Source organism: Mirounga angustirostris, unplaced genomic scaffold (genome assembly GCF_029215605.1).
Source record: "Mirounga angustirostris isolate CCGP_5_RB_7025 unplaced genomic scaffold, mMirAng1.0.hap1 SCAF_3, whole genome shotgun sequence".
Taxonomy (NCBI): domain Eukaryota; kingdom Metazoa; phylum Chordata; class Mammalia; order Carnivora; family Phocidae; genus Mirounga; species Mirounga angustirostris.
In genome coordinates, this window is record NW_026991711.1 from 184295249 (window position 1) to 184439427 (window position 144179).

General features: G+C 42.6%; 3 protein-coding genes across 4 annotated transcripts; 1 reads left to right on the forward strand and 2 right to left on the reverse strand.

Annotated features, from left to right (window-relative positions):
* Positions 1–3078: 3078 nt before the first annotated feature.
* LOC123838473 (thiamine transporter 2-like) lies at positions 3079–31399 on the reverse strand. Of its 2 annotated transcripts, XM_064587201.1 has the most exons (7): positions 31152–31399; positions 29022–29184; positions 25545–26370; positions 21389–21581; positions 15300–15441; positions 6200–6598; positions 3079–4457 (listed from the first exon to the last, which is right to left on the reverse strand). In XM_064587201.1, the coding sequence occupies exons 2-6, from the start codon at positions 29169–29171 to the stop codon at positions 6425–6427; spliced, it is 1485 nt and encodes a 494-aa protein (XP_064443271.1). In that variant the 5' UTR covers positions 29172–29184; positions 31152–31399; the 3' UTR covers positions 3079–4457; positions 6200–6424. The 2 variants fall into 2 exon arrangements, with proteins under 2 accessions (XP_064443271.1, XP_064443270.1); XM_064587200.1 differs by lacking the exons at positions 29022–29184; positions 31152–31399 and adding an exon at positions 26970–27172.
* A 20424-nt stretch (positions 31400–51823) lies between these two features.
* SLC19A3 (solute carrier family 19 member 3) lies at positions 51824–66499 on the reverse strand. The gene is made up of 6 exons (XM_064585798.1): positions 66369–66499; positions 59894–60045; positions 57319–58144; positions 55352–55544; positions 53744–53885; positions 51824–52953 (listed from the first exon to the last, which is right to left on the reverse strand). Exons 2-6 carry the CDS (start codon positions 60041–60043, stop codon positions 52777–52779), a joined length of 1488 nt encoding a protein of 495 aa, XP_064441868.1. The 5' UTR covers positions 60044–60045; positions 66369–66499; the 3' UTR covers positions 51824–52776.
* Positions 66500–77545: 11046 nt separating this feature from the next.
* On the forward strand, positions 77546–84169 carry LOC123838915 (small cysteine and glycine repeat-containing protein 5-like). The gene has a single exon (XM_064585799.1). The coding sequence runs from the start codon at positions 83529–83531 to the stop codon at positions 83817–83819; it is 291 nt and encodes a 96-aa protein (XP_064441869.1). The 5' UTR covers positions 77546–83528; the 3' UTR covers positions 83820–84169.
* Positions 84170–144179: the final 60010 nt, after the last annotated feature.

The following is a 144179-nucleotide window of genomic DNA, read 5'->3' on the forward strand; positions in this document are numbered from 1 at the left end:
GATGACTTTAAGAAGAAGAGCTAAAATTAGCGAATGTACTGGGTCAAATATCATCTATAAGAATGTAAACAAGGAAGAGCCCCAGATGAGCTTCTTGTGGAAACTGCATTGGCAGCAATGAGGAAGTGCTGGGGTCATGTGTCCTGGGTCACTCATTCCATCACTGTCCTCCTCAAGATGGTACATAAGGGGCTCCCCCCGCAGACGGCGGCACCAGACCTCCCTTGCCTCCCGAGTCTCCCTCCTCGCTCCTCCCTCCTGAGTCCTCTCTCCTGACACCATGGGCTGCTGTGGCTGCGGAAGTTGTGGCGGCTGCTGGGGCCACAACTGCTGTCCTTGCTGCCCCGGCTGCTGTGGGTGCTGCTGCACTGTCCCCGTGGTCTGCTGCTGCCACCACTGCTGTCACCCCTGTGGCTCGTGTGGCTGTGGCTGGTGTGGCTGCGGTGGTGGGAAGGGCTGTTGGCAGCAGAAGGGCTGTTGGCAGCAGAAGAGCTGTTGCAAGAAGCAATGTTGCTGCTAGGCGGCCCGGGGGCAGGTGCTGCCGGGGCTCATTCAGTTGGTAAGACTTCCTCCCTCCCATTGCTCTTCCCCCACCTGATGGTCCTGAAAATACCCTTTTCCTGTCTTTCTTTGGTGTCTTAAGTCTTTCCATCAGAAGAGTTCCCGAACTTAGAGAAGTCATCGAATGGAAAAAATACGTATGTAGCCCAGCACCAGAGTAATTGTGCAAATTACTAATGAAATCATGATTCCGAATACTTGGTTTGATGGAGATATCCACTGCCTTTCGGTTCTGTCTTTTCCCACTTTTTCTTGTCATCATGCATAGTTTTTTTTTTTTCCCCTTTTTCCTTCCTAGTCATTACATAATACTGTCTAAATTTCCTAATAAAATAAAAACTAAAAGTCCATAAAAAGTGTTCTTTTGCCTTTGTTGTGTTTGAGCGCATGGAATCCTCATTTGTTCTGAAACTTGAGAGCGAATTTACCTTTTGCACGTTTTTAAAACCTTGCAGCAGTAGCAGGTTCAAAGCCCTGGCCAGGTCTCTGGGGACCCCCCTCCCTTCAGTGAAACTTCACTCTCCTGTCAGCCTCCTCCTTCCCTAATAGACCAGTGCGCCGACTCCCCAGGAGACACAGTCCCCTTGTATTGATATAATGACATGGCCCTTCAGCGGCTGCTCCTAAAGCCCCACACGGGCATTCCCATCAGAACCCAAATACAGAATTTAATGGTGGGCCTGAGACCATTTGGGCTTTCCATGGGGTCTCTTTTGCAGACATATTCAATCTTTTCCTTCCCCTCTTTCTGTTCAATAACAGACCTTTGAAACCTTTCTAAATAAAATGCAATCGGCTGCCACAAATTCTGCCAGTGCCTCTGTCTTCTCAACCACCTTCAGCAAAAGTGACACATGAAAAGAAGCCCCGGGGAAAGGGGGTTTTCAATGCTTCTTCGAGGGAGGAGGTCTTTTCTTCCACTGCTTCAATTTTATCCACAAGATGATAACCTCTTCTTCTCTTTTTCCTTTCTTTCTCCTTCCTTTCTTTCCTCTACTCTCCCCTCCTTGTCCTTTCTTTTCCTTTTTTCTTTTTCTAATTATTTTCTACAGCTTTTTCCAACTGTTGAGATTCCGCTGTTTTATTAGCTGTAGAGACCGTAGGCCGAGGAGATTTTGGATGGCAATGGTTCAGTATTTTCACACGTTGATGCATTTGTCCAAAAAGGGGGCAGCTCTGGTGGGTACCATGTTCAAATAAAATAAATTAACTACATCGCTGGGCTCAAAACCAAGATCCATATCTCTGTGGACCAACACAGAACAGAAATGCCGAATGCAAGACTGCAACCATGACCTTGCTGGGATCTGGGGCTGGAAGTGGGCTATAGGCATGTGGAGGGTGGGAGTATGATCGCAGAGATCAGATATTCCACATGGAGAGGGGATGATATAGCCAGGCTCACTTGAGATTTGGTGTCAGGTTGGGGCCCCTTCTGTCTTGAAAAAATTCTATGACTCTCTGCTGCCTGGGGCTCTGGCCTATAAACTGGTATCCACCAGAGACATGTGGACATAGTCCCAAGATCACAGATTGACTTAAATCATCTATAGGCTTGAGAATAATCTACAACATCCCATTACACTATGGGATGAGGCTTGGATGTGGGGCAGGAGAATATAACTGCAAAACTTCTAGACAGGTAAAAGCCAAGGTGAGGACTGAGGTAAGAAGAGAGAGTGAGAGAAATGAAAGTGAAAACAAAACACCTCTCACTTAAAGTAGTCAAAATTTCAAAAACTCTTTGTAGTAGGAAGGCTCTAACATGGCTCCCAATGATCCCTGCCTCCTGGTATTCACACCCTTGTGAAATCACCTTCTCTTGAGTATGTGCTAGATCTAGTGACTAACGAAGAGAATACCACAAAAGTGACAGGATGCCACATTTTTGATTAGGTTACAAAAATCTGTGACTCCCTTCTTTGAGCCAGTCCTTGATTTCTTGGCTTGTACACTTTGGTGAAGCAAGCTGACATGTTAGGAGAGGCCCACATGGCCAGGAACTGAGCACAGTCTCCAATCAACAGCTAGCAAGGAATTGAAGCCTTCTGCTCAGTGGCCATGAGGAACTGAATCCTGCCAACAATTACCTGAACTTGGAAATGCATCATGCCCCAGTCAATGCCCTGCCTCCTTGAGATGACCACAGTCCCGTCAACATTTTGACTACCTATGGAAGACCCTGAAGTAGAGGGCTCAGCTAAGGTGTGTCCAGATTTCTGACTCAGAAACTGTGAGATAATAAATGTGTGGTATTTTAAGCCGCAAGTGTTGGGGTAATTTGTTATACAATGCTAAATAACTAACACACATTTGAAAACATCTGATGTTAAGAAAGGGCAACAGAATAAACTCGGAACATGAATTCATTTCAGATGAAATTGACTTTATAGAACTAACAGTGTCCTTTAAACAATATTTTTTGGATCTTTAAAACAGTAAACAAGAAAATGACTTCCATGAAAAAAAAAGAAGAGGATTTATAGTGAAAATATAGGTAAAAACAAAATAAGAATAAGTTAATATCAAAATCCCAGGAATAAAAAAAATATGTGAGTTGAAATAAAAACTCAAGCAACAAAATAAGACACCATTGAAGAGAGAATTTGTGAATTGCAAGATGGATATCAGGTGTTTACTTAGAACACAACAGAGAGAAACAGAGTCCCAGAATAGAAACTGAAGTAGTCTGTCTTGACATGATATCTAATCTGGGCAAAAGGTTTTGAAGACTTTCCCAATAGGGCTGTCTCCTATGCCCAAGGATTTCTTTCTACTACGGTCAAACTGATTCACCTTGGACTTAAATTCCAGATACCCCTGGATGGATTAAATTTCAGGCAATTTTTACTCTACTAAAAACACCAGACTCCAAATTATCACAAAGCAATGGTAGCATTTTCCATTCTGTTACTGAATATTGAGTTGCTTAAAATTAAGCTCATAGAGATCAAGTAAGAATTCAGTAAACGGTTCATCTATTTCTTTTCTATGGATACCAACTAGCCAACCCCACAAGTCTCTGTGAGTTAGACTATTCTGACCACTGCTTTGGCTCCATTGTCCATATGGTAACCATACCCATTTTGTCTTTAGCAACTAAGTGCCTCCATGTGGCCCCTGCCACCCTAGGATCCCATGATGTCCGTTGTATTTAAGTATCCCAGTTCGTTGGTAACAGTTCCCACTTAAATTTCTGACCTATAAAGCAAAGCAACCACAGGGTTCTTCTAGAATGCTGGGCTGCTCTCACAAATGTATTCTCACAGTTATGGTAAAAGGTGTGTCTTCCGGATCCTCCCAAGCTGGGTGAACAAATCCACATGACAAATCCACTCTAACATCATAATTTCCCTAAGCTTTTGAATATCTTCCTCTAGAGCATACCAGGGCAGTTCTGGCATTTCAACTTAATTTAGTGTAGACCATCTGTGGCTTCATGTTTCAGCTAACCAACCAAACTGGCAGCCCATATCAACGAATTCTGCTTGATCCAACTTTATGTTCCTTCTACCATGATCCCACGTCCCATACATATTATCTAGATTTCTGTCTATAAAAACTGGGAGAATCATGTAGCTCTTTTGGAGTGTAATGCCTCTCCACACATTTTGTACTTTCCCTTTTGGGGCGTGCTGAAACTTGAGTCTAGTTATAGGTTTAGAAGCAAAGAGGGGTGGTGGGGGTGGGCCTGAGGAGACTCAGCAATGTCTTGCTACCGCGGCCGATGCCCTTACACAGGACTTCCTCGTTAGGCAGGGGTAGAAGGGCAGCTTCTGATGACAAGGACTTGGCAGATCTTGGGCTTAGATATCCCCGGCTTTATTGAGATCTGACCATGTGTCTCCATTCCAGTTTTCAGGATTCCACTCATTCCCAGTGAATCAGAAGACACCCTGCAAGGTTAGGAATTCAGTTTGCATTGTAAAGCAGCCAATCGCAGAATGAGACTCTGGGTTTGGTTATCAGAAATCTCAGCTCTGTAGCTGCAGGAGACAAGGTTTATTTCAGGGAAGATATCAGAGCTTTCAGGTCATTAACGCAGGAATTTGAAGCCCTGAGCTCATCCTTTTTTCTCCCTTATTTTCTCCAGTGCTGTCAAGAGCAATCATCCAATTCCATTGTTCTCTTTAGTTTAACTAAAATAGTCTAAGTTGACAAATAGACGGCAATCCAGAACCTCACCTTCTGTAGGTATTTGTACTGTGCTGAATGTTGTCCTTCCCCCCCAAATTTACGTTCATCTGGAACCTATAAATGTGACTTTATTAGGGTCGACCTTAAATCCAATATGACTGGCCTCCTTATACTAAGAGGAGACTTTGGACATAGAGACAAAGACACATAGGGAGAACATCATGTGATAACAGAGCAACAGATTGGAGTGATGTGTCTACAAGCCATGGGATGTTAAGAATTTCCAGCAACTCCTCAAAGCTAGGAAGAGGCAAGGAAGGATCCTTCCCTAGACCAAGTTTTCAGAGAGAAAGTGTGGCCCCATCAACACCTTGATTGGAGACTTCTAGCCTCCACAATTGTGAGGAAAGAAGTTCCTGTTGTTTAAAGTGACTCAATTTGTGGTCATTTGTTATAAGAACATTAGGAAACTAATACAGTATTTGATTAGGAGTGTCCAACGGTAACACTTGGGTGTCTAAAACCACATCACGCCCCGACTACTGGTGTCTCCTTTATGACTGGAAACAGATTCATAGTGGCTTTAAATATAACTAGATGAGGTAACCAGTTCCAGAAAACCCAGAAACTCTTCAGAAAAGTTTTTCTTATAAATCTGTCCTCTACAACTACTCCTGGTACCAAAATCTGTATCAATCAGAATTCAGCCTGAGAAAGAGACCCAGTGGAGATATACATTAAAAAGAATTATTTCAAGGAGTTGGCTTACTTGATTGTGGGGGCTGGGGAGGCCAAGTCCAAAATTCATGGGACAGGCCATCAGGATGGGTAAACTAGAACTCTCAGGCATGTCCTCAGATGGAACTTCTCCTTCCTCTGGGAAGGCTCAGTTCAGCTCTTAAGGCCTTTTGACTGACTGAATTGGGCCCATCCAGATTATCTACGGTAGTCTCCCTTACTTAAAGTCGACTGATTGTGAACTTTGATCACATCTGCAAAATACATCATAGCAACACCTCGATTAGTACTTGTTTAAATAAATAAGGAACTTGGCCTAGTCAAGTTGACACATAAGACCGACTGTCACAAATTGCAACAAACTTATCCATTCATTTGAAAGAATTGAAATCATTACAATATTCAGTCTTTTCATGTAGGGTCATGGTAAAGTTTAATAAAAAATTTTTTCTTAAATTTTTGGCCTCATTTTATAGGAATTAAATGATTTCCCCCATTCTAACTTTTTTGCTAGTATACAGTATGAGCATAATAATAATTGTTATCACACCTTGATCATTTACTATGCATCAGGCCTGCACTAGAAACTTCTTTATCTACTACTCAAACCAAATTATGAGGTTGGGCACAGAAAGCCAGTGTATATCATTCACTCTGTATATTTCATGTTTCTGTTCCTGGATGGTCCCATTTTCTGATTTCCATGTTCTTTTGGGGTGGACTTGAAAATATTAAAACAGTATTTAGGGCCCCAGTTGCTCACCGAGGTCATAAAGATGGCTGGTTTCAATTTAGTCGACTCCAGTTTTTGGTTGTACCCAGTTCACCAGCCCATAGCAGAGGTTTTGATGTGGTGTTGATGAGGTTGATGATAATCCTGTCTTTTATGGTATCTCAATCTAGGACAAAAAATTAAAATGCCATGTAGTGTAGCACTATACATTTTCAGAGTCGTCTGTCCTTTGAGTCCATAGTAGGAAAGACCAGGCTAAAACTGTGTTACTGTGTTCATATCAGACGTTGAATTCTCCGGTTCACTTGGATTCTGACCAGTAGTAGACCTACATTTTTCCTTTCCGCATTTGGCTGAATAGATTATGTAAATGCTTCTCATTAGGAAAATTCCAGCAATAACAGAAAAATAACTCCCATAAATTAAAAACTAAAAAAGAAAAAGAAAATTAATGCATGACTTTAAAATGGGTATTCAGCACTGAAGTTATAGAATGATGCTTTACTACTAGCTGGGAATTCTTAAACAGGTCACGGATTCTCTCTGTCTCAATTTTCTCAGTTGTAAAATTAGAATAATAACAATATTTACACATTTGTTGTGATGATTAAATGAGTTATTACATATAAGATATATAGAACAGTACCTACGTGGTAGAATTCAATCAATGTTAACTGTAGTTCTGAAACTCTCCATCTATATAGAGTATATATAGTTTTCCTTCTTTTTTTCATATTCACATTTAGTATATGAAATTGGAAGTTTATTTTTCATAGAATATAACATGCTTGACAGTATTTCTATCCAAAGAAAATAACAATGAAAAGAAAGAAGACAGTGTTTCTGTCCAAAATATTGAAATGATATTAATAGATGGATAGAAGTTTAGAACTTGTATATATTCCTAATGAATAATTGAACATTTAATAATTTTTAATAATTCTCCTTAGATATACAGACGAAGACGTTTTAATCATGTTTTATTTTTTAAAAAATTTAACTGTATTAACTTTTAAAATTTTTGTTTGCCTGGTATGAATTTTCCCTCCCCCCTCCAAACTTTAGATGTCTTTATAATTTTAAATGTGTCTTCTGTAAATAGACTATATTTGTAACCCTTTAAGAATCTAACCTGAAAATATTCTTTTTATTCTTTTTATTTATTTTTTTTCTGGGTTGTAGCTTTGAATTGCTTGATTTTTATTTTTGGAAAATTATAAACATTCACAAAAGTGGACAGGACAGTATCCAAATGCCCATGAATCCATGACCTGGTTTTATCAATCACCAGCTCATAGCCAGTCTTGTTTCCACAATGTCCCAACCACTTCCCCTTTCCCCTTGCAGATTAATTTGAATCCAGTATCATATAATGTAATAAATATTTCAGCTTGTATCTTTAAAAAGAGGGACACACAAAAGTGTAACCATGAATCATTAATACATCTAAAAAATTAACAATTGTTTAATATCATCTAGTCAGTATTCAAGTCTCCTTACTTGTCTCATAATATTTTTAGTTTCTGGGAATGAATCAGGATTCAAATAAGATCCACACATTGTGACTGATTGCTGAATTTCTCGACACAATTGATCTTTTTTTAAAATTTTATTTGTTGAAAAACTGTAATTTCCCAGACGTTGGTGTTTTTTGGTGATAATCCTGGATGTCATGTAATGAATTCTTCTGCTTCCCCTATTTCCTGTAAATTGGCAGTCCAACCTATGAGCTAATTTGTTATTTTAGTGACAACTAACATATTTGTGTTTTTTGCCACCATATTTTTCATGCTCCTTAATTTTCCCCTCCTTTCTTGAGCTCTTTCATGTGATTCTTTTTCCATGTACTGTTTTATTCTTCTCCTCTGTATAAAAATTGTATAACCTACTTCTAATTTTTTTTGTGGTTGCACTTGAAATATTGACTCTTAAATAAACAAAGCAGTGGTGCATAAAGGTGATGGTGGTGGCAGTTGCCTGTCTTGGGTACGGGCAGTAAGTGGGGAGAACTCTCTGTAGAGAATTTTAAAACTATATAAAACTGATTAAAAGTCTGTTCCATCTCATTATCGTCATGCTGCAGCAATTTAAACAACGCTGGTGATGAAATCCACCTCCCTACCAGATGGACTGCCATCCAGCTCCCTACTTAGTACGTCGCCCTAGCAGTGTCTAATCAATAATTCCTGCCCTCCTGCAGAACAGCACAAAAATCCTTAGTTTTGAACATCTTCTACTGTTAGATACTATTGTATATTGTACACATCAGGCATCTTTTTAAAAACTCCTCAAGATATAAAATATAAATATTACTCTTTTATTTTTTATTTTTAAAGATTTTATTTATTTATTTATTTATTTTAGAGAGGGTGGGGAGGGGCAGAAGGAAAGGGAGGGAGAGAGAATCTCAAGCAGACTTCCCGCTGAGCATGGAGCCCAACAGGGGGCTCCATCACAGGACCCTGAGATCATGACTTGAGCTCAAATCAAGAGTTGGATGCTCAACTGACTGATCCACCTGGTGCCCCTAAGTATTACTCTTTTCAGTGATTAGTGTTTGTTTAGATTTACTCACATATTTAGTTCTTTTTTTCACATTCCTTCTTTTGGGAATACCTTCCTTTTGGGATAATTTTCCTTCTTCTTCAAGTGCATCCTTTAGAAATTGCTTTTGTAAAGGTTTGTTTGTGATAACACACACACTCGTTCTATTTCCGTTTGTCTGAAAATGTTCTTTTTTACTCTCGTTTTTATTTTATTTTTTATTTATTTTATTTTTTTATTTTTTAAAGATTTTATCTATCCATTTGACAGAGAGAGACACAGCGAGAGAGGAAACACAAGCAGGGGGAGTGGGAGAGGGAGAAGCAGGCTCCCCGCCGAGCGGGGAGCCCGACGCGGGGCTCGATCCCAGGACCCTGGGATCATGACCTGAGCTGAAGGCAGACGCTTAACGACTGAGCCACCCAGGCGCCCCTTCACTCTCATTTTTAAAACATAGTTTCTCTTTGTCTATAATTCTAGGCTGGCCATTATTCTCTGCAACATTTGAGCCATTGTTTTGCTGGCTTCTGCTGTGAGCTACTGACATGTCCATTGTCGATTATCTGTAGCTGATGTTCTGTTTCTCTAAGATTTCTTTTTCTTTGGTTTTCTGCATTTAACCACAGTGTGTTTAGATATGAATTTCTTTTTACTTACTCTTTTTGAGATTTTTGGAGCTTCTTTCTTAATTTTGAGAATACATGCTCTTGATTACTTCTGGAAAATTCTCAGTGAATATTTCTTTTGGCCTCTCTTTACTACCTTTATTATCTCCTCAAGGAACTCCAACTAGATATTTGTTAAACTTTCTCACTTTCATCTCCACATGTGTTAATTTTTCCACTTCTCTGTCTCTGTGCTGCATTCTTGGTGATTTCTTCCCATTCAGTAATTTTTCCTATATATGTATCTAACTTGTTCTTAGCATATTTAAGTTTCTAATTCTCATGAGTCCTATTTTTCCCAAATATTCACAATCATTCATGAGGTATTTTGTTTCATTCTCATGTTATTATTTTCCTTTGTATACAAACCTGTCAAATATCTTTGTCTTCTAATGCTGGTAATTCCTCTGTCTCAAATCTTTGTCGGTCTGATTCTGCTATTAATTTTTCAGTTGGCTTGCTCATGGTACTTTATATCCATGGATGATTTTGGACTTTTTAAAAAATCATAATCTTATATTTGGTGGCATTTTATATATGGCAATTTAAAAAATTTCTGTATTGAGGGACAGTCTTCCAGAGAGCATTTGTTTTGATACATACAGGTGCCTGGGGGCCATTACCAACCAGGGCCATTTTAAACTAAATACTCAGTTTTAGAAAAAAAATGTTTGGCTTATAAAAATTGGGCACTAGAATTATGTGAGTGCTGGCCTATGAAAGCAAATTTCCAGAGTCAATTCCTCTGATACCACCCAGATTCATCTTCTTTGTTGGAGTTTCCCCCATAATTTCATGGTTTGTTTCTGTTTCAACACTCACTGAGGATGTAGCCTTTGGGGTTGTCACTAAAACCAAAATTCCAGGTCATTGGGCGAATCAGCAGATGCTCGAGCACATGATAGATTCAGTGCTTCCTTATCTATCTGGTTTCCTGTTCCTGCTTTGACCTCTGCAGAGTGTTCTTATTTCTTACCAATTCAGCCATTTATTAAAAAAAAAAAAATCTTAAATTTATATCCAAGAGTTTTAGATGTTTTGAAGTATAAAGGATTTTTTTCTGATATCCAGCTTATTATTGCTTCAATGGAAATAAGTCTTTCTTATTTTAGTATTTTTTAAGTCTGTAGCTTTTAATGGAAGTAAGTCTTTCTTAATCTAATATTTTTAAAAACCGTTGTTGACTTTAAACTTCAAACAACACGCACCGCCCTTCTTCTCCCTCTTCAAACGCAATCCCTCAACCCCACTCCTCTGAAGGTACTCGCCTTCAGACCATTTCCACTAGAATAGAAAAGTAAGAAAACAAGACAAAATCTGAAGATCAGGACCCAACCTCATTGAAAATCTGTATAGGTAGTTACTTTGTTTGATAATGAAAGTCTGGCCTTAACTTCAGCTACTCTTTGAGTTAAGATTCCAAGATAGTTTATGAAATAGAGAAACCTAAATCCGACAGACCACACATCTCACATGTTTTGAGTTAATGAATGTGACCTGAAAACACTCATCTGAGCTATCTGGACTATCCCATGCTTTAAACACATCTGAAAAATTTCAGATTTGATGTATGGGAGGCTGCCACAAATCTGAAGGGATCGCCATTTCATGCACTCAAAATAATAGCATCGCTGTTCTACTTTTTGCGAGATAATCTTTCTGTTTAGAGTGCCCGTTCCCTTATTAAGCCCTTTGGGGTTAAAGCTAAAACTCCATTTTCATGATTCTAATTTTTATTTAATTTAGGGCACCAAAAGTACCAGTTATCCTAGCTAGATGATCTAATGGACTGTGTAACCAGGGGTCCATCTGGTCCCCGAGGGGCTGAGTGCAGTCGCTTCCTGCCAAGAGAGCTGGGGAGGATCATTTTGCATTTCTCCATGAGGACATGAAAGACAGAACAGAGTATCAGCTGTGGTTTCCATGACATCGAGGGGTCACTTTATACCAGTGGCCTTCCCCTTTTCTTTTTCATGTGTACTTCCCCACCTTTCTGGTGATGGGGTTCAGGACAAGCTACCCCCAAATATGACACTTTGGCATAGTGAATATTTTTTAACTGAAGGAATCTGAGACATGGCAGGTGCAGGAAGGACTTTCCAACCTTCCTTTGGAGCAGGTCATAAGACCCTAGTGTCTATACCCGGAGGAAAAGGGACATCCTTATCTCCAAAGATAAAGGGACACAGAGAGGAATCTGAATGAACAGACTGTGTGAAATTTCCCCAGTTTACTATTCTTAGCTCATATCCTTTTTGTCCTATCATATTGTTTTTTCACAACTTTCCACTCTTTATCAAATCTAGCATAAAAACACTCAGGCTCAACTATTTCATCGGGTCTTCATTTCCTTATAAAGGTTCCTGTGTTACATAAAACTTAAATCAAATACATTTGTATGCTTTTGTTAATTTGTTTTTGTTACAGAGACCCAGTGGAGAGCCAAATATGGTGAGAGGAAACAATATTTTTCCTCCCGGACAGTATCAAGTGTTGCTTTTCATATCTTAAGCCTCAAGACCATCCAGGGAGGAGGCGGGTGAAAGTAATGAGATTCATGAATGGGAGTTGAATGAATGTCAATTCCCTCAATCAATAAGAAATTGATGGTTACCAACGTGTTCCCCATTCCAAGGGGTATCTCTGCAAATTGAAGGGTGGAACCGGGTAGGGGGTGAGAGGGATGGAGGGATATAGTAACAAGTAACCAACTTGTGAATAATTGGGTGTTTTTGTGTGAAACCTAAGAAAGGGATTATTTTTTATTTACTTATTTGAGAGACAGAGAGAGAGTGGGAGAGTGAGTATACAGGGGGAAGAGCAGAGGGAGAGGGATATAATTTCCATCAGACTCCCTGCTGAGTGTAGAACATGATGACGGGCTCGATCTCAAGACCTTGAGATCATGACCTGAGCGGAAACCAAGAGTCGGACACTTAACTGACTGAGCCAACCAGGCGCCCCACAGAAGGATTATTTTTTAAAAATTAACCTTTTGGAGTTGTGTGATTATTCACCCACTCCCTCTAAAAGTCCCTCATATTTGCACCTACGAATTTCACCATTTTTTAAAAACAAAAATCCCCCAGAAAATTATTTTATATCATCAGTGTACCACAGTATGTTCTTATGCTTTCAGTAAAGCTAAACTTTAAACTTACTGCTTCTTACATGACCTAGCTAAATTACTCCTTAGTTTTTTCTAGATGAGGTAAAAAGATTCTTTTAGCTTTTCTCATGGACCTTTTTCCCCTAGCCTTTCAGTAATATTCAAAGATATTACGTGGAACCTCTTTTTAAGATATCTATGGTCCTTTTAAATTGAGAAATCTATAAAAAGCCTGTGTTGTGATAACAGGTTGAGAAATAATGAGAAAATGGAGGAATTAGTTCAGGATGTCTCAATGCAGATTTCTCTCCACTGAATCTCTATGTCTTATGAGAATGCGGACTTAGGTTGTAGTTTCTATTTTTTAGATTCCAATCTTTTAAAATGGCACTTGAAATTATATTAAGAAACTCATGGGATATCGTAAGTGCATAATCAATGATAAATGGACATTTATGATTGAGACTTGGGAGTTATTAATCAATATACCTCTATATTCTTGGCTTTCTGAAGTTTAATCCAAGCATATTTCATTAGATTCCTACCCAAATCAATTTTTAAGAAGTCTGCTTTTCAAACCCAGAAATCTGTAGTAACACTTTTTTGTCTGGGGAATATTTTATAGAAATAGGGCTTGTCTTCCTTTATGCCTTTGGACTGTGTATTTTGTGCTTACCCTACTCTGGCACCTGGGTAAACTAGTCCTTTATTCAGGAGTTGAGTTTTACAGTACATAACTTACATGAAAGAATCTCAATGAAAGTTGTTGTAGCATTGAAGTTATTAGCAGAGATGATAAGAGAAGATAGGTAGAAATACAGAGAAAGATTTTAAGAGGAGTGCCCTGAATCTAGATTTCCCTTGGTTGAGACGATAAAACCATTTGGAAATCTTGACTTACCAGAGGAAACAAAGATGAAGTTTGACTTTTCTGCCAAACTTAATTTTTACCCCCAGCTTTGAATGTCCATGTGAACTCCCCAGAAAGGTCAAAATGTATTGATTTTTTTCACAAAGCAGTCATTTAAATCAGGTTACACAAAGTAGTGGCAGAGACGAGGACAGACAGACTGACAGGCAATTTTCTTCTCAAGTTCTGGGTTGCCTACTTCAGTTCTAGGAATTCATTAATTTCAGGTTAAGACTCAATGGATTTGTGGGAAAATAAAGGAGACAGCTGGAGGTGATTCACGTAGAAGTCCTTAGAAAAGATAAGTGTATCCTAACAATGTTGACTCATGTCAATAACTCTTGTTTCTTTCTATTAAGAAAAGAGAGCGATGCACCCTTGTATTGAGTACACTACAGGATGGGAATGGTGCATTTTATAGGCGGGCATCTAATCTGTGTAAGACCTCATGAAGTAGGTATTATATTTTCCATTTTACTGAAGAGAAAACAGACATTAAAAAAAAATTACAGGGGGAGCCTGGGTGGCTCGGTCCTTAAGCGTCTGCCTTCGGCTCAGGTCCTGGTCCCAGGGTCCTGGGATCGAGTCCCACATCAGGGTCCTTGCTCAGTGGGGAGTCTACTTCTCCCTCTCCCTCCATGCTCTCTCATGCTCTCTCTCTCTCTCAAGTAATAAATAAAATCTTTAAAAAAATTACATCTCTGGGGGAAGGATGAGGAAGTGTGTGGCAGGTACAGATGAAATAAGATTGGCCATAAGATTGAGACATCATGACATTATTCTTTCTAATTTTAAAATGTATTTGAAATTTTCCCAAATTAAAAGTTTTTAAGAAATCATTAATAAACATCAAGATTAATATTCATACTTTGTTGATTTCAGGCTTGTACTCCCTTGATCACATTTCTAAAAAGCTGGAGAGCAAATTTCAACCTGGATGATAAACCAGGAATTTAAATTTTATTTTAGAAAGTAACAATTGATCTCTTTATGTTCTCAAAAAGAATTGAGAGCAATTCTATAGTAATCTTAGTTTTAATATTTATTCAATGAAGATATCTTTCCTTCTACTGAACTAGTTTGAGATTAAAATAGATTTCTTAAATGTCCTGGTGTTACTCATTCAATTGTGTTACCGGAAATGATTTCTTTTTCTCTATTTGTTTTTAAAGAAGACATTTCAATATTCTAAACATTTGCATTAGGTATGTGTAGAGACAGGTAAGATCAACCATTTTGTCCATGAGACTGAGTAGGCTTATGAAATCTATGAACTAAGCATTCATAAGACTGAACTTTAGCCAGGGCAAGAAAAACCTTTAGCTGTGGGTAATGAGAACCACTTAAACTGGAATGACTTTATGGGTCTATTTTAGATAATGCTTTCATTCTTTCACCTGCTTAATGAAAAGGTCACCTGTTTAACGAAAAAGTTTCCTAAGAAATAGAATGTACCTTAACTTCATCATATTTATATCTCTCAATACAAAATTATTCCATTGAAGACACCGTGCTAAATGAAAACAAGCCAGAAGCAAAAGGCTATTGCTCTGTGATTCCATTCATATGACTTCCTACAGCAATAGGGATAGAAAACCCATCAGGGGGTTGCTGCGGGTCGTATGGAGAGAGGAAGCTGACGGCAAAGGGGCATGGGCATTGTCTGGGTGAAGGTGCGGTTCTTTATTTTCATGTGGTGGTGGCCACACAGCTGTGTGTTTGCCCAAATTAATAGAACTGTATATAAATTTATTTATATGTCAATTTATTGTATGATAATTATACCTCAGGAAGTCCACTTGCTATGTATAATAATGTGCGTGTGCGTGGGTGAGTGTGTGTGTGCGTGTGGTTTTCAGAGTGTCCCCCGGTGTCAGTGAGGGCACAGAGGCATGCACTTACCTGGATGCTGACCGGAAGCCCCAGTCCCTGTTTGTCAACTACAGCTACAGTCATGCCAGTCTGGATCGCCAGGGCAAGGAAGGTGTTGATTCCGAACACCAGGGCATAGCGTTCCACGCTGAGATTAGCAGCAATCTGAAATCTAACAGTGTACAAATGGAAAGAGTTTTGAAAGCACACATATGTGGGCTTTTATTTTATCATTTTTTTAAGATTTTTTATTTATTCATTTGGGAGAGAGAGAGCATACGAGAGGGGGTGGGGAGAGGCAGAGCTGGAGGGAGAAGCCGACTCCCCGCGGAGCAGGGAGCCCGGTGCGGGGCTCGACCCAGGGGCCCAGGACCCTGGGATCATGACCTGAGCGGAAGACAGACAATGACTGAGCCACCCAGGCGCCCCTATATGTAGAGCAGGGAATTGTGTTGTTCCCAAGATTTGGCTCCCCTCAGGCAGCTCAAGCTTCTGTTGACAGTTTCTTGCTAAAAAGCTCTTTTAGCAGGGAAAAAGGAATGAAGGGTAGATGGAATAGTGAAGTGTTATATTTTAACATTCCATGCGACGTGATGTATTATAAGAATTTAAAAATAATTAACCTTCTCTAAAATTAAGCCAAATATTCCAAATGTTCTGCAACCAGGTAACACTGAACATTATTAGATGGGGATATGGTTTAGCAGTCACTTTTTAACCTAGACAGATCAATGAATAAATCAAGAGTCGATTTGATGAGTTTTTACTTATTTGGAGGCTCCTCACTTCACATTAGCAGTTTCAGAGTCTAATAGGTGAATTTTTTCTCTGGAAAACTCACAAATTATTTGCTTTCACAGTTGGTTCAATATGGCCATTAGTTCATTTAATTTAGTCAGGCAAGACTGACATATATGCATTCAAATTCTTCCATGTAATTTAGCTAAGACATTTATAACCTGATTTTATTTAAAAATATGAAAACAGGGCGCCTGGGTGGCTCAGTCCGTTAAGTGTCTGCCTTCGGCTCAGGTCATGACCCCAGAGTCCCGGGATCGAGTCCCGCATTGGGCTCCCTGCTCAGCGGACAGTCTGCTTTTCCCTCTGACCCTACCCCCTCTTGTGCTCTCTCTCTCAAATAAATAAATAAAATATTAAAAAAAATATGAAAACAAATGGAAAGTTTTAACTATTTTTACATCCCCTCCCCAAATCCTCACATTAAAAAATAAATACAAGCATTTTAAAATTATGTGATTCAATGAAAATGTATTATTTCAGTGAAACAATTACCAACTAAACATAACAAAACCCATATATTACTCTAGATCCCACAAAGTGAATATTAACACATGGTCCAAATGGGCCTTATAATTTCAGGAGTTTCTTGCTCAGCTAACAATTTTTCCTTTGAAAAAAAAAATGCTATACTGGATAGATGCTCTTGAAATATAGATTAAATAAATTAAATGGCAGATTCCCTTTTAGTATGCCAATTATTCCAGGTTGGAATCTTGATTTAATCTGTACAGATGCTTAAACAGAGTATCAATGATTACTTGGTTTTGGACAGACCTTTATATGTGGTGGATTCAGACAGAGGCATATTGCTGACATCAAGGTCAGTGTGGTTTTGAATCCTAAGATTTTTCAGTCTAAACCCAAAAATTATTGTCCCAGGCAGCTGAAATGACAAGGAATCATACTGTCTAAAATCTTATTTCAAAGCTCCTACTGGGTCATTTCTACATAGGCATAAAACTACCATGCAGAGCACACTGCACAGGGCTACTAAGTTCTTAGAAAGAGAATTATATTCATTTTCTGTTAGGCATTTAGCACTAAGTACAGATGAGCTTCTGAGATGGTCTGTAATTTGAAGATAAAACCACTTTGAAATTTTATTTGATTGTTTATGTTCCATATATTATGGCATTACGGGATTGACATTTACTAATTTACCCTATAACTTAAAGGAAAGTCATAAGAACAATTTATAAAGGCATTAAAAAAACACATTACTTTGTGCCCATATAAAAATAGAATGGTTAAATTAAAAAAAAATTCAGTAGCCCAAAGTTTTTTTTTAATGTTATATTATTGTATTTGTTCATTGCTTTTTTTTTTAAAGATTGTATTTATTTATTTGAGAGAGAGCGAGCACAAGCAGAGGAAGGGGCCGAAGGAGAGGGAGAGGGAGAAGCAGACACTCCAATGAGCAGGGAGCCTGACATGGGACTCGATCCCAGGACCCCAAGATCATGACCTGAGCTGAAAGCAGATGCTTAACAGACTGAGCCACCCAGGTACCCCTTGCTTCTTGTTGTTGTTTTCTAGAAATGCTAACCAAGTGTTTATCATGAAACAAGGACTTCATGGGCATACCAATGAACAAGCATGATTTTACCCTCACAGAGCTTACACTCCAACAGGGAATACTTAACTGGACCCAGATAACTGCTTTGACTAACATTAATTAAATTTATCAGTTTTATCATGAAAAAGAAATATGAAGTAAATATCTCCTTTTGTAGAATACTCAGATTTTTTAACATGAACTTCTTGTATCACATGATGGTTGAAACCATGGATGGTCAATCATCTTAGAATTTCTTCCAAATCTGAACCTTAACCCTTTGCATGAGAAATACATTTATCCTACATGTGCTAAATTAATTTTAAAATTTTCTTAGAAGTTAGAGTAGTAAAAAGATGTGAATTAAGTTACAGAGACAGGATTCACCTACAGAGAAAATGATATTCTATCAGTATTCTGAAGTTGGACATGTGAGTGATAATTTCATTTAGCACCAAATTTGACAGATCTATGAGGTCAAGTTCTCTTTTATCCTGCACTGTGAGTCTGTATCCTGACACTAAGATACTATTTGTTGAATCCTGCCCAGTAATTAGATATTTTAAATAATGTAACCAAAGTTAATTATGCCTAAAATAATACTTTTTTTCACTAAGCTTATCAATCACCTGACTGAATTGACAAGTTAGATGAAAGACGATTGTTGAGCTTTATGTAGAATGCTCTGAACATACTGTCTGGGAAAACCCTGACAGTCATTAGATGAATTCCATCTTCATAGCCTCTCAGAATCTCAGCATTCTTATTATTCTTGTGGATTAACGCTCTACTTCCTCATGTCTATAATAAATCATTCTGAGAATTTCTCAATACACCAAAACATTTTGGTTGTTTGTTTTTTCCTAAACCATCTCATATCCTGACAGTTAATCTTACTATTTTTTTCAAATTTTCCTATTTGTTTCTTTAGTAGAGCAATATTGACTCGCTTCACAGTATGCAATAGATATGCAGATGGCTGTGAACCAATCTGTTCTGAAATATTCAAGAATAATCTACTTTTACTTTTTCACTATGTGGAAGCTGTGGTCAGGAACAGTACAAATAACTCTGAAAAATTATTTTTACTAATTTTCAGGTTCTCCATCTTTCTAAATCTAGCCATTGAGCATTAAACCAAACTAATTTAGATTTGACTTAAGTTCCTTTTACTAATCAAGAGTTAGATTACTGTGAGAAAACAAAACATTTCGAATAATTTCTAAAATAAAAGTGGGGGAAGATAGAGATCTCCTTGTTAGGATGCTGAAGGTCAGAAAAGACCAAAATAACAATAAGAAAATAACAGGGTAAGCAAAAAATCATACTATTCCATAAAGAAAACATAAGTATAGTAAAACTGCTGAAAATCAAATAAAAACAGAAAATCTTAGAAGCAGCCAAAAGCAAAATTATCATCACATTTAGGGGAACAACAATGAGAATGACAACAAACTCCTTAATGCAAGCTGGAAGACAATGGAATAATAAATCCTTAAAGTGATGAATGGGAAAAAAAAAGTCAACTTAGAATTCTAATCAGCAAAAATATACTGAAAATAAAATGTATTTTCAAATAAATAAAATTTGAGAGAAATTGTCACCAGCTGGTTTGTACTACAAGTAATTTTAAAAGAAGTTTTCAGGCTGAGGGGAATCAACAGCAGATGGAAACTTGGATCTACAGAAAGAAATGAAAAGGATTGGGAATAGTAAATCTATGAGTAAACATAAAAGATTATTTTTTTGGTCTTAATTTAAAAAAAGATAATTTTCTATTTAAAGCAAATAGAATAATAATATATTGTAGGGTTTATAACAGCTACTGAAGTAAAATCTATAAAACAGTACAAGGGACAGGGAGTAAATGGAATTATGCTGCTGTAAAGTATTTATACACAAAGTGGTATAATATTAATTTAAGGAAAACTGATGAGTTAAAAATCTAATCCCACTAAAAACATAAAGACTTAGCAAAGAAAAACAAATAGAGGAAATAAAAATGGAATTAAAAAGAAAGCTCAATTAACTTCAAAAGAGGAATAAAGACAAATGAACAGGTGGGACAAATAGTAAACAAATAAACTGGTAGACTTAAACCCAATTGTAAGTTACATGGAGTTCATGGGTGAGCCTCTTGAATGTGTAATTTAATGTCTTAAGTGAATGTTTAGGCATTTTTTGGATATATAAATTAATGCTTTTGATAAAATTTGGGAACTTTTTGGCCATTATCTTTTTACATGTTTTTTCTTTTTCTTTATGTTCTCTTCTTCTGGGACTCCATGATGCATATATTGATACACTTTATGGTGTTCCATAGATCTCTAAGAAAAGTTTAAGGCCAAAGAGCATATCCAAGATTATGCAGCCAATAATGTTAGGTCAAGGAATATATTTTCAGATGTTTGCTTTATCTCTGATCAGCTACCTAATTAAAATTAAACATATTGCCACACAGGATATGATGAGCAACCTAATCCTTTTTTAGGTATTCTCTAGGCAACATTCATCACTTCCTTAGGTCATTTTCTTTCCATTCTAATTAAAAGAGATCATATATTCCCCATGTTTAAACTACTGTATGATTTAACATTTCTTATTTTTATATGTAGTTTTATAAAACAGCTTCAGTTCTACAACTGCTCTGAGACTATTTGGTAAGCTGTTTCAAAAAGAAACAGGTGTTCTATGATTATTCGTGTAGGTAGGGAGTGAAAACTAAACGGAGTCAAAATCAGATACAATCACATCTTATTTTGTTGCTAAATAAAACAAAATCAAAGTGGAGAAATTGGAACAACAGTATACTGTTGGTAGGAATACAAAATGGTACAGCCACTATGGAAAACAGTATGGAGGTTCCTCAACAAATTAAAAATAGAGCTACCATACAATCCAGAAATTCCCACTTCTGAGTATTTATCCAAAATAATTGAAATGAGTTCCTAGAAGAAATATGAGCACGCCCATGTTCAGTATATTGCTATTCACAATAGCCAAGATGTGAAAACAACCTAAATGTCTGTAGATGGATTAATGAATAAAGAAAATGTGGCATATACACACAATTGACTATTATTTAGCCTTTAAAAAGAAGGAATCCTGCAATATGGGACAACATGGATGAATCTTGGGAACACTATGCTACATGAAACGTGTCAGTCATAGAAGGACAAATGTTGCATGATTCCATTTATATGAATTGTCTAAAATAATCAAATTCATAGAAGCAAAGAATAGAATGGTAGTTTCCAGGGGCTGTGTGGAGGGGAAAATTAAGTTGCCTACTTACTGTGTATAAATATGTATCTTTCAGTTACGCAACATAAATAAGTTCTAGCAGTCTGATGTACAACATTGTGCCTATAGATAACAATCCTGTAGTGCGCACTTTAAAGTCTGCTAAGAGGAGTAGATCTCATGTTAAATGTTTTTACCAAATAAGGAAAAGAGGACTATAAAAGAAAAAAATCAATAAAATTATTCTGTTAAACAAATACAATATAAAAAAAACATAAAAAATCAAAACCTCAAAGTATATCACCATTTATTAATTATGAGAACTTCGAATTTTTTTTTCCTGATGAACAACCCTAATCAAGTCCCAGGAGAAAGTCCGTTAAAATAGGAATATAGTTGTTGTCTCTTATATTAAGCATTAAATATAACATTGCAAATGCTATTCAGAAGAACTGGAAGAATAAATAAAGAAATCTATTCTGTTGCTTGAGATTTAGATAAAGAAATGAAAAATACTTACGCTGCTATCGTTATGAGAAGCATGTAACTTGACTTGAATATCACGAAACCAGCATAGCACACCCAGATATTAGTCGTGTAATGCATGAGAAGTAGAGAACCTGCATCTGCTGCTGAGAACAGCGCCAGGGCCAGCTCTCCCAGGAGATCCCAGTTGACTTTCACACAACCCGCTGTGCAAGCTGCCAGAGCCCCTGGAAAGGAAGGAATCAATATATATGACGTCTTGTCATTCCACGCATAACAAAGTAGGGTGCTGTTTTGTTAAAATTCACACTGGATAGGCCCTGAAGCATTTCCAGGCTATGGTAAAAAATGTCGACTGATTGTGAACTTTGATCGAATGAAAACCACTTGATCCAGCTCTGTGAAGTGTACATATCTTTTTCTCTGAAAGTTTGAAATAGACAAACTGAATTTGGGTTTCCATAAATCACAGACTGGAACGGCCCCAGAGAGGCCATTTTTTTTTTTTCTTTCTTCTTCCCATGGCAGAAGATAAAATTCAGGTTCAGAAACCTGGTGTCAAACAAAAACAAATCCAGACTTTGATAGGGGGAGGCTTTATTTAGAAGAAAGAATGGCAATACGGAGAACACTCTGGTCGCCGAAATCTGCAAGCATCTTGAAATCAAACAGAAAAAGGGTTTTCTTTTATAGGGTAATCCTTCACTGTAGGGCAAGTGGACATAAGCGGGATCTTTGGAGAGGAAGCTGGACAAGGAAGGGGAAATGATCAGTGGAGACTGACAGGAAAGTGTCCCGCTGTGGTCAGTTTTCAGGAGAAGTTGATGAGGGCTGGGGCACATTCCACATTGTGTTGTGTTTACTCAGAGTTGGGGCAAGCAGAATGTAAGGGGTCTGTACTAAGGAGAGGAGCCTGACTCAAGTTCAGTCAAGACAAAGCAAAGCGTGAGGAATGGTCAGTTGTGAATACTTGGTGACCAAGTGGGGCACCAAGTTCTTCAAACTGAATGCCAGCCCTTGCTACTACGTCTGTCGCTGTGCCATGTAACGAATGAATGTTCTAGGAGGGATTCTCTGTCTCTGTCCTCATCTCTGTTTTCTCTATCTTTTCTATAACATTGATTTAAAAATTTCCTTAAATCCCTTAAGGATACCAACCTTCAAGAATTCTCTCTATTCACTTGCCCCCCATTTGTTGGTTTAATCATCCCCCCTCTTTATTTGTTGACTCATTCATTCACCTACTCACCCCATCAAATGTTTTTGAGCTTCTCTATGGGAAAATATGGTGGTAAACTTTGGATCCTTGCTCTTGAAAATAATATAGCCTACTGGAGAAATCAGATATATCAATTTTTAGTTTTAATAGTGTGTGATAGGACTGTAGGAATGCTGACCCTAACTCAAATTTAAACTAACCATAACCTAGTGGTTCTCACAAAGGTGTTTTTGCCCTTCAGGGGACAGATGGCAATATTTGAAGACAATTTTGGTTGTCATGACTTGGCAAGGAAATGGTGGTGCTGGTGGTGGTATGCTAAGGGGATCTAGTGGGTTAAGACCGATGATGCTGTGGAACGTCTTACAATGCACAGGACAGCCCCCCATGACAAAGAATTTCCCTGCCCCAAATGTCAATAATGCTGAGGATGAGAAACTTTGACCCAAGCCCTGCATGTAGTCACAAGACATATCCCCAGGACACATTCATGTTATGATATGCATTATATGGACGTACTTATAATGTGTTCCTACATTGTGCTGTGAATGAAATAATCAACTGTCAGGTTTCTTGCTACCCTTAGCTTTCTTTCTTAAAGACATGGCTTAATTTGCACAAGGTCTTAGGTCAGCAAACCAGTCCTACTTCACCTGGTTCTGCCTAAAAATTTGACAATAATTAGGGTCCTTGCAATCACAAAGAGACTAAAGAAAAATTGTGTTTCGGGGGCTTTTAAAGAATGAATTTTATAAATGTTTTACCTTTTCTACACATGCCCTCAGTAAGGATACATTATCTGAGGAGAAGAGGATTGTTTTCTCCCTTTTCCCGAGGAGCAAGTCCTTAGAAAGGAAATGGGTGTAAGGTAAACAAATCCTAGAACAGGTTTCTAGGAGTCAAAATGGAATTTTTAGAAAGGGAAGTGAAAAGAATATTACCTCAACAATGGACCCTGAAATGTTCAATAAATATGTGGGTGTGGAACACCCTAACTTCAAAAATAATATCTTCAAAGTCCTATTTGATGTGAAAGCTTTGTTATGTCAGGAAAAACCATGTACATTGTTGGGCTCACTTCAAAGACAGTTCTGGGCTCTACCCTTCTGACTTTAAGAGCATTAACTCTGTGTCAGCCCACCTTCCCTCCTTCTCTTCACCTCACTCTCTTTGGAAAAGGATTTCAAACTTCACAAAATATGTTCTGGGAAAAAGGAAGAGTCCATGGACAAGAATCTAAGAACCCCCAAACCACAGTAGCTTCTCAGCCAGGAGGGAAGTTTTTCGAAAGTAGAAAGCCCAGGACAGGGTTGAGGGGGAATCCCGTAGCAGAAGCTGGAAACCCTCATTCCCCCAGAGACCTTCTCAAGGTCACCCAGTCTCACTGCCTCTTTCCTGTTGCACAGAATGCAGTATCAGAAATCCATCTACAGGTAAATAAGGTTGAAGTAGGCACATACCAGTCAGCTCAAGGAGAAGTAATAAATACTCAGGAACACACATATCCTCTTGGAGGTCCTGCCTCTCCCACCATGTCACACCCTGCCTTTCTCCTTTCCTGGCGCTCTTTGTCTCGTGCTGCCATTTTCTGCACAATCAAGGATTGCTATTTGTTAAGAGCTACAGCAGGGGGACACAGTTCTTACTGGTTCTTACTAATGACAGATGAATGAAAGTATATTATGTAGGAAAGGCCAGGGAGAAAATTATACAAGATAATACAATAAGCTGGTGGTGGAGAAGAGATAGGTTGGAAGACTGTAAGAATCCTGTCTTGATTCACTATTATTCTAGCAAATATCTGGATATGGTAGGGAATGGGGAAGCTGAGTAGGGAGAATAATCTTAATCAGAAGACAACAAGCTTTGGCAAATCCCTGCATGTACAGTTAAGGAAAGATATAAATAAATTATTTAAGTTGTCTCAAGGGGAACCTTTGAAATGATAAAGTAGCTCCTAGAACAGTAGCTTTCAAACTTCTTTCACCATAGCCTGAAAAAAGAAATATATTTTATATGTCCACCAGTACATACATATGTGTATGTAAACAGAATTTTCACAAAACAGAACTTATCCCTATAAGCTGCTATGCTCCCTATTCTATTCTATTCTATTCTATTCTAAATTTTCTATTCTGTTCTTTGATTTAAAAATGCTGGTCAGGGGCGCCTGGGTGGCTCAGTCAGTTAAGCGTCTGCCTTCAGCTCAGGCCATGATCCCAGGGTCCTGGGATCAAGCCCCACCTCAGGCTTCCTGCCTGGCAGGAAGCCTGCTTCTCCCTCTCCCACTCCTCCTGCTTGTGTTCCCTCTCTCACTGTCTCTCTCTCTCTGTCAAATAAATAAATAAAATCTTAAAAAAAATAAAATAAAAAAATAAAAATGCTGGTCAGAAATCCACTACATTGATTTCAAGATCTGTAGTCTATAAAGGGCCAGAGAGTAAATATTTTAGGCTTGCAGACCACATAACCTTCTTTGTTTTTATTTGGTTGCTTGCCTGGATTTATTATTTTTACAACCCTTGTCATATATTATTTTTTCCCCTTACAACCCCTTAAAAATGTAAAAACTATTAGCTCTGGTGGGTCATGGGCCATCATTTGCCCACCTCTATTAATGGTTTGCAAACCACAGTTTAACAACTAGAGTTACAGAGCAGTTAGAGAGGAAAGTTGATTTGGTAGGTTAACCTTAAACCATTCAATTCTTTATGGCCAAACCAGGTTCAGCCAGTGGGACACAAATTTGCAGTCCCTGTTTTTAGGGGTGGACAAAAATTTATTTTCCATGGATAGCTTTGTCAATCGTCCCTTATATTCATTGTCTCTTTTAAATTTTGTGTAAAAACTCTTTTCTTTTTTCAGAGTCTTTGGTATTCAGTATTGAAATCTTTCAACCAATCTATCTAAGACTATGATTTGGAAGAATATATTTCTTGCACATTGAAAAGATAAAGTCTGGTATACTGACCTCCAAATGTTGCAATAGCTTCTACTGCCCCATTATAGATTGTAGAACTCTGGGACGGTGCCTTGTAATCCCACAGGATTTGAACATAGTTCAAAACCTGGTTAAAACCTGCTGTGGAGAAGGCCCACCACAGGGACCAGTAGAAAAGTCGCTTTGAGGAGTAGCACTCCTTCAGATCTTGGAACCACTGAACAAAAACACTCAACGCTACATTTCGTGGCATCGGGCCGCTCGACGGACCACCATCCAGGTTCCCTGAAATGGTGGGTATTTCTGAAGTGGGCTTCTCTCTGCCGCCTGCTGCGTTAACTTTGTAAGGTGCATCTAATGCCATGTTTTTGATCGGTGGCTTCCGTACTTCTTTGCTGGATTTTGCATGAAAAAACATGCTCTTCTTAGGCATTGGTAGGAAAAGTGACAAGAGAAAGGCCACAGAGACGGAGACCAAGGATATGACGTTGAGGTAAAAGTACGATAGGCTGGCCAGGGACACCAGGAGCTGGGCCAGCACCGAGGCCGCCGTGTAGGCCACCAGCGTGATGCTCCTGCAGTAGCCGCTCACTTTCTGGTAGTGTTCGGGGCTGACCACGCTGTAAATGTAGGCATAGTAGGCCACCTCGGTGGCGGAGACCATGCCATAGAAGAACTCCAGCACCTGCATGGCCTTCACTCCCTGGCTAAATACAAGCAGCAGCCAGGTGATGATGAGGCTGATCCCTTGCAGGATGATGACTGGCTTGTAGCGGACGTAATCGGTGAGGATGAACACGGGGAGAAGCAGCACCAGGTAAGAGTATGTCCAAATTGGAAAGATCTCATTGGTGATCTGTGAGGTTAAATGGGGAGGGTGTGAGGACAAAAGCACCAGAAGTGCAACACACCATAGATCTCTGACATATATATATATATATATTTTTATTCTTATGTTAATCCCCATACATTACATCATTAGTTTTAGATGAAGTGTTCCATGATTCATTGTTTGTGCATAACACCCAGTGCTCCATGCAGAACGTGCCCTCCTCAATACCCACCACCAGGCCAACCCATCCTCCCACCCCCCTCCCCTCTAGAACCCTCAGTTTGTTTTTCAGAGTCCATCGTCTCTCATGGTTCGTCTACCCCTCCGATTTCCCCTGCTTCATTCTTCCCCTCCTGCTACCTTCTTCTTCTTTTTTTTTTTCTTAACATATATTGCATTATTTGTTTCAGAGGTACAGATCTGAGATTCAACAGTCTTGCACAATTCACAGCGCTTACCAGAGCACATACTCTCCCCAGTGTCTATCACCCAGTCACCCCATCCCTCCCACCCCACCCCCACTCCAGCAACCCTCAGTTTGTTTCCTACAATTAAGAATTCCTCATATCAGTGAGATCATATGATACATGTCTTTCTCTGACTTATTTCACTCAACATAATACCCTCCAGTTCCATCCACGTCGTTGCAAATGGCAAGATCTCATTCCTTTTGATGGCTGCATAATATTCCATTGTATATATACACCACATCTTCTTTATCCATTCATCTGGATCTCTGACATATATATTATTCAGATGATATGTATCCCTCCTAGGACCTTGCTTGGCCCACGTCAATTTGATACTTTACACGAGTTTCTGACAATACAATGGAAAGCCATGGGAAACTGAAATTCAAGGAAACAAAGTGCCAAAATCATAGATATTCATAACATGTTGACTCCCTCCTCCAAGTATAAAGAAAGAGCAGTTATTGTTCTTGGTTATCTGGTTCTTACATTTTTAAAATGGAATATCATCTGCATAAGCCACTGAGGCTGGGAAAAGAGGCCATAATGCATATGTTAGGCTTCTCAGCTTTCCCAGGGCAGCGTAGGGCTGCTCACATGCTGTTGCCTGTCCTTTCAAAATAGTTGACTCTTCTTCAATAAGGTTGAAAAGAATGTTTCAGTACTGGCAGAACCTGACCATATTTACCTTTGATCCACATCAGTATGTAAAATGTACAGACCATCTGGGTGATCATCTGGGTGATCAGGAACACATAGGACAAATGACCAGTTCAAGACCAAATATCAGAAGAAGGAATGCTAGTCTGTCTTCTGTTCTTCTGCATTCTTGGCCTTACTTTCTTGGGCTGCTTTGCAAAAGCCATGAGAAACCACTTAGTATCTCTCTTGTTTAAGTCAGCTTTGGCCACGGTTTTCCAGAAAACACTGGTGGTATCAGCAAATCATCTGAGCCCATCAACAGTACATAATTATTTTAGCTTCTATAAGCGGAATCTATAGTGGGTAGAAGATGATGTAAAGAAGGTTGGGGTAGAACCTCTTAAATCCCTCTCAAATCCCAGAGTCTCAGATCACTGACATAAACCTGCCAACTTACCGAGCCCAAGAGTATGTTTTGACTTAATCTGTGCCTGACTCCTTGAGTTCTCAGGTCACCTTTTACCTAAGTGTTCTTACAGTTTGGTAGAACTTCATTCTGGCTCTTCCCGACATTAGGTGTAGTCACTAATCTGGGAAAAGCTATGTTCCAGATCTGTTTCTTGTGACTATCTCTGGACTCTAAATCCAGTCCAGGGCTATCTCCCAGCCAAACCTGTTTGCACCTACTGGCATTCAAGATTGGCATGTGCCTTTTTTATTGGGAGGGAAAATGGTGGATTGGTTTAGAGGGAAGAGTTTCCTTGGAGTCCGGTAGGGACATGAGGATGTTTTCCAGGAGAGGGAGACCAAGGGAGATACAATTGTTATGCCCCATTTGCACATACCCTCCCCAGTGTCTATAAAATGGGTGTGCCCATAAAATGGGTGTGACATTCTTTTCTTAAGGAAATTGAATCGATACAGTGCTTTGTCTGATCTTGTTATTGTTCAGTGACTAAAGTGGCAGGTCTCAAATTTTAACATGTAGCCAATTCACCTGGAGGGTTTGTTAAAAACCAGACATTGAGACTCAGTAGATCTGGGGCAGGGCCTGAAAATGAACATTTCTAACAAGTTCCCAGGTGATGCCCTTGCACTGGTCCACGGACCATGCTTTGAGAACCACTGACTCATCGGCTCCTTAGGATTATATCCTATGACCTGACTAAAAGCTGCCAATGGCCTTAATGTTTATACATAAAGAGGAAAAAAACCTTCAGAGGATTTTTTCATATGCTTTTTCCTAACATTTCCCCTCCAAATATTATACTCTCCTCTAAGGTTTATGCTTATATCTAGGTATGGCTTTATTTTAGGTTCATGATAATAAGCAATGACATCCGGGAGTATTGTTTTTGTACAGCTGAAAGGTTGTTTTGAAATCACCCCATTTGTGTGGTAGGAAAGAGTTTTATATTTTCACATGACAAATGCACAGAAATCATTAGGGACAATTTGTTCACATTTGAGATGGTAAGAAGTGCAGATACTTAGCTCCTACCCAAGGCTTTAGACATTGGTTCTAACAAGACAAATCTAAGATAAGCATGTTAGTAAACTTACCATGCTGAGGCTTATATTTTTATCTGGTCCTGCTAAATAAGGTATGACAAATGGCTCTGATGGTTTCATCATTGAGAAAAATCCAAAGCAGCAGAGGTTTACTGTGGGAAAAACCCAGGAAGGGTTTGGTGATGTCCGGCAACAATTCATGGATGGTTAAACTCTTGGAGGAAAAAGAAAAAAAAAAGCAAGTCAGAAGATTGATGGTTTCTTTTCATAAAACTTGTGTTCTCTTCCCCATGCTCCATTTGTCCTTTGGTCTTAAAAAATGACAAAAAGAAAATCGTTGTGACAGTAAATATATATCACACGTCAAAACACAGGGACTCAAGTCTTGTCTTTGGGTTTTTTGGTTTAAAGAGAAAACTAATGGTTACTTGAAAACACTGCAGTAAGGGGGTTAAATTTCATATCAGCTGGAATGGCGGGGTCTGAAGAAAAAAGTACTCCCCAGTATGGCAAGCCAGTGGGTCATGCTCTCCTCTAATCTTTTCCAGTAGAAAGAAGTCAGGGAATTTCTCCTCAGGCAGAAATCTGGGCATATAAGACTGGTAGAATTTTGATAAACATAGTTGCTAAGCAAACATCTGCTTCATGCCCCCCATCGTGAGCCTATTACCCTGTGGTAGTTGATGGACTGGAAATTCATTTTAATGAGGGCTTTAAAATGGTGAATAAAATAGCCTTTGGGGAGTGAAGATTTATAAAGCAGATAGACCCCTTCCTTTATCTAAGAATCAAACTCAAGGTGAAACTTGGGTTAGCATAAGAAGGCTCCAGTAATTTGAATTGTCACCCACCCAGGTGATTTGACTTGTTTCTGATACCAACCTTCAGAAGAATTACATGACATCTAGACAATATGGTGTCATGGATGAAATTCAACAGGACTTAAAAGTATTTTTCTGAGTTGATACTTAGCTCTTGCTCTGTTCCTATTTTTCCCCACTTATGTTGCTAATACTGAAACGTGAGAACTTAAGTTCAGGAGGATAAGCCTTAAGTCGGCTGACTGAGGGAAGACACGGGCCGCCCTTAGGAAAGCAATGGACTGCTCAGAGAGAATGTCACTCACTCAGTCATTGACCATTTCCTGCCTGAAGCTTCCCTACCCTTTCCAGCTTCTCTCCTGCCTTCTTCTATGCTTCCTCTCAGTTACAGCCCTGGCAAAGCAGTGTGGCAGGACAGTAAAGGGCAGGGCTCTGGAGTCAAGAAGGTCCAAATTCTTGCTGCTACTCACAAGCATGTAAACTTGGGCAAGTTACTGGACCTCTTTGGTACCTCAGATTTCTCATCTGTAAAATGGGGATGGTAAGACCCACCTCGTGTTGGAAAGATGACACGCACTAGTACATGTTAGAACGATGCCAGTCAGTAAGCCACACTATGCATTCTGTAGAAGGCATGGCTTTGGAGGGCACTGAGGTATCGACAGGCACATCTGCCCGTTAGCCTGGCAGCTCCATGGGGGCGGGGATTCATTTTTGTCACCGAGTCTAGCAAGCAGTCTTACATATCAAAGGTCCCCTGGAGGGACGCCTGAGTGGCTCAGTCGGTTAAGCGGCTGCCTTCAGCTCAGGTCATGATCCCAGGGTCCTGGGATCGAGTTCCGCATGGGGCTCCTTGCTACGCGGGAAGCCTGCTTCTCCCTCTCCTGCTCCCCCTGCTTGTGCTCTCTCTCTCCCCCTCTCTCTCTGACAAATAAATAAATAAAATCTCAAAGGGCTCCTGGAAATGTTTGTTCAAAGTACAGCCATTGGGCCAAACATGGTTTTCTAACTGACCAGAACAGTTCAAATAATAATGAGGTATTTCCCAAGTGTTCTAGTTACTTAAAGTTGTTCTCAGGAGTGGGAACCACAAGCCACTGTTTGCTTCTCAAGAATATGGAGATTACTCTTTTTTCCCCTAAAGATTTATTTATTTCTTTAGGGGGGGAGGGGCAGGGAGAGAATCCCAGGCAGAACCCCCCCTCTTCCACCCCTGCTGAGCGCAGAGCCTGATGTGGGGCTCAATTCCAGAGCCCTGAGACCATGACCTGGAGCCAAAGCCCAGTGTCGGCCACTTAACCGACTGAGCCACCCAGGTACCCCAGGAGGTTACCCCCAGAATAGTTTTGGAATAACGAACCGAGGATTTCCTGGTGAGAAGAACAGGGCGTTGGCAGTTGAGCAAATTCAAATCTCGAATCCACCTTTTGAGTTGTATAGTTCCTGGACAAGTTTCTTAATGTGCTGAGGCCTCAGCTGTCCTCACCTGGGCAGGTGGGGAACTTCCATTCCACCCACCCCAGATGTTGGCAGCCAGTTCGTCAAAGGCTGTTGAACTCAAAACGAGTGGATTGGTGGGTCTGACTAGAATATGGGCTCCGTTACCACCACAACGGGAAGATTCACGTGACAAGTGATCATGCGGAGAAAGAGCTACAACAAATCCTCTTGAATGTGAAATCCGGACTGCTGCTGTGAGGACAGGCTCCAAGCTGGCCCCCTGCTGGTATCCTCCCTTATTGCAACGGGACAGTGTGTGCTTATTTTCTCTGCCTGCATTGCCCCTCTGAATTGAAGGACTTTCTTTATGGCCTGTGGAAAACTAATGGCTCCCTGGGAAGAACTTTGAAAACACAAGGCATACACTATTCCCTGATATGTGGTCTCCACTGAGATTGAAGGGAGCGGAGAACCCAACATGATAGATGCAAACATTCTTTCCTTAGACCTCTTTTTCTAATTCTAAGGCATTTCCCCCTTTTTAAAACTAATGGCGAGCTTATAGCTTTAAAAAGAGACAAATACTGAATTTACAATCTCAGGTTACCCTAGGGGTGTGATTGTTAATAGTTCAAGCAGGTGAAAATTCTTAGTTGATTTTTAACCTGTTGCTCCGAAGGTCACTGGAAATCAGTTAAAACGTTACCAAACAAACGCTCTGATTTGCTTTTAGTTATGTCAAAATGCAAATTTCTAGTCTTCCGGAGGAGGACATTGGGTGCATTGAACACAGTGGGCTTCTGGTGCAGGACACAGATCTACCCCAGGTGCTTCAGGTGGGCAGTTCTGCAGCTTTGGGGCCCTTGCTGTTTGAGGAGCAGGTGCACTGCCATGACTGGGTGGGCATTTAATAAGTATCCCAGCTATTACCATGATGTGGACCTTCTGATAGATGTTTTTTTCTGTTGTACTTAACAGAGCTGGCTGAACTTACTCAAATTCCTTTGCCTCTCTGAGTCCCACTGATTAAAAGAAGGCAACAGTGATCTACTTTATTATTTGTGAGGAGTAGATGAGGTCAACAGGAGAGGACTCGGGGCACTGCCTAACACAATAAATATCAGTGTCTTTCCCTGGCCTCTCTTTGAGAATCTGGTCTAGTCCCAGTGACCCAGGAAATCACACCACCAATGAATCACTGATAAAGTAACAGCTCATAATGTTAGACCCAGCTAAGTTGAATTGTTGATCATCAGTACACAATGTGGGAATAATTTCAAAATTAATTTGAGAGAATAAGAAGACACTGAAAGAGTAAGTTTACAGTTTAAGATCACATGGGAAACTATTTCTTTAAGGACTTAAATTGTCTAAAAGCCCTTTATAAATACTAATTACATATGAGAGATCATAAATCATACTTACTTGCCTTTTAATCAGACCTTTATGGTCTGCCATAAAGGGAACATTTGATCAGTTTAGTTAGGTTCTGTACGAAATACATGCTGTCCACACCTATACTTCTCTATTTAGATGTTTTACTAAATTCATTTAGATTCTTCTCTAAATTAGTGAACATTTACTGTACATACTTTTTAAAGAATTAAGAGAAAATGATCTCTATGTTCCAGCTCACCATGACTCAGTATTAAAAGTGTGTGTGTGTGTTTTTTAACCTAGATGACTTAAATCAGCTTTCCACATCAACATTTTCCATCTGAACCTTGCTTTGCCCTTTCTAACTAGCTGTGTTGGTTAATACACACTGACCATGTAGACTCCTCATTTTTAATGGTGATTAGACAGATTTCTTTCTAGTTGACCTTCAGCGGTCATTTGGATGCTATCAAATAGGGAAATAGGGACTCATTTCAATGGCATGGTTCCCTTACACCCAGGAAATCACAAGGATTAATGGATTGTTGATACCAATTTTGGTACTGGGAAGTATGTGGTGCTGTAACAAACACGTAAAAACATGGAAGTGGCTTTGGAACTGGAAAATGGGTAGAGGCTGGAAGAATTTTGAGGTACTTGATAGAAAAAATTTAGAATGCCTTGAAGAGTTTGTTGGTAGAAATATTGCCGTTAAGTACAATTCTGTTGAGGGCTCAGAAAGAAGAAAGGAGCGCTACAGAGAAAGTGTCTATTGTCTTAGAGAAGACATATTTCATCAGGAACAGAATGTTGCTAGAAATATGAACGATAAAGGTGCTTCTGGTGATGTCCTACATGGGAAGGAGAAACATGTTATTGGACACTGGAGGAAAGGTGATTTTGTTCTAAAATGGCAAAGAATGTGGCTGAATTACATTCTGTTGTTGGAAAGAGAGTAGAACTTGTAAGCAATGAATCTTGCTTGGAGATATTTTGCTTGGAGAATTCCAAGCAGTGTTGAAGGTGTAGCCTGGCTTCTCCTTGCTACTTAAAATAAAATGTGAGAGAAAGAAAAGAAATCAAGGAAAGAACTCCAAAGCAAAAAGGAACCAGCACTCAAGGACTTGGAAGATTCTGAGCACATCTAGATAGGATATTTTATAAACAGCGCCAACAGTGTGGCTGGACCATCATTTGCTAAAGAGCTCAGGTGTGTGGCTGATGGATCCAATCAACCATCTTAGCAGAAGCCAGAGATGGAGATGGGGTTATCCTGGAAAGCTCCATGGAGGATCCTCTAGTCTGATGGTTTGGACCTCTGTGAATTGCATGGGAGTCTGACGGGTCTTTGAGAATTTTATATCGGCAGAATCACTGCCAGCCTGGCTTAACAGGGGCAGAGGCAGCATGAAACGAAAAAAGAATGAGTCTGAGGGCAGAGGCACAGATGCAGAAGTTTGGGCTGATGAGACCCCCTCAGGCCAACAGGGTGAGGCTGCTGTCCTGTCAGGCCCAGAGGACAGAGCATCGAGTCACATGGAATTATTCTCAGGCTTTGAAATCTAATGAAACTTGCCTTGCTAGTTTTTAAGACGGGCCCTTTACCCCTTTTTTTTTCCTTCCAATTTCTCCTATTTGGAATGAGAATGTCTACCCTATGCCATGATAATTGTATTTTGTAAGCAGATACCTTGTTTTCTGGTTCACAGATGGAGGGGAATTTTACCAAAGGATGAATCATACCCTAAGTCTCACCCATAGTGATTTATATGATTTAGACAATGAAATTCGGGACTCTGAAGTGATGATATTTAGATGAGACCCTGGATTTAGAGTGGATACTGGGATGGTTCAGATGTTTGGGAATGTTTGGAATGGGGTGAATATAATTTTGCATGTGGGGAGGATGTGAATTTTGGGAGGCCAGAAGGTGGACTGTTATGGGTTGAATTGTGTCCCCTCCCAAAAAAAATATGTTGAAACCCTAATTCCCAGTACCTCAAAATGGAACTTACTTGGAAACAGGGTTGTTGTAGATATAATTAGTTAAGATGAGGTCATCCTAGAGTAGGGTGGGCCTTTATTCCGATATGACTGAGATGCTTATAAGGAGAGACACAGATACAGAGACCCACAGGGAGAAGGTGACCATGTGCCAACAAAGGAAAAGATTGGAATGATGCATCTACAAACCAAGGTAAGGATTGCCAGCAAACACCACCAGGTTGGCAGAGGCAAGGAAGGCTCTTCCCTACAGCTTTCAGAGGGAGAAGGGTCCTATTGACACCTTAGTTCTAGACTTCTAATCTCCAGAACTATGAGAGAGGCAATAAATTCCTGATGTTTTAAACCACCCAGTTTTGTGGTGCTTTGTCACAACCACCCTAGGAAGCTGATATTGATTCTAATACACCTAATTTGAATTTTTCACATTTAAATTCAATTAATTAACATATAGTGTATTATTAATTTCAGAGGTAGAGTTCAGTGATTCATCAGTTGCATATAACACCCAGTGCTCATCACATCACGTGCCCTCCTTAATGTCCATCACCCAGTTACCCCATCCCCCCACCCACCACCCCTTCAGCAACACTCAGTTTGTTCCCTAGAGTTAAGAGTCTCTTGGGGTTAGTTTCCCTTTCTGTTTTCGTCTTATTTTATTTTTCCCTCCCTTCCCCTTGTAATTTAAATTTTTGATAATTTGGACAAAATGTATGATATATTACACATTTAAAATTTTTCATTAAATATATTCTATCCTGGATTTCCTTGTATTCATACTTTCATTATTGTTAACCATAAATAGAATAAGTGAGTCTTTATTTACGTAGTGAAATTTCCCAGTTCATTTTGTAGCTACCTATAAATATCTTCAGCTAGGTAATAAACATTGGTTATACTCCATATGGTGATGGTTCAAAAAACTGAAGTGTTCTCATCATATATGAATTGCAGAAATGATAAAGGAGTGCCTCACTCTTTTAGGGTCACCCGTCTAAGCAGACTGTAATTTTATTTATTTATTTATTTTTATTTTATTTTATTTTATTTTATTTTTTTAAAAGATTTTATTTATTTATTTGACAGAGAGAGACACAGCAAGAGAGGGAACACAAGCAGGGGGAGTGGGAGAGGGAGAAGCAGGCTTCCTGTGGAGCAGGGAGCCCAATGCGGGGCTCGATCCCAGGACCCTGGGATCATGACCTGAGCCGAAGGCAGATGCCCAACGACTGAGCCACCCAGGCGCCCCTAAGCAGACTGTAATTTTAAATAAAAATTTATAAATTTCCCTAGCACTTAGTCATTACTCATAAGTTTATTTTATATTGACTTTCCCGCTGAGATACTGATGTTTATAATGTTTATAATGACGGCACTCCTTTTTACTGGGTCTGTCTTCTTTACCAAGTTATCAAATTTTAGAAACAAGTGTTTCTGAACTTGAAGGTGTCTTAAAGGCAAAGAAGGTGTCTTTTGTACAGGAAGCTGATGTTCCCAGGGCCCCTTTGGTTGGGGCCAACAGAGCCCTCATTCACCCCAAGTAGTCAGGAAGCCTTTGGGGAAGGAAGAAGAAAGAAAGGAAAGAAGAAAGCCAGTTTTGTTGTAGTTGTAGTAAAATTGCTCTAACCCATTCACGCCCCCGTATTTGGTCTGCCTGTTCTGAACAGAGCATAAACTCAGCATGGCGGGCAGGAAAAAGACTTATGATGGAAATACCATCTTGTGTATATATTAAACACAGGCTGGAGTTACAGGGTCTTCACCACTACTTCACAAGCAAACCCTATGTTTTACGATGGGCATTACCATTACAGAAATTTTCTTTTAAAGAAAAGATGACCAGGTTCATTCTAGAACCTGCTTTTGTCATTCATGGCAATGCTACAGATAAATGGGGTCCAGTGGTATTGTTGGAATGGGTATAGCTCACATTGAGTCTGAAAGGATGGCAGAAAGTGAAAATTGCTGAACGAATCCTAGGTAGAGAAACTCCTCTGTGAATTTTTGGTTGTCAACAGGCTGTTCCAAGTTCTTTTTTTTTTTTTTCTTAATTGAAAGCAACATGGTACTCCCACCTGTGGGTGATGGGCTGAGTTGTGATTTTCTCCTCATCTGGAGAAGGTGTTTAAACACCGACCGTTGGGTCTCTTCCCCACTTACGGACTCAGCAGGTCTTGGCGGGGAGGGGTTGAGACTGAGAATTTTCATTTCTAACAAGTTCCCAGGCGATGCTGACTGATGGTTGGGGACCTCACTTTGAGAGTCAGCTTAGCAAACAGCAGTTAGGTGCAACTCTGAGGCTGGAAGTTTGAAAAGAGATTTCTGTAGTAGTTTTAGCTTTACTCTCTTTGAAGATTAGACACTAGAGGGCAGTGTGATCCCGGTACATGGAGACAGCCGATGATGTCACATCAAATCCAAACCACTACATCAAAAACTAATGATGTACTGTATGGTGACTAACACAAGATAATAAAATAAAATAATAAAATAAAATAAAATTAAATTAAATAAAATTAAATTAAATTAAAATAAAAAAATCTAGACCTTTGCTTCAGCCCAGCATCTTTGGTTTTTATCTGCTTTGTTTATTGACGGTTCACGTAGGAATTTATTATTTTTTTTCACATAGGAATTTATATGTAGAAAGGTTCTACTGCCAAAAGTAAATTTAAAAGTTGTTCTCTCTCCAGTCCCTTCTTTTTGAAGTCCTGGGGCCTGCTAGCTGGACAGCAGGGGCAATGGGGGTGTGTGATTTTATGTCCCATTATTCAGACAGCTTTAGTACTGAAAGATAAATTGGCTCCTTAGCGTCCGGTATCTCTAAAAGTGTTTGCAATGAGCTCAAATTCTATTCATAACAGAAAGAGAGTTTTGAGACCAAATAAGTTCAGAAGCATTGGGTTAAATAAAGTTATATGAGTTCCTTCGCTGGAATGTTCCTCAGAGTCTTTATTTGTACGTTGGAAATCCTTGTGAGGAGGATGTAGAATGCAGGGCCACTACGAGTATTTGGGAAAGAAACACCAATCTGGTCCTAATTCTTCATTTTTCTAGAAGTAGAGACCGGAAGATAACATGGCTGCTGGGTAGCGACAGGGCCTGTCTCTTGAGTACGGCTCAATGTCCTTGCCACGGGAGATACCTACAGGCCTGCGTGCAATGATCGTGCCCACGTGGGTCAAATGTGCTTCCTGTTTGGGGCCGTAAGTCTTCCTAGCCCACCTGCTGGAATACTCCTCCTCCAGGTGCCTGCAGGCTGCGCCCATACCTTCATACAGATGGTGCTCGAAGGCCCCTTTCCAGACAGGACTTCTCAGGACACCCCGTCCAAAATGTTTTGTTTTGTTTTTTTCTGTCACTATTGCTTTGTCACCACTTGCTATATATTAATATGCTTAATGGTTTTTGTTCATCTCTTCCTTTTAAAACAGAAGAGCCAGAGACGTCCTGGTGTCTACTATATTCATATTCACTCGGTGCTCAATTAACATTTTTTGGATAAATTACCTAGTGCTAGCAAAGTATATAACCTAAGATTGATTATTGTATCAGTCAGGGTTCTCCAGAGAAATAGAATCAATAGGAGTTATATATGTTATGGGTTAAAATGGCAAAAACCAGCGTGTTTTATAAAATACTTCTAATAGGACCCAGATAATCGAAGTGCTATAAGAATTTACAGACAAATTTCCACTTGCATTTCTGGGCTTAAAAGTACAATATTTGACACTTTCTGGTAATTGTTTAAATTTAATGGCATTTTATTTGTATATATCCTGGTATGTTAGAGAGTATTCTTACAGGCTTCAGGAAGTTTGGGTTTAAATGTTATTAAGGTGATGGGTATTTACATTTATCCAAAGGCCTCTCTGAGGAGGAATTCTACCCTGGGTATTACTACAATTAAGGTAACTGCCTTGGAAAATATTTCCTATCTTCCGAATCTCACAGGAGTGCTTCTCATGAGCAGACTGACTCGAAACCATACAGGGAAGCAAAGTCAAGCAGATGTCGTCCCATGTAGGAAGGAGGAGGCCCTGAAAGGTGGCGATGGTGGTGGGGATGACATCGAGTTGCCAACAGACAGAGAAGCACAGATATTGGCGAGGTTAACTAACTTAAGATAAAATCCACCCTCCGGAATTTGAGAAAAAAGGCAGAGGATCATAGGGGAAGGGAGGGAAAAATGAAACAGATGAAACCAGAGAGGGAGACAAACCATAAGACACTCTTAATCTAGAGAAACAAACTGAGGGTTGCTGGAGGGGAGGGGGTGGGAGGGATGGGGTGGCTGCGTGATGGACACTGGGGAGGGTATGTGCTATGGTGAGCGCTGTGAATTGTGTAAGACTGATGAACCACAGACCTGTACCCCTGAAACAAAGAATACATTGTACGTTAGTAAAAAAGAAAAAAAATTAAAAATAAAAAAATAAAAATTAAAAATTAAAATGAATAAATTAAAAAAAAAAATCCACCCTCTGAGTAGACCTCCCCTGTTCAGCCTCACAGAGCTTATCTTCTCTCCTTGAATCACAAGGTTCCCTCCTGCTCCACGGACCATTGAGGTAATCGAGCAGGGAGTGAGGAGTGCATACGTGTGTGCAGCGTGCCTGCGTGTGTGTGTGAGTTCGTGAGTGCATGCGTGCGTGTGTGAGTACGTGAGTGCATGCATGCATGTGTGAGTACGTGTGTGCATGCGTGCGTGCGTGAGTACGTGAGTGCATGCGTGCGTGAGTACATGAGTGTGTGCATGTGTGTGTGAGTACGTGTGTGCGTGCGTGTGAGTACGTGAATGCATGCGTGTGTGTGTGTGAGTACATGAGTGCGTGCATGTATGTGTGTGAGTACGTGAGTGCATGCATGCGTGCGTGTGTGAATACGTGTGTGTGCGTGCGTGTGTGTACGTGTGTGCATGCGTGCGTGCGTGAGTATGTGAGTGCGTGCATGCGTGTGTGTACGTGTGTGCATGCGTGCGTGCGTGTGCGTGTGTGAGTACGTGAGTACATGCGTGCATGCGGTCTTAGCTATAAAAGAAACCCCGAAAATGTGATGTGTTAAAGAACTCGTATGTTAGGTACCCAGCTTCTGGTATTCTTAGCTGGAGCAGTCCTGTCTACAGTGAGAGATACAAGTTTCCATAAGTGGGTTCACACTCACTTGCTAGTAACAATCAATGAGTCCTCTGGTAATTTCACTTTGAAAGGAGGTTAGATATAATGTTCAGCAAGGAAGATGATGTTCCCTGCAAAAGAGTGAGTAACCTTGGGTGGAATCTCGGCTTTCTGTGGGAGAAGAACTTTGGGAGGGATGACCTTCCAGATGTGGTCATGTTATCCACCACGCTCTCTGCCCCTTCACAAGGTGCGCCAACATGAAGATCGATTTATTTGGAGACCTATTAGATTGATTGTCCTTTTCCTCGAGCTAAAGTAAATACTGATCCAATTTATATCAATAAAGCTCTTACTTAAGCAGAGTAGGTGGCAATAAAAATCAGAAACAATTACATCAATGAACAGGAATGATGACAATGAAAAATATTTGCTAGTGGTTAAATTGAGATAACTGCTTTCCATTTACTTCTACTTCACAGAAAGTAGGGATTTGCTCTTCCATAAGGAATGCTTTTGGGGTTTTCTAGGTCTTTCTTGTGTAACCGATGAAATGACTGAGGAGCCATAGATGAGCCTTACCTAGAGTCATCTGTTTTCTGTGCTCCTAGAAGCCCACGCTCTTCTTTCATTCATTATATTTCTGTCTAGCCTGACCCTGGGTTGTTTGCACAACTCCATAATTGAACTTGGAGCTGAACTTCAGGTCTTTTCTTCTCCATGACTTTCATGGACCTACAGCTATTTCTACTATCCTGGAGATGTTGAAATTCCTCTGCCCTCTGAATTTTGGTTTGAGAAGACCAGAGTCAACCTAATAGAAGAAACACAATTGCCCACTTGGTGGGGATGGGAGAAGACCCCAGCCTTCTTCAAGAGAGGAGGAGAAGAATAGGCAAAAGTGCTGGGATTGGGCAAGAATATAGAAATGGAGGTGGTGATATTGAGAGAGAAGGGGGATGGAAGTTACTCCTCACAGCTAAAGAGAGCGATAATGCTGCTAGTATTTTCCAGGTTCTTGAGTTCAAATACCAACTCCATCATTTTCTAGCTGTGATTTTGGGTGTTTACATGTGGTAGTTGATACTGTCCTTGATCCTCCACGCTGCCTCCAGACAATTATTCTTAATCCTTTGGCAGAAAATAAAAATGTTCATTTCTTTGGAACTCTCTTAACTTGACCACTTTCTCATGGTCTAGTTGCTGATATTCACTGACTTGCTCATCTCTCTTCCTCCGTCTTCCAAATCCTTGGCATCAATTCTTCATCCCAAGTCCTGCTATTATCTTACAGTTCTTCAATATCCATCTGAAATGCATCTCATCTTCCCAGTTCCTCAGTCTTCTCATTTCCAGGGACTCCTTTTTCCATTCTGTCTCAGCTCCCCATTCTCATGGCCACACCCTATTCTCTCTCTAATAAGGGATCTCGTCAACTGGCTCTATCTACAACTACCTCTTCTTGCTTATGTCATCAGCTACCTTGATCGTACCATTCCTTAGCTCCATTGGGATGTCTCTGTTTTGCTTCCAATATCCCAGCCTTCTCCTTTCCTTCTTTCCCTTATAATTTCTACAGTAATCATACGAATGCCCTAAACTCCATTGCCTGTCCATGTTTTGATCACATCTGTGTGGGAAAAAACCTCATCTTAAAGTTTTTTCAGAGTACATTTTTTAGCTGGTGATTTTGCATTCCTGATCTTGTCTATTGGACTCAAAACTGAGTTCTCCACTAGGGCTTTCCCCTTATTCCATGGAGTTCCTAGAGTGCCCTTCCAAGAAGGGGTATTGTAATCTCCTGTATGCAATTTTCAGCTGCTACTCAGAGATCCTCTGGATTCTGATGCACCCCACCCCGAAGCTGAGGACCACTCTGATACCTCCGCACAGACTGCTTTCCCAAAAAGAGACCACCTGAGTGCCAGGTCGGCACACTACCTGGGTTAGTGCTGCACAAGGGGGGTGTGGCAGGGCTACATGGTTTAAAAGACGTATGCACACAAATATCTGAAATTCTTCAGCCCACGGAAGTCTCATCCCCTCCATACCCCCTGGAAGCCCCTGGATAGTCAAATACAACCTGTCTTCTTCTGATACCTCTTTAGTTTGAATAACCACCTGTAAATATTACTTCTAGTGACCTACTTGAATCCGGCTGTGCCTGTCTGTCCACATTTCCTGAGATTCCAAGTGCTCAGCGTGTATTCCAAGTATGCAATTCTCTATCAAAACCAAATCAATTCTTCCTAACCCATACTATCAACAAGCATGTAAAAAAATACCGCTGGTAGGTGCCGTTGACCCTAATACCTGCTTAGGCAGGCATTTATATGACATGCTTTCTATGCTTTGTTTTTAATCCTCTGAAAAGTTCACAAAGTAGATATTGTCTCCACTTGGCAGTTGAGAAAGCAGACATTCCAGGAGAGAGAATGTGGCTGGCCGAGGGTCATGCAGTTTAGAATCCAGTTCTGTAAGGATGCAAGGCTTGAACTCTTCTTCTTCTACCTGCTGGGTGGGGCATGCTAGTTTTGTTTCCTTCTCTCATCCCTTTCAAGTTGGTCCATGGTCTTGCTTACTTTCTCCTCTGTCCTTTGCTGGCTACTCCCCAAATTAGAACTGTGTGGCGTACAGCTTAAGGTTGCCATGTAAAATGATGGACATTGAGGTGCATGGGTGGCACAGTTGGTTAAGCATCCGACTCTTGATTTCGGCTCAGGTCGTGGTCTCAGGGACGTGAGATTGAGCCCCTCCTGCCCACCCCGTGTCCAACTCCCTGCTTGGCGGGGAGTCTGCTTGAGATTCTCTCTCTCTCCCTCTGCCTCTCCCTCTATGCACATGAGCATACTCTCTCTCTCTCTCTCTCTAATAAATAGATAAATCTTAAAAAAAAATAAAAGGATGAGCATCATTAAATGTCACGTATTACCCCAACTGATAATAAATGTAGCATGCATTCTCTTTTTCTTATTGAAGTATAATTGAGATCTGATATCCTATTAGTTTCAGATGTACATCATAATGATTTAATATTTTTAGACATTATGAAATGATCCTCACAGTAAGTGTAGTTACCATCTGTCACCATACAAATTTATTACAATCTTATTAATTATATTCCCTATGCTGTATAATACATTTCCATGGCTCATTTATTTTATTTTATTTTATTTTTTATTTTTTTAAAGATTTTATTTATTTATTTGAGAGAGAGAATGAGAGAGAGAGAGAGCATGAGGGGGGGAGGGTCAGAGGGAGAAGCAGACTCCCCGCCGAGCAGGGAGCCCGATGCGGGACTCGATCCCGGGACTCCAGGATCATGACCTGAGCCGAAGGCAGTCGCCCAACCAACTGAGCCACCCAGGCGCCCTCCATGGCTCATTTATTTTAAAACTGGAAGTTTGTACCTCTTCATCCTTCCACCTGTTTTGCCCATCTCCAGCCCCTCCTTCTCTATTTATTTTATGTTTCTGTGAGTCTGTTTTGTTTTATTTATTTTGTTTTTTAGATTCCACATATAAATGAAATCATACAGCATTTGGTTTTCTATGTTTGACTTCTTTCCCTCAGCATAGTACCCTCCAGATCCATCCGTGTTGTCGCAAAAGGCAAGATTTCATTCTTTTTATGGCTGAGTAAGGCAGCATGCATCTTTGAAATCAGTTCAGTGGACATTTACAGAAGTTTTCTTTGGATCGTTTAAGCCCCCACAAGCTGTTCCTTGGGCCAAAGAGATCCTGTACTATTTCCTGCTAGTGACATCTACCAGTGTCAGGCTTTCAGTGATGCGGCGCTTCCTGCCCGTCTGTAAAGCTTCCTAAATTGAAAGTTCCGATGGGAGGGGAAGAGCATTCACATTGAGAGCTGGCTCTATCCCGTGAATGCAATGAGGCTTAGACCCCCTTCTCGTCCCTGCTTCCAGAACCTCCTGATCCAGCTGCTGCTGGTGCTGCTTAGCAGAGTTTTGAAGGTTGTTTCAAGGATGCTTTGCCTTTATTGTTACACCTAATAGTACACAATTTTGAGTAAATGTTGCAGCCCTGTCCAACCCTGGGCAAATTCTAAAAGCGATGACATTTAAATTATTATTTGACTCACGTACCTTCTCCATAACAAGGAGTAGAAATCAGAATTCTATACAAATTATTATTTTGCTATTGCCCTCTCTATTCTGACACAATTTTTCCCCCTCTGGGATGAATAATTTTCCATACTTTATTTTACTCTGTGAAGGTGAAGCAAGAGCGGTCCTGTATTTGGTGAAACCAGGGTCTGAAGCAAAAACTAGCAAGGTGTCTTTTCATCAGCTGCTTCCTCCAGCAGGTAAGTAAAACGTGTGTGGGCTTACCTTTGTGGAGAGGAGGCTTTACGCAAAAGGAGAGCATTAGTCAGCAAAAACCCCAAAATTCACAAGGTGAATGCGGCTTTCTGTCCTCTGTTCCCCTGGGACACAAAGCCAGCTGCCATCAGCCACGATCTCAAAGTTCTGGTCTGTAGGGCAGACCTGTAACACCTGCCGCACATCTTGATTGAGCAATGGAGCACGCCGTGGCACGCCGTGGCACGCCGTGGCACGCTGCAATCCTCGGCAGACAGGAAGGAAGGACCAGAGTTCATTATCACAGAGTAAGGAGGCCTCCGCCTTTGCATCGGCAGAGAATTGATTTCTCCTTGTATTAAACACAAATCACTGCTATCATATTAACAACTGCTTGGAGAAGCTAAGTTTTTGGATTTTCTCAGCACCTAATTTTGTGAGTGGCCAGAAGACCAGTCAGACACATTCCTGCTGTTACTTGGCTAGCTTCCTATTTTAATCTCACTCCCCGGGTCTCATCCAAAGTCCAGTTTTCTTCCTGGAAACATCTCATCGGGCTGAATTTTTGACTGCACACACTTGCCTTTCTCTTCCATGATATTTGACTTTAATTCCTATCTCCAAAGTGTGATGCATTTTCCCCCTTCCATTTCCTTTGAGAAAGTCTCCCTTTCTAGGATCTCCAAAGCAACTTGGTCTCTCAGGAGGAAGATTCAGGCATCTGCCTCCCCGTACGGATACTGTTAATGTGCTGCCCCCATTTGTTCTGCCGTATCACCTACAACCTGTTTTTGAGCCACTTCCTTCCAGACATTTTCCGCTGGCTCACGGCCAGCATTTTTCTTCCTCTCTTCTTCCTATGTGGGTGTAGCTCACAGGCTGGCATTCATCCGCCAGCCAGCACTGTGGAATTTATATAATAACCTCGAAGCTCACATGCATGCCTAGTTTAGGTCAGTTGTCCTTATTATCGTTTTGAAAGATAGGAAAGGAAACACAAAGAAATGACAAGGTTCTCATTTTGTGTTTAGTAGAAGGGAACAGAATGTGGGATGTGCCTGCCCCCAGATACTCTATGAATTTGCTGTGGGTACTGTAGCCTCCCCCGACCCCCCAAGCTTCATCCCTTAGCTTTCTTTTTTTTCAAATTTAAATTCAATTAGCCAACATATAGTACATCATTAGTTTCAGGTGTAGTGTTCAATAATTCATCAGTTGCGTATAACACCCAGTGCTCCTCCCATCACGTGCCCTCCTTAATGCCCATCCCACAGTTACCCCATTCCCCCACCCACCTCTGCTCCAGCAACCCTCAATTTATTTCCTATAGGGGCGCCTGGATGACTCAGTTTGTTAAGAGTCTGCCTTCGACTCAGGTCATGATCCCGGGGTCCTGGGATCGAGTCCTGCGTCGGGCTCCCTGCTGAGTAGGGAGCCTGCTTCTCCCTCTCGCTCTGCCCCTCTTCCTGCTCATGCTCTCTCTCTCAAATGAATGAATAAAATCTTTAAAAAAAAATCCCTTAGCTTTCTGAGTCACCCTGCCTGTGGAGGAGAAACTCCAACGTGATACTTCTAGTAACACTGTCTGTCAAGTGGACACAGCTAAGTTCCCTAATATTGTTTTGCGCCCCATACTAGCCTTTTTTTTTTTTTTAATTCTGAAGCTTTGGAGGAGCTAAACTGGTGAAGATAAATTTGTAAATGACTCGCTTCCTGTTGCCCAAAAGGTCGACATTATTTTGGCAACTATGTTTTACAACCTTCTTTATAACCCACCAATTCCTACAGTGTCCCTAGAATAAACTCTGACTAGAAAGTTACAGACTGACCCTGGGGATACGGTCTACCAAAATGGGACATCTGACAATGGAAATGTAAGCATTTAGTTAAATTTCACATATCTTCACATAAAATAACATTTTAATTTGCTCTTTCGTATTCAAGCAGGAAAACCACAGTAAATTTAAATAAAGCCAGCATATGTTGTTCTAATCCAGGCCAGGATCGGCTGGAGCAGAAGCTGACTCTAGAGGAAGTAAGGAGAGTTAATTTCTGTTTCTCTGCTGCAAATAGAAAAGGAAAAAGCATGGTTTTTTGAAGGCTTCTGATTAAAAATAAGCTAATTGTAGGAGCTAGAACAATGTCTGGTTCATACCAAGCACACAATTAATTATTAATAAGAGGTGTTACTACTTTAGATGGAATCTCCACTAGGGCAGTTCAAGGTTTTCAGCCTAATACAGACAGTCTCTCCTCCTTTTCCATTAGTGAAACGGCTATAGTTTCCAAAATTCAAAACGTATGCTCTGCAGTGTAATTAGGCACTATCAAGAGATATTTGAATTGCAACTGTCCTAGAAAAATGCTACTAATGTGGTTTCTCAGTCAAAACTCAGGCAGCCCAAGAAAATGTGTATGCCTGGACATCTCACATTTAGAAAAATAATTATTACTATTAATATCAGCCAAGACTTACCGAGCCTTTACTGTGTGCTGGGCACTCTTGGGTACTTGATATACACGTCTTAGCTCATTTAATCCTCACAAAAATCCTATGAAGTAAGACTGCTCTTGTCCCCATTTTATAGATGAGAACACTGGGGTGCAAAAACGTGAAGTAACTTTCCCCGAATCATGCAGTGCACAGGAATATTTTCAGCGGGGCAGGTTGATGGCACGAGCCCAAATCCCCGGAAGCTCCATCAAATACCACATCAGACCATCCCATTCCTTCTTTTTTTTTTTTTTTTTAAAGATTTTATTTATTTATTTGACAGAGAGAGACACAGCGAGAGAGGGAACACAAGCAGGGGGAGTGGGAGAGGGAGAAGCAGGCTCCCCGCAGAGCAGGGAGCCTGATGCGGAACTCGATCCCAGGACTCTGGGATCATGACCTGAGCTGAAGGCAGTCGCTTAACCAACTGAGCCACCCAGGCGCCCCATCCCATTCCTTCTTGTATTGTCAGGGAGACAGGAGGTTGGCAAATTCAACAAGCTCCCTTTTCTCAGTTCTGCTTGTTTTTATTCCTTTCTGGACAAGTTCCGCTCTCTGCCTCTCCAGTTCCTGCATCAGAGATTGCCCAGCTCCGAGTCCTCAGAGCCATCTCCCTCCCCGCCAAACTGTCAAGGCATAGTCCGGACTCCGAGGGCTACACCCTGCTGAAGCCAACTTCCCCTGTAAAGTCAAACAGAGACTTGATGTTTGGATCTAGATCTTTTTGAGAATATGGGTGGCAGGTGGGAAAAATGCAAGGCAACATCTTCCTTAGAGTGCCATGATTGAAGGAACTTAATTCAGAATTTCTTTAGATTTTTGTGCTCAGTGGCTCAAAGCTCTAGAACCACAGATTTAGAGAAGACTCCCAGGGCAGCCTCCCACCTGACACCTAGACACCACCTGAACCCCCCCTCCCCGTCTCCAACTCCCCACAGGTGATATTTTTCTGCCTCTGCAAGAGTAAAGGGACACCCAATGGTCAGGTCAGAATGTTGTTGCTTTCGTCTTGCTTTTTTACTTTTCAACTGAATATGAGCTGTAGGAAATAATCTATGCATCAGGAAAGGACCAGATGCTGTCGAGACTCTAAAGCACATTTTCCCCAGTTACCTGATTCTAGCTTTTCATTACCAGGTAAGCTATTTTCCAGATCTGGACATTGCAGATATCTAAAAGCAACATGAAATAATTCTTATGGGCAAACATGCAAGTGGATTCTGTCTAGTAGAGGGACCGTCTTCCTTCCACGTGGTAAAAACTCTGTTTCCAGTAAGGATATAAATGAGAAAGAACTCTAGATTCTTTTCTGGATGTTGGAATCAATAATAAGGAAGAGGCCATTTGTCAGGGGTGGGGATGAGAGAAACAGGTAAAGGGGGTCAAAAGGTTAAAAGAAATTAAATAAGTAAAAAATGTGGAAAAATGAGGAAAACCACCCAAAGTGATTCTGCCTGTATTCTGCTATGGCAACAGGGTGCATCTGTCACCCTGGCCAAGCTGAATGGTAAGTGTGGGAAGCAGCCCTGCAAGCTCAGAGCTGCTGGGCAGGCCATGGCCAGGCCTTGGGCCACCCCTCCCACTCCCAGACACCTGTCATTTTTCCACGAGATTGGCAGGCACTTCCCTTGGACCTTTCAACACCCACTACCGTGTGTGCCTCTTCCCTAAAGACCCGGTAACCCCGCTTATTTGTCAAATGCGCACCACGTGCCTCTTCATGTGACCATTTCCTTAAACCAGATCTAAATATTTCACTTACATCAAGGGCTAAGTATAGACAAAGGGCAAGTGCAAACAAGCAAGAATCATAACCTTTTTCTACTCAGAAATGGTTACTCTCTTGCCGTTTCTGTCCCCTTATTCCTGTTATTTATGAATTCTGTTTCTGTTGTTTCCACGAGTCATTCTACGTACAAAACAAAACATTTAACGTATTTTTCCATAAGGTGTTCTAACCAGTCAAGAAACCCCACACCTTACAGCAAATCTATGTTTTAATATTAAAAAACCTTTCTCTTTAATGATACCAAATGAAAAAAATTTCTTTTCAAAATACTCTTTTGTCAGGGCGCCTGGGTGGCTCAGTCGTTAAGCATCTGCCTTCGGCTCAGGTCATGATCCAGGGGTCCTGGGATCGAGCCCCGCGTCAGGCTCCCTGCTCGGCGGGAAGCCTGCTTCTCCCTCTCCCACTCTCCCTGCCTGTGTGCCCTCTCTCGCTGTGTCTCTCTCTGTCAAATAAATAGATAAAATCTTTAAACAAACAAACAAACCAAAATACTGTTGTCTTCTGCGTTTTTCCCTTTTAATTATAGATGTACATTTAGGTTATTCATGTATATTACAAAAAATGAAAAAAAATTCAGAATGGTTACATGTGAAAAATAAAAATCTTCAGCTCCTTATTCTGCGATGCTAACTTATATCCCAAGAGGCGAAACACGTTTTAAAAGTTAGCATTTCAACTTTGTTATGGGTCATTTATGTGGTGCAAGCATCAAAAGCCATGGAGAGATGCCACTCCCTCCCACCCCCCCATTCCTCACTACTCCTTAGCAGGTAATTGTAATTAGTTTTGTTTGTCCTCCCAGAAAAGTTGTATGTGTCCATAAGCTGATACAGGTACTTTTCACCTTACTTTTGCACAAGTGATGAGCTCCCACATTCATTATTTTGGCATTTGACTTCTCTCCACTTAATTTTAGAGCCTTTTATCACTATGTAAGAATCTTCCTCACTTTTTTTATCCAGTTAATATTATTACAAGTGAATATATTGGTGTGCCATAATACATCCTCCCTGTTCCCATGTAGCGACATTTAAACAGTTTCCAATCCTTTGTTCTCAGAAACACTACTGTAATGAAAAACATCTGTGTGAGTCATTTTCCAGGCAGGTAGTACATCGGTAGGGTGTATTTCTTTCTTTCTTTTTTTTTTTTTTTAAGATTTTATTTATTTATTTGAGAGAGAGAATGAGATAGAGAGAGCATGAGAGTGGGGAGGGTCAGAGGGAGAAGCAGACTCCCTGCTGAGCAGGGAGCCCGATGTGGGACTCAATCCCAGGACTCCAGGATCGTGACCCGAGCCGAAGGCAGTCGCTTAACCAACTGAGCCACCCAGGTGCCCTGATTTGCAGATTCCTGTCTTTTTTTTTTTTTTTTTAAAGATTTATTTATTTGACAGAGAGAGACACAGCGAGAGAGGGAACACAAGCAGGGGGAGTGGGAGAGGGAGAAGCAGGCTTCCCGCTGAGCAGGAAGTCTGATGCGGGGCTCGATCCCAGGACGCTGGGATCATGACCTGAGCCGAAGGCAGTCGCTTAACCAACTGAGCCACCCAGGTGCCCGGTAGGGTGTATTTCTATGAGAGAAATCTATAGGTGGGATTTGTAATTGTGTGAGTGCAGAGTTTTCCTTCACAGCAATGAAGCTAATTTATATTCCCATCCCCCATCTTTGAGACTGCCCACTGCCCCTTTCCCAGAGAACCAAGTGTATTGTTTCACTTTTGGATTATTTTCTAGTCTGCCAGGTGAAAAATGGTATCTCATTGTACTTTAACAAACATTTCCCTCATGAGTTAATTTAAACATCTTCTACATGTCTGAGCCATTTGTATTTCGCTTTCTCTGAATTCCTTGTTCACATGATTTGCCCATTTTCCTATCAGGTGACTGATCTTTCTCTTACCAGTTGGTGTTGGTTCTTTATAAATGAGGGAAAGCAGCTTTGAAGTGTTGCAATATTTACTCCAGATTATCGTTTGTCTTTTGGGTTTGTTTGCAGTGATTTTTCTTCTACACGTTAAGTTTAGTTTTATGCTGTCAGTTCATTTTATTAAATGACTTCGAGGTTTTATACTACTTTAGAAAGATTTGAGGTTATACAATAATGTTACATGTTTTTTTTCTAGTATTTTTGTGGTTTCAGTTTTGTTTTATAACTGTACATTAATACTAGATATTACATATGGATGGAGTTATTCTATCACTCTTGGGTCCAACTTTGTTTTCCTTTGAAAAAAATTCCAATTTATTAAATATTCCATCTTTTTCTTCCTTTTGTATGAGATGCTATCTTAATCATAGTCTAACCCATTCAGAACTAGGGGTTGATTCAGAACTTTTTACTCTTTTCCAGTGGACTGTCTCTTCATGTTGCTGTTACTGCAGTTGAGAGTTTAAATAGCATTTTATTCTCTGCAAATAATTTAATTTCATTTTCCCACTTAAAGCATTTTCTTGGTTCTTCTTTGTTAACTTTCCAAATAAAATTTAGAATCACCCTTACAAGTCTTAAAAAAAAATGCTGTATTTTTTCCTCTGAGACAGTATTTAACTTATAAATTCATCTAGAAAGCAGGATCATAGGGGAAGAGAGGAAAAAATGAAACAAGACGAAACCAGAGAGGGAGACAAACCATAAGAGACTCTTACTCATGGGAAACGACCTGAGGGTTGCTGGGGGGGGTGGGTGGGGTAACTGGGTGATGGACACATGTAATGAGCACTGGGTATTATATAAGACTGATGAATCACAGACCCGTACCTCTGAAACAAATAATACATTATATATTAATAATAAAAAAAAGAAAGCATGATACCTTTATATATTTTTTCTTCCTAACCAACAACAAGATCGGCTTTTCCATGTGTTTAGGTGTTATTCTGTAATCTATAGAAGTTTTTGCAGGCATATTCATATATGCCTTACACATTTATTAAATAGGTTACATGTAATTGTTTTGTATTATTTTTGTCCTACCATAAATTGGGTCTTTTACTCCCATGCATCTTCTAAATGGTTGTTGTATCATGAAGGCAGTGGTTTCTATATACTTACTTTCTGCACTGCGATCTTAGTTTTTAGTTGAGTCTCCTGGGTGTATACTTGTGTCTGGAATAGTGATAGTTTTGCTTTCTCTTTTACAGTTCATCTCATTTTCTTTCTTTTGCTTGTGTAGTTGTGTTGGCTTATACCTCTAGTACAATAAATTAAATAAGGAGAATAATAGTGATCATCCTTTCCTTGGTTTTGATATAAGTAGGAATGTCATTAGTTTTCCCTACTAAGTAAGTGTTGGCTTTGGGGCTGAATCTTATTTTCAGTCCAGTAATCAAATTTTAGAATCTGGAGAAAAGGATATTTGAAACACAAATTTTGAATCAGCATTCTTTATTTCCATGGCAGACTGCTCCATGTTTCCTCTGTTGCAGTTTCAAAGGACACAAGCACAGACGATTCTCAGCACAATTCATCAAAAATTTAGAAAGGCTCTTTACTATTTTTGCACACATTATTTTATGTAGCACAATCTTTGCCATTTAAAAATTAGGTGTCCCCCCCACCCCATCAGTGTTTTCTTACTTACAAATACTTTTAGAACTCCTGGAAATTTCTTAGACAGATATCACACTGACATAGCATTAAAACACCTATCTGGGGTCATGGTAGGGAGAAAGCTCATTGCCTCCCCTGGGGCCACCAGGGATGGACTTGAATGTCATTCTATGGACACACAGGAATGTCTGGGGCTATTCCTGAGGTAGAGTTTCAACAACAAAGCTCAGCAGAACACAAAGTAAAAAGTAATCATCACAAAATTAAATGGTGATATAATCAAAAAATAGCTTGTGAATTATTGTTATGAATATAGCATGTGAATCCATGCTGTGGATCCATATTGTGAATCCATGTTGTCAGGATTGAAGAGAGGTCCTTAGAAATGGGACCAGACCTTGAAATTCTCACAGAGGACTGCAAGTTATATAGAAATACACTTAATGGAAGAAGGAGGAAAATGGCTATGTGACAAAAAATGTCCCATCTCTTGCCTGTTTTGGTAAGATAAAACAAATATCTAAACCAAGCAAAGGGGTCAGTCCAATTAGTATTTCTGCTTATGAATGGGGAACAGCAACTGCAGGATGACTGGAGTTTTCTCGTGGCTTGTGTCCATGCCATTTATATGTCCTAGGGAGTAATCAAAACCAGAATTTCCCAATCCTTGCTACTCGTTGGAGTCCCCAACATGGGCTATTTGACTGAGATGATGGGCCTTGTCAACTGCATCCAGTTGGACACATAGTATCTGGTCTAAAACTGAGATTTTATTGTGGTCTTGAAAAGGTTCATTGAAATCCAGACTTAAGAAGTGTGTCAATTTATGGCACTCAGTGACTTTGTGACCAAGAGGGTCCTTGCTCAGTGGATGCAGTGGCTGCCATAAGGTTAGAGTTTTGTTCCCATGATGACATTCCTTATTCCCTCTGGGTGGGGCTCATCTGGATTCTGACTTAGAGCAGAGCTCTGTGCTTGCTTTTGGCATTTGGTTGAGTAGATGATGTACATGCTTCTCGTTAGAAAAATGGCGGCAATAACTGCAAAATAACTCCCATAAACTAAAAACTAGAGAAAAACAAATACAATTAACTAGACACACAAAAGTATGACTGTCTATGTCATTGATAAACACAGTGATGGTGCTGATTTGCTTGGATTGTGGGATAACTAAGACCCAGGACCGTAAGAAGGGTCATTTAGATTTACACAATACTTTCTTCTTCTATCTTAGAAGAATCAGCTATAAAAGTGTAAGAAATGCAGTAACTAAGAATATGGGCTCTGGAGCCAAGGTTACTTGGGTTAAAACCCCAGCTAACACCACCACTCGTGAAAAAACACTAAATCCCACTGATCTATGTGTTTATGTCTGCAGGACAGTGCAATGCTATGAGTGAATTTTAGATAATGAGGTTACTTCCTACATGCCTTATCCCCCCCTTTCCCAGATCCAAATGTAAAATGTGAAGTTGGGCTAATTTCAAGTCCCTCAGTGGAGTAGGGAAAAGGAACTGAGCTCTGCAGCCATGTACCGTTTCTAGTTGAATCTCTTAACCCTTGGAAGGGGATGACAGGAAGAAGAGCAGACATACAGGGGACACAGTTACCGGAGTAGCACCTGATGAGGTGTTAGGAGCCACAGGCAAAGACTAACTGACTGTGTTTATTGCTGAAAACCTACTTGGTGTGTTACAATATGACAATTAAGGAATTGCTTATTTAAAAATTTGCCCAACTAAGCAATTCAAGAAATTAAATATTGGCTGTGGTGAGGCTGAAAAAACCTTTCAGATTACCTAGGTATTCTACATTCCCGCAACTACCTGACTAGGAAAACGGCAATATTGCAGCTTACCTGGATGCTGATTGGCAGATTGAGTCCTTTCTGATCTACTACGATCACTGTCATAATGGTCTGAATCACCAGGGCCATGAAGGTGTTCATTCCAAACACCAGGGCGTAGCGTTCCACACTCAGATTAACTGCGATCTGAAATCTATCATTAAACGTTGAATTATGTTTTTTTCTTTTAACAAAATACACATGGGACTCTTACCTTTAAAAGACAGAAACTGAAGATAAAAGTGATGTCTTGTTACCAGTACTCTTTGGCTAAATCTCCTCCAGTTCAGACAAACAGGTAGAGCAAAGAAAGGGAATTAATTTTAAAAATACAGTTGAAGGCTGAATTAAAATCCCAGTTGAGGAAATAGGACACAATTCCTCCTATCCAATTTAATGCTTCCCAGAAATGAAACCTAAATATTCTAAGTTCTCATAACCTGAGAATATTTGATGCTATCTGATTTTAGATACTGTTTCACAGTGAATTTTTATGAAAATGCAAGCAATATCCAATCCGTGGAATCACTTGGAGAATTATTCTTTCTATTGTCAATTGTATCAACAGCTTTTAAATTTTGGTAGATGAGTTACTTATTCTTTGGAAGATCCAGATCATGACTGGCTGTGCAACTGAATGAATCTGTAATTAATTTGTTTTTAATAATTAAATAGATTTTGACATGTTACAACTCATGAATGACTGGCAAGTGTATGTTATTTAGAGCTCTTCCGTGGCAAAGGTAAAAGAATTTTGGTTCTGAAGATTCTTAAAATGAAAAGAAGTAATGTAATCCTACCTTAACAATGTCCTTTTGCATTAAAAAGAGAGACTTAAGAGATATGAGTTTGATTCATTAAACTGACATATTTCCATAAAAAAAGTAAACTTGCCAACAAGCTTATTCTCTTTCTTTTGTTCCATGATCTTTTCAAAGTCTGCTTATATTTCTGTGTTTTGTCAATTCCTTATCAAACATTTTTCACACATTAAATCCCAAAACTTAATAAAGTTTCTGGCTCTACTTCTTTCATACGATTTGAAATTCAAATATTTCTTATCTCTTTTGGTTAATATCAAAGCACATTTCCAATAGTCAGCTTTCTCTGAACTTCTATATGGAACAAAACGTTTTCATTTAAAAAAATGATTTCTGGGATATATAGTTTCTTATAATCATTGCATCTACTTTTTTCAATATCCAACTTTTTATAATTTGCTGAGCATATTTTGCTTTACACAAAAGTATATGCCTGGAATTACACAAACAACTAAATGAAATTAACAGTAAACTTAATCATTCAAAATCAGATTGCTCCACACCTTGTTATGGCAAAAAGCTTGAAATAAAAATCACAACCCGACAGTGTATCATCGCTTTTGTTTTTTGAACCCACAGAACTTGTTTTTTTCTTTGATGACTAATCTTAGCAACATTCACAGGGCAAATAGTTAAATGAAAACATGGCTTAATTGTGTCCAATTTAATATGTAATCAACATTTAATATTGCACTTGACTAAAATCCTTCTGAAGTTCTGCAAGGAACTATAGAAATGCTACAGAAGAGAGAATATGGTGTGGGTTTAGGAGTGGAGAGAAATGGTTGGTAATACTTACACTGCTATGGTTATAAGAAGCATATAGCTGGACTTGAATATCAGATAACCAGCATAGCATGCCCAGATGTCCGTCGTGTAGTGCATGAGAAATAGAGAGCCTGCACTAATGATGGAGAAAATGGCTAGAGCCAACTCTCCCAGAAGATCCCAGTTGACTTTCACATAGCCCACTGCAAAGGCAGCCGCTGCCCCTGAAAAAGAAACATTAAGGGAGATCCAACACACTGACTTTGCATGTGGGATAGGTCAACATGCTCTCTTTACTTATTTATTTTTTATTTTATTTTATTTTTTTAAAAAGATTTTATTTATTTATTTGAGAGAGAGAGAATGAGAGAGAACACATGAGGGGGGGTAGGGTCAGAGGGAAAAGCAGACTCCCTGCCGAGCAGGGAGCCTGACGCGGGACTCGATCCAGGGACTCCAGGATCATGACCTGAGCCGAAGGCAGTCGCTTAACCAACTGAGCCACCCAGGTGCCCAACATGCTCTCTTTAAAAAGCCACGTCTTAGGCAAATCTACAAGATGAATATGTGGCTTTCACAAAAATAGTATGATCCACCTAAATGTGGATTTATCTTTTTCTCAACCAGGTTTTCTTTTGACTTCTCTACCTCCTCTTCTTTCAATCAGGTAGTTGCCACACTTTTAATTAGCATCTACCACATGCTGTGCAGTGCACCCTGCGGAGGGGCCAGAAAGGTTCTTTATCACAGCAGATTGGGGAGAAACAATACATAAACACAGTCACTTACTACAACATAGAAGAAGAGTGAAAGGGCCGCTCTGGTGTATATCTAGCCTGTCCATACTTGCCTTTCTTGTTCATGGTTTCTCGTAAATTTTTTCAATGGGTAATGGATGTTTTGCACTGGGTAGAAAATTTTAGTCTTTATTAGTAATCTTAATCTTCTGGTCTCCATCTCAGTATCTTTGAGATCTGGCCTCATTTACTTGAGGTTTTCAGCGAACTCTATACTGACTTACGGAGTTTAAGAGATTGAATAATTAGCAGTCATTAGGGTTACTATTTATAGTTCTTTTTAACAAAATGAAAGGTATTTATGTTTCAAATTACTGATGTTTGGTTAATTACCTCTTCCAGTGTGATCCAGGAAAGAATCAGTGTTACAAAAGAAATAAAAGTCTTTCCTCCCCAGAATTTGGAACGTAAGAGAAAGAATTTCAGTGAACCAATTCTAGTGCAGTCCTGGTGTGCAGGAGTTAAGGTGAAGCCTCCCAAAAGAGAGACAATAGGAGAACAGACACCACGTGAGTTTTCTGAAATTTTTGGTAAATGAGGGTGTGGAAATCTCCTACTTCCTAGAAAATATCTTTAAAGTCTCAGTTGAGTTTAAGTTTCCACTTACCAGGATATAAATATTTATTGTAGAGTAAACTTCAAAGGCAGATTTCCTTCTGATATTAGAATCCTGACTCTCACATTTATTCTACTTCTCACTTAAATCTCTTAAAGCTACTTTTGGAAATTTTTGGCGTGGAATCTAGAATTGCTAAAGGTGGGTACTAGCTAAATCAAATCCTTTAGTAACAAAACTCTTCCAGTGGTAATCTGGAAGCCTTGATAGTTCAATCTATTACTAAAATAATAAAAACTTCTTAACTTGTACCAGGTGAGTATTTTCCTTTGGATATAAAAACAGCTTGGAAGAGTAAGTGGCATTATTAACCCCTTTCCTGATGATGAATTGGAATCTTAGGAATTTGGCCAGAATATAATCATTTGGTGCTTACTCCTGAGCTCTTGAGTTACCTGCTGTAACTCTACCACACTGAATAGAAGTGTCACGGTCCTCTTTTTCTTTTTTCCAGTGAATCCCATTTAAAAAAATATTGATATGCCCTCTGAACAGAACTAGTTTACCACCATGGAGTTTAGCAACTGAAGACATAAACTTAAAGGGGGTAACCCATCAAAGGAAGATAAATCAATGTTTGCTTACCTCCAAAGGTTGCAATAGCTTCTACTGCCCCATTATAGATTGTAGAACTCTGGGACGGTGCCTTGTAATCCCACAGGATTTGAACATAGTTCAAAACCTGGTTAAAACCTGCTGTGGAGAAGGCCCACCACAGGGACCAGTAGAAAAGTCGCTTTGAGGAGTAGCACTCCTTCAGATCTTGGAACCACTGCACAAAAACACTCAATGCTACATTTCGTGGCATCGGGCCGCTCGACGGACCACCATCCAGGTTCCCTGAAATGGTGGGTATTTCTGAAGTGGGTTTCTCTCCACTGCCTGCCGCGTTAACTTTGTAAGTTGCCTCTAACGCCACGTTTTTGTTCGGTGGCTTCCGTACTTCTTTGCTGGATTTTGCATGAAAAAACATGCTCTTCTTAGGCATTGGTAGGAAAAGTGACAAGAGAAAGGCCACAGAGACGGAGACCAAGGATATGACGTTGAGGTAAAAGTACGATAGGCTGGCCAGGGACACCAGGAGCTGGGCCAGCACCGAGGCCGCCGTGTAGGCCACCAGCGTGATGCTCCTGCAGTAGCCGCTCACTTTCTGGTAGTGTTCGGGGCTGACCACGCTGTAAATGTAGGCATAGTAGGCCACCTCGGTGGCGGTGACCATGCCATAGAAGAACTCCAGCACCTGCATGGCCTTCACTCCCTGGCTAAATACAAGCAGCAGCCAGGTGATGATGAGGCTGATCCCTTGCAGGATGATGACTGGCTTGTAGCGGATGAAATCGGTGAGGATGAACACGGGGAGAAGCAGCACCAGGTAAGAGTATGTCCAAATTGGAAGGATTTCATTGGTGATCTGTGAGGTTGAAAAGTGGATCACATAACCATGCAGCACCGGGAGGTAAAAAGGATACCTTTTTAGGTAGTACATTACTAAAGTACAGGTGGCTTGCCCAATAGCAAATTCTGCATCCAGTGGGATAGGATGTTCTTTATTATTATGGAAAAGCACAAGAGAAAACTGATTTTCAAGGAAAAGAGAGCTCCTTCCCCTTCTACAAAACAAAACCAATCTATAAATGTATGTGCCTCCCAACATAAGAATATATTTGCTTAATGTGTAATCTGAACTGTCTTAAAGTTAAATAGTATGTACATTTGAGTTAAATTAGTTACAAATTGTTCAACAGACACTTCGGAGTTTTTCAGGCTCTTAAAAAATACCATTCCTTTCTTGTTCAAAGATTTTTAACATTAGACAATGTTAGAAGAAGCGACCACCTTTTTGTTTATTTCATCCATCACCGTGTCATAAATGTCCATAGTCTAATGAACATACGTGAAGACAGCAAAGAATAAATACTAACCTTGCAGAATTACAAAGTGGGAGCAAGTAATGCACTGGATTTTCTTCCTGGCCAAATTTGCTGGGCTCCCAAAGCCTTTTCCCTCCCAACTCTACTGGTTAATCTCTGCTTACTCAATTCTGGCCTCAGTTTGTTGTGGGTATCTCATGGCTGTCGTCAGAAATGCCGGGGACCTCAGTGATCAGTCCTAGAAGGGAGGGACCGAAGGCGCTGATCTTTGGGGCAGGATGTGGGCGTGGGGGCAGCTCTGTCAGACCAGCCTTTGTTCTGTGCCTCAGCTGTTTACAGCAACCTCCGTGGGCCCCAAGGTCAATGATGAGGGAAAGCTCAGTGACTGGAAAAGGCTAGTGGGACCAAGTGGCACCTCTGAGCATGGGTACGTTAACTGGTCCAAAGTGGTTGCAGAAGCAGACCCCACTGGGTTCACTGGTTGATTTGGGACCTGTATTTGTTTGTCCTTTGTTTTGTCTTAATCGTGATAGGCTTCCACCTGGAAAATATTGGAAACAGGGTTGTCACGAAGTGATTTTACATCACCTCACAGCCAGCTTGCTTTTCTGTCCATAGCACCTCATTGCCAAATTAGCTAGTATTGAGGAACCTTCCAGGTGAAGCCACACACTCTGCAGTGCTTTCGTGGCTATGGCTGGAGATGATAAACGCATCACAGGGTAATTCTCCAGTTGGGTGAGTGTGTTTTCCTGTTGCCCTTATTATAAAAAAGGAGGTGAATCTTTTCAGTAAGAGAATTTGGCCTTCAGGGGAAGATAAAACTGAGAAATAAAGCTGTTAATGTCTCACCGGCTGGTCGATAGTTTTTCACAATTGAGTAAGTGTCCTCAAAAAATGATACGATTCTTTATCAGATCCTGCTTATGCCTCAGCAGCCCAAAAGTTTGTGAGGACTAGATCCTGTGCCTGGCAGAGATTTTACTTTAGGGCTAGTATAACAGAATCAATTGAGCCTGAAAGTTACCATGCATTAAGACTAATGGTAGAACTCCATAAAAGTTAAAATATTTATTAGACATATAATGTGCTATGGTGTCCCATTTCTGTATGTGTGAGGAGGGAAGAGTAGTTTGAATCATTGTATTAAATGACAAATACAATGAAAATGGGATCGGAGAGGTCAATGGGTTAATGTCTCAAGTTGAATGAAGCCTTAATGCCACGTCCTGTTCAAATCCTGTAAAGTTAAACTATGTTAAGATATGTCTGTATGTATGTCAGTTTACCTCTGAGCTGGTCAGGTTTTTATCTGGTCCAGATAAATATGGGATAAGGAAAGGTTCTGAGGGTCTCATCATGGAGAAAAATCCAAATAAGCACAGGATCACCGTGGGATAAATCCAGGAATGACTTGGTGAAGTTTTGAAACAATCCATGGCTGATCAAATGGAAACAAAGTCAAAATTAGCTGGTGTTTACTTACTTTTGGCATCCTGGATATAATGAGAAACCAATTTCTAAATGTCTTGTGAAAGGGTAAAGTTTCATCTGTCTGCAGTTGAAATGGAAAGGTGAGTGATGAGTAAGTGTTCTCAAATACTCCTTAGGTGCACCAGTCAAACCCTCCTTTGTCAATGGGCTTCTTACTCATTATTGCTGGGACCGGTTACACCTCCTTAGTGTTCTCCATCACGAACATGGTAAGGAGTAGTTACTAATAAATGGTAAACAGGGGTTAATTAATGCTTGAAAGTAAGTAAAACATTGACTGGTGAGTTACTGGTGTACATGTGGTAGGTCATGTACCTCTAGGAGGTCAAATCCAACTTAACACAGATTTAATAGATCAAGTTACTACTAATCTGCCCACTCTAATTTGTATTGTGACTCTGAGATCTTTCACACACTGAATGGCATGTGTTTATTTACACATTTATCTCCCCATCAGACTATCCCTTGCTTTGTATGGTGCTTGACACATGATACACATCCAAGATACTTTTGTCAGGTGTCTCCAATCTGAGAATTTATAATTCTTCAGTTAAAAAAAATGAAGCCAGATAAAGATCTGACTGGCCATTTCCCCCTATTTCCCCCCATTCCAGACTGATGCTAAGTCTACGTTGGGAATGCAAGGCATCACTCTGTAGACAGCTCATCTCCTTTTCATTACCACTGGGCCCATTTCTTCTCTTTGTCTGCAGTTTCACACCACCCAGTGGGGCAGGGAGCTAATTAATAGTTCATGCTTTTTTTTCCAAGTCACAAATAAAATTGCTTGAAATGCAAACTTCAGACAGAAAGTCCAATGGAGAATCTGAAACAGGAAAATTCCCTCTCATTCCTTCATATTTGGGATCCAGCTTTACTTATGCAGCATGGGGAATGGGGAAACTAAATTGCTGTATGATGCTTTTCTGCATATTATCTAATTAAGTCCTAATAATAACGGTAAAATAGATACCATTTCCCCAAATTCCCAGCTGAGCATATGGGAGATCTAAGGTGTCCTATAACTGCCTTCAAACCACATGATCAAGATTTGAATTCACATCTCCTGGATTTCTATCTGGGTCCTTTCCCCTGCTCCACTCTGCCTCATTCTGGTGGCCCGTCTTCCTGGGCTGCTGGTAGCAACCTAATGACAACCTTTCCTCGCAGTAAGGGAAGAAAGTGTTTTCATGAACACACTCATCCTAAAGAATATGACTAACTACATAGAACTTCCAGAGTCAATTGTAGTTTGAAAGTGGACCCAAGAGAGGGAAAGCGATGCTTACTCCAGAAGAGCATGTCACTGGGTGCAATTCCAGGTGTCTAGGAAAAGGAAACTTGTTAGGGGCTAATGAGGTGGGGAGGGCCTACTGGGCCACCCTATCTTTTCACAAGGTGACCCTGGACAGTGGCATAGTTCTTTCAAGTTAAATGAGGGGAACACTGTCTGTTTTTGTCAACAAGACCCTTGATGGAAACAGTGCAGAGACAATGGAAATCAGAATTTGGACGGGATTATAATTTCGAGCAATGCTGACAATGTGAAAATTTTGCTAATAGCGTACTGGGTTTGACTGCCCTCAGCCTTCAATGCCTGGGATTTATCTCCTGAGTTGTTGCTAGAAACACCAGCAAACTGCTAGGGCCTTCTTTCTTTGTGAGTCATGTGCTTGTAGAGAAGTCTATCCTGGGAAGACAACTACTGAGGCTTGGCTATCTTTCAAAGGATGGTCTTAATGGGGTAACATCTCCTGACTCTACATCTAGAACATTCTCTCCATCTAGCTGACCGTGGATTGTCTGCTACCTTCAAGTCATTATCTTCCCCATGCATCTCAGAGAACTAAGTCTACTCCCATGGTTCCTTGGGCTGTTAAGAGTCCCTTGGGGTATCTATCCCTTCATCTCTTTTTTTAAAGATTTTATTTATTTAATTGACAGAGACAGCGAGAGAGGGAACACAAGCAGGGGGAGTGGGAGAGGGAGAAGCAGGCTTCCCGCCAAGCAAGGAGCCTGATGCAGGGCTCGATCCCAGGACCCTGGGACCATGACCTGAGCCAAAGGCAGTTGCTTAACCAACTGAGCCACCCAAGCGCCCCTATCCCTTTATCTCTTAACTGTCCTAATACTTCTACCCAACTGCATTTGGCTGGAAAGGTCACACAGAAAAAGACGGTCTATCTCCCATGAGAGTGTAAGCAGGAGGGCACGGCTTTTTGTTTGGTTGGTTCACGGCTCTATGCCTCATACCTAGAAGTGTCCAACACATAGTATGTCTTGCAGAAGGAAGAGGATAAAGGGCAAACCTCACTACTGAGAACTAGTAAAGTTTTGTCTGCATTTCCAGAGTGTTCTGCTAGCTGCATCAGGGGAAGGCCAGGGAGGTCCTTAATTCTACATGTGCCTCGCAGTTCAGCTGTGCATCTGTAAAATGGGGTAGTGATGCTAACTACATATGTGGGCTTTCTGTGAGCACCAAGTGCCTTGACTGGTATCTGGAGGCGCCATGTTGGGCATAGAGTTACTGCTCAAGCACATGGCATTTCTCTTCCCTTTCCTCTCTTCACGTTGGAGGATCCATAGTGATTCTGGCTTAATGAGCAGAAAATGAGCCTAGGTTTCTGACCATAGTTGTAAACAACTGAGAAAGATCTGGGGGGCTCACACCTGCATCCTAGGATGCTGGACTTCCTTTCCTCACTCCTTTCCTAGCCTCCTCCCCACAGAAACAAACACAGGCTCCAAAGCTAGGTTTTCTGCCAGAGGAAATAGGAGAAGGCATCTAACCAAACATTAGCAGGAATCCTTTAGCCCCGGAGGACTGGGCAGAATAGCATGAGTGACCAGACCCTTTCCAAGGCCAAGTCTTGCCTGGTGTCTGTTCCTCAGCCTGCAGGGCTCCAGCCCTTGTTCTTGCCTGCTGGGAGACTTCTCAGTGGCGAATGTCTGGCTGTTCTTTCTCCTTCCCCCAGCCCAGGATCCCCTTGTCTAGCACTGGTCCCATTCCAGAATCCTTTCCTACTCTGGCCACTTAACAAAGACCATGTGAACTTGACTCGCCTATCAGATGGCCTGGGCACTTGGAAAAATAGGGGCTCCCGGGCTCCATCCCTTAGGTGTGGTTCAGGAGGTATGGGGGCCACGGAATCTGCATTTATATAGAGCGATTCTGACACAGGAGGCCCAAGGACAATTTGTCCCTTTCCCATCCGCCGGGGGCAAACTGGCTCCATGCCACAGCCTTGGAGCTTAACAGGGCAGAGGGGGAAGTGGATGGAAATCGTCCAGGGAGCTTTTGCAAAACTGCACGTAGACACGCGACCCTGAAATTCTTTTCTGGCTCTCCAGGCCCTGAAGAGTCCAGGACAGGTGGAAACATCCTCAGGTGACTCTGACGTTTTGGATATGCCTCTCAACACTCTGTCTGCCCCAACCCACTAACCTCTTCTCTCATGTGCACATCACTCCCTGTTTGTGGCCCATTCTGTCCCAGTCGGCTGAAAGCCTTTTCTGGTAGGGGCCCTGGAGTGTCTGTGTCTAGCTCTGAATAAATACCATGGCTCTGGCTTCTTCACTTGCACAGCACACAGGTTCTGAAATTCTCCAGCCCAGCATGACCTCTCACCCACCGTCTGAAGGCAGTGATTTTGTTCTTACTTAGGTAAGAGGCTGCATCTCACACAGATAAAATGGTAACAGTCTATCAGCCATTGTCTGCGTGGCTCCTGCTTTACACCAAGTATCGTATTAGTTGCTGTATATAATTATTGTCTCTAATCCTTAGAACAGTCCTAATTATATACATTATATATATATCTATAATTATATATTTTATATAATAATTATATACAGATGTTTATTATATAAATAATTATAATTATTAAATATGGTTATATTAAATAAATATAAGTATAATTACAGGATATATAATACATATTTATTATATTTATTATTACATGTAGTTGATCCTTAAACAACAAGTTTGAACTGCATGGGTCTACTTATAGGCAGATTTTTTTTTTTTTTAAAGATTTTATTTATTTGACAGAGAGATAGAGAGTACAAGTAGGCAGAGAGGCAGCAGAGGGAGAGGGAGAAGCAGGCTTCCCGCTGAGCAGGGAGCCCGATGCGGGGCTCGATCTCAGGACCCTGGGATCATGACCTGAGCCGAAGGCAGCCGCTTAACTGACTGAGCCACCCAGGTGCCCCAGGCAGATTTTTTTTGATAAATACAGTATAGTACTATAAATCTATTTTCTCTTCCTTATGATTTTCTTCTCTAGCTTACTTTATTGTAAGAATACAGTATATAGGGGCGCCTGGGTGGCTCAGTCGGTTAAGCATCTGCCTTTGGCTCAGGTCACGATCCTGTGGTCCTGGGATCGAGTCCCGCATGGGGGTCCTTGCTCAGTGGGGAGCCTGCTTCTCCCTCTGCCCCTCCCCCGGTTTGTGCTCTCTCTGGCTCACTCTCTCTCTCAAATAAATAAATAAAATCTTTTAAAAAAATACAGTATATAATACATATAACATCCAAAATATGTGTCAATCAACTTTTGTTATTAGTAAGGTTTCTGGTCAACAGTAGGCTATTAGTAGTTAAGTTCTGGGGGAGTCAAAAGTTATAAGTGGATTTTCAACCATGTAGGGGGGTGGCATCCTTAATCCCTATGTTGTTCAAGGATCACCTATAATTACATATTTTTTAGATGTATCTGGAAGTGTCCCCAATTTCTCAGACGTGGGAACGGAGCCTCCTCAAAGCTCATGGCCACTCCGCTAAGAAAGGTTAAGATTGAGTTCGGGGTCGGATCTGTTGGCGCCAAGTTTACATCTTCCCTCTACTCGGGTGGGTAGATGCTTCCTACTTCTGTGGCACGGATTCCGACTCCCGGATATTTTCCTCTCGTTTCCTCACTGGCCATTCCCACAGGCACTGTCAACATGGCCTCTAGGTTTCCAACCGAACAATCTCTGCCCAGATCATTCCCTCTTTACTGGAGAAACCTCTGGCTAATGGTCTCACAAAGCTTGGAAGTATTGATCACAGCCTCTTATTTTTATCTTATTGAGGAGATGCCGCTCTTTGCTGTCACCATGACCATGACGATGATAATCAAATTACACAATCTATAATTTCTACATTTGGAAGATTATTTCACTTTTTTTCCTTGACAATTTTGTGAGGTAGATAGAGAAGATGGTACTGTCCTCATTTTGTCGATAAAGAAATTGAGGGCCAGAGGCAGTAACGTGTGCAGGTTTTCACCTTTAACCAACATTAGAGCCTGGACTTGTGCTTGGTTTTTCTAATTCCAAGTTCAGTAATCTTTCCTCCGTGTTGAGATGCCTGGTCATACCCTCGAGCTTCCAATTCCCGTTTATTCTAGAATAATGTTTTTCAGATTGTGGATGTCAAAAAAATTTAGTGGGTTGCAAACAGGATTTTTTTTTTAATGTCCTCTTTGCAGATAAAATATATTAAGTATCAAAGTGCGCTGCAGAGTGAGGCTATTTTTTTGAGCTTTGTTTGGGTTATCAATATAGAAATACACAAGAATGATCATACTATATATTACATCTTTCTGTGGGACACAGTCATGGGGTTAGAAGTTACAGAGGAAAGGGGTGCCTGGGTGGTTCAGTCAGTTAAGTGTCCAACTCCTGATTTCGGCTCAGGTTATGATCTCAGGGTTGTGAGATTGAGCCCCATGTCCAGCTCTGCACTGGGTGTGGAGCCTGCTTAAGATTCTTTCTCTCCTTCTCCCTCTGCCCCTCCCCCTCACTCACCCACGCTTTTTATCTCTCTCAGAAAAAAAGAAAAGAAAAAAAAAGAAGTTGCAGAGGAAAATATAGGACTAAATATTTACTCATGTCTCTCATAAGCACACCTGTTAAGGTCATCATAGAACACCTGTTCCGTTTGGGAGGGCCTCAGCCTTCACGGCAAAGCACCATCCTGGAAAAGACTGTCCTTTTGCTACTTTTCCATTTATCATTATTTTTGACTTGTAATATTATCCTCCTCCTAGAGAGTACTCTAAACCTTTCCTCACTTCATTGACTCTAACTCAAGGACATGAATAGGATTGATTTTCTGACTTGACGCTTCTGAAAGCAAGATATTGATCTTTCCCCTTTCAGTCAGCTTATTGGACTATCCTGACTTGAAATCTATAGTGAAAATGCCAGAAATACCTGAAAGGCTGAGTGAATCAGCTGCTCCTTCTGGAGACGTGGAGCAGCAACTACATCGCTAACAGAGCTTACCTCTGTTGGCTGGGTCGTGTAGGAGAGCTCTTCAGAGGTCTAGCAATAGCAGATGGAGGAGGTGAACTTTGGGCATTAGCCTCTGCTTTACTCTTACGCCCCAGTAGTCCTGGGCGGGGTGCAGTCTCCTTGCTCTCCCTGCCCAGTGTACTAGAGAGCACCTACTTCTGACCCAGTTGCGCCATCTGCACACGTGCAGCTCATCACGTGGGCCCCGGTGGTAAATGGCCACGTGCACTGTTGGGGTTACCAGCCAGCACATGTGACCTTCTATGAGCTTGGGAAACCACGAACACCTTTGCACTGGGAAGTGACCCATCTAAATTACTTTGGAAATGATGTGTTCCTTTCTCTTTTTGCTGGTAAGAAAATAATGATGATTTTTCATTAAAATTCGCCAGGGACCCTTCAGCAAGACTCTGGTCTCTTCTCTCAATCTCTATGTGGGGTCTATTTCTGGAAGACCACCTATTTTTACTGCCACTTCCTTTTCTTCAGGGTCCGTGGGGTGCTGTAGCCTTCTTTAGAATCACAATTCCCTGGTTAGCGTAGCGAAACCAACTTTGTTTTAAGGTGCTCATAGACTTTTCTGCATCTCCTAGAAAACATGGTTTTTAGATTTCTAGATGCAGAAACACAAGTATTCAACCATGATCAGGTTGGGCTGGGGTGGCTTCTCATTATTTTTCTTTTCATCTTCCTTGGAACAATTTCTTTTTATTCATCCTCTTATGTGTGTTTCCAGTCTCTTGCTATCAGAGTTCAAGTTTTCATCTCCTTTTTCATTCCAATTATTACCGTATTACTGACTTTTTCCCATTTTTATTGTTCTTTAACCACGTCTTTAGATCTTTCCAACTGGCTTCAGGCCAATGTCTTTTCCATATGAATGTGCATAGCTTTAATAATAATAATCATAAGTGTTGTTTGACTTACAATAGTGTCCTCGAAACTTCCAGTTTTCTTATATTGACCACAAAAGAAGTTCATTTGTCACTATAATTCTATGGTATGGGGAAAAGGAAACTTTTTGTTTATTGTTGCCAGGATTCCCATTTGGACTGAGTTGCAAAGTAAACCTAGAACTCACATTTCCTGGTTGCTGCAGTCTACAGCCATCCACTTGGCTGTATTTCCTTAATTAACTTATAGACTCATTGTGTGAACTAAACCTTTTCCATATTTGTGCATGTAAAAATTTTAATGTATTGTTCATCTATGCCCTGGAGAACCATATTGGGCCCGTGCCAATGTGGACCTTATCTAAACCTCAAGCACGGACAGTGTCCTATTTCCTAAACAAGAGGCTATGTGTGTGTACTAGTATGTATATATATACATAAAACTCTGTGGCCACAAATATTTCTTAAGTGTATATTTCCACTTGCACAGAATAGGCAACTATTAAAAAGCAAGAACTATAGAAACTGGCACACACTGGTGGGCCTCCTGGCTCCTTGAGGCCTGGGTGTACTTCCCAAGCTAGGGGGACCTTAGGGGATCAGATTCCTTTCGCCCACTCTGACAAGATGGAATTTGCCTCCCACCGCCAAAGCCTTCTGAGCTGTGGGCTCCCTGATACAGGGGACACGGTGACCCAGTCAAAGCAAAGATCTTTCCCAAATCTGGTTTTCCAAAGCTTTCCCACAACAGAGAGCCTGGAGTATCAGGACTTGGTCAGTGGAAAGGAATCATTTTATCAAATCCTCTTTCATGTCTGTTTAGAAGATGCTGCTGGAATTAACTGAGGTGCTAATACATTTGGAGAAAACTATCCAGAATCTTCATTCTCCACCCAGTTCCTGTCCGATCCTCCCTACTAAACATTCCAGTCATCTCAGAGAGGGTGCCTGACAAGGCTACCTGCATCTGAGAATGAGCTGGCCTAATTTTCGCATTATTCTCCAGAACCTTTACTGCAGTCAAAACATCAATTTCCAATAACAGAGCCTCAGGTTGGTAATTTAAAATAACCACAAATCTCACCATCTCTAAATGCCAAAGGACTTGGACGTAGGTCATGAGAGATGACATTTGCAAACGGTTTCACTCCCCAAGCTCCAAAGCCCTTTTAAAAACAGTTCGGGCCAGTATTTGTCCCATTTTCCAAAAACTCACTTTTCGGGTTTTTCAGCACTGCTGGAGCCAAGCCCCTCACCAGACAGAAGCAAACTCGAAATTTAACTACTGAAAACTGAAATACATGCTTGTCACTGACAGCAGAGTATAACAACTAATTATGCCTTTCCGTCTACTTGCTACTAATGGAGAAGAGAATAGGACTTTGAGTGAAACATCCACATAATGGGAGGAACTGCAGTCTGCTTAAGTCAAGGCCAGCTGATGCTGGAGGCAGGCAAGGTGAAGTGATCCCAGGGAGTTGCTTAATTATCATTCCTCTGTTGCAAAATCAGGGATCTCAGGGTGGTTTCACCAATTTCCAGTGAGCTGTTGTATTTTAGCCCTCATCTTATTTAAAATGCATTTCACTGATCTCTACTTCACTCCACACACCAAAACTAATTTGATGTAATCTATTCTAGGAACCATGGAGTATCGTCTAGAAGAAAACAGATCATTATGACACAGGGATAGCAAAATGTGTCACTGAAATGATAAGAAGGACTCAACTTAAAAGAAAATAAAATGATAAATTGCATTTCATTGGAAAAACATATCTGCTAATCAAGAGATACCATTGGGAAAATGGAAAGGAAAACCACAGGGAACACTTTATAACCACTAAAACACCTAAGCACAAAAAGACTAGCAAACCAAATGTTGGCAAAGATTTAGAATTCATACACATTGCTTGTGGGAAAGTAAAATGATACCAACAACTCTTTGGAAAATCATTTGGCACTCTATATAAGAAAATTCATAGGGGCACCTGGGTGGCTCAGTCGTTAAGCATCTGCCTTCGACTCGGCTCAGGTCATGATTTCAGGGACCTGGGATCAAGCCTCACATTGGACTCCATGCTCAACGGGGAGTCTGCTTGAGGATTCTCTCTCCCTCTGCCCCCCCTAAAATAAATAAGTCTTAAAAAAAACACACACACGGGGCGCCTGGGTGGCTCAGTTGGCTAAGCATCTGCCTTTGGCTCAGGTCATGATCCCAGGATCCTGGGATCGAGACGCTCATCAGGCTCCCTGCTCAGCGGGAAGCCTGCTTCTCCCTCTCCCACTCCCCCTGCTTGTGTTCTCTCTCTTGCTGTATCTCTCTCTGTCAAATAAATAAGTAAAATCTTTAAAAAAATAAAGAAAATTCACATACTCACAATAGTGAAAAAACAGGAAGCAACTGAAATGTCCATTAAAAGGTGAATGAATAAAAAATATTATATATATATATATATATATAAGCAACTAATACTGATTTAATCAGCAATAAAAAGGAATGAACTATGGCACAACTTGGGTGCATATTTAAAAAGTTATGCTCTGCCAAAGAATCCAGACACAAAACTGTGATTCCATTATCCTAAAACCAGCAAAACTAATCTACAGTGTAGAAACTGGATCAGTGGTTGCCCAGGGTGGGAGACGGGAGGGACTGACTGCAGTAGACCACTCCGGAACTTTCCGGAGTGATGGAATATCCTATATCTTGATGAGATATAGATAAAAGTGTGTATACAATTATAAACATTCAAATTTAAAATCCATACTTTATATTATATGTAAATTATACCTCAAGTAAAAAAAATACATTCTATTCCCCCTCCCCATCCCCTACTCCTTAAAAGCAGTTCACTGTGTGGGACTCTCTGCAGCCTTGGATTTTTCTTATTGCAAGCACTAAGGTTTTTCCAAAATCTACATGAGACAATCTGAAAACAGAATAGCGTCTTTCTAACTGGGTCTTCCCTACAAAATTTAGAACAGAAACTGCCCACAAATCAAAGCTAGGACAGACCAACAAGCTTTGGAAGTCTGGCTACATAGAACATTCTTCAAAATAATACAGAGAGAATCAGAGTTACCTGTTCCTTTTGTGTCCTGAGTTTCTTTTTTTCTAAAACTGAGTCCAGTTTCCTGCCTTCAGATCCAACTCCTGCTCCTTCCTGATGTTCCCTGCTGGGAGTCCCTGTCACAATGCCCCTCCCTCTCCTGGGAATCTGGAGTCCTTCAGAACTGAGCTGTCAAGAGCAATGGCTTTATACACCAGAGCCCACCCCCTTCTGAGGGCTTGCGACACTGGAACCCACCTCTTCCGCAGCAACCCTCTTATGGAATCTCATTAGGAAAAAAAAAAACAGATCTTTGTGAAACACAGACAGGGAGGTAAACATATCAAAAACACTTTTTTCCTGAATGTTAGAACTAAATTAATCTAGTTTTTCTCGAATTTTGTATTAAGTGACTTGGAATATCAGAAAACCGGGAAGTAGTCCTATCACCTACCATCCGCTCATAAGGCTTTTTATATTCCACCCCCACAAAAAAAACATGACAAAAACAAACACTAAGGAAGGTTTGCGGACATGCAGCTCTTCACACAACTTCAAAAAGTGTGAATTAGGTCCAACCACTGTAAGAGCAGATACAAGTGATCTTTAAAACACATGCTTCGGATTCCATTTTGTCATATATGGCATCTTTTTGGCTCTTTTTGGCTCCTGTGAAACATTTGCTGATGAAGCAATCATCCCTTTCCAGGCTGTTTCTTCTATGTCTATGGTTAGATTGATCTAGAGTCAGGTGCAACAAGAGGAATAAAACCAGTGGACAGCTTATATGGAAAGTCAGCTGACCAAGTCTAGCCACTGAACTGCCCTGTGGGTGACTAGTCCAGTACAAGGGGTGTGGACCCTGGGAGGGAAAAATTTGAACTTCAAGGAAAAAAACCATGCAGAGTTTAAGCTATTTTACAACTATGTAAATTGAAGTAACCAATAGCAATGTGAAAGAAACCTTGTCTATAGACAAGCAAAGGAATTCTATCCGGTGAAAGGACAGCCCTGTGCCCCCACCCCCATGGAAAACCAGTTTTACCTCGATTTCAGTATTCCTGATCTATAAATATACCCATTCTTTGGGTTCTCCCTTGATCTGGTTGTAATGACTTTACCAGTTTCCTCATTAATGAGTTAATAAAATCTCTAACACATGTTCATATTTATATCTGTGTGACAGTCATCACTTTATCCTTTTCCAAAAATTATCTTTTAATATTTGTTACCATTCGTCATGTCTCTAGCCTATCCAAATAACTTCCAATTTATTCCTCTGAATCTAAATGATTTGCTAATAGTTGTTAATTACTGAATATACTATTTAAAATTTTGACATCTTACTGCAGACCTTCCCGGCTGTAGGCTCCCCCCTCCATATTTGGGTTTGTGGTGGGCAGTGTGGTTCAGTGGAAAGAACACGACTTTGGAGCCTGAAGCTCCAGTTCCTCCTCGCCTCACCCCTGTTTGTGGCAAGTACTTAACCTCCTCAAGTCTGCTCTTAAAATGTCGATAACCAGTCAACAAAACCAAAAGACAACTGACAGAATGGGAGACAATATTTGCAAATGACATATCAGATAAAGGGCTAGTATCCAAAATCCATAAAGAACTGATCAAACTCAACACCCAAAGAACAAATAGTCCGGTCAAGAAATGGGCAGAAGACATGAACAAACATTTTTCCAAAGAAGACATCCAAATGGCCAACAGACACATGAAAAAGTACTCAACATCACTTGGCATCAGGGAAATCTAACTCAAAACCTCAATGAGATACCACCTCACACCAGTCAAAATGGCTAAAATTAACAAGTCAGGAAACGACAGATGTTGGCGAGGATGGGGAGAAAGGGGAACCCTCCTACACTGTTGGTGGGAATGCAAACTGGTGCAGCCACTCTGGAAAACAGTATGCAGGTTCCTCAAAAAGTTGAAAATAGAGCTACCCTATGACCCAGCAATTGCACTACTGGGTATTTACCCTAAAGATACAAATGTAGGGATCCGAAGGAGTACGTGCACCCCAATGTCTATAGCAGCAATGTCCACAATAGCCAAACTATGGAAAGAGCCAAGATGCCCATCAACAGGTGAATGGATAAAGAAGATGTGATACACACACACACACACACACACACAATGGAATATTATGCAGCCATCAAAAACCCCCAAAATCTTGCCATTTGCAACGACGTGGATAGAACTAGAGGGTATTATGCTAAGCGAAATAAGTCAATCAGAGAAAGACTGAAAGATCATATGTATCATATGATCTCACTGATATGAGGAATTCTTAATCTCAGGAAACAAACTGAGGGTTGCTGGAGTGGTGGGGGGTGGGAGGGATGGGGTGGCTGGGTGATAGACACTGGGGAGGGTATGTGCTATGGTGAGCGCTGTGAATTGTATAAGACTGATGAATCACAGACCTGTACCTCTGAAACAAATAATACATCATATGTTAAAAAAAAAAAGAAGAAGATATTAGGAAGGGAAAAATGAAGGGGGGGAAATCGGAGGGAGAGATGAACCATGAGAGACTATGGACTCTGAGAAACTGAGGGTTCTGGAGGGGAGGGGGGTGTTGGGATGGGTTAGCCTGGTGATGGGTATTAAAGAGGGCACGTACTGAATGCGGCACTGGGTGTTATACACAAACAATGAATCATGGAACACTACATCAAAAACTAATGATGTAATGTATGGTGATTAACATAACATAATAAAATGTTTGAAAAAATGCGGATAACCAGGGCGCCTGGGTGGCTCAGTCAGTTAAGTGTCCGCCTTTGGCAGCTCATGATCCCAGGGTCTTAGAATCAAGCCCCACATCAGACTCCCTGCTCAGCGGGGAGCCTGCTTCTCCCTCTTCCTCTGCCTGCAGCTCTGCCTGCTTGTGCTCTCCCTCTCTCTATTATTTAAAAAAAATGTGGATAACCACACCCACCTCACAGTTCCTCTCAGCAACTTCTCACATAGTAGTTGCTCAAAAAGCTCCCTTCCCGTCTGCCTCCTGCAAGCACACGTAGCAAATTCAACCAGAATGAACACGGCTGGGCACTCATAGTTCAGAGAGAGTAATTTCAGAAAAGGACACAGTAAATAACTTCACCTAAATTCATTTGAATATTATTTATCCTTGAATTACCCAACTTTGAGAAGCCACTGATGATCTCGGACCAATGACGATTGAGCAAACCTAGTATTTTTGTCCATTTCAGCTACTTCTAGGGCAGTGTGAAGAAAAACATATTTGGAAGTTAGTTATGTTTGGGTCTTTTTAAAATACGTACCTTAATGAAAACACACCTTTTGCCTTAGGAGATACAAACGTGTTCCAGTCTTGGTAGCAGCGAAACAGTTCTGTATGAGTATCTGTAGAAAACATTTTCTTCACCCTTTACAAACTTTAAGCACTCCACATCCTCACACCTTTTGCACATTTATAGCAGCAACCCTGACTTGCCAAATAATTGTTATACATGTTATCTGATGAATTAGGTATCCTTTCGAGAAATATTATTGTAAGGTACAGTTGTGTTTTCCTTTAATCTCAGTTAAGGTAGTCTCAGTAGAGTCCCAGGTCTCTTCACTTCAAAGTCCCCTTTTCCTCGCTGGGGCGTTTCTCCATTTTCGAATTGGGATTTAGAATTCTGCGCTCAGGTTTCCTTTCAGTTAGAATCTGTGCACGTGGGTGTAACCATGGGGGGATGCTGGCCCTTTACCGGAGTCGTGGTCTCATTTAATGGGCTTGGCAGATGGTTGAAAGTGAGATTCTCACCGGACCTACTTGGGCGAGCCTCAGCACGGGGTAGGGAGAGCGCAGGGGCCGCAGCGCGATGCCCCCGGGGGCGCGCGAAGGAATCCGGGCCGGTCTCAACCTGCCCGCGGCAGCGCAGGTACGCGTCCCGCCCGCGTCGCCGCACCTGGGAAACAGGTGAGTGCTGCGGCCCAGGGGTGAGGGTGTTTCTGCCAGGAATTCGCTTCCCAGAGCTAGTCTTACCTAGAGGAGGGGGTGTTTGCTCGCCAGATCGCTCACATCCCCAGAGACCCAGCACCCGGGACAGGACCCTTCGGCCGACCATCGGGCGAAGCCTGGCACTGACTGTAGGGGCGGGGGCGGGAGGCTGCCCCACACGGAGCCCTGAAGCCCCGCCCCAACGTTTTGCATATGCCAATTACAGGCCTCCTGAACCTTTAGACTCAGAGGAGGAAATAGGAGGTTGGCCGACAAACACTTAACCTGTTACCCAGTGTATACGAACCCGAAAGAAGCAACTTAAGGTAATATCCTGATATATCAATGTATAAAGCAGGAGGAACTGAATGCAATGTGGATCTATTTATAAATATGTCCTTGCCTGTAAACCCATTTACTTTCCCCCAAAACTTGTGAGAGAGGTACAGTTAGGATGCCCATTCTGCACTGAAGAAAGTGAGACGGAAGGCAGTGGGTCTGGTAAACGGAGAAGTCTGGATTTTTGTCGGGGCATCCTGGCTCCAGAGTTAATGTTTATAGGCACTGTGTTATTTTATGTTATTTTATGTTATTGTTTTGTTTTGTTTTATTTTATTATTTTATTTTTAAGGATGTGAGGTGGCGTGGTTTTCTTGCGCTTTAAGAATTTTCTTTTTTTTTTTATTTAAAAAAAATTAACATATAATGTATTATTTGTTTCAGGGGTACAGGTCTGTGATTCATCAGTCTTACACAATTCACAGCGCTCACCATGGTACATACCCTCCCCAATGTCTATCACCCAGCCACCCCATCCCTCCCACCCCCTCCCCTCCAGCAACCATCAGTTTGTTTCCTGAGATTAAGAGTCTCTTAGGGTTTGTCTCCCTCTCTGGTTTCATCTTGTTTCATTTTTCCCCTCCCTTCCCCTATGAGCTCACTGATATGAGGAATTTGGGAAACAAGACAGAGAATTTTCTAACACAAATAGTTCAACTATTAAATAGTTTTTGTTAAACGCAAGTTGTTAAAAAAATAAAAAGCATTATGAAGTTCTCATTGATTAAAATGGAAAAAACCAAAACAAAACCCCAAACCTTTCTCATTATCTGTTGGTAAATGGAAAACTCTCTCCAAAGATAAATACTGTTTGGTTTCTAAGGACCCTGACTGGAAGTTAAATTGATTGAAAGTCCCCCACATGTTTGGAGTCACTGTCCTGTTGGCTTAGATTTTCTATTTTCACCTTCCTATGATTTGCAGAAAATCGATTTATAAATTACCAAGCTACCCATTGGGAGTGGGAGTACCCTGCTCATTGTGCAGCAGAGTGCCCTTGTACATTGACTGCCAAGCCCTCCCAGAAAACACCAGAATTTTCTTAAAGGTCCAGGGTGTCATGATTTCCTCCATAACTTTTTGCCAAGAGAGGACCTGATTTTGGACCTTGAGTTTACTTCTGTGTTTCTCTGATAGCCCTTGGCCATAGTCTAAGTCAGAGAGAGATGATGAGGAATTCATTCACTTGAAGGAATGTAAACATATTTGCTGATTAGGTGATATGAGGTCTGGATTTCGTTGTGTATTATCCAGTGGTGGGAAAGGTATGGATGAGGTCATAGATGATAAGAGACTGGCCATGTTGATAATTGTTGACTTGGGTGATGGTTCTTAGGAATGTGTTGTATTATATTCTCCACTTCTGTTTATGTTTGGCATGTTCCATAATAAAAAAAGTTTACAAAATCATTTATTCATTAAGAAGCTATTTAGGAGTGCCTGGGTGGCTCAGTCAGTTAAGCATCTGCCTTTGGCTGAGGTCAAGATCTCGGGATCCTGGGATCAAGCCCCAAGTCGGGCTCCCTGCTCAGTGGAGAGTCTGTTTGTCCTTTTCCCTCTGCCCCTCCCCCCAACCTCTGCTCATGCTCTCTCTCTTCTCTTAAATAAATAAATAAAATCTTTAAAAAAACCCCAAGCTATTTATTGAGTATATATTATGTGCCAGATGCTGTTCTAGGTGCTTGAGATACTGTCAGTGAACAAAAGAGTGAGAAATCTTTGCTTTGTAGAATGTACATTTCTGTGTGGGGTGAGACAGAGGGGACACCATGGGATCAACATGATAAATTCCTGAATTTTATGGTATGTTAGAAAGTGTTAGGTACTATGGAAAGGAAAAAAAAAGATGACAGAGAAGAGACAGATGAGGATGTAGAATGATGGAGGAGAGGGTTAGGTTGAGCACTGGGGTGTCCATGTTGGGCAAGCACACAGAGGATGAGAGGGAGTCACTAGGGGGAGGATGAAAAGCTGGGAGACAAAGTTTATTAGGGAGGACGGGTGCTTATTTGTGTCAAATGCCATGGGAGCCAGGGAAAAGTCCCATGGAAATTGTCAACCACTCACTTGGTCATCTTACCCAGCAAATGAACTGAGTGTCTCTTATGTTTGTACTCAGCAATATGGCTGCAATGATATACACAAAAATCTATTTGAGTCGTTGACACAGGAGTGGAGAAAGGGTGACCAAAGAAACCTGACATAGGATGCTGTTTTGTAACTGACTCTCTCTCTCTCTCTCAGAGAGCCTTTGAAGGCAAAGGCTTGTTTTTCTTTAGATCCCTGGTGCTTGGCTAAATACCTAACATGGCACTTAACATGTCTGCTGAATGAATGAATGAGTGAAATGTACAGAGTGTTGGAGTGAAATATGACCTGCCGGGTGGGGCTGTCCAATACTTACAACCAGAATTCAGCTGCAGACACAGACATCAGGAAGGCACGTGTAGGAGAGCCCAGGAATTTCCTTCAATGACCCTGATGACCAAAAGTTGGGGTTCTACCTCCCCCACCCCCAATTTCTATCTTTCTTGTTAAAGAAAGGGCAGTATAGGGCCAATCACCCATGAACTGTAAACTATCCCAAGTCTTTCGATATCACCCTTTTCTTCTGCTCCATTGGCCTCAGTCATGGGAGGGGACACATACAACAGAGAGACACATTAGAATATTGTGAATAATTTTTTTTATTCAGAAAGATTGCCCCCCCCTTTTTTTTCAGAGACATAGAAATGGAAAGAAGGGAATGTACAATAGAAACGTTCATCATAAGTAATTTTTTGAAGAAAATTAAATATTAACTATTCACGATTTTACTTTATCAAGCTTATAATATAAATCGGTGTTTGACCTGGGTGCCTGTGTTCCCACTCCGTAAGGCTGACAATATATGATTTATCTTTCTTCCAAACAGGGACAAGATTTCAAAGATGACAGAGAACTGTTTCCTGCTTCACGTTACCTTCTGGAAAGTACAGGGAGAAGAAATTGGTGTCGTCATGACACCACACTGAAGGGGAAGAACCAGCGCTGAAACTTCAGAGCACCAGGACAGAATGAGCAGCTCTAAGACATCAAAGTGCATAGAGCAGGAGCAAGCAGGCGGGAGGGATGGAGGATAGTCTTACCAAGCGCCGTTAGCAAAACATCTCTCACGCTAGCGGCCGAGCCGCCGGCCGCCTAGCAACAACATTGCTTCTTGCAACAGCTCTTCTGCTGCCAACAGCCATGCCAGCCGCAGCCACACGAGCCACAGGGGTGACAGTAGCGGTGGCAGCAGCAGACCACGGGGGTACTGCAACAGCCCCCACAGCAGCCGCAGCAGCAGGGGCAGCAGGCCGAGCAACAGCCCACCCGGTAGCACCTGCAGGTGGTGCAGCCCCAGCCGCCGCCACAACTTCCGCAGCCACAGCAGCCCATGGCGTCAGGAGAGAGGACTCAGGAGGGAGTAGTGAGGAGGGAGACTCGGGAGGCGAGGGAGGTCTGAGGCCCTTTGCTTCACTGACCCTTATATATCCACCTCGGGGCCCAACTCAGGGCATGTGGCCACTTCCTTGTTGTGGTTTCCACCAGCTTCCTTGGCCGAATTCCACAAGACCCTGAATGTATTTCCTCATTGAACACCCCTGACTTCATACAATTGGCTTGTTTTAGCATTTGCTTCTTCCTCAAGTTGTGCACCTAATAAGACAACATGCTTCTGAAACGTTTAATCTTGTTTGCATCTAGCAGTCTTCAAGTGCAAGGATGACCTTCAAGTGCAAGGACTCTCCCTTGATGAAAGCTCATGCATCCTGTGAGCATCAGGATCCCTCTGCCAAGTGTGTGTCTTTCCCTTGGTTACAGACGGACCCTTCTCTTCTTTCAGATGGTCTTTGCTGAATGCTAGAGAAGGTGGGATCCCCCTTGGGGAAGCAAAGCATCCCCATTTGCCTCTTTTCACATGTCATAAAGCGCTGAGGCTAGAAAGTCCAACAGTTTTCTCATTGATTTTCAGATTCACTTTGTCCTTGGATCATGGGTCAAAATATGGGAAAGTCACTTGGAAAGGGATTGCTCTGCGGCTGGAGGGCTTGTGATGATGTATTTCAAAATGAGCTTCCCACGCCAGCTCATGTCTCCCTGTGTTCTGCACTCATGGGGTAGTGGACGGAGCCAAGTTGGCTCCAAGGCCCAGAGAAAGCCATGGTCCCTCTGTGCCTCAGTTTCCTTCGTTGAGGTCAAGTCATGTCTATTTTTTTTTTAAAGTAGATTATATATATGTATTTTTGGAATCTTTTATTTTTTTAATTTAAATTCAATTAATTAACATATAATGTATTATTGGTTTCAGAGTAAAGTAGACTATATTTTTTAGACCAGTTTTAGGCTCACAGCTAAACTGATCTGAAAGTTCTGAGATTCCCCATGCACTCCCTGTCCCCACATGCAGCCTCCCCCGCCATCAGCGTCCTGCCCCTGAGTGGGACAGTTGTCACAATGGAGGAACCTAACACGACGTGTCATTGTCTCCCGAAATCCACTCTTTACTCTCCGGGTCGCTTTTGGGGTTATAAATTCCTTGAGTTTTGGTAAATGTATAATGACAGGTAACCACCATTATAGTATCATACAGAGCAGTGTTCTGCCTATTTGTCCCTCTTTCCCCCCAAATGTCTGTCTCCAGTTTTACCTTTTCCAGAATGTCTTATCACTGAAATAATCCATGTTTAATTTGAAAAATACGCAGTTGACTCTTGAACAACTCAGTTGGAACTCCATGGTTTCACTTATAAGTGGATTTTTATTCGATAAATATAGTACAACAGTGTAAATGTGTTTTCTCTGCCTTGTGATTTTCTTTCTTTTTTTTTTTTAAGATTTTATTTATTTGACAGAGAGAGAGGAACACAAGCGGGGGCAGTGGGAGAGGGAGAAGCAGGCTTCCCGCTGAGCAGGGAGCCCAATGCGGGGCTCGATCCCAGGACCCTGGGATCATGACCCGAACTGAAGGCAGACGCTTAACGACTGAGCCACCCATGTGCCCCTGCCTTGTGATTTTCTTAACAGCATTTTCTTTTCTCTAGCTTATTTTAAAGAACATAGTATATAATATATATAACATATAAAACGTGTGAATCAATGTTTGGTGTTATCAGTAAGGCTTCTGGTCAACAGTAGACTATTAGTAGTTAAGTTTTCAAGGAGTCAAAGGTTATATTTCAAACTGTGTGGGGGTTTGGTGCCCCAATCCTGCATTGTTCAAGGGTCAACTGTATGTAAGTTACGCTCTGCCTAGATTGTATGGCCAAGCCTAAAATAATCACAGCAAGATCTTGACTAGTACTTACTGAGGTTCACAGTAAATGTAGGAAACCGGCTTTATCATTGTAGCTTCTATTTCTAGCTTTTGTAGAAGAAAGGAACTAATCACAAGTGTGTAGTATTTAACTCCATTCCAGGTACTTTATCGTGGTTAATGTCAGTGCAGTCCTAGGAGGTAAATGCCATTAACATTGGTTCAAAGGGGTCAAGGTACGTGCTGAGTGTCACATCTGGGGTCTGAGCCAGGATTCGGACTCAGCTCTGCCTCACCCTGGCTGAGCATAACAAAGGGACAGCCATGTTTTCTCAGAACCTACTGCTGAAACGTCCAGGCTCTATTTTTCCTTTCCATTGTAACTGAGATTCAACATCACTCGCAGGGATTACAATTAATTCCTGTCATATTTAACGTATGTTGTGAAGAACAGTGGTTCTTTGAGGCTACGCCCCTCTGCAGAAATGCCTGCAATGGATCACCCATCACTTCTGAAGGAGCTCCAGTGTCTCATTATCACTTGGGTCCCCTCTGCAAATGTCACCATAGGTTGCAAAGCCTGGGGGAATGGCACATGACCTTGGCCTTCACGACCAAGTTTAATTTCTTGGATTTTTTTATAGTCAGAAAAATACCATGACTGGTCATTAAAAGAAAATTATATTTCAAGAAAGATAACTCACCACCCTTATTTCTTCACCTGTGGCCTCTTGAGAGATTTCTGGTTTTATTCAAAGCTCAACTGAAACATCTTGTGTCTATATCATCACTGCCCACAAAGCATTGTGCACTCCTTCCTTGCCACTTTTTCTATTCCTTTTTTCTGTCTTCATGTTGCCAGATTATACACCTTGTGTCCCTGACCAGACTAAGTTCCTTGAAGTCTGGGATCATATTTTATTTATGTTTTCATCCCTGTATCAGGAACACAGAAGTGAACTGAGAAAGGGGCAGATTGGTGGGAGGTGAGTCCCAAATGCATAGGCTGAAATCCTAACCCCCATTGTGATGGTATTAGGAGGTGGGGCCTTGGGGAGGGGATCAGGTCATGAGGGTGAGCCCTCATGAATGGGATTAGTGCCCTTATTCAGGGACCCCAGAGAGCTCTCACCTCCTCTTTCCACTATATGGAGATACATTGGGAAGTCTGCAACCACAAAGAGGGCTGTCACCGAAACCCACCATGGTGGCATTCTGATCTTGGATTTCCAGCCTCCGGAACTGTGAGTGTTTTATAGGCCACCCAGTCTGTGGTATTGTGTTCGAGCAGCCCAAACTAAGACAGATGTGATCAGGCAAAGTAACTTGGGCCAAAGATATATCCCACTGAAGGCTTCCAAAAAGACACTGAGGAGGACGAAGTGGCAGATCTTGGAAAAGATGGGGTCTTCCTACCCAGCCTGTAAGCAACAGGAATAGAGGGGGAAGGAGGCATGGGATAAGCCTTGGGCCAAAGTTACAAGATGGCAGATTTGTCCACGGCATTCTCCCAGCTCTGTTTTTATGGCTTCTTTCCTATTTCTTGAATTACTGCCTTTCTATTCCCTGCAACCTAGGTCTCTTGGAAGCCATTTTGAGCTCCCTGGGGTACAACGTAGTATAAAAAGTTTTTGTCCCCAGGCCCCTTTGCCTGCCTTCCTGTCTTCACAGCCGCGCTTGTGCAGCCAGGAGTCAGAAGGCAAGCCTGCTGGCCCAACCAAGGCACCCGCCCCTTTCCCTCACCAAGCATCGCCTGAGTTTCTCTGTCTTCCTTTCTTCCCCTCCTGTGGGGATGAAACACAGAACGTTGGGTTGTGCTGACTAGCAAAACAACATAGACTCACGTGGCTTTTTGTTTTGTTTTGTTTTTGTGCTTTGCTCTACTTCATTTTTCAAAAGGGGTTAGGATTTCATTCTGTTGGCATCACTAGCATTTCCTGTCGTTTTCTTACTACTCCCTGCCTGCCTCCCAGTGGTATTTGACACAAAAGAAACTGATGAGAACACAACTCAATTGACTCCATCCAACACACATTTTTCTCAGTATGGTGGCAGGGGGCGGGGGTCAGTCAGCGTGGGCAAGGCCCTCCCTGGCCTCATTCACCAGCCACCCCACGTACTTTACCCCTCCTGAATCATATGTCCCGGGGATTCTGTCCAAAAATTTAAAAAGAAAAAAGAATTTCCTACAATATCCTTTTGTGGACTTCAAGGGCTAGTTTTAAACTCTCATCCTTTGCCTGAGTGCTAGGATGTAGGTTATTTCCCTTATATTTCAGTGGGGCTCTTGATCTCAGTGGGGAGTGATTTTGCCTCCTGGGGACATTTGGCAATTTCTGAAGACATTTGTGTTGTCATTACCAGGAGAGAGGTTGTCATAACTAGTCAGAGGCTGGGGATGCTGCTCAACATCCTAGAATGCATAGGACACCCCCCACAGCAAGGAGATGTCTGGCTCAAAATATCAGTAGTGCCAAGGTGAGGAACCCCTACCACTGTTTTACCTTTCCAAAGTATTTCTGAAGTATTCCTCATCTATTATTCCAAAGCAATATAATTGCCTGAGACTCACCTAAAAAAATATATTTCTCAATAATAAAGAAGCATTCAGCCTTTGACATAGACGATGTTCTGTGCTGGGAGGTTCCGTAATGGACCATTTTGTGCCATTATTTGGTGTGTGCTTTAGAAAAGGATCTAAGGCTGGGTGTATGGTCACCTATATGAGACCAGTGGAAACTGGCAATATGGATTATGTCAGTAGCTTTCAAATATGCCTTGAATATTAATTTTAAAATAGATGTACATAGTTAAAATATTTCTCTTCATCTATCTGCCATTGTGGGTCATACCATTTTTCACGTAGAGTTTCCTCTTAGATATCAGTTGATAAAAACTTCCCAAGCACTCAGATTCATTTTTTGTTCTAATTAGGAAATGCCTTCGTATTTTAAATGCAATCAGAATCGTACCAGAAAAAAGATGAGCCCTTCCAAATATTTACTTGTGCTTTCTAAGCAGCCTCACTAGGTGAAATGTACCGCTCAGCGAACACGGTGACCTGCTTTACAAGTCTGTGGCGGGGAGTAGGGCTTTCATTCTTTGCTAAACAATCTCTGATGAGGGTAGCAAGGCTGATTCTGCAGTTGGCAATACCATTTCAGCATGACACTCCTTTTATTTTTCTAGTCTTTGGTAAGAGGACTTCTGGGCTGAGCACGGAAATAGCCCCGTCATGATGTTAGTTGTTGCTCGGCGGTCAGCCACAGGAAGTTGTGTTGCGTGGGCTTCCTTAGCTTGTCCGTGGCTGTTGACAGCATCCCCTTTTTCCATGGCTCCCAGGAGCCCTTACTGGAATTTTTAGGGCATTTATTTGACTTAGAAAAATAAACAAATAACCTAATAAATCTAGCTGACATCACGAAAAGGGAAGTCATTAATATATTATGAGGTTTTTCCCATGATGACTGAACTAAATAGCAACAGGGAAGTGGTCATGTGTCTCACTGTCCCTACCTGCACGGTTGGTACATAAGGGGCTCCCCCCGCGGACAGCGGCACCAGACCTCCCTCGCCTCCCGAGTCTCCCTCCTCACTACTCCCTCCTGAGTCCTCTCTCCTGACGCCATGGGCTGCTGTGGCTGCGGAAGTTGTGGTGGCTGCGGCGGCGGCTGCGGTGGCTATGGTGGCGGCTGCGGCAGCTGCACCACCTGCAGGTGCTACCGGGTGGGCTGTTGCTCGGCCTGCTGCCCCTGCTGCTGCGGCTGCTGTGGGGGCTGTTGCAGTACCCCCGTGGTCTGCTGCTGCCACCGCTGCTGTCACCCCTGTGGCTCGTGTGGCTGCGGCTCGCATGGCTGCTGCGGTGGGAAGGGCTGTTGGCAGCAGAAGAGCTGTTGCAAGAAGCAATGTTGCTGCTAGGCGGCCGGCCGGCCTCTGGGAAGATGCTGCAGGTAACTGTCCCATTGGTAAGATTTTCTTTCTTCCTGCCAGTCCTCCCTGATTTGAATGTCACAGGGGTGACATGACACTGGTTCTCAGCCTGAGGAGCTTAATACAGATCGCCTGGTCCCTGAGATCCTGCCTCTAAATGGAAAACACCAGCACAGTCCTCCATCCATCACCAAAGTATGAGCCCAACACAATAGAGTGATGATTTTTAATGCTATGCTTTCTTGAAATGTTCCTGCTGAAATGTATGTTTCTATTCCTTTCCTCCTCTTTTTGTGGCTTCTATATCCCGAATCTCTGCTAGTTTCTGTTTCTGTAAACCTAAGGCAATGATTTTCCTAATAAACCGCATAAAACTGGCAAAGTCTCACGAACATCTCCTCTCTTGTCCTTACTCGACTGTGTCTCACCCAAGGATGTGATTACACCCATCAAAGTAAGACCCCTGATGTTTGTTTGAGATGGGTTTGGAGTAAGTAGTGGATAATCTGTCATTAATAGGTTTTCATAGGATGGTCATAATTTGGTGGCCTCAGCTATCCCCCTATGCAAGTCAGGAAAAAGATTCTGGTAACACTGTATCAATGGACTCTGTCTGTCCACCTCTGGATTCAACTTTTCTAACAGATTTTGATCTCAGTGACTACAGTCAGGGGAAATTCAACACCTAAAGCAACGTGTACCTATTTAAGTTTTAGTTATTTCTGTCTGGTCCTATTAACAACCTAAAATCCGACTGCATATTAATGAGAATTTTTACTCCATCACCAGTACTAGTTAACTGTGTCTTTGTCAGGTTGTGGTCACAAAATACTAGTGTGGTCATAAGTGAATAAATCTATTAGTAGGCATTGTCAGTTACCCAAACACTTTCTTCACTTTGACTATATTCTGTCATATCTAAACATATATATTTTTTAAAGATTTTATTTATTTGACAGAGAGAGAGCATAAGCAGGGGGAACAGCAGAGGGAGAGGGAGAAACAAGCTCCCTGCTGAGCAGGGAGCCCGACACGGGGCTAGATCCTAAACATATTATAAGAACTGAAAAATTAAAATATCACAATGGGAGGGGGTGCCCGGGTGGCTCAGTTGGTTAAGCATCTGACTCTTGAATTCTGCTCAGGTCATGATCTCAGTCAGGGTCATGAGATCGAGCCCCACGTTGGGCTCAGCAGGGAGTCTGCTTGAGAATTCTTTCTCTCTCTCTCCTTCTGCCCCTCCCCCCATTCACGCTCTCTCTTTCTCTGCATAAATATTGAAAATGTCACAATGGGTTGTTTTCAGACCACATGTCTCAGTGTCCCTTGAAGGTGAAACCACACACAGTGTATATTATTGATGAACCCACATTCGGAATGCAGTACCCTTTCGTATGAACGATGCTTTAGACTTTTCTACTTAAATCTGTTTCTTGTGGAAATCAAGGGACGGAGACAGGGCCAGAAGAGCACACCTCAACGTTTCAGGCAGCTGCTCAAGGGCTACGGAGGTGATCTCCTCCCACTGGTTCATGACCCAGCCCACGAGGTCTCGGGTCCTCTCTCTCTCTTCCATCCGGGAAGTACTCACAGAGAACAGGTGCTTCAGCGAGTTGCCCTGAACAGAACTGCAGGAGCGGGGCGCAGGGAGCAAGGGAAAAGCACACACCAAATCACAGTGTTGGGGATGCTTCTGCGGAGGCCGGGCCCTGGTTTGCAAGTCTCCAGCAGAAATAGGCACCACTTGCCTGGCCCAGGTCTGTTTTCAAAGACACCCAGGAGATGGTGGCTGATGCTACCTGCTGGGAGAGGCATTACTTATTACTGCTTGCCAGCCATCACACTAATGTGTGCATCAAAGGAATGGGAAAATAAAATGAAATAGATGCATTTGCTTCGGCGTACACCTGGGGATCACCAACTCTGACAGACATACCTGGGCATGGTGGGACACAGGAAAATAATCCAGGGCTGGGAACATTCCTGCACTAACAGAGGGAGATTAGGTCTGAGTGATACAATGTTTACTTCTGAGGATAACAGGGAAATAAAACATGTGCCTGCAGCATGATATTTTTATACATTGTATTTCCTGATTTTACAAATGCATAGGGAGTAACTACAATGTGCTAGACACTGTTCTAGGCACCAAGAATACATCAGTGAACAAGACAGATAAAAATTCCCATTCTCATAGACCCAACATCCTTGTCGTGGGAGTGAGATAATACACTTAGTAAATGAGTGTATTACAGGTATGTTAGAGACTAAACACTGAACATACAAATGGCCAATGGCCGAACCATGTATAGAAACAGAACTCTCACCCATAATCTGCAGCAACCAGCCAGGAAACCAGGCTTTATCTAAGTAAGCTGTCCAGGCAGCCAATCTACTACCTGCAGGTCAGACTTCCAGAAGCCTGATTATTATCTCCAGCAAACAATCCAGGGAGTCAAGTAATAACTCCTGCAATAAAGGCCCCAGATAGTCAGGACCTGATCAGTAACTGGCTTTTCCCCGGATTTCTGTCCCTGCTTGCAACTTCGGACCAACTAGAGAGAGCCAGATATGTGCCCCTTCAACCAGTCACATAGGATGCCCTGCATCTAGTTATCCCGCTTCCACCTTCCTCGGGCCACAGGCTCCCATCGGGGCACACCTGAAGCCTCTCCTTTTCCACCCTAAAGCTCTCCCTCTCTGTCTGCCTTTGAGTCTCTGCCAAAGTGCAAGAGATGGTGGCCAACCTCTCTGCTGTAGTGAGCTCTGAATAAATAACCTTTTCTGTTCTTGTTGGTCTTCATTTATTTCCACGAGACTCAACAATTCCATTCTCAGGTGTGTAGGAATTCTTCCACACGTGCTCCAGCAGATAGACACAAAAATGTTCATAGCAGCACTGTCAAAACCAGCAAAACCCTGGAAGCAATGGAAATTCCCATCATCCAGAGAGTAGATGAACCAATGAATTTTAGTGTAGTTACAGGAAGGAATGCATATAGATGTAATAAATTCATGTCCAAAGAAAAGCAAAGAAATGATGAGCACAGGCTTTAGGGTAAGGACTAACCTGGGTGTAGGGGTACAGAAGAAAGGGTTGGGGTGGTGAGGAACCTTTTAGACTATGCTGTCAAGGCTGAGTCCTGTTACATTATCAAAATAATTAGCAAACTAAATAAAGAAAACTATGCTTAGAGTGTATTATGAACCACAGATTACAGTCCATTGTTTTCTGTGCCATGGAGGTCCTTAAAAAATAAAGTGTATTAAAATATGATGTCATGGGGAGAAAGAGCAGTGTAGGAGAGATGTGGATTGCAGGGAGGGTGAGTAGGATTTCAATTTTAAATTGAGTGATTCAGATAGGACTCATGGAGAAGGTGGGTGACATTTGAGACAGACCAGGAAGTGCGGAGGGAGTGAGGTGTCTGGTTGTCAGGGTCAAGAGCACTGTGGACTGTGGGACTGTAAGCAGATGAGGGTGCTGGGAGCAGGTGTTCAGCAAGGTGGTGGTGGTGGGCGGGGGGTGGGGTTGGTGGGGATTGCCTCTCACCTGTCAGTTCAGGTCATTACAAACTTCAACCTGGCCAGTGAGTGTCATAGGCCACCTGAGGAGGGCGTGAGTTAGAGATGAGATCACCTGACTTTCTCTGCAGAAAGACTACTGTCACTGTGCCTTGAGAATTGACTATGGTGGGGGGTGGGAAATGCTCCACCCTGAGGAAGCTCTTGCTGGGGGGCCTGGACCTATGGGGTAGGGGTGCAGGTGAGAGTGGGTTGGGTTCCAGTGATGGCACCCAATTTTGCTGATCCATCTAGGGCAGGACCAGAGAGAAAGATAGGCATCCCTGGGTGCCAGTGTCTCTCTGGCTTGGGAAACAGGAAGGATGAAGTCACTGTTGAGGAGGATTCATGGGGAGGGGTGTGTCTGTGAGAAAAGCATTTTTTTGGGGGGCGTAGTGGTAGGGAGATCAAGAGTCCAATTTTGAACATGTAGAACTTAAGTTGTCAACAGTTTTCCCTCCTCTAATTGTGCCCTGGAAAACCTTGGTGAGAACAGGAGAAGTTGAAGGCAGTGTCTGTCTTGGGTGCAGACTTCAGTTGCTCCTGTGATTTGGGCACGCAGATAGACAAGCATTCACCTCCTTCCCGCAGAGGCAGACACAGAAGGTCCATCAGGGCACAGGGACCTGGTAGATGATATTTCATTCGCTGTGCTGCTTTGGGGCTGTTTGGGTAGACCTGTTTCTCTTCTTTGCCTGGCTTCAGGTGCCTGCTTGCCTGGGGTGGAGGGTGGGGGGACAGTGTGCGTCCTCTCGTTCAAGGCAATGGTCACAGATGGTCTGGAGCGCTGGCCTTGAGTCTCTAGGAAAGATGTCCCAGCTCAATTTTAACCCTCAGTGAAGGAGGGAGTGTGAAAATGAATAGGACAGAGTTTGGCACTTTTCAGCAGACGTGGAATATTCCTAGGCCACATCCCATGTGATGCTTGAAATTAAATATTCCAAGCATCAGGAGGTAGGGCTGTTGGTTAATTGAGTTCTTAGGTAATTGTCCTACTGTGAAGTTGGGGGCAGGGGGCAGACCCCATCTGTGTGGGTGGGACTAAAATGGAATTTACCCTAAAGGGAGCAGATACTCCCACCTTCCACCACCTGAGCCAGCCCGGGCAGATTTAAGAATAGGACATGGGGTGACTCTTTCTTCTTTCAATGGAGTTTAATTGTGGTTTGTGACTCCAAAGGGAGCAAAGATGCTGGAGGGCATCCTGCAGGAAGAGTAGGAGTAGGCAGCAAGGTAGAAGGAGGTGGGGAGAGGCACACGGGGTGAAGAGCATGGCTTGTATCTGGTTGTGGTTTTAAATCACTCCCTGTTGTCCTTGAACCTGTAGAGACTTGTCAATAGTTACAATCTGAGGCCTTGAAAGGTCATGGGGAATTAAAGGAAGACTCTGCTCCACCCTTGGGATGAAGAGGGACGAGGGGAGTGGGCCCAGTGGTTGTAAGAACCCTGGACACCAACAGGGCACTCTGCCCTCAGCCCAGCAGAGCAGAGACCCCTGAGAGCCAGTTGGTGGCAGTGGAGGGGCTCCCTGGTGATGTGGGTAGGGGTGGGGTGAGTAGGAGTAGCTGTGCCTGGGTGTGTGATCTGGAACCCTAGGGATCTCTCAGGACAAGCTGAGCAAGAGAGTGCACAGGGCAGCACAGCTGCCTGTGGGACTGAATTCTAGCAAAAGGCTGGGGCAGATCCCCTGTTATCACTGCTTGTCTCCCTCTCCTCCCCTCCCTCCTCTGCTTGTAGGTGCTCTTTCTCTCCCCCTCTCTCAAATGAATAAAATAAATCTTAAAAAAAATAATATACTGAATCCAAACGGTTATTATGCAGATTAAATGAGTCAGTGCCTGGCACAAAATAAGAGTTCAATAAATGTTAGCTATACATTACAACTTTTCTTGCTCCTGATTATTTCCTTGGAGCAAACCCTTAAAGGTGGAATGACTAGCTCAAAGGTTATCCATGTTTTGCTGATAAAAGTTACAAAATTGCTCTCTATAAAATGTTAATCAGTTACTCCCAGCCACTGTGTATGACGGTTTCTTTATGCTCTGCAACCAACACTAGATATGATTAATACAATGTTTTGTTAATACAGCAGATGAGAAAATTAATGTTTTTCTAATTAGTGAAGTTCACTGTAAAAAAAAACAAAAACCAAAACAGAACCCAACTTTTTTTTTTTTTAAAGATTTTATTTATTTGACAGAGAAAGACAGCGAGAGAGAGAACACAAGCAGGGGGAGTGGGAGAGGGAGAAGCCGGCTTCCCACTGAGCAGTGAGCCCGATGTGGGGCTCGATCCCAGGACCCTGGGATCATGACCTGAGCCGAAGGCAGACACTTAACGACTGAGCCACCCAGGTGCCCCAGAACCCAATTTTAAACATGTATCATGAACTCCCATGGACCTAGCTTCAACAATGATTAATTCATAGCCAATTATTTTGAAGCAAATTTTGTAAGAATTAAAGTATAACCACAATACCATCGTCATGCCTAACAGTTAAGAATGCTTCTTTTTTAGAGAGAGAGAGAGAGAGAGAGAGAGAATGAGCGGAGGTGGGGGAGGGGCAGAGGGAGAGGGAAAGAGAATCCCAAGCAGACTCCGCGCCCAGTGCGGAGCCTGATGTGGGGCTCGATATCACAACTCAGATCATGACCTGAGCTGAAATCAAGACACTTAACCGACAGAGCCACCCAGGGGCCCCTAAGAATAATTTTTAATTAATATCTCTTAGTAATTAGTTACGCTCAAATTTCCCCAAATATCTTACTTTAAAAAACAGTTATCTAGTTAGGGTTCTAAGAAGACTCATGTATCCCTAGACCTGGTTGGAGCCTCTATGGTCTATTCTAACCTGCATTTCCCCTGCAGCCCTCTCTGTGTCCTTGCAATTTGTCTTTACTGCAGAGTTGGTTAGTTTTCCAAGGCTGAGTTCTGGAGTTGGAAGACTGCATCCCCATGGAATCAATTTAACTCTCTAGATTTCCAGTAATCCCATCTAGTGGCCTGCTAGGATTCTGTATCCAGTTTTGGACAAACTTGCTTCATAGGTGGTGTTGAAGTCTTCCATCAAGAGGCACACACTCTATTTGTCTCACCCTGTGTGATATCGGCATGCATGGTCAGGCACTACTGACATCCACGAATTCATTAGGGCTGCATTTTTCTTCCTCTTTGTTACCAGGACTCCGTCTGCAGAGACACATGTCCTCTTCTCAACTCCTTGGTTACTCTGAGGTACATTTTATAGAGGAAAGGCAGGATAAATGCCTGATTCTCTGCCCCACCATTTTTAAAAACTGGTTTCAAGATGATGTGTTAATTTTCTGGCATCTTCCAAAGATGACTGATGAGGTTTATTTTTTATTTGTTGGTATTATTTTGAACTCATGTATTTAAAAATATCTAATGTGTTTCAGTACATTGCAGTTATTATTCTTTTTGATGCTTAAATTGTCCCCTCAATGTGATTCCATTACACTTTGTAGCTTCCTGTTTTCCAGAGTGACAAGACTTTTGGGGCTCAACTTGTGCATTTTATGACCCAAACCAGGAATCACCCATTTTTCAAGGAGCCCTGGTTTATGTTTTTATTTTTTTTAAATGCCTGATTCTGTCCTTTGTACATTTTTTTCCATGTGGATTTGTAAGAACTCCTTACATATGAATATATTTATCTTTTGTCTGTCAGATAAGCATATATGTTTTCCTAGTTTAAAAAAAATGAGACTTTGTTCATGTTGAGTTGTTGGCAGATGTTTAAATGTTTTATAAATTCTACGTATTCATTTTTTTTCTTACGAGTTTTGGTCTTAGTGCCATAGTAAGCAAGACCTTCCACATTCTAGGAATACAAAACTATTCTCCTATAGTTTTTGTACTACAGCATGGTTTCAATTTTTATACTTCAATATAAAGTATAAGTATTGAAATATAAAAAGCTCCATCTGGAATTTATGGCAATTTGGTGTGACGTGAAGTTTTTACTTAAAAAAAAAATCACTGTTATACTATAGTTATGCATGATGTTACCATTGACAGAAGCTAGAATAAGAATACATGGGGCCTCTCCATAATATTTTTAAAAACTATAAATCTACACAAGTTTCAAAATAAGGAAAAAAATCATTTTTTTCTTTTGTTGTTGGTATCCAAGTTTATATTTCCAAATGGTTAGCTAAATGTCCAATTGCTTAGTGGTGAATATGAGGAAATTATTTCCCCAAATTGGCTATTATGTGGTCATTAAAAACAGTTTCTAAAAAGCCAATATTTAATATAAGGGCAATTATATACAATTAAATGGCAAGTCAAAAATCAGAATAAAACCTATGTATTTGTAATACTCTTCATTTTGTTATATAAATCCACAGAAAATAACACCATGGTTATTAAAAGGGAAAGAGTAGATTAACAATGACAAAATGTGGTGGACATCATATTAATTAGCTGATCAAATTTAACATCACCAGTAAGGGATAAACTGACATCACATACTTCTTCTTCTTCTTTTTTTTTTTTTTAAGATTTTATTTATTTATTTCACAGAGAGAGACCCAGCGAGAGAGGGAACACAAGCAGGGGAAGTGGGAGAGGGAAAAGCAGGCTTACCTCGGAGCAGTGAGCCCGATGCGGGGCTCGATCCCAGGACCCTGGGATCACGACCTGAGCCGAAGGCAGACGCTTAACGACTGAGCCACCCAGGCACCCCAACATCACATACTTCTCCATGCCATGTTCTGAGGGGGAAAAAAATCACCTGTGTAGTATTCCTGCAAATATGTTTAACCTGAATGTGATCATGAGGGAACAAACAAATTCATTCTGCGGGTGATTTTGCAACAACAACTTGCCAGGACAAAAATAAAATGTTGGAGGACCATTCTAGATGAAAGACAACTTAAAATACATCTTTGGTTGGAGCCAGGTTGAAAAATTACTACAAATGTCAATATAAATTACAAGGCATTCTTGGGATAGAGAAATTGAAGATGATCTGTATATTACATAGTAGCATGTATCACCGTTAAGTTTCTTAAGTGTGAAAATTGTGTGGTAGTTTTGCAGAAGATCCCTTTTGGGAAATACATGCTAATATTTTTAAGGGTGAAGTTTCATATTTGAAACTTATTCTCAAATGAAAGGGAAAGAGAAAACTAAAATTCTGGCAAAATGTTCACCATTGGTGAACTTAAATGAGTGGCATATAGGATCTTATTACAGTATTCTCACAACTTTCCTGTAGGTTTGCAATTCTCCAAAATAAAAATATTGGGGGGAAAAAGCATAAGAAAACAATGGAAAGAAATATAACTGAATGGTAGAAGTGGTTCCTATAAGCAATGTTAACTTTCGCCCTTAGAATTTTCTGTATTTTGAAGTTGTTTATAATGAGTTTACATTATTTTAAATTCAGAAAAAAATATTTTGAAAGAAGGAGGGAGTTACCACTCCGTTTCCTCCATTTTTCTCTCCGAATGTTTCATGTCAGTTTCCAAGATCTGAAGTCAGAGCAGGTGGACACAGGGAAGAAGTGAGGGCAGCATTTCATGTCTCTGGGTGGCATCTCCCCACATGTTTGGCAAAGTGCTCTTACCAGTGGAGAGTGGAACAATCCTCACCTCTGTTGGGAATGTGTTTGGGGACAAGTTCCTTCACCTGGGTGTGTTTTCTTAGATACCTGAGGGACAGTGTAGGTCTAATTCCCCGACTCAAGAACATCTTTAGGACCTCCAGGAATTTGAAAACCTGCAGAGAACAAGCTTGGGGTGGATTGTTTAATGAAACTTATAGATTAATTTTTTTTCCATGTGGATTTGTAACTTAATTATAAGAATTTCCTGATTGTTTCCCAAATTGCTTTACTTTCAGCCCAAAGCCTGCCACATCAAATACTTTGGCCAATTGGAAGTCAGACTCCTGTGTCCCGCACGGCAATGAAGGCAGCTGCTGACTCTATCAGGGCCACGATTTTGCCCGGATTCCCTCCGCCTCAGGTCCAGGCCTGTTGTGGGTAATTGAAGAGGCACAGTGAGTCCCCTGAAGCAGAAGAGTTCAGAGCACCTCTCTCCTTGGGTATGAACACTCCCCGGAGCATTAATACTTCTCGGAGGAGCTGATGTCACAGGAACACTATAATGCTTGGTGGTGCTTGCACCGTCTAAAAGCCTGTGGGATTTCCATCAGTTAAGTCTTTCTTTCTAAAATCTCCCTAATCCATTTTGTCCCCCCATGGCCACCCCCCTCATGCACACCTTGCTGTTAACACCTTTCCCTTGACTGCATGTTATAATATTTTGGGTAAGTTTCTATTCACATAAATGATCTTGTTGAGCTCTCAAGTCATCCCTTCTAAAGCCCTTCTAAATTCACAAGGATCTCCCCCCCCCCTTTTTTTTAAGATTTTATTTATTCATTTGTGAGAGAGAGAGAGAGAGAGAGAGCAGGGAGCCTGATGATGTGGGTCTGGATCCCAGGACCTAGAGATCATGACCGAAGATGAAGGCAGATGCTTAACCACCCACGTGCCATGGGATCTCACTCTTTTTTTTTTTTTTAAGATTTTATTTATTTATTTGAGAAAGAGACTGACAGAGATAGTGAGAGAGAAAGCACGAGCAGGGAGGAGAGGGAGAAGCAGCCTCCCAGCTGAGCAGGGAGCCTGACGTGGGGCTCCATCCCAGGACCCTGGGATTATGACCTGAGCCAAAGGCAGATGTTTAGCTGACTGAGCCACCCAGGTACCCCAGAATCTTGCTCTTCTTGACAGCTGTGCAGTATTCTGATGAATAGATATAACATTTAATGTGACCTCAATGGCAGACATTTAGGTTTTTTTCCTGGTCTTTAACTACACTGCAATGAAAAGCCTTGCCAATAGTAAGTCTTTGTCCAAGATGTGAAATTTCTGAGTTGAAAGGCATGTGCTTAAAAAAAACCAAAAAACTAAAAACATGCAATTCCTAAATTGCTGTCTCTAGAAATAGTACCACTTAGCATTCTCACCAATATTGTAGAAAAGGGACAGCTTTTCCACGCCCATGCCAAAAGGTTGCTATTCATTTTTCAAAAGTAGCTAGTGGGGACTGGAAAAAAAACTGCTCAAGAGATCTTGAAGGCCAAACTTCCTTATTATCTCTATCCAAGCTTATTTCACACAAACTGATGGTGGCGGTGTGTATGATATCCTCTATGGAAAATCCCTTTTGCAAATGGGATGGCAGAGTTCACGTCAAAGCTTCATAGCTCCAAAAGCTGATTTGTGTACATTTAATGTGAAAATAAACTTCTAATTGAGGAGCAGTATTATGTTTTCCCGTAAGGGATTATTTAGGTTGTAGGCAGACCTGAGTTGGCTAAAAATCTGTGGGAATTAATCTTTTGTGGCTAAACCCGAATTTTAAATTCAAATGAGGAAATTTGCTTGTCAAAAAGATGCCACTACCAAGTCAAATTTAAATTGTATATAAAATCTGTATTTTCAGGAAATTATTTTGCCTTGGAAGGAATACACGTGGATGGCCGTGATAGGCATCCTGATGCCTGAAGGAGATTTTTTCAAGCTCCTTATGTGTGCTTAGCCATTATTGTCAGTTTACTTAAGACCTTCTTGAAAAAACTGAGTTTTTTTCAAAAGTTACAATATAGATTCGAAAGAGATAAAATACTGAAAAATTTACCGTAGGCCATCCATTCCAGAAGTAGTTGGTGTTCATAGTAAATGTAGGCAACCCCAGCGGGGCTCTTTCTTCCCTGCTCAACACCTCCCGCTCATCCTCCCTGAGAGGTAACTACCAAATGAGAAGTTTTTGGGAGTCAGTATTTCAAGGATGACCTAGTATAGTTTATTAGACATTATTAGTGTTGTATCTAGAAATACAAAGCCGCAGCTGAGAAATCAGGAATCCCTTGTGCTTAGAAACGGGAAAGGCAGACACTTCTGCCCAGAGACAGGCAAAAGCAATGAACACAGAGTAAAATGATCCTACTGGTCTGAGCTCGGGGCTGCTGTGGGCTGCTCTTCAGGCATTGGGAAGGGCTTACACCTTTTGGTTCAGACACTTTTGAGGTGTGAAGTCGTGAGCCACCCAAAGCAAACAGAGAAGACATGCAAGCAAGGTCCCAACACAGAGCCCAAGCCATAAAGCTCTCACAGCAGGGCCAGTAACCAGGGAGCAGCAGAGGGGGACACGCTGGGGAGTCTGCCCCCCACAACTACTCCCTGGGCAGGTGCCAGGCTGGCGTCTGCCAGGGTCAGCCAAACTGCCAGCATCCGCCAAGCGCGAAGCCCCCAGAGCCACAGAGGAATAATCAAGATGGTCTCCATCTCCCCCCCCCCCATGTCCTTGTACAAGATTTTTTGCTCGCGTTCTCAGACTGTGAAGGCTCACGGACAGGTCCGAGTATGAGATACTTAACCAAAGAGAAAACGCCACGAAGTTCAGGTGACAGGGAGACAGCGGGAGCAGACAGATGGGACGGAGGGGAGCCTTAGCGATGGGAGCAAGCAGATGCCCCAGGCAGCACCTGCACCCTGGCCGCCTAGCAGCAACATTGCTTCTTGCAACAGCTCTTCTGCTGCCAACAGCCCTTCCCACCGCAGCAGCCATGCGAGCCGCAGCCACACGAGCCACAGGGGTGACAGCAGCGGTGGCAGCAGCAGACCACGGGGACAGTGCAGCAGCACCCACAGCAGCCGGTGCAGCAAGGACAGCAGTTGACCCGGAAGCACCTGCAGGTGGTGCATCCCCAGCCGCCGCCACAACTTCCGCAGCCACAGCAGCCCATGGCGTCAGGAGAGAGGACTCAGGAGGGAGGAGCGAGGAGGGAGACTCGGGAGGCGAGGGAGGTCTGGTGCCGCCGTCCGCGGGGGGAGCCCCTTATGTACCATCTCCACAAGCTGAGCCAGAGCCTTGTTGTTGTTTGTCTGTCTTCCCAGGAAGGATCTCACGGGGCCTCGTACACCCTTCCTTGTTGAAGGCTTGGTTTGTGAACCTTGCTAATTTTAACCTTTACTTGCTTCTTAAATCTATATTGGGATGAGAACGTACTTCTACGAGGTGTGTACCCGAGAGAACGTGAGTGTCTGGGTACTTTTTTCCCAGGGCCTCCAATCGCGCCGGGGCCCTTGTAAATATTCAATGGAACAGCTGTTGAGTTAAATAAAAGCCTGAAATATTTAAGAACAATCTTTATTTTTTTATAACCATGCGAGTCTGAGTCTAGAGCCAGGCAAAATTCTGTGTTTCTGTATATATTTCTTAGTCACCATGGGTTTAAAAAATAAAACAAACACTGTTTTTCTCTGTACTGGGATCCACGACACACCTATTAGAAAAAACTTTCTGAAAGAATAAGTGACAACCAGATTGAAAAGAGAAAAAGTAGGCACCCCTAAATGTATTCTGTCTGCCCTTAAAACTGGGATATGCTTTTCCTGGATCCCTGAGATTCTTTGTTCACAAGAATTGCTTGCTCATTACAATTTTTTAAAAAAAGCTGTGTAATGTCAGATGCTAAAGATATAATTGTAGGCAGCCTGCTCCTAAGTCAATCTGCCAAGAGTGAAGTTTCTGCTCTTATTTGTCTGTTGTGAAATAACTGACGGAACAGGGGCGCCTGGGTGGCTCAGTCGTTAAGCATCTGCCTTTGGCTCAGGTCATGATCCCAGAGTCCTGGGATCGAGCCCCGCATTGGGCTCCCTGCTTGGCCGGAAGCCTGCTTCACCCTCTCCCACTCCCCCTGCTAGTGTTCCTGCTCTCGCTGTCGCTCTCTCTGTGTCAAATAAATAAAATCTTAAAAAAAAAAAAAAAATTGACGGACCAAAAAATAAGAAAGGTTGTGCTGGGTGACTGGCTTTCTCTCCCGCCTCTCTCAGGTTTAAGGCCCATGGCCAGGCCCCCCGTTTCAGACCAACCAAGGCCAGGGGACTATTTGTTTGAAATGAGCGCTCTCCATCCGGCTGCGTCCCCCGCCCCGGAGAGCCCGCGGCTGTGATCAGCAGGCCAGAGAGGCAGGAGGCATGTTCTGGCTGGATTGTCTCGGGAACCCGCCCGATCCAGCTACTCCAGACCGCGCGCCGGAAAGGAAGCCACTGCACCCCAGCCTGGCTCCGGGCTTATGGTGCAGCTCTGGAGGGGGCACAACCCTGCTCCGGCAGGTCTGCGCTCCCCCAGAATGCTCCTCTTTTATAAGCTTGCCCTTTGAAAGCCGGAGAAGGAAGGCTTAGAATGCCTCCCATGATCTACTTCTGGTCGACCCGAAGGCGGTCAGCATGCTTCCGGCTCTCCAATTTGGTCGCCGTGCGCAGGGGAACCCCGTGGAAGGTCTCTGATGGCTCCTGTCTGAGGCGCACGCATCCTTGTCAGGCCCCTGGAACTGCTTTTTTTCTTCCGCTTTGGCCACCGGTTTTCTACATCTGCATTTCTACGATGCAACACACGACAATTTCATTCATAACAGAAAACTCAAGAGTTTACTAAGCACGCTGCTGTGCTAAAAATAGCAGCGTTACCATGGCAAGGGTGCTCAGAAGGAAGGAAAAGAAAGGTCTTGTGAGATTCTTCCGTGGAAATTGGGCTAAAAAAGAAGGGAGGGGGTCAGTATATAAGGAGCTGCCCCAGCAGACGGCGGCACCAGACCTCCCTCGCCTCCCGAGTCTCCCTCCTCGCTCCTTCCTCCTTTGTCCTCTCTCCTGACACCATGGGCTGCTGGGGCTGCGGAAGTTGTGGCGGCTGCTGGGGCCACAACTGCTGTCCTTGCTGCCCCGGCTGCTGTGGGTGCTGCTGCACTGTCCCCGTGGTCTGCTGCTGCCACCACTGCTGTCACCCCTGTGGCTCATGTGGCTGTGGCTGGTGTGGCTGCGGTGGTGGGAAGGGCTGTTGGCAGCAGAAGAGCTGTTGGCAGCAGAAGAGTTGTTGCAAGAAGCAATGTTGCTGCTAGGCGGCCCGCGGGCAGGTGCTGCCATCGCTTGGGCTCCCCTCCGCCCATCTGTCTGTTCCCGCTGTCTCCTTGGGCTTTATGGCAACTTCCCCCTCGGTTCTCATGCTCTGAGTTGAAGTAACTTTGGTCATTTAAAAAGTCTTCACGTGGACATTGTATACAATGTCATCCAAGAAAAAAGAGAGAGAACCTCTTGATGATTGAGCTCAGCAACCGTGACTTCTACTGTGTTCCCTTCATGTTTTTTTTTTCTATGTAGACATGACATCTTTCTGTATTTACCATAAATGTTCTGTCCTTTCTGTGGCCACAGAAGCTTTCTAGATACTCCCCTAAAAATCTCTTAATAAAGTACAAAAATAAACTCTGAACAGTTGTTACTGTTTTATTCTTAGAGTTATTTTCACTAAGCTAACATTAATTATGTTCCTCCATGGGTTGGGAGTGTCAATACACAATTAATTATGCCTTGTGTGATTACAGTCTAGTCATACACAAATACACAAGGCAGAATAATGAACATGTCAAAAGGCAGTGATGTGGTGTGTCATGGCAGGAGGGAGTCCACATTGGTTGGATGGAGAATGAGTGTAATGGACTGGAATAACTTCAAGAAAGACATGACATTTGGGGGTGTGTTTTAAAGAATTAGTGAAGTCTTGACAGGTAGAGATGATTGAGGGCAGATATTTCAAGGAGAAGGGCAAAAAAGTGAGGGATGAGAAAGTTCAAGACATATATGGGAGCTTGCAAGCTGTGAGTGTGACCGAAATACAGAGTCTGAGTAGAGTTGGAGATAAGCAATGACAAGACAGGGCATACAATTTATAGTGACAGCAACGACTAGCATTCACATTGCCCTTAAAAGCCAAGCATTCTTCTAAGAACGTACATGTTTTGATGGAAGCCATGTTATTATGCCCATTACACAGAGAGAGAGGTTAAGTCACTCGCTAAGGCACACGGGTGTTGCTGGTGAGGCTCTGATGTGACAGCTCTACGGGCTGGTGGTTTTTGAGAGGGGTTGTTTAATGCAACATACGGAGTTAACTGGTTCATGGAGAGAGCTGAAGCTATGCCAGCAATTCTGGAAAGACAATGAGGACCTGATACAATGGCAAATGGAAACCGGACGTGTACGTATGAGTGATAAAACCGTAATACAAACCCACCACGCGAGGGCCATGTCTGCAATCACAAAATAGGCAAGATACCAATGGTGATTGCTGTGGACTGAATAATGCACCCCCCATTCATGGTGGAAGCCCTAACTCCCAACATGATGGTATTTGGAGATGGTGTCTTTGAGAGGTAATGAGGTTTGGTTAAGGTCCTGAGGGTGTGACCTCATGATGGGATTAGTGCCCTCATAAAAAGAGGAAGAGATGCTAGAATTCTCTCTGCCCTGTGAGGGTACAGCAAGAAGGTGGCCATTTGCAAGTGAAAAGAGAGCTCTCACCAGAGCCCGACCACACTGGCATCTTGATCTCAGACTGCCCAGCCTCCAGAACTGGGAAATAAATCCTTGGTGTTTAAGTCAGGGAGTCTATGGTCTTTGGTTAGGGCAGCCTCGGATAATACAGTGATGTAACGATACATAGTGACTTCTATTCTTGTTACTGAGAGCTTTGGGATACTGTAAAAGGCAGCCTGTTTTAAAATTCATATTAAATATGGTTAACACGGTGAGGACCTGACCATTTCCTTTAAGGTCGTTTGTCTCACTCTGTAAGGTGAAGGAGTGAAGGGACGTGGTAACAATGTAAAAACGCCACCCAATAAATCACACAATAAATTCTCTCACAAATCACTCCGATCCCGTTCATTGTGTATGTACGTACACATTCATTTATTTATTTGACGGGAGGATGGGCAGATGGAGAGAGAGAGAGAATCCCAAGCAGGCCCCATGCCCAGCATGGAGCCCATCACGGGGCTCGATCCCACGACCCTGGGACCATGACCTTGAGCTGAAACCAAGAGTCACACTCAACTGACTGAGCCACCCAGGTGTCCTACAGTATATTTATTTTACTCCCTCGACATGGGTGTTTGGAGGAGTGGCACGTTTCCTTGATTTGCTAACCTGAAAAGATCTAGCCTTGAAAAAATGGTCTTTTTGGTCTACTTACCTAATCTTGATCTTTCACATTCATTTCTAAGACTACTAATGGATTGAGATTGTAGACTAAAAATATGCTTTGTATGGATCCATAAGGCTTGGCACACATTACAGTTTGCTAATAATATTATTAGAATAAGTAGACACTAATTATAACATGTATATACCCTATATGGTTCATATGTTTACATGTTACTCATATTTAACATTGTTTATTTATGTCCTAGATGTTATCTTACATGTTATACATATATTTTGATATATACATATCAGCTTATGTATGTGGTATATGTTATACATAATATTTATATACTTATATATAGGCACACATATACACACATATGCACTCAGATTATGAATTTTATGACTCAACACATGAGTTTTTCTTCACTCATTTGTAAGATCTAGTGATTTGCGAAGATATGTTCTCAAATACAGTTGTTTCTGGGAAGGCTTGCCTCCATCTCCTTCTGTCTGTTCCTTCTTGATCGTTGGGTCAACCGTGACACCTGGGACTTTGCCCTTGTGTTTACTTTACCCTCTGTGGATTCTATGATCCAGGTTATCACAGGTTTGAGTGTTACCATCCAAAAGACCTTTGGTTACTTCAAAGCAGCCGAAGCAAAGACATAAGACTCTTCAGTAGATACTTATGCACAGAATGTCCTGAGATTGTGTTTACTGGCTGTCTGGGGAGGAAGAAGGTGAACATCACTGAGAAGGATGGGAGTGTGCTGGGAAGGATGAACAGGTGGACAATGATGGTTGACTTGGCTTGCCTTTCAATGTTGGAAAGGTAAGATTTGGTCTATCTCCATTTTTTTCTTTGGACCTGACTTCTGGTTCTCTGTGCTGTTAGAGGTTATATGACCTGTTTGATACAGATGCCTCAAGTTAAAACAGAGCCTTACTGACTTCTGTTTAATCTATGATTCAAGTTCTCTCAACAAGCCAGTGTCTTTATGCCTTGGCAAGACCGTGATGTAAGAACATGGGCCTTAAATGTCTCCTACATTTTCAGCTGATTCGAGTAAATTATTTCTCCTTTATATTTGTTAGACTAATTAAACTAAAATCAGATGATATTGAAGTGAACCTCCTGTGATAAAGAAAATTAGTCTTATAATATTTAGTTTTTATATTAGGTAAATTTCAAGGGTCAATTACTAAGAAATGTAATATAACATACTCAACGACTTTGTAACTTACTTCTTGTAAGGATATCATCTGCCAAGAGTGGCATACTATATTAGTTTCCTAGGGCTGTGGTAGCAAACCACCACAGGCTGGATGGCTTAAGTCACAGCAAGTTGTTTTCTCACAGTTCGAGGGCTGGCAGTCCAAGATCTAAGCTTGGGGCCATCCTAGGACAGTCTAAGTGGCACACAAATGAGGCAAGCCCAGGTGTCCTGTCAGCCCCCTGCGTGACCCTGTGTTGAAGGAGTTTGGAATAATGTTACAATCCCGGTCTTTAACACAGGGCTCCCTTCTTGTTACTTTTTAGTTACTGTTGTTTTTTTTTTTAAGATTTATTTATTTATTTGAGAGAGCGAAAATGAGAGAGAGAGAGAGAGTACATGAGAGGCTGGAGGGTTAGAGGGAGAAGCAGGCTCCTCGCCGAGCAGGGAGCCCGATGCGGGACTCGATCCTGGGACTCCAAGATCATGACCTGAGCCGAAGGCAGTCGCTTAACCAACTGAGCCACCCAGGTGCCCTTTAGTTACTGTTAAAGAAGTCTTAACATTTAACCAAGGAAGACCTGTACTCTGAAAACTATAAAACTTTGGTGAAAGAAATTGAAGATGACACAAGCAAATGGAAAGATAGTCCATGTTGAGAATTGGAAGAGCCAACATTGTTAAAATGTTCATACTACCCAAAGCAATCAACAGATTCAATGCAATCCCTATCAAAATACCAAGAGCATTTTTCACAGAACTAGAACAAATAATCCTAAAATTTCTACAGAACCACAAAAGACTTTGAAGAGCCAAAGCAATCTTGAAAAAAGAGAGCAAAACTTGCTGTATCACAATCCCAGATTTCAAGATCTACTACAAAGCTGTGGTAATCAAAACCGTATGGGACTGACCCAAAAACAAACACGTAGATCAATAGAACAGAATAGAGAATCCAGAAATAAACCCATGCTTTTATGGCCGGTTAGTCTATAATAAAAGAGGCAAGAATATACAATTTGAAAAAGACATTATCCTCAACAAAAAGTGTTGGGAAAACTGGACAGTTACATGCAAAAGAATGAAATCGGACCACTTTCTATACCATACACCAAAGTAAACTCAAAATGAATTAAAGACCTAAATGTCAGACCTGAAACCATAAAAGTCCTAGAAAAAAACATAGGCACGAATCTCTTTGATATCAGCCATAGAAATATTTTTCCAGATATTTCTCTTTTGGCAAAGGTAACAAAAGCAAAATTAAACTATTGGGACTAGAGTAAAATAAAATCTTTTGCACAGCAGAAGAAACCATCATCAAAACAAAAAGACAACCTACTGAATGGGAGAAGGTACTTGCAAATGATGTATCCAATAAGGTGTTAATGTCCAAAATATATAAAGAATTTATACAACTCAATACCCCCCAAAACAAATAATCCAGTTAGAAAACGGGCAGAGAACATGAATAGACGATTTTCCAAAGAAGGAATACAGATGGCCAACAGACACATGCAAAGATGCTCAACATCACTCATCATCAGAGAAATGCCAAAAAAGCTACAATGAGGTACCACCTCATACCTGGAAGAATGGCTAAAATCAAAACCACAAGAAACAATAAGTGTTGACAAGGATGTGGAGAAAAAGGAATCCTCGTGCACTGTTGATGGGAATGCAAGCTGATGCAGCCACTGTGGAAAACAGTATGGACACTCCGTAAAAAATTAAAAATAGAATTGCCATATGATTCCGTAATTCCACTACTCGGTATTTACCCATGTAGTTACAAAAACACTAATTTAAAAAGATATGTGCACCCCTATGTTTATGGCAGCATTATTTATAATAGCCAAGATAATGAAGTAGCCCAAGTGTCCATCAATAGATTGGATAAAGAAGATGTGGTATGTACATACAATAGAATATTACTCAGCCATAAAGAAAGAATGAAATCTTTTGCAACAACATGGATGATCTAGAGGGGATGAGGCTAAGTGAAATAAGTCAGTCAGAGAAAGACAAATACCGTATGATTTCACTCACCTGTGGAATTGAAGAAACAAAGCACACAAACACATAAAAAAAGAGACAAACAGAAAAACGGACTCAAATACAGAGAACAAACTGATGGTTAGCAGAGGGGAGGTGAGTGGGGGGATGGGGAAATAGGTGATGGGAGTTAAGAGTACACTCATCAGTATGAGCACTGGGTAATGTATGGAATTGTTGAATCACTATACCATACACCTGAAACTAATATAACACTGTATGTTATAGTTGGATTAAAAAAGAAAAATGTCTTAAAGATGACTTCTTTGTGAATGCAACTAGGTCCCCCTTTTCAGAGCAGGAAGATAATGGAGGGACACCTGGATGGCTCAGTCAGTTAAGTGCCTGCCTTCAGCTCAGGTCATGACCCCAGAGTCCTGGCATCGAGTCGTGCATCAGGCTCCCTGTTCAGTGGGGAGTCTGCTTCTCCCTCTCCCTCTGCTTCTCCCCCCTACTCATGCTCTCTCCCCCTCTCTCACTCACTCTCTCTCTCAAATAAACAAATAAATAAAATCTTTAAAAAGAGAGAGAAAAAGAAAGATAATGGAGTGGTTTGGCACTGTGGGAGCCCCTTATGTACCATCTCCACAAGCTGAGCCAGAGCCTTGTTGTTGTTTGTCTGTCTTCCCAGGAAGGATCTCACGGGGCCTCGTACACCCTTCCTTGTTGAAGGCTTGGTTCGTGAACCTTGCTAATTTTAACCTTTACTTGCTTCTTAAATCTATATTGGGATGAGAACGTACTTCTACGAGGTGTGTGCCCGTGAGAACGTGAGTGTCTGTGGACTTTTTTCCCAGGGCCTCCAATCGTGCCGGGGCCCTTGTAAATATTCAATGGAACAGCTGTTGAGTTAAATAAAAGCCTGAAATATTTAAGAACAATCTTTATTTTTTTATAACCATGCGAGTCTGAGTCTAGAGCCAGGCAAAATTCTGTGTTTCTGTATATATTTCTTAGTCACCATCGGTTTAAAAAATAAAACAAACACTGTTTTCCTCTGTACTGGGATCCACGACACACCTATTATAAAAAACTTTCTGAAAGAATAAGTGACAACCAGATTGAAAAGAGAAAAAGTAGGCACCCCTAAATGTATTCTGTCTGCCCTTAAAACTGGGATATGCCTTTCCTGGATCCCTGAGATTCTTTGTTCACAAGAATTGCTTGCTCATTACAATTTTTTTAAAAAAGCTGTGTAATGTCAGATGCTAAAGATATAATTGTAGGCAGCCTGCTCCTAAGTCAATCTGCCAAGAGTGAAGTTTCTGCTCTTATTTGTCTGTTGTTAAATAACTGACGGAACAGGGGCGCCTGGGTGGCTCAGTCGTTAAGCATCTGCCTTTGGCTCAGGTCATGATCCCAGAGTCCTGGGATCGAGCCCCGCATCGGGCTCCCTGCTGGGCCGGAAGCCTACTTCTCCCTCTCCTACTCCCCCTGCTTGTGTTCCCTCTCTCACTATGTCTCTCTCTGTCAAATAATAAATAAAATCTTAAAAAAAAAAAAAAAATTGACGGACCAAAAAATAAGAAAGGTTTTGCTGGGTGACTGGCTTTCTCTCCCGCCTCTCTCAGGTTTAAGGCCCATGGCCAGGCCCCCCGTTTCAGACCAACCAAGGCCAGGGGACTATTTGTTTGAAATGAGCGCTCTCCATCCGGCTGCGTCCCACGCCCCGGAGAGCCCGCGGCTGTGATCAGCAGGCCAGAGAGGCAGGAGGCATGTTCTGGCTGGATTGTCTCGGGAACCCGCCCGATCCAGCTACTCCACACCGCGCGCCGGAAAGGAAGCCACTGCACCCCAGCCTGGCTCCGGGCTTATGCTGCAGCTCTGGAGGGGGCACAACCCTGCTCCGGCAGGTCTGCGCTCCCCCAGAATGCTCCTCTTTTATAAGCTTGCCCTTTGAAAGCCGGAGAGGGAAGGCTTAGAATGCCTCCCATGATCTACTTCTGGTCGACCCGAAGGCGGTCAGCATGCTTCCGGCTCTCCATTTTGGTCGCCGTGCGCAGGGGAACCCCGTGGAAGGTCTCTGATGGCTCCTGTCTGAGGCGCACGCATCCTTGTCAGGCCCCTGGAACTGCTTTTTTTCTTCCGCTTTGGCCACCGGTTTTCTACATCTGCATTTCTACGATGCAACACACGACAATTTCATTCATAACAGAAAACTCAAGAGTTTACTAAGCACGCTGCTGTGCTAAAAATAGCAGCGTTACCATGGCAAGGGTGCTCAGAAGGAAGGAAAGGAAAGGTCTTGTGAGATTCTTCCGTGGAAATTGGGCTAAAAAAGAAGGGAGGGGGTCAGTATATAAGGAGCCGCCCCAGCAGACGGCGGCACCAGACCTCCCTCGCCTCCCGAGTCTCCCTCCTCGCTCCTCCCTCCTGAGTCCTCTCTCCTGACACCATGGGCTGCTGGGGCTGCGGAAGTTGTGGCGGCGGCTGGGGCCACAACTGCTGTCCTTGCTGCCCCGGCTGCTGTGGGTGCTGCTGCACTGTCCCCGTGGTCTGCTGCTGCCACCACTACTGTCACCCCTGTGGCTCATGTGGCTGTGGCTGGTGTGGCTGCGGTGGTGGGAAGGGCTGTTGGCAGCAGAAGAGCTGTTGGCAGCAGAAGAGCTGTTGCAAGAAGCAATGTTGCTGCTAGGCGGCCCGCGGGCAGGTGCTGCCATCGCTTGGGCTCCCCTCCGCCCATCTGTCTGTTCCCGCTGTCTCCTTGGGCTTTATGGCAACTTCCCCCTCGGTTCTCATGCTCTGAGTTGAAGTAACTTTGGTCATTTAAAAAGTCTTCACGTGGACATTGTATACAATGTCATCCAAGAAAAAAGAGAGAGAACCTCTTGATGATTGAGCTCAGCAACCGTGACTTCTACTGTGTTCCCTTCATGTTTTTTTTTTCTATGTAGACATGACATCTTTGTGTATTAACCATAAATGTTCTGTCCTTTCTGTGGCCACAGAAGCTTTCTAGATACTCCCCTAAAAATCTCTTAATAAAGTACAAAAATAAACTCTGAACAGTTGTTACTGTTTTATTCTTAGAGTTATTTTCACTAAGCTAACATTAATTATGTTCCTCCATGGGTTGGGACTGTCAATACACAATTAATTATGCCTTGTGTGATTACAGTCTAGTCATACACAAATACAAAAGGCAGAATAATGAACATGTCAAAAGGCAGTGATGTGGTGTGTCATGGCAGGAGGGAGTCCACATTGGTTGGATGGAGAATGAGTGTAATGGACTGGAATAACTTCAAGAAAGACATGACATTTGCGGGTGTGTTTTAAAGAATTAGTGAAGTCTTGACAGGTAGAGATGATTGAGGGCAGATATTTCAAGGAGAAGGGCAAAAAAGTGAGGGATGAGAAAGTTCAAGACATATATGGGAGCTTGCAAGCTGTGAGTGTGACCGAAATACAGAGTCTGAGTAGAGTTGGAGATAAGCAAAGACAAGACAGGGCATACAATTTAGAGTGACAGCAACGACTAGCATTCACATTGCCCTTAAAAGCCAAGCATTCTTCTAAGAACGTACATGTTTTGATGGAAGCCATGTTATTATGCCCATTACCCAGAGAGAGAGGTTAAGTCACTCGCTTAAAGCACACGGGTGTTGCTGGTGAGGCTCTGATGTGACAGCTCTACGGGCTGGTGGTTTTTGAGAGGGGTTGTTTAATGCAACATACGGAGTTAACTGGTTCATGGAGAGAGCTGAAGCTATGCCAGCAATTCTGGAAAGACAATGAGGACCTGATACAATGGCAAATGGAAACCGGACGTGTACGTATGAGTGATAAAACCGTAATACAAAACCCACCACGCGAGGGCCATGTCTGCAATCACAAAATAGGCAAGATACCAATGGTGATTGCTGTGGACTGAATAATGCACCCCCCATTCATGGTGGAAGCCCTAACTCCCACCATGATGGTATTTGGAGATGGTGTCTTAGAGAGGTAATGAGGTTTGGTTAAGGTCCTGAGGGTGTGATCTCATGATGGGATTAGTGCCCTCATAAAAAGAGGAAGAGATGCTGGAATTCTCTCTGCCCTGTGAGGGTACAGCAAGAAGGTGGCCATTTGCAAGTGAAAAGAGAGCTCTCACCAGAGCCCGACCACACTGGCATCTTGATCTCAGACTGTCCAGCCTCCAGAACTGGGAAATATATCCTTGGTGTTTAAGTCAGGGAGTCTATGGTCTTTGGTTAGGGCAGCCTCGGATAATACAGTGATGTAACGATACATAGTGACTTCTATTCTTGTTACTGAGAGCTTTGGGATACTGTAAAAGGCAGCCTGTTTTAAATTTCATATTAAATATGGTTAACACGGTGAGGACCTGACCATTTCCTTTAAGGTCGTTTGTCTCACTCTGTAAGGTGAAGGAGTGAAGGGACGTGGTAACAATGTAAAAAAGCCACCCAATAAATCACACAATAAATTCTCTCACAAATCACTCCGATCCCGTTCCTCCTGTATGTACGTACATATTCATTTATTTATTTGACGGGAGGATGGGCAGATGGAGAGAGAGAGAGAATCCCAAGCAGGCCCCATGCCCAGCATGGAGCCCATCACGGGGCTCGATCCCACGACCCTGGGACCATGACCTTGAGCTGAAACCAAGAGTCACACTCAACTGACTGAGCCACCCAGGTGTCCTACAGTGTATTTATTTTACTCCCTCGACATGGGTGTTTGGAGGAGTGGCACGTTTCCTTGATTTGCTAACCTGAAAAGATCTAGCCTTGAAAAAATGGTCTTTTTGGTCTACTTACCTGATCTTGATCTTTCACATTCATTTATAAGAATACTAATGGATTGAGATTGTAGACTAAAAATATGCTTTGTATGGATCCATAAGGCTTGGCACACATTACAGTTTGCTAATAATATTATTAGAATAAGTAGACACTAATTATAACATGTATATAACCTATATGGTTCATATGTTTACATGTTACTCATATTTAACATTGTTTATTTATGTCCTAGATGTTATCTTACATATGTTATACATATAGTTTGATATATACATATCAGCTTATGTATGTGGTATATGTTATACATAATATTTATATACTTATATATAGGCACACATATACACACATATGCACTCAGATTATGAATTTTATGACTCAACACATGAGTTTTTTCTTCACTCATTTGTAAGATCTAGTGATTTGCGAAGATATGTTCTCAAATACAGTTGTTTCTGGGAAGGCTTGCCTCCATCTCCTTCTGTCTGTTCCTTCTTGATCGTTGGGTCAACCGTGACACCTGGGACTTTGCCCTTGTGTTTACTTTACCCTCTGTGGATTCTATGATCCAGGTTATCACAGGTTTGAGTGTTACCATCCAAAAGACCTTTGATCACTTCAAATCAGCCAAAGCAAAGACAAAAGACTCTTCAGTAGATACTTATGCACAGAATGTCCTGGGATTGTGTTTACTGGCTGTCTGGGGAGGAAGAAGGTGAACATCACTGAGAAGGATGGGAGTGTGCTGGGAAGGATGAACGGGTGGACAATGATGGTTGACTTGGCTTGCCTTTCAATGTTGGAAAGGTAAGATTTGGTCTATCTCCATTTTTTTCTTTGGACCTGACTTCTGGTTCTCTTTGCTGTTAGAGGTTATATGACCTGTTGGATAAAGATGCCTCAAGTTCAAACAGAGCCTTACTGACTTCTGTTTAATCTATGATTCAAGTTCTCTCAACAAGCCAGTGTCTTTATGCCTTGGCAAGACCCTGAAGTAATAACATGGGCCTTAAATGTCTCCTACATTTTCAGCTGATTCGAGTAAATTATTTCTCTTTTATATTTGTTAGACTAATTAAACTAAAATCAGATGATATTGAACTGAACCTCCTGTGATAAAGAAAATTAGTCTTATAATATTTAGTTTTTATATTAGGTAAATGTCAAGGGTCAATTACTAAGAAATGTAATATAACATCCTCAAGGACTTTGTAACTTACCTCTTGTAAGGATATCATCTGCCAAGAGTGGCATACTATATTAGTTTCCTAGGGCTGTGGTAGCAAACCACCACAGGCTGGATGGCTTAAGTCACAGCAAGTTGTTTTCTCACAGTTCGAGGGCTGGCAGTCCAAGATCTAAGCTTGGGGCCATCCTAGGACAGTCTAAGTGACACACAAATGAGGCAAGCCCAGGTGTCCTCTCAGCCCCCTGCGTGACCCTGAGTTGAAGGAGTTTGGAATAATGTTATAATCCCGGTCTTTAACACAGGGCTCCCTTCTTGTTACTTTTTAGTTACTGTTGTTTTTTTTTTTTTTAAGATTTATTTATTTATTTGAGAGAGCGAGAATGAGAGAGAGAGAGAGTACATGAGAGGGCGGAGGGTTAGAGGGAGAAGCAGGCTCCTCGCCGAGCAGGGAGCCCGATGCGGGACTCGATCCTGGGACTCCAAGATCATGACCTGAGCCGAAGGCAGTCGCTTAACCAACTGAGCCACCCAGGCGCCCTTTAGTTACTGTTAAAGAAGTCTTAACATTTAACCAAGGAAGACCTGTACTGTGAAAACTATAAAACTTTGGTGAAAGAAATTGAAGATGACACAAGCAAATGGAAAGATAGTCCATGTTCAGAATTGGAAGAGCCAACATTGTTAAAATGTTCATACTACCCAAAGCAATCAACAGATTCAATGCAATCCCTATCAAAATACCAAGAGCATTTTTCACAGAACTAGAACAAATAATCCTAAAATTTCTACAGAACCACAAAAGACTTTGAAGAGCCAAAGCAATCTTGAAAAAAGAGAGCAAAACTTGCTGTATCACAATCCCAGATTTCAAGATCTACTACAAAGCTGTGGTAATCAAAACCGTATGGGACTGACCCAAAAACAAACACGTAGATCAATAGAACAGAATAGAGAATCCAGAAATAAACCCATGCTTTTATGGCCGGTTAGTCTATAATAAAAGAGGCAAGAATATACAATTTGAAAAAGACATTATCCTCAACAAAAAGTGTTGGGAAACCTGGACAGTTACATGCAAAAGAATGAAATCGGACCACTTTCTATACCATACACGAAAGTAAACTCAAAATGAATTAAAGACCTAAATGTCAGACCTGAAACCATAAAAGTCCTAGAAAAAAACATAGGCACGAATCTCTTTGATATCAGCCATAGAAATATTTTTCCAGATATTTCTCTTTTGGCAAAGGCAACAAAAGCAAAATTAAACTATTGGGACTAGAGTAGAATAAAATCTTTTGCACAGCAGAAGAAACCATCAGCAAAACAAAAAGACAACCTACTGAATGGGAGAAGGTACTTGCAAATGATGTATCCAATAAGGTGTTAATGTCCAAAATATATAAAGAATTTATACAACTCAATACCCCCCAAAACAAATAATCCAGTTAGAAAACGGGCAGAGAACATGAATAGACGATTTTCCAAAGAAGGAATACAGATGGCCAACAGACACATGCAAAGATGCTCAACATCACTCCTCATCAGAGAAATGCCAATAAAACTACAATGAGGTACCACCTCATACCTGGAAGAATGGCTAAAATCAAAACCACAAGAAACAATAAGTGTTGACAAGGATTTGGAGAAAAAGGAATCCTCCTGCACTGTTGATGGGAATGCAAGCTGATGCAGCCACTGTGGAAAACAGTATGGACACTCCGTAAAAAATTAAAAATAGAATTGCCATATGATGCCGTAATTCCACTACTCGGTATTTACCCAAGTAGTTGCAAAAACACTAATTTAAAAAGATATGTGCACCCCTATGTTTATGGCAGCATTATTTATAATAGCCAAGATAATGAAGTAGCCCAAGTGTCCATCAATAGATTGGATAAAGAAGATGTGGTATGTACATACAATAGAATATTACTCAGCCATAAAGAAAGAATGAAATCTTTTGCAACAACATGGATGATCTAGAGGGGATGAGGCTAAGTGAAATAAGTCAGTCAGAGAAAGACAAATACCGTATGATTTCACTCACCTGTGGAATTGAAGAAACAAAGCACACAAACACATAAAAAAAGAGACAAACAGAAAAACGGACTCAAATACAGAGAACAAACTGATGGTTAGCAGAGGGGAGGTGAGTGGGGGGATGTGGCAATAGGTGATGGGAGTTAAGAGTACACTCATCAGTATGAGCACTGGGTACTGTATGGAATTGATGAACCACTATACCATACACCTGGAGCTAATATAACACTGTATGTTATAGTTGGATTAAAAAAGAAAAATGTCTTAAAGATGACTTCTTTGTGAATGCAACTAGGTCCCCCTTTTCAGAGCAGGAAGATAATGGAGGGACACCTGGATGGCTCAGTCAGTTAAGTGCCTGCCTTCAGCTCAGGTCATGACCCCAGAGTCCTGGGATCGAGTCGTGCATCAGGCTCCCTGTTCAGTGGGGAGTCTGCTTCTCCCTCTCCGTCTGCTTCTCCCCCCTACTCATGCTCTCTCCCCCTCTCTCACTCCCTCTCTCTCTCAAATAAACAAATAAATAAAATCTTTAAAAAGAGAGAGAAGAAGAAAGATAATGGAGTGGTTTGGCACTGTGGCTTGGTTGTATAGACCTTAAATCATGCCCACACCTACCTGGGTTCGGTCAACACAGTTGTAGGAAAAACTCTGTATAAAATAGCCAATTCACTTCTGGTTGATACTTTTTTTGTTGGAATGTGTTCATGTCCTGTGCAATTTTGGTAGCTCTTCTTTCTTGTGCCAGCGTCAAGACAGAACAACAAGAGTGTTTAAATAACTGTCCTGGGAAATAACAATGAGCAAGCATTGCTTCCATGCCTTCAGCTCATACACATTTTTTCCCAATTCTCTAACCTTCAAGATTCCTCTGTTCTTGCTTAAAAGGGCTCATGAACTTGTGCTTTAAAGCCTATTAATATTTTCCATCATATCAACTTGTGGGGAGGATGATATGCAATTTAATAAATAGTTGTTGAATTATCCTTGTCTTACGAGGAGGGAACTCTGAGGACACTGTGAGGACATCACGAGATGAATCCACAGGCTGTCAGTCTGGTGAGAAATGCATGCAAAAAAAAAAAAAAAAAGAATTCCAGTACATGGCACCAGAACCAGAATACCCTGATCAACTGACTTTCTTAGAGATATGAGAAAGAAGTTGATTCTGAGTTTATATGGGAGAAGGGGAATTGGGAAAAATGTGACAGGGACCATCTACACAGGAAGGGCTTTCATCCGATATAAGAGCCTCAGTAAGGCCTGGAGATGAGAACAGGTGAGGGGCGATCCAGGCAGCACCCCCCACAGGCCTGCAGCTGGTACCTGCGGGATGGGACCCAGGGGAAGGCCTGGGAACACAGGTAGAGTTAAGGGTAGAAATCCTTGGGCATAGGTATCCCGGCTTTTGGAAAGTTCCTGTTAGGTTACTTGGCTTTTACAAAGACTTACATAATAGTACCTGTTTTTGCTGATGGAAGGTAATCTGAAGAGAATTTTTCACTTTTATGATAAAAGCCACAATATAGAGCTGCGCTGCTCCTTCCCCGGGAACCACCCTCAGCATCCCTGCATCCGGCCACCAGGGCTTCGAACTGTGTCTGTGAGCATCTGTGCTTTCTCTCCATTGACTTGTGTGCATCTGTTAGCAAGATGTGTCCAAAGGTTGCAGAAAAGCCTGAGAGGTCTGGGAACACTCAAAAATTTTTCCACGTAAATGAATGGTAATTGCTTCTTCAGCTTTACGCCACTTTGGTTTATGAAAGTGTTCCTAGGAATACTCTACTTCCGGCCTGATAGCAAGGGAAAGCTGCTCCAGTGTGGCACCCATGGGACCTGGGATTCGTGTTTCTGGAAGGTGACTGACCACAGAACCAGGAATCGGGAAGGTGAAACCCCCAAAGCAGGGACCAGTTAAAAGGCTTTTGCAAAGTGATGGCTGGATAACCACAGTGGGCTAGAGAGGGGGGCAAAGAGGGAAGGAACAGGGGGTAAGCAGGGCATAGAACAATCCCCAGGGGACCCCATCGTAATAGAGAAAATAGCATCACGTTAACAGTAACAAACAGTGTTTTACTACATCGGCTACGTAGTCCCTTAGTAAGTGGTCAGTAAATATTGTTGAATGTGTCTATCAGTTAACTGATTAACTGAATTTTGCTAGCCATTGTGTGCTGTGTAGGTCTTCTCACCCTCTTCAGATTCCTCCTGCGCCAACAGCCCTGATCCTGGGGGTCCTCGCGAGGTGTCAGCGTGCTCAGGAACGGAGCACACTCAGCGGCTCTGCGGAGTGTCCTGTTGTCCCCTGGCCGGTCCCCCGGGGCGGGCGGGGATACAACTCTGAGGTCTTGCAAGCAGGAAAAGCCATGATGGTACATGGCGTCTGCCCCCGGTTGCAGGGACTGCCTAAGGGTGGCAGGTCCCAAAGCCAAAGCCCCACCATGATTGAGCCCACACTGTCACCAGCCACCGCCCTGTGCTGTGGCTGCTACCAGTGCCGACCTTCCCCGCCTCGTCTGCCCTCACATCATCCTGCCCTGATGTCTCAGCTGCCGTGGAAAGAATGTCCTCCCCCACCTGGTACCGTGCCCCGGACTCTCCATGTCTCACTGGGAATGTTTCTCATTGCCTTTTTTCCACAGGCCTCAGGCCCAAGTCCATAGGGACATCCACTTGCTCTTGGTCCATGACATTAATCACTCAAAAGACCTCTAGTAATTGGGTCAAAGACTGAACTGAACACCATTGCCTGACTCTTTTCCCTTACAATGACTCTGTTTGCTTTGGTTTTCGTTAACATGCCCCTCAGTCTTCATTCCAAGACGCCCCTGGCAGGCCCACTTCACCATTTCTGGAGACCTAACCAGACTTGTCAGGATCTCCAGACCAGCCGAGTTGAAGTTCAGATGGGACAGTCACTGCCTAAGTGCACATGACATCATGGATGCGGAATTGATAAATATTTGTGGTTATCCATATGGCTTTCCAACTACTTTTTCTAGCTGAATAACCTAGTCAACTTTACCCCTTTTCCCTACATACTTTGCTATTGCCCCCTGTTTTTGTACCAATCCTCCCTCCAATTAGGTCAAAGTGTAAATTTCTGCATATATTACATGTACTAAAATGTATTTGTGGAATGTCAAAGTGAAAAAGTATAGAGAAATTCTTCACTGGTGCCTCTTGTTCTCCAAGGTCCTTCCAACCAGATATTCAAATAACGAATAAGATATGAACAGAATCATGGTAAAGTTGCAATCGTCATTCAGAGGCTCTGCTCTTAATTGAACTAGTATGGAACGGATTAGCAACAGCTAAGGTAACTTATTGTCCTTAAAGGAAATCGGATTATTTGTTTTTATCTGAATATTTAACTGTGTTTCCCTTATTTTCTGTTAGCGAAAGGATGGGAGAACCCTTACATTATTTTCTTTTTTCTTTCTTCCTTTGTCTTTTTTTTTTTAGAGGGGCTTTTGGGAGGAGGGGCAGAGGGAGAGGGAGAGAGAGTATCCTAAGCAGGCTGCACACCCATTGCAGAGCCTGACGTGGGGCTCCATCTCACGACCCTGAGAGAATGACCTGAGCCAAAATCAGGAGTCAGATGCTTAACCAACTAAGCCACCCAGGTGCCACAAGAACCCTTATTTTTTTTAAAAGTAGTCTGTTCCTCTTTCCTTCTTAAATGACAGAAATGTTCTGCACACTAACCGAGAGGAAACAACACATGTCAGTGGGTGTGGCAAAAGCATGTCTTTTAGGGATACTTCACAGAGCCAAAGAGATGATGGAAATGATTGGTTAAACTGGTAAAAGACAGTCAGAGACTAAAGAAATAAGGACTCAGAGCACACCAAGATCACCTGTAGACCCTAAACCATAACATTAATCGAATTAAATATTAATTAACAATGCCTTCCATCGTAAAAGAGTGCGGGAATCCCTATAATCACCCAAAGACCAAACTAGACTCCCACACAGATACCATCTAATGGGTTCTTTGCTTCACTTGAACTTTTACTGAGATTTGAGGAAATAACATTACACAATGATCAGATCTCATTCAAAGGGTGACTGCCTTCAGATTAACCCCCATATGGGACTGTCAGCTCAGCTCCATCCTGTTGGGATAGACAACAATCCCAACTCCCAACCTGTACAATCAGGTCATTGGAAGCCTTAGAGCATTCAACTATGTGACCCGTTAGTTGGTAACACAAATTCCTACCTAAAGCATGGTTCAAATGCATAAGCATGCCAGTTAAAAATAACCAGGAGGGGCTGTTCTAAATAGAGGATACTACTCAGTGCATCTATCAATTAACTTCCTACTTAGAGTCCTACTTGGAATGATAAACACTTGAGCAAAGCAAACCACATTAATAAATATTTGTTGAACCCATTTCACATGCCAGGCCACACGTGGGTGATGGAAAGTAATGTACTTCTAAGTAATTCCAACTGATCAGAGATATGAGAAGAAATAATTGGGTAAATTGAGGGGAAAAAAGATTTAAATAATAGTCCAATAAAATAAGAGTTGACTCCAAGTATGGGTTTTTGAAGACTTGCAAGAGTTCCAAGGAGGGGCTAATTAATTCCAATTAGGTAGTGAAGATAGGAAAGCTTTATGAAGCAGGCAGAGCTCAAGCTGGGTCTTGAATGTGAAACCAGATGGGAACAGGTAGACAGGAGGAAGGAGGCGGGGGTGGAGTGTGCTGTCTGGGATCATCCCGCTTCCTCCCTCCACCTCCACGGGTATGACCGGATCCTTCTTTATCTCAGTTTCCTGATGAAAGGAATAATACCTCTAGCAGAGGGTTATTGTGGAATGTAAATGTGATAATACATATAAACACCGAAAAGAGAGCTTGGGACCTACTCAATAAAAACCATTGTTAATATTAGGATGGCTTTCCTATTTATTGACAAGTCCTTGTGATCACTGTTGCCTAGTCATTGTCTGAGAATAACAATTTGAATATAAATATTATTCCATGTAGAAAACCTACGTTTATATCTGCATAGAAATAACAGCAGTGGGGTGAGTGGGGAATATTTGGATCCACAGAATGCTTCTTCCCAGGGCCAGACCTAATGTAGGGTGAATGAAGCACTCGCCTGGGGTGAAAATTTAAGGTGGCACCAAAAACTTCAAGCCATTGAGATCTTTTTAATGCAATATTTTAAAAAAGTAAAATTGGTACAAAAAGTCCATGATGAAAACAAATCAAAATTTTACCAAAAGACAGGGCTGGATGCTCTACTTGCTTGACTCAGCCTCCCCTAGTCCCAACCCTGCTTCTTACTTTATAAGCATCTGACACAGTTTAGTATTGCCTAGGTATTTAAGTCATCCACAAACCCAAACATGGCTCCACCTTCTTCCTGTTAAAGACTGTGGCAGGAGGGAAGATACCTGTGGTTAGCACGAAGGCAGAGTCCCTAAGGTCCCATTTCCCAGGGAGCAGATTTTCCATTATAGTCATGGCAAGAGGGAGGCCTCCACCATGAATCACGTGCCAGATTCTGAAAGGCCACAAAGATGAGCAAAGAATCTTTCACAGTATGGAACACAGTGTCCACACACTTGCGTGAGGACTTTGCTCACTTCTCCGGTCCCATCTCCTCATGTGACACCCACACCCTCAACTCTGCAGCCACTCCCCACTCGGGCTGTCTCCCCTGGTCATGCTGCCTGTCACCTCTGACTTTCGCACACATAGTTGCCTCTGCCTGAAATAGATCCCATCCCTGCCATGTCCCCTGACACATGCTCTTCCCAGCAGTTGCCTTAACCTTTCTTGACTTGGTCCAAGTGTCACCTCCTCCATGAGCTTTCTATGACCCTGGCACCGCCCCCTCCCCCCCAAAAAACCTGGGTTAGATCTTCATGCATTTCCATAATACCTCAGGGCTTTCAGCCACAGTACTTATCACATTACACAGTATTGCTCATTTACTTGTTTGTCTCCCTCATCAGGATGTAAGCACCCCAGGGCCAGGAGCCATTGCTTAGCATCTTCCAGCCCCAGCATCTGGCACAGTGAGCGTCAGTCATTCTGGAGCCTGAATAGATGGATACATCAGTGGGACAGAACAGAAAAATTTACATCTATAGCTAGACAGATGTATTAAAATTACATGATTATAAAAATAATTTTATGAAGAGAGTCCCTATCTATCTATCTAGCATCATCTGTTTATAAGTAACAATAATAAGATACCGAATACATGACCTGATACTAAAAAAACAAAGAAGCATTGTGGGAGCTTAGAGAGATGTAAGTTCCTAGCCTAGAAGTGGGGGAGGTTTAGTGGGGAAGATGGGATTTAAGCTGAACCCATGCCATCTCCAGGTCGGTTCAAGAGGCACAAGAAATAGGACTTAAAAAATAGCTAAAGTCTTCCAGCCCTGGCCCCATATCTCCTATGTAAGGATGGTAAATGGATACCTCCCATGCCACTCGTCAAGGAGCCCAGAACAAATACACCAACTTCAAGACCACTTCTGGAGGCTAAAAGACCCCTCTTCCTTCCAGCATTAAGCATTGGTAGACGGTTACATCCCACTAGTAATGAGTTAAGTAGCTGTCACCTGGATAAGCAGAGAATATGCCCTTGTGCAGCCTAGAAATTCTTCTGAGTGCTGAGAAGGAACTTGCTGGAACGTAGCTTTCACCCAGGAAGCAGCGTTCAAGGACTACCTGGCAGTGTGAGGAACAGAGAGATAACAGAGCAGGTATGCATGCACACGGGAAGACCAAAACGAGAGAAAATAAATGAACAAGGAAACTGGTGTCAGCTCAGAGAATCAGTTTGGTATAGGAAAAGGACTGTCAGGTTTGGTGTCAGGAAAACCTGGGATTCAATCAGGATTTATTTAGCTGCCTTTCTTTCAGCGAATTTCTTAACTGCCTCAACCTCAGTCACTTCAGCAATGAAATGGGTCTAATACAACTCACCTCGAAGGCTTGTAGTGAGCTATAGAAGTAGCCAAGTGTGTAGAGGGGGGTCCAGGAGAACTCACCACCCATCCTTTCTCTTCTGCATGGACACGGGAGCAGTGAGCAAGCTGAAGGAGAGGACCCCTTGGCTGCCCTGCTGCTGGAGCTGGGCTGGCCACAAGGGTTGGCCCTGACATCATAGTGTGGCTCCCCTCCTGTTGCTGAGAATCATCCCATACACTTGGCACCTGGGCAGTGGTATGTCTTCCGTCCCCAAGGACCTGTCCCGAGAGTTTGCTGCACAAAATCAGCAGAAGCAGAGAGAAAAGACACAGTTGTTGCAGGCACGGCCAAGGATGCTAGCAAGAACAAGAGGCTCCCAGAACCCTCCACAGAGCTCAAGCTCCCCACTGGGGCCAATGCTTCTCAGTGTCCCCAGAAACCACCCAGCACCGCAGGGTAGGGGATACCCACCTTCTTCCTTCCTTTGAGGCTCATTTTTTTTTTCTTAAATAAGTTTCAAGAAACAGAGTCCCACCACCACCAATGCCCACCCACCTTCACCCCACCCTGGAACATCCTCCGGTGAGTGTGAGTACAGAGACCCCTCAGGGCAGCGGTGAAGGGGGCTGTGGATACAGGGTCCAGCCCCGGGCCCGCTGCAGGCCGATGCGGCTGCGGGAGCATCAGAGCCGGATTCACTGTGGGGGAGCCCGAGCAGCCGCCGCAAAACTCATAGAACATGTGACTAATGGAGCGATGTCATCTTGCATCAAGTCAGTTTATTAGAAATTGAAAACAGCAGATGTAGACAGAGCAACAGAAAAGGCAGGCAGAAAACTCCCAGATGGCCAAAAGCCAGGCCTGGATATTTTAAGAGATAGGACATTGCAAACAAATAAACTCCTAGGAGTCCGAGGAAACTTTGGCTTTGCCCAAACTTTGGCTTTGCCCAGCTGTCTTCCCGTCGGCTCTCTGGTTCCATCTTTGTTTCACGCTGTGCGATTGGGGCATATTGGTGCCAAGTGTGGGCAGAGGGAGATCTCAGAAGGACAAAGCCTGAGGCCCAGGAAGCCTGAGCGGGGAAGCCGGTGACAGAGAGGCCCAGGGAAAGGCGTAGGTGGATGAGGTGAAGCCGTCTTACCCGCAGGCAGGGTGGCCTCCCACAGCCAGCTCCCGGCAGGGGCCGAGCCGCCGGCCGCCTAGCAGCAACATTTCTTCTGGCAACAGCTCTTCTGCTGCCAACAGCCATGCGAGCCGCAGCCACACGAGCCACAGGGGTGACAGCAGTGGTGGCAGCAGCAGACCACGGGGACAGTGCAGCAGCACCCACAGCAGCCGGGGCAGCAAGGACAGCAGTTGACCCGGTAGCACCTGCAGGTGGTGCAGCCCCAGCCGCTGCCACAACTTCCGCAGCCACAGCAGCCCATGGCGTCAGGAGAGAGGACTCAGGAGGGAGGAGCGAGGAGGGAGACTCGGGAGGCGAGGGAGGTCTGGTGCCGCCGTCCGCGGGGGGAGCCCCTTATGTACCATCTCCACAAGCTGAGCCAGAGCCTTGTTGTTGTTTGTCTGTCTTCCCAGGAAGGATCTCACGGGGCCTCGTACACCCTTCCTTGTTGAAGGCTTGGTTCGTGAACCTTGCTAATTTTAACGTTTACTTGCTTCTTAAATCTATATTGGGATGAGAACGTACTTCTACGAGGTGTGTGCCCGTGAGAACGTGAGTGTCTGTGGACTTTTTTCCCAGGGCCTCCAATCGCGCCGGGACCCTTGTAAGTATTGAATGGAACAGCTGTTGAGTGAAATAAAAGCCTGAAATATTTAAGAACAATCTTTATTTTTTTATAACCATGCGAGTCTGAGTCTAGAGCCAGGCATAATTCTGTGTTTCTGTATATATTTCTTAGTCACCATGGGTTTAAAAAATAAAACAAACACTGTTTTTCTCTGTACTGGGATCCACGACACACCTATTAGAAAAAACTTTCTGAAAGAATAAGTGACAACCAGATTGAAAAGAGAAAAAGTAGGCACCCCTAAATGTATTGTCTGCCCTTAAACCTGGGATATGCTTTTCCTGGATCCCTGAGATTCTTTGTTCACAAGAATTGCTTGCTCATTTCAATTTTTTAAAAAAAGCTGTGTAAATATAGACTCCACGTGGTTGAAAGACCTCAATGTGAGACAGGAGTCCATCAAAATCCTAGAGGAGAACACAGGCAGCAACCTCTTTGACCTCAGCCGCAGCAACTTCTTCCTAGAAACATCGCCAAGGCAAGGGAAGCAAGGGCAAAAATGAACTATTGGGACTTCATCAAGATAAAAAGCTTTTGCAAAGCAAAGGAAACAGTCAACAAAACCAAAAGACAACCGACAGAATGGGAGAAGATATTTGCAAATGACATATCAGATAAAGGGCTAGTATCCAAAATCTATAAAGAACTCATCAAACTCAACACCCAAAGAACAAAGAATCCAATCAAGAAATGGGCAGAAGACATGAACAGACATTTTTCCAAAAAAGACATCCAAATGGCCAACAGACACATGAAAAAGTGCTCAATATCGCTCAGCATCAGGGAAATCCAAATCAAAACCTCAATGAGATACCACCTCACACCAGTCAGAATGGCTAAAATTAACAAGTCAGGAAATGACAGATGTTGGCGGGGATGCGGAGAAAGGGGAACCCTCCTACACTGTTGGTGGGAATGCAAGCTGGTGCAGCCACTCTGGAAAACTGTATGGAGGTTCCTCAAAAAGTTGAAAATAGAGCTACCATATGATCCAGCAATTGCACTACTGGGTATTTACCCCAAAGATACAAAAGTAGGGATCCGAAGGGGTACGTGCACCCCGATGTTTATAGCAGCAATGTCCACAATAGCCAAACTGTGGAAAGAGCCAAGATGTCCATCGACAGATGAATGGATAAAGAAGAGGTGGTATATATATACAATGGAATATTATGCAGCCATCAAAAGGAATGAGATCTTGCCATTTGCAACGACGTGGATGGAACTGGAGGGTATTATGTTGAGTGAAATAAGTCAAAAAGAGAAAGACATGTATCATATGATCTCACTGATATGAGGAATTCTTAATCGCAGGAATCAAACTGAGGGTTGTTGGAGTGGGGGGTGGGGTGGGAGGGATGGGGTGACTGGGTGATAGACATTGGGGAGGGTATGTGCTCTGGTAAGCCCTGTGAATTGTGCAAGACTGTTGAATCTCAGATCTGTACCTCTGAAACAAATAATGCAATATATTTTGAGAAAAAAAAAAAGAAGAAGAAGGTAACGGGAGGGGAAGAATGAAGCAGGGGAAATCGGAGGGGGAGATGAACCATGAGAGATGATGGACTCTGAAAAACAAACAGGGATCTAGAGGGGAGGGGGGTGGGGGGATGGGTTAGCCTGGTGGTGGGTATTGAGGAGGGCACATTCTGCATGGAGCACTGGGTGTTGTGCACAAACAATGAATCATGGAACACTTCATCTAGAACTAATGATGTAATGTATGGGGATTAACATAAGAATTAAAAATTAAAAAAAAAAAAAGGCTGTGTAATGTCAGATGCTAAAGATATAATTGTAGGCAGCCTGCTCCTAAGTCAATCTGCCAAGAGTGAAGTTTCTGCTCTTATTTGTCTGTTGTTAAATACCTGACAGAACAGGGGCGCCTGGGTAGCTCAGTCCTTAAGCATCTGCCTTTGGCTCAGGTCATGATCCCAGAGTCCTGGGATCGAGGCCCGCATCGGGCTCCCTGCTCGGGGGGAAGCCTGCTTCTCCCTCTCCTACTCCCCCTACTTGTGTTCCTGCTCTCGCTGTCGCTCTCTCTGTGTCAAATAAATAAAATCTTAAAAAAAAAAAAAAAAAAGTTGACGGAACAAAAAATAAGAAAGGTTTTGCTGGGTGACTGGCTTTCTCTCCCGCCTCTCTCAGGTTTAAGGCCCATGGCCAGGCCCCCCGTTTCAGACCAACCAAGGCCAGGGGACTATTTGTTTGAAATGAGCGCTCTCCATCCGGCTGCGTCCCCCGCCCCGGAGAGCCCGCGGCTGTGATCAGCAGGCCAGAGAGGCAGGAGGCATGTTCTGGCTGGATTGTCTCGGGAACCCGCCCGATCCAGCTACTCCAGACCGCGCGCCGGAAAGGAAGCCACTGCACCCCAGCCTGGCTCCGGGCTTATGTGCAGCTCTGGAGGGGGCACAACCCGGCTCCGGCAGGTCTGCGCTCCCCCAGAATGCTCCTCTTTTATAAGCTTGCCCTTTGAAAGCCGGAGAGGGAAGGCTTAGAATGCCTCCCATGATCTACTTCTGGTCGACCCGGAGGCGGTCAGCATGCTTCCGGCTCTCCATTTTGGTCGCCGTGCGCAGGGGAACCCCGTGGAAGGTCTCTGATGGCTCCTGTCTGAGGCGCACGCATCCTTGTCAGGCCCCTGGAACTGCTTTTTTTCTTCCGCCTTGGCCACCGGTTTTCTACATCTGCATTTCTACGATGCAACACACGACAATTTCATTCATAACAGAAAACTCAAGAGTTTACTAAGCATGCTGCTGTGCTAAAAATAGCAGCGTTACCATGGCAAGGGTGCTCAGAAGGAAGGAAAGGAAAGGTCTTGTGAGATTCTTCCGTGGAAATTGGGCTAAAAAGGAAGGGAGGGGGTCAGTATATAAGGAGCTGCCCCAGCAGACGGCGGCACCAGACCTCCCTCGCCTCCCGAGTCTCCCTCCTCGCTCCTCCCTCCTGAGTCCTCTCTCCTGACACCATGGGCTGCTGGGGCTGCGGAAGTTGTGGCGGCTGCTGGGGCCACAACTGCTGTCCTTGCTGCCCCGGCTGCTGTGGGTGCTGCTGCACTGTCCCCGTGGTCTGCTGCTGCCACCACTGCTGTCACCCCTGTGGCTCATGTGGCTGTGGCTGGTGTGGCTGCGGTGGTGGGAAGGGCTGTTGGCAGCAGAAGAGCTGTTGGCAGCAGAAGAGCTGTTGCAAGAAGCAATGTTGCTGCTAGGCGGCCCGCGGGCAGGTGCTGCCATCGCTTGGGCTCCCCTCCGCCCATCTGTCTGTTCCCGCTGTCTCCTTGGGCTTTATGGCAACTTCCCCCTCGGTTCTCATGCTCTGAGTTGAAGTAACTTTGGTCATTTAAAAAGTCGTCACGTGGACATTGTATACAATGTCATCTAAGAAAAAAGAGAGAGAACATCTTGATGATTGAGCTCAGCAACCGTGACTTCTACTGTGTTCCCTTCATGTTTTTTTTTCTATCTAGACATGACATCTTTCTGTATTTACCACAAATGTTCTGTCCTTTCTGTGGCCACAGAAGCTTTCTAGATACTCCCCTAAAAATCTCTTAATAAAGTACAAAAATAAACTCTGAACAGTTGTTACTGTTTTATTCTTAGAGTTATTTTCATTAAGCTAACATTAATTATGTTCCTCCATGGGTTGGGAGTGTCAATACACAATTAATTATGCCTTGTGTGATTACAGTCTAGTCATACACAAATACACAAGGCAGAATAATGAACATGTCAAAAGGCAGTGATGTGGTGTGTCATGGCAGGAGGGAGTCCACATTGGTTGGATGGAGAATGAGTGTAATGGACTGGAATAACTTCAAGAAAGACATGACATTTGGGGGTGTGTTTTAAAGAATTAGTGAAGTCTTGACAGGTAGAGATGATTGAGGGCAGATATTTCAAGGAGAAGGGCAAAAAAGTGAGGGATGAGAAAGTTCAAGACATATATGGGAGCTTGCAAGCTGTGAGTGTGACCGAAATAGAGTCTGAGTAGAGTTGGAGATAAGCAATGACAAGACAGGGCATACAATTTAGAGTGACAGCAACGACTAGCATTCACATTGCCCTTAAAAGCCAAGCATTCTTCTAAGAACGTACATGTTTTGATGGAAGCCATGTTATTATGCCCATTACCCAGAGAGAGAGGTTAAGTCACTCGCTTAAAGCACACGGGTGTTGCTGGTGAGGCTCTGATGTGACAGCTCTACGGGCTGGTGGTTTTTGAGAGGGGTTGTTTAATGCAACATACGGAGTTAACTGGTTCGTGGAGAGAGCTGAAGCTATGCCAGCAATTCTGGAAAGACAATGAGGACCTGATACAATGGCAAATGGAAACCGGACGTGTACGTATGAGTGATAAAACCGTAATACAAAACCCACCACGCGAGGGCCATGTCTGCAGTTACAAAATGGGCAAGATACCAATGGTGATTGCTGTGGACTGAATAATGCACCCCCCATTCATGGTGGAAGCCCTAACTCCCAACATGATGGTATTTGGAGATGGTGTCTTTGAGAGGTAATGAGGTTTGGTTAAGGTCCTGAGGGTGTGACCTCATGATGGGATTAGTGCCCTCATAAAAAGAGGAAGAGATGCTAGAATTCTCTCTGCCCTGTGAGGGTACAGCAAGAAGGTGGCCATTTGCAAGTGACAAGAGAGCTCTCACCAGAGCCCAACCACCCTGGCATCTTGATCTCAGACTGCCCAGCCTCCAGAACTGGGAAATACATCCTTGGTGTTTAAGTCAGTGAGTCTATGGTCTTTGGTTAGGGCAGCCTCGGATAATACAGTGATGTAACGATACATAGTGACTTCTATTCTTGTTACTGAGAGCTTTGGGATACTGTAAAAGGCAGCCTGTTTTAAAATTCATATTAAATATGGTTAACACGGTGAGGACCTGATCATTTCCTTTAAGGTCGTTTGTCTCACTCTGTAAGGTGAAGGAGTGAAGGGACATGGTAAGAATGTAAAAAAGCCACCCAATAAATCACACAATAAATTCTCTCACAAATCACTCCGATCCCGTTCGTCCTGTATGTACGTACACATTCATTTATTTATTTGACGGGAGGATGGGCCGATGGAGAGAGAGAGAGAATCCCAAGCAGGCCCCATGCCCAGCATGGAGCCCATCACGGGGCTCGATCCCACGACCCTGGGACCATGACCTTGAGCTGAAACCAAGAGTCACACTCAACTGACTGAGCCACCCAGGTGTCCTACAGTATATTTATTTTACTCCCTCGACATGGGTGTTTGGAGGAGTGGCATGTTTCCTTGATTTGCTAACCTGAAAAGATCTAGCCTTGAAAAAATGGTCTTTTTGGTCTACTTACCTGATCTTGATCTTTCACATTCATTTCTAAGAATACTAATGGATTCAGATTGTAGACTAAAAATATGCTTTGTATGGATCCATAAGGCTTGGCACACATTACAGTTTGCTAATAATATTATTAGAATAAGTAGACACTAATTATAACATGTATATAACCTCTATGTTTCATATGTTTACATGTTACTCATATTTAACATTGTTTATTTATGTCCTAGATGTTATCTTACATATGTTATACATATATTTTGATATATACATATCAGCTTATGTATGTGGTATATGTTATACATAATATTTATATACTTATATATATGCACACATATACACACATATGCACTCAGATTATGAATTTTATGACTCAACACATGAGTTTTTTCTTCACTCATTTGTAAGATCTAGTGATTTGCGAAGATATGTTCTCAAATACAGTTGTTTCTGGGAAGGCTTGCCTCCATCTCCTTCTGTCTGTTCCTTCTTGATCGTTGGGTCAACCGTGACACCTGGGACTTTGCCCTTGTGTTTTCTTTACCCTCTGTGGGTTCTATGATCCAGGTTATCACAGGTTTGAGTGTTACCATCCAAAAGACCTTTGGTCACTTCAAAGCAGCCAAAGCAAAGACATAAGACTCTTCAGTAGATACTTATGCACAGAATGTCCTGGGATTGTGTTTACTGGCTGGCTGGGGAGGAAGAAGGTGAATATCAATGAGAAGGATGGGAGTGTGCTGGGAACGATGAACAGGCGGAAAATGATGGTTGACTTGGCTTGCCTTTCAATGTTGGAAAGATAAGATTTGGTCTATCTCCATTTTTTTCTTTGGACCTGACTTCTGGTTCTCTTTGCTGTTAGAGGTTATATGACCTGTTTGATACAGATGCCTCAAGTTAAAACAGAGCCTTACTGACTTCTGTTTAATCTATGATTCAAGTTCTCTCAACAAGCCAGTGTCTTTATGCCTTGGCAAGACCCTGAAGTAAGAACATGGGCCTTAAATGTCTCCTACATTTTCAGCTGATTCGAGTAAATTATTTCTCTTTTATATATGTTAGACTAATTAAACTAAAATCAGATGATATTGAACTGAACCTCCTGTGATAAAGAAAATTAGTCTTATAATATTTAGTTTTTATATTAGGTAAATGTCAAGGGTCAATTACTAAGAAATGTAATATAACATCCTCAAGGACTTTGTAACTTACCTCTTGTAAGGATATCATCTGCCAAGAGTGGCATACTATATTAGTTTCCTAGGGCTGTGGTAGCAAACCACCACAGGCTGGATGGCTTAAGTCACAGCAAGTTGTTTTCTCACAGTTCGAGGGCTGGCAGTCCAAGATCTAAGCTTGGGGCCATCCTAGGACAGTCTAAGTGGCACACAAATGAGGCAAGCCCAGGTGTCCTATCAGCCCCCTACGTGACCCTGAGTTGAAGGAGTTTGGAAAAATGTTATAATCCCGGTCTTTAACACAGGGCTCCCTTCTTGTTACTTTTTAGTTACGGTTTTTTTTTAAGATTTATTTATTTATTTGAGAGAGCGAGAATGAGAGAGAGAGAGAGTACATGAGAGGGCGGAGGGTTAGAGGGAGAAGCAGGCTCCTCGCCGAGCAGGGAGCCCGATGCGGGACTCGATCCTGGGACTCCAAGATCATCACCTGAGCTGAAGGCAGTCGCTTAACCAACTGAGCCACCCAGGCGCCCTTTAGTTACTGTTAAAGAAGTCTTAAAATTTAACCAAGGAAGACCTGTACTGTGAAAACTATAAAACTTTGGTGAAAGAAATTGAAGATGACACAAGCAAATGGAAAGATAGTCCACGTTCAGAATTGGAAGAGCCAACATTGTTAAAATGTTCATACTACCCAAAGCAATCAACAGATTCAATGCAATCTCTATCAAAATACCAAGAGCATTTTTCACAGAACTAGAACAAATAATCCTAAAATTTCTACAGAACCACAAAAGTCTCTGAAGAGCCAAAGCAATCTTGAAAAAAGAGAGCAAAACTTGATGTATCACAATCCCAGATTTCAAGATCTACTACAAAGCTGTGGTAATCAAAACCGTATGGGACTGACCCAAAAACAAACACGTAGATCAATAGAACAGAATAGAGAATCCAGAAATAAACCCATGCTTTTATGGCCGGTTAGTCTATAATAAAAGAGGCAAGAATATACAATTTGAAAAAGACATTATCCTCAACAAAAAGTGTTGGGAAACATGGACAGTTACATGCAAAAGAATGAAATCGGACCACTTTCTATACCATACACAAACGTAAACTCAAAATGAATTAAAGACCTAAATGTCAGATCTGAAACCATAAAAGTCCTAGAAACAAACATAGGCACGAATCTCATTGATATCAGCCATAGAAATATTTTTCCAGATATTTCTCTTTTGGCAAAGGCAACAAAAGCAAAATTAAACTACTGGGACTAGAGTAGAATAAAATCTTTTGCACAGCAGAAGAAACCATCAGCAAAACAAAAAGACAACCTACTGAATGGGAGAAGGTACTTGCAAATGATGTATCCAATAAGGTGTTAATGTCCAAAATATATAAAGAATTTATACAACTCAATACCCCCCAAAACAAATAATCCAGTTAGAAAACGGGCAGAGAACATGAATAGACGATTTTCCAAAGAAGGAATACAGATGGCCAACAGACACATGCAAAGATGCTCAACATCACTCCTCATCAGAGAAATGCCAATAAAACTACAACGAGGTACCACCTCATACCTGGAAGAATGGCTAAAATCAAAACCACAAGAAACAATAAGTGTTGACAAGGATGTGGAGAAAAAGGAATCCTCGTGCACTGTTGATGGGAATGCAAGCTGATGCAGCCACTGTGGAAAACAGTATGGACACTCCGTAAAAAATTAAAAATAGAATTGCCATATGATTCCGTAATTCCACTACTCGGTATTTACCCAAGTAGTTACAAAAACACTAATTTAAAAAGATATGTGCACCCCTATGTTTATGGCAGCATTATTTATAATAGCCAAGATAATGAAGTAGCCCAAGTGTCCATCAATAGATTGGATAAAGAAGATGTGGTATGTACATACAATAGAATATTACTCAGCCATAAAGAAAGAATGAAATCTTTTGCAACAACATGGATGATCTAGAGGGGATGAGGCTAAGTGAAATAAGTCAGTCAGAGAAAGACAAATACCGTATGATTTCACTCACCTGTGGAATTGAAGAAACAAAGCAAACAAACACATAAAAAAAGAGACAAACAGAAAAACGGACTCAAAAACAGAGAACAAACTGATGGTTAGCAGAGGGGAGGTGAGTGGGGGGATGGGGAAATAGGTGATGGGAGTTAAGAGTACACTCATCAGTATGAACACTGGGTACTCTATGGAATTGTTGAATCACTGTACCATACACCTGAAACTAATATAACACTGTATGTTATAGTTGGATTAAAAAAGAAAAATGTCTTAAAGATGACTTCTTTGTGAATGCAACTAGGTCCCCCTTTTCAGAGCAGGAAGATAATGGAGGGACACCTGGGTGGCTCAGTCAATTAAGTGTCTGCCCTCAGCTCAGGTCATGACCCCAGAGTCCTTGGATCGAGTCCTGCATCAGGCTCCCTGTTCAGTGGGGAGTCTGCTTCTCCCTCTCCCTCTGCTTCTCCCCCCTACTCATGCTCTCTCCCCCTCTCTCACTCACTCTCTCTCTCAAATGAACAAATAAATAAAATCTTTAACAAGAGAGAGAAAAAGAAAGATAATGGAGTGGTTTGGCACTGTGGCTTGGTTGTATAGACCTTAAATCATGCCCACACCTACCTGGCTTCGGTCACCACAGTTGTAGGAAAAACTCTGTATAAAATAGCCAATTCACTTCTGGTTGATACTTTTTTTGTTGGAATGTGTTCATGTCCTGTGCAATTTTGGTAGCTCTTCTTTCTTGTGCCAGCGTCAAGACAGAAGAAGAAGAGTGTTTAAATAACTGTCCTGGGAAATAACAATGAGCAAGCATTGCTTCCATGCCTTCAGCTCATACACATTTCTTCCCAATTCTCTAACCTTCAAGATTCCTCTGTTCTTGCTTAAAAGGGCTCATGAACTTGTGCTTTAAAGCCTATTAATATTTTCCATCATATCAACTTGTGGGGAGCAGGATATGCAATTTAATAAATAGTTGTTGAATTATCCTTGTCTTACGAGGAGGGAACTCTGAGGACACTGTGAGGACATCACGAGATGAATCCACAGGCTGTCAGTCTGGTGAGAAATGCATGCAAAAAAAAAAAAAAAAAAAAAAAGAATTCCAGTACATGGCACCAGAACCAGAATACCCTGATCAACTGACTTTCTTAGAGATATGAGAAAGAAGTTGATTCTGAGTTTATATGGGAGAAGGGGAATTGGGAAAACTGTGACAGGGACCATCTACACAGGAAGGGCTTTCATCCCAGATAAGAGCCTCAGTAAGGACTGGAGATGAGAACAGGTGAGGGGCGATCCAGGCAGCACCCCCCACAGGCCTGCAGCTCGTACCTGCGGGATGGGACCCAGGGGAAGGCCTGGGAACACAGGTAGAGTTAAGGGTAGAAATCCTTGGGCATAGGTATCCCGGCTTTTGGAAAGTTCCTGTTAGGTTACTTGGCTTTTACAAAGACTTACATTATAGTACCTGTTTTTGCTGATGGAAGGAAATCTGAAGAGAATTTTTCACTTTTATGATAAAAGCCACAATATAGAGCTGCGCTGCACCTTCTCTGGGAACCACCCTCAGCATCCCTGCATCCGGCCACCAGGGCTTCGAACTGTGTCTGTGAGCATCTGTGCTTTCTCTCCATTGACTTGTGTGCATCTGTTAGCAAGATGTGTCCTAAGGTTGCAGAAAAGCCTGAGAAGTCTGGGAACACTCAAAAATTTTTCCATGTAAATGAATGGTAATTGCTTCTTCAGCTTTACGCCACTTTGGTTTATGAAAGTGTTCCTAGGAACACTCTACTTCCGGCTGGATAGCAAGGGAAACCTGCTCCAGTGTGGCATCCATGGGACCTGGGATTCGTGTTTCTGGAAGGTGACTGACCACAGAACCAGGACTCGGGAAGGTGAGACCCCCAAAGCAGGGATCAGTTAAAAGGCTTTTGCAAAGTGATGGCTGGATAACCTCAGTGGGCTAGAGAGGGGGGCAAAGAGGGAAGGAACAGGGGGTAAGCAGGGCATAGAACAATCCCCAGGGGACCCCATCGTAATAGAGAAAATAGCATCACATTAACAGTAACAAACAGTGTTTTACTACATCGGCTACGTAGTCCCTTAGTAAGTGGTCAGTAAATATTGTTGAATGTGTCTATCAATTAACTGATTAACTGAATTTTGCTGGCCATTGTGTGCTGTGTAGGTCTTCTCACCCTCTTCAGCGTCCTCCTGCCCCAACAGCCCTGATCCTGGGGGTCCTCGCGAGGTGTCAGCGTGCTCAGGAACGGAGCACACTCAGCGGCTCTGCGGAGTGTCCTGTTGTCCCCTGGCCGGTCCCCCGGGGCGGGCGGGGATACAACTCTGAGGTCTTGCAAGCAGGAAAAGCCATGATGGTACATGGTGTCTGCCCCCGGTTGCAGGGACTGCCTAAGGGTGGCAGGTCCCAAAGCCAAAGCCCCACCATGATTGAGCCCACACTGTCACCAGCCACCGCCCTGTGCTGTGGCTGCTACCAGTGCCGACCTTCCCCGCCTCGTCTGCCCTCACATCATCCTGCCCTGATGTCTCAGCTGCCGTGGAAAGAATGTCCTCCCCCACCTGGTACCGTGCCCCGGACTCTCCATGTCTCACTGGGAATGTTTCTCATTGCCTTTTTTCCACAGGCCTCAGGCCCAAGTCCATAGGGACATCCACTTGCTCTTGGTCCATGACATTAATCACTCAAAAGACCTCTAGTAATTGGGTCAAAGACTGAACTGAACACCATTGCCTGACTCTTTTCCCTTACAATGACTCTGTTTGCTTTGGTTTTCGTTAACATGCCCCTCAGTCTTCATTCCAAGACGCCCCTGGCAGGCCCACTTCACCATTTCTGGAGACCTAACCAGACTTGTCAGGATCTCCAGACCAGCCGAGTTGAAGTTCAGATGGGACAGTCACTGCCTAAGTGCACATGACATCATGGATGCGGAATTGATAAATATTTGTGGTTATCCATATGGCTTTCCAACTACTTTTTCTAGCTGAATAACCTAGTCAACTTTACCCCTTTTCCCTACATACTTTGCTATTGCCCCCTGTTTTTGTACCAATCCTCCCTCCAATTAGGTCAAAGTGTAAATTTCTGCATATATTACATGTACTGAAAGTGTATTTGTGGAATGTCAAAGTGAAAAATATAGAGAAATTCTTCACTGGTGCCTCTTGTTCTCCAAGGTCCTTCCAACCAGATATTCAAATAACGAATAAGATATGAACAGAATCATGGTAAAGTTGCAGTCGTCATTCAGAGGCTCTGCTCTTAAATGAACTAGTATGGAACGGATTAGCAACAGCTAAAGTAACTTATGGTCCTTAAAGGAAATCGGATTATTTGTTTTTATCTGAATATTTAACTGTGTTTCCCTTATTTTCTGTTAGCGAAAGGATGGGAGATCCCTTACATTATTTTCTTTTTTCTTTCTTCCTTTTTCTTTTTTTTTTTAGAGGGGCTTTTGGGAGGAGGGGCAGAGGGAGAGGGAGAGAGAGTATCCTAAGCAGGCTCCACACCCAGTGTAGAGCCTGGACATGGGGCTCGATCTCACGACCCTGAGAGAATGACCTGAGCCAAAATCAGGAGTCAGATGCTTAACCAACTAAGCCACCCAGGTGCCACAGGAACCCTTATATTTTTAAAAAGTAGTCTGTTCCTCTTTCCTTCTTAAATGACAGAAATGTTCTGCACACTAACCGAGAGGAAACAACACATGTCAGTGGGTGTGGCAAAAGCATGTCTTTTAGGGGTACTTCACAGAGCCAAAGAGATGATGGAAATGATTGGTTAAACTGGGAAAAGACAGTCAGAGACTAAAGAAATAAGGACTCAGAGCACACCAAGATCACCTGTAGACCCTAAACCGTAATATTAATCTAATTAAATATTAATTAACAATGCCTTCCATCGTAAAAGAGTGCGGGAATCCCTATAATCACCCAAAGACCAAACTAGACTCCTACACAGATACCATCTAATGGGTTCTTTGCTTCACTTGAACTTTTACTGAGATTTGAGGAAATAACATTCGATAATGATCAGATCTCATGCAAAGGGTGACTGCCTTCAGATTAACCCCCATATGGGACTGTCAGCTCAGCTCCATCCTGTTGGGGTAGACAACAATCCCAACTCCCAACCTGTACAATCAGGTCATTGGAAGCCTTAGAGCATTCAACTAAGTGACCCGTTAGTTGGTAACACAAATTCCTACTTAAGCATGGTTCAAACGCATAAGCATGCCAGTTAAAATAACCAGGTGGGGCTGTTCTAAATAGAGGATACTATTCAGTGCATCTATCAATTAACTTCCTACTTATAGTCCTACTTGGAATGATAAACACTTGAGCAAAGCAAACCACATTAACAAATATTTGTTGAACCCATTTCACATGCCAGGCCACACATGGGTGATGCAAAGAAATGTACTTCTAAGTAATTCCAACTGATCAGAGATATGAGAAGAAATAATTGGGTAAATTGAGGGGAAAAAAGAGTTAAATAATAGTCCAATAAAATAAGTGTTGACTCCAAGTATGGGTTTTTGAAGACTTGCAAGAGTTCCAAGGAGGGGCTAATTAATTCCAATTAGGTAGTGAAGATAGGAAAGCTTTATGAAGCAGGCAGAGCTCAAGCTGGGTCTTGAACGGGAAACCAGATGGGAACAGGTAGACAGGAGGAAGGAGGCGGGGGTGGAGTGTGCTGTCTGGGATCATCCCGCTTCCTCCCTCCACCTCCACGGGTATGACCGGATCCTTCTTTATCTCAGTTTCCTGATGAAAGGAATAATACCTCTAGCAGAGGGTTACTGTGGAATGTAAATGTGATAATACATATAAACACTGAAAAGAGAGCTTGGGACCTACTCAATAAAAACCATTGTTAATATTAGGATGGCTTTCCTATTTATTGACAAGTCCTTGGGATCCCTGATGCCTAGTCATTGTCTGAGAATAACAATTTGAATATAAATATTATTCCATGTAGAAAAACTATGTTTATATCTGCATAGAAATAACAGCGGTGGGGTGAGTGGGGAATATTTGGATCCACAGAATGCTTCTTCCCAGGGCCAGACCTAATGTAGGGTGAATGAAGCACTCGCCTGGGGTGAAAATTTAAGGTGGCACCAAAAACTTCAAGCCATTGAGATCTTTTTAATGCAATATTTTAAAAAATTAAAATTGGTACAAAAAGTCCATGATGAAAACAAAATCCAAATTTTACCAAAAGACAGGGCTGGATGCTCTACTTGCTTGACTCAGCCTCCCCTAGTCCCAACCCTGCTTCTTACTTTACAAGCATCTGACACAGTTTAGTATTGCCTAGGTATTTAAATCGTCCACAAACACAAACATGGCTCCACCTTCTTCCTGTTAAAGACTGTGGCAGGAGGGAAGATACCTGTGGTTAGCACGAAGGCAGAGTCCCTAAGGTCCCATTTCCCAGGGAGCAGATTTTCCATTATAGTCATGGCAAGAGGGAGGCCTCGACCATGAATCACGTGCCAGATTCTGAAAGGCCACAAAGATGAGCAAAGAATCTTTCACAGTATGGAACACAGTGTCCACACACTTGCGTGAGGACTTTGCTCACTTCTCCGGTCCCATCTCCTCATGTGACACCCACACCCTCAACTCTGCAGCCACTCCCCACTCGGGCTGTCTCCCCGGTCATGCTGCCTGTCACCTCTGACTTTTGCACACATAGTTGCCTCTGCCTGAAATAGATCCCATCCCTGCCATGTCCCCTGACACATGCTCTTCCCAGCAGTTGCCTTAACCTTTCTTGACTTGGTCCAAGTGTCACTTCCTCCATGAGCTTTCTATGACCCTGGCACCGCCCCCTCCCCCCAAAAAACCTGGGTTACATCTTCATGCATTTCCATAATACCTCAGGGCTCTCAGCCACAGTACTTATCACATTACACAGTATTTCTCATTTACTTGTTTGTCTCCCTCATCAGGATGTAAGCACCCCAGGGCCAGGAGCCATTGCTTAGCATCTTCCAGCCCCAGCATCTGGCACAGTGAGCGTCAGTCATTCTGGAGCCTGACTAGATGGATACATCAGTGGGACAGAACAGAAAAATTTACATCTATAGCTAGACAGATGTATTAAAATTACATGATTATAAAAATAATTTTATGAAGAGAGTCCCTATCTATCTATCTAGCATCATCTGTTTATAAGTAAAAATAATAAGATACCGAATACATGACCTGATACTAAAAAAACAAAGAAGCATTGCGGGAGCTCAGAGAGATGTAAGTTCCTAGCCTAGAAGTGGGGGAGGTTTAGTGGGGAAGATGGGATTTAAGCTGAACCCATGCCATCTCCAGGTCGGTTCAAGAGGCACAAGAAATAGGACTTAAAAAATAGCTAAAGTCTTCCAGCCCTGGCCCCATATCTCCTATGTAAGGATGGTAAATGGATACCTCCCACGCCACTCGTCAAGGAGCCCAGAACAAATACACCAACTTCAAGACCACTTCTGGAGGCTAAAAGACCCCTCTTCCTTCCAGCATTAAGCATTGGTAGACGGTTACATCCCACTAGTAATGAGTTAAGTAGCTGTCACCTGGATAAGCAGAGAATATGCCCTTGTGCAGCCTAGAAATTCTTTTGAGTGCTGAGAAGGAACTTGCTGGAACGTAGCTGTCACCCAGGAAGCAGCGTTCAAGGACCACCTGGCAGTGTGAGGAACAGAGAGATAACAGAGCAGGTATGCATGCACACGGGAAGACCAAAACGAGAGAAAATAAATGAACAAGGAAACTGGTGTCAACTCAGAGAATCAGTTTGGTATAGGAAAAGGACTGTCAGGTTTGGTGTCAGGAAAACCTGGGATTCAATCAGGATTTATTTAGCTGCCTTTCTTTCAGCGAATTTCTTAACTGCCTCAACCTCAGTCACTTCACCAATGAAATGGGTCTAATACAACTCACCTCGAAGGCTTGTAGTGAGGTATAGAAGTAGCCAAGTGTGTGGAGGGGGGTCCAGGAGAACTCACCACCCATCCTTTCTCTTCTGCATGGACACGGGAGCAGTGAGCAAGCTGAAGGAGAGGACCCCTTGGCTGCCCTGCTGCTGGAGCTGGGCTGGCCACAAGGGTTGGCCCTGACATCATAGTGTGGCTCCCCTCCTGTTGCTGAGAATCATCCCATACACTTGGCACCTGGGCAGTGGTATGTCTTCCGTCCCCAAGGACCTGTCCCGAGAGTTTGCTGCACAAAATCAGCAGAAGCAGAGAGAAAAGACACAGTTGTCGCAGGCACGGCCAAGGATGCTAGCAAGAACAAGAGGCTCCCAGAACCCTCCACGGAGCTCAAGCTCCCCACCGGGGCCAATGCTTCTCAGTGTCCCCAGAAACCACCCAGCACCGCAGGGTAGGGGCTACCCACCTTCTTCCTTCCTTTGAGGCTCATTTTTTTTTTCTTAAATAAGTTTCAAGAAACAGAGTCCCACCACCACCAATGCCCACCCACTTTCACCCCACCCTGGAACATCCTCCGGTGAGTGTGAGTACAGAGGCCCCTCAGGGCAGCGGTGAAGGGGGCTGTGGATACAGGGTCCAGCCCCAGGCCCGCTGCAGGGCGATGCGGCTGCGGGAGCACCAGAGCCGGATTCACTGTGGGGGAGCCCGAGCAGCCGCCGCAAAACTCATAGAACATGTGACTAATGGAGAGATGTCATCGTGCATCACGTCAGTTTATTAGAAATTGAAACGAGCAGATGTAGACAGAGCAACAGAAAAGGCAGGCAGAAAACTCCCAGATGGCCAAAAGCCAGGCCTGGATATTTATGAGATAGGATATTGCAAACAAACTCCTAGGGTTCCCAGGAAACTTTGGCTTTGCCCAGCTGTCTTCCCGTCGGCTCTCTGGTTGCATCTTTGTTTCACGCTGTGCGATAGGGGCATATTGGTGCCAAGTGTGGGCAGAGGGAGATCTCAGAAGGACAAAGCCTGAGGCCCAGGAAGCCTGAGCGGGGAAGCTGGTGACAGAGAGGCCCAGGGAAAGGCGTAGGTGGATGAGGTGAAGCCGTCTTACCCGCAGGGCAGGGTGGCCTCCCACAGCCAGCTCCCGGCAGGGGCCGAGCCGCCGGCCGCCTAGCAGCAACATTTCTTCTGGCAACAGCTCTTCTGCTGCCAACAGCCATGCGAGTCGCAGCCACACGAGCCACAGGGGTGACAGCAGTGGTGGCAGCAGCAGACCACGGGGACAGTGCAGCAGCACCCACAGCAGCCGGTGCAGCAAGGACAGCAGTTGACCCGGTAGCACCTGCAGGTGGTGCAGCCCCAGCCGCCGCCACAACTTCCGCAGCCACAGCAGCCCATGGCGTCAGGAGAGAGGACTCAGGAGGGAGGAGCGAGGAGGGAGACTCGGGAGGCGAGGGAGGTCTGGTGCCGCCGTCCGCGGGGGGAGCCCCTTATGTACCATCTCCACAAGCTGAGCCAGAGCCTTGTTGTTGTTTGTCTGTCTTCCCAGGAAGGATCTCACGGGGCCTCGTACACCCTTCCTTGTTGAAGGCTTGGTTCGTGAACCTTGCTAATTTTAACCTTTACTTGCTTCTTAAATCTATATTGGGATGAGAACGTATTTCTACGAGGTGTGTGCCCGAGAGAACGTGAGTGTCTGTGTACTTTTTTCCCAGGGCCTCCAATCGCGCCGGGGCCCTTGTAAGTATTCAATGGAACAGCTGTTGAGTGAAATAAAAGCCTGAAATATTTAAGAACAATCTTTATTTTTTTATAACCATGCGAGTCTGAGTCTAGAGCCAGGCAAAATTCTGTGTTTCTGTATATATTTCTTAGTCACCATGGGTTTAAAAAATAAAACAAACACTGTTTTTCTCTGTACTGGGATCCACGACACACCTATTAGAAAAAACTTTCTGAAAGAATAAGTGAAAACCAGATTGAAAAGAGAAAAAGTAGGCACCCCTAAATGTATTCTGTCTGCCCTTAAAACTGGGATATGCTTTTCCTGGATCCCTGAGATTCTTTGTTCACAAGAATTGCTTGCTCATTACAATTTTTTAAAAAAAGATGTGTAATGTCAGATGCTAAAGATATAATTGTAGGCAGCCTGCTCCTAAGTCAATCTGCCAAGAGTGAAGTTTCTGCTCTTGTTTGTCTGTTGTGAAATAACTGACGGAACAGGGGCGCCTCGGTGGCTCAGTCCTTAAGCATCTGCCTTTGGCTCAGGTCATGATCCCAGAGTCCTGGGATCGAGCCCCGCATCGGGCTCCCTGCTCGGCAGGAAGCCTGCTTCTCCCTCTCCCACTCCCCGTGCTTGTGTTCCCACTCTCGCTGTCGCTCTCTCTGTGTCAAATAAATAAAATCTTAAAAAAAAAAAAAAAATTGACGGACCAAAAAATAAGAAAGGTTGTGCTGGGTGACTGGCTTTCTCTCCCGCCTCTCTCAGGTTTAAGGCCCATGGCCAGGCCCCCCGTTTCAGACCAACCAAGGCCAGGGGACTATTTGTTTGAAATGAGCGCTCTCCATCCGGCTGCGTCCCCCGCCCCGGAGAGCCCGCGGCTGTGATCAGCAGGCCAGAGAGGCAGGAGGCATGTTCTGGCTGGATTGTCTCGGGAACCCGCCCGATCCAGCTACTCCACACCGCGCGCCGGAAAGGAAGCCACTGCACCCCAGCCTGGCTCCGGGCTTATGCTGCAGCTCTGGAGGGGCACAACCCGGCTCCGGCAAGTCTGCGCTCCCCCAGAATGCTCCTCTTTTATAAGCTTGCCCTTTGAAAACCGGAGAGGGAAGGCTTAGAATGCCTCCCATGATCTACTTCTGGTCGACCCGGAGGCGGTCAGCATGCTTCCGGCTCTCCATTTTGGTCGCGGTGCGCAGGGGAACCCCGTGGAAGGTCTCTGATGGCTCCTGTCTGAGGCGCACGCATCCTTGTCAGGCCCCTGGAACTGCTTTTTTTCTTCCGCCTTGGCCACCGGTTTTCTACATCTGCATTTCTACGATGCAACACACGACAATTTCATTCATAACAGAAAACTCAAGAGTTTACTAAGCACGCTGCTGTGCTAAAAATAGCAGCGTTACCATGGCAAGGGTGCTCAGAAGGAAGGAAAGGAAAGGTCTTGTGAGATTCTTCCGTGGAAATTGGGCTAAAAAAGAAGGGAGGGGGTCAGTATATAAGGAGCTGCCCCAGCAGACGGCGGCACCAGACCTCCCTCGCCTCCCGAGTCTCCCTCCTCGCTCCTTCCTCCTTTGTCCTCTCTCCTGACACCATGGGCTGCTGGGGCTGTGGAAGTTGTGGCGGCTGCTGGGGCCACAACTGCTGTCCTTGCTGCCCCGGCTGCTGTGGGTGCTGCTGCACTGTCCCCGTGGTCTGCTGCTGCCACCACTGCTGTCACCCCTGTGGCTCATGTGGCTGTGGCTGGTGTGGCTGCGGTGGTGGGAAGGGCTGTTGGCAGCAGAAGAGCTGTTGGCAGCAGAAGAGCTGTTGCAAGAAGCAATGTTGCTGCTAGGCGGCCCGCGGGCAGGTGCTGCCATCGCTTGGGCTCCCCTCCGCCCATCTGTCTGTTCCCGCTGTCTCCTTGGGCTTTATGGCAACTTCCCCCTCGGTTCTCATGCTCTGAGTTGAAGTAACTTTGCTCATTTAAAAAGTCGTCACGTGGACATTGTATACAATGTCATCCAAGAAAAAAGAGAGAGAACCTCTTGATGATTGAGCTCAGCAACCGTGACTTCTACTGTGTTCCCTTCATGTTTTTTTTTCTATCTAGACATGACATCTTTCTGTATTTACCATAAATGTTCTGTCCTTTCTGTGGCCACAGAAGCTTTCTAGATACTCCCCTAAAAATCTCTTAATAAAATACAAAAATAAACTCTGAACAGTAGTTACTGTTCTATTCTTAGAGTTATTTTCATTAAGCTAACATTATTTATGTTCCTCCATGGGTTGGGACTGTCAACACACAATTAATTATGCCTTGTGTGATTACAGTCTAGTCATACACAAATACACAAGGCAGAATAATGAACATGTCAAAAGGCAGTGATGTGGTGTGTCATGGCAGGAGGGAGTCCACATTGGTTGGATGGAGAATGAGTGTAATGGACTGGAATAACTTCAAGAAAGACATGACATTTGGGGGTGTGTTTTAAAGAATTAGTGAAGTCTTGACAGGTAGAGATGATTGAGGGCAGATATTTCAAGGAGAAGGGCAAAAAAGTGAGGGATGAGAAAGTTCAAGACATATATGGGAGCTTGCAAGCTGTGAGTGTGACCGAAATACAGAGTCTGAGTAGAGTTGGAGATAAGCAATGACAAGACAGGGCATACAATTTAGAGTGACAGCAACGACTAGCATTCACATTGCCCTTAAAAGCCAAGCATTCTTCTAAGAACGTACATGTTTTGATGGAAGCCATGTTATTATGCCCATTACACAGAGAGAGAGGTTAAGTCACTCGCTTAAAGCACACGGGTGTTGCTGGTGAGGCTCTGATGTGACAGCTCTACGGGCTGGTGGTTTTTGAGAGGGGTTGTTTAATGCAACATACGGAGTTAACTGGTTCATGGAGAGAGCTGAAGCTACGCCAGCAATTCTGGAAAGACAATGAGGACCTGATACAATGGCAAATGGAAACCGGACGTGTACGTCTGAGTGATAAAACCGTAATACAAAACCCACCACGCGAGGGCCATGTCTGCAATCACAAAATAGGCAAGATACCAATGGTGATTGCTGTGGACTGAATAATGCACCCCCCATTCATGGTGGAAGCCCTAACTCCCAACATGATGGTATTTGGAGATGGTGTCTTTGAGAGGTAATGAGGTTTGGTTAAGGTCCTGAGGGTGTGACCTCATGATGGGATTAGTGCCCTCATAAAAAGAGGAAGAGATGCTAGAATTCTCTCTGCCCTGTGAGGGTACAGCAAGAAGGTGGCCATTTGCAAGTGAAAAGAGAGCTCTCACCAGAGCCCAACCACACTGGCATCTTGATCTCAGACTGCCCAGCCTCCAGAACTGGGAAATAAATCCTTGGTGTTTAAGTCAGTGAGTCTATGGTCTTTGTTTAGGGCAGCCTCGCATAATACAGTGATGTAACGATACATAGTGACTTCTATTCTTGTTACTGAGAGCTTTGGGATACTGTAAAAGGCAGCCTGTTTTAAAATTCATATTAAATATGGTTAACACGGTGAGGACCTGACCATTTCCTTTAAGGTCGTTTGTCTCACTCTGTAAGGTGAAGGAGTGAAGGGACGTGGTAAGAATGTAAAAAAGCCACCCAATAAATCACACGATAAATTCTCTCACAAATCACTCCGATCCCGTTCGTCCTGTATGTACGTACACATTCATCTATTTATTTGACGGGAGGATGGGCAGATGGAGAGAGAGAGAGAGAATCCCAAGCAGGCCCCATGCCCAGCATGGAGCCCATCACGGGGCTCGATCCCACGACCCTGGGACCATGACCTTGAGCTGAAACCAAGAGTCACACTCAACTGACTGAGCCACCCAGGTGTCCTACAGTGTATTTATTTTACTCCCTCGACACGGGTGTTTGGAGGAGTGGCACGTTTCCTTGATTTGCTAACCTGAAAAGATCTAGCCTTGAAAAAATGGTCTTTTTGGTCTACTTACCTGATCTTGATCTTTCACATTCATTTCTAAGAATACTAATGGATTCAGATTGTAGACTAAAAATATGCTTTGTATGGATCCATAAGGCTTGGCACACCTTACAGTTTGCTAATAATATTATTAGAATAAGTAGACACTAATTATAACATGTATATACCCTATATGGTTCATATGTTTACATGTTACTCATATTTAACATTGTTTATTTATGTCCTAGATGTTATCTTACATATGTTATACATATATTTTGATATATACATATCAGCTTATGTATGTGGTATATGTTATACATAATATTTATATACTCATATATAGGCACACATATACACACATATGCACTCAGATTATGAATTTTATGACTCAACACATGAGTTTTTTCTTCACTCATTTGTAAGATCTAGTGATTTGCGAAGATATGTTCTCAAATACAGTTGTTTCTGGGAAGGCTTGCCTCCATCTCCTTCTGTCTGTTCCTTCTTGATCGTTGGGTCAACCGTGACACCTGGGAATTTGCCCTTGTGTTTTCTTTACCCTCTGTGGGTTCTATGATCCAGGTTATCACAGGTTTGAGTGTTACCATCCAAAAGACTTTTGGTCACTTCAAAGCAGCCAAAGCAAAGACATAAGACTCTTCAGTAGATACTTATTCACAGAATGTCCTGGGATTGTGTTTACTGGATGTCTGGGGAGGAAGAAGGTGAACATCAATGAGAAGGATGGGAGTGTGCTGGTAAGGATGAACAGGTGGACAATGATGGTTGACTTGGCTTGCCTTTCAATGTTGGAAAGGTAAGATTTGGTCTATCTCCATTTTTTTCTTTGGACCTGACTTCTGGTTCTCTTTGCTGTTAGAGGTTATATGACCTGTTGGATAAAGATGCCTCAAGTGAAAACAGAGCCTTACTGACTTCTGTTTAATCTATGATTCAAGTTCTCTCAACAAGCCAGTGTCTTTATGCCTTGGCAAGACCCTGAAGTAATAATATGGGCCTTAAATGTCTCCTACATTTTCAGCTGATTCGAGTAAATTATTTCTCTTTTATATTTGTTAGACTAATTAAACTAAAATCAGATGATATTGAACTGAACCTCCTGTGATAAAGAAAATTAGTCTTATAATATTTAGTTTTTATATTAGGTAAATGTCAAGGGTCAGTTACTAAGAAATGTAATATAACATACTCAACGACTTTGTAACTTAGCTCTTGTAAGGATATCATCTGCCAAGAGTGGCATACTATATTAGTTTCCTAGGGCTGTGGTAGCAAACCACCACAGGCTGGATGGCTTAAGTCACAGCAAGTTGTTTTCTCACAGTTCGAGGGCTGGCAGTCCAAGATCTAAGCTTGGGGCCATCCTAGGACAGTCTAAGTGGCACACAAATGAGGCAAGCCCAGGTGTCCTGTCAGCCCCCTGCGTGACCCTGTGTTGAAGGAGTTTGGAATAATGTTACAATCCCGGTCTTTAACACAGGGCTCCCTTCTTGTTACTTTTTAGTTACTGTTTTTTTTTTTTTTTTTTTAAGATTTATTTATTTATTTGAGAGAGCGAGAATGAGAGAGAGAGAGAGTACATGAGAGGCCGGAGGGTTAGAGGGAGAAGCAGGCTCCTCGCCGAGCAGGGAGCCCGATGCGGGACTCGATCCTGGGACTCCAAGATCATGACCTGAGCCGAAGGCAGTCGCTTAACCAACTGAGCCACCCAGGCGCCCTTTAGTTAGTGTTAAAGAAGTCTTAACATTTAACCAAGGAAGACCTGTACTGTGAAAACTATAAAACTTTGGTGAAAGAAATTGAAGATGACACAAGCAAATGGAAAGATAGTCCATGTTCAGAATTGGAAGAGCCAACATTGTTAAAATGTTCATACTACCCAATGCAATCAACAGATTCAATTCAATCCCTATGAAAATACCAAGAGCATTTTTCACAGAACTAGAACAAATAATCCTAAAATTTCTATAGAACCACAAAAGACTCTGAAGAGCCAAAGCAATCTTGAAAAAAGAGAGCAAAACTTGATGTATCACAATCCCAGATTTCAAGATCTACTACAAAGCTGTGGTAATCAAAACCGTATGGGACTGACCCAAAAACAAACACGTAGATCAATAGAACAGAATAGAGAATCCAGAAATAAACCCATGCTTTTATGGCCGGTTAGTCTATAATAAAAGAGGCAAGAATATACAATTTGAAAAAGACATTATCCTCAACAAAAAGTGTTGGGAAACATGGACAGTTACATGCAAAAGAATGAAATCGGACCACTTTATATACCATACACCAAAGTAAACTCAAAATGAATTAAAGACCTAAATGTCAGACCTGAAACCATAAAAGTCCTAGAAAAAAACATAGGCACGAATCTCTTTGATATCAGCCATAGAAATATTTTTCCAGATATTTCTCTTTTGGCAAAGGCAACAAAAGCAAAATTAAACTATTGGGACTAGAGTAAAAAAAGTCTTTTGCACAGCAGAAGAAACCATCAGCGAAACACAAAGACAACCTCCTGAATGGGAGAAGGTACTTGCAAATGATGTATCCAATAAGGTGTTAATGTCCAAAATATATAAAGA

What these genes read in the sequence shown, in the direction of transcription:
- LOC123838473 (XM_064587201.1), bottom strand. Translation starts at nt 29,171, where the DNA reads ATGAATTGTTGCCGGACATCACCAAACCCTTCCTGGGTTTTTCCCACA. An exon ending in AAAATATAAGCCTCAGCATG is followed by an intron (nt 26,371 to 29,021) that starts GTAAGTTTACTA and finishes TTAACCTCACAG; the next exon opens with ATCACCAATGAGATCTTTCC. An exon ending in GGCTTCCGGTCAGCATCCAG is followed by an intron (nt 6,599 to 15,299) that starts GTAAGTGCATGC and finishes TTTCTTTTTTAG; the next exon opens with TTTTTAATTTATGGGAGTTA.
- SLC19A3 (XM_064585798.1), bottom strand. Translation starts at nt 60,043, where the DNA reads ATGGATTGTTTCAAAACTTCACCAAGTCATTCCTGGATTTATCCCACG. An exon ending in AAAACCTGACCAGCTCAGAG is followed by an intron (nt 58,145 to 59,893) that starts GTAAACTGACAT and finishes TCAACCTCACAG; the next exon opens with ATCACCAATGAAATCCTTCC. An exon ending in AGCTATTGCAACCTTTGGAG is followed by an intron (nt 55,545 to 57,318) that starts GTAAGCAAACAT and finishes TTTCTTTTTCAG; the next exon opens with GGGCAGCGGCTGCCTTTGCA.
- LOC123838915 (XM_064585799.1), top strand. Translation starts at nt 83,529, where the DNA reads ATGGGCTGCTGTGGCTGCGGAAGTTGTGGTGGCTGCGGCGGCGGCTGC.